At 46.0% G+C, this 144179-nt stretch overlaps 1 protein-coding gene across 1 annotated transcript; it reads right to left on the reverse strand.

Annotated features, from left to right (window-relative positions):
* Positions 1-4482: 4482 nt before the first annotated feature.
* LOC121275990 (integrin beta-1-like) lies at positions 4483-99166 on the reverse strand. Its single transcript, XM_041183934.1, has 16 exons — positions 99120-99166; positions 96581-96666; positions 75928-76144; positions 60900-61070; positions 60399-60592; positions 50659-50814; positions 48004-48099; positions 36741-36830; positions 36491-36631; positions 32062-32258; positions 23605-23843; positions 20486-20708; positions 19859-20064; positions 5520-5643; positions 5355-5410; positions 4483-4721 (listed from the first exon to the last, which is right to left on the reverse strand). The coding sequence occupies exons 1-16, from the start codon at positions 99142-99144 to the stop codon at positions 4483-4485; spliced, it is 2460 nt and encodes an 819-aa protein (XP_041039868.1). The 5' UTR covers positions 99145-99166.
* Positions 99167-144179: the final 45013 nt, after the last annotated feature.

A 144179-nucleotide genomic window follows, 5' to 3' on the forward strand; every position in this document is an offset into this window, starting at 1 on the left:
CAGATCAAGTCTGACCAAAACCCCGTGCAACTGAAGCATCACCTCACCATTTATAAAGTCCAGCCCCTTTGAGAAAAGGGTCAGTATTCCATTCACTTTTTTGTTTGCTTTTTCCACCCATCCACTAGTTTTAGTAATTGTTTCCCCAGACAGCTCTTCCATAACTCTTAGTCCCTCATCAATAAAAAAGTAGTTCTATTTGCCTTTCTAAGATCCAAAGTGAATAACCTCACACTTCCCTACATTACACTCCATCTGCCATAGGTTTGCCCACTCACTTATTCTTTTTATGTCACCATGTAACTTTCTGCTCATGGTGTCTGCCTGAGCATCATCTAAAAACTTGCACATTCGTCGTCCAGTTATTAATATATATAGTGAAAAGCTGAGGATTCAGAACAGATCCCTGCAGGGCAGCACTTGTCTCCACTACTACTGCCACAATGACAATGACAACAACTTGCATTTATGTTTTTTTAATTCTTTCACAGGATGTGAGCATCACTGGCTAGGCCTACAATTGTTGACCATCCCTAGTTGCTGTTGAGAAAGTGGTGGTGAGCTGCCTTCTTGAACCGCTGTAGTCCATGTGGTGTAGATACACCCACAATGCTGTTAAGGAGGGAGTTCCAGAATTTTGACCCAGCGACAGTGAAGGAACAGTGATGTAATTCCAAGTCAGGATGGTGAGTGGCTTGGAGGGGAACTTCCAAGTGGTGGTGTTCCCATCTATCTGCTGCCCTTGTCCTTCTAGGTGGTAGAGATTGCGGGTTTGGAAGGTACTGTTGAAAGAGCCTTGGTGAGTTGCTGCAGTGCATCTTGTAGATGGTACACACTGCGGCTACTGTGTGCCGGTGGTGGAGGGAGTGAATGTTTGTGGATGGGGTGCCAATCAAGTGGGCTGCTTTGTCCTAGATGGTGTCAAGATTCTTGAGTGTTTTTGCAGCCATACTCATCCAGTCAAGTGGAGAGTATTCCATCACACTCCTGGCTTGTGCGTTGTAGATGATAGACAGGCTTGGGGAGTCAGGAGGTGAGTTGCTCGTTGCAGAATTCCCAGCCTCTGACCTGCTCTTGTAAAGCCTCAGTATTTATATATCTAGTCTAGTTCAGTTTCTGGTCAATGGTAACCCCCAGGATATTGATAGTGGGGGATTCAGTGATGGTAATGCCATTGAATGTCAAGGTGAGATGGTTAGATTCTCTCTTGTTGACATGGCACTTGTGTGGCGTGAATGTTACTTGCCACTTCTCAGCCCAAAACTGAATATTGTCCAGGCCTGGCTACATATGGACATGGACTGCTTCAGTATTTGTGGAGTTGTGTTGAACAATGTGAAATCATCAGCAGATCTAGAGGAGTGGCAAACCTCTATTAAAACACACTCTTCAAGTCTCAATTGCTGAACAGGCAAATGGATGAGGCATATGTTCACACCAACAGCTGTGAAGATGCATGAAGACTACAGTGGGATTGATACTTTGCAGTGGTCGTGGCTTGCCATGTCATTGGGCAAAGATTGCCAACTCACCAAGGCTGTAGTTACACACAGTACACTGGCTTCTTCACGTTAAAAGGTGACACATGTAGTCTCTGCTATGGATACCAAAATGCCCTACAGCGATGAACGAGTGGTGTCGGAGACAGTGCTGGGAACCTTGAGGTCTCTAGTCACAAATCTGCACATAGCTGGTGAATGTCTGAGCCCTTGGATTTAGGGCAGAAGTATCTCCCTGGTAGTAGCATCTCCATGACAGCAGTCCCATTTAGGGTCACCTCTGCTTACCTCACTTGACGGAGGAACTTGAAAAGATATCCCAAACAGAGACAATCCCAAACTGTCCTGACCAGGAACTGACCACTTTGTGGGATCACCACCCTTGGGGTCAACAACACACACAAGCAAAAGAATGCATTAATTTCAGTACCTGAAATGTGTGCACCTTATGAACAATCAAAACAATGAATGCCTCAAAAGGAGAACCATCATTGTTTCATGAAAATTTGCAAGATATAACATCGATGTTGCTGCTTTCAATGAAACCCAGCTCCCTGTGGAAGGCCAGCTGAAAGGAGGAGGAGGGCAATACACTTTCTTCAGGAAAGGTAAACCAGAGGACAATCATTGTATCCATGGCGTGGGTTCAACATCAAAAACAGATTCGCAGATCTTCCAATTGGGGTATTAACAAAGGGCTCATGACTCTGCGCCTTCATTTTGGTGGCAATCAATAGGCCACAATCAGCAGTGCTTATGTTCCCATACTCGAATCTACTGACCAATCCAAAGAGCATTTTGATGCAGATCTGGATTCTGTACTGGCAGCCATCCCAAACAAGACAAACTGATTCTAATACCAGAGTTGGACACAACCAGACTGCCTGGAAGGGCATCATCGAGAAAGAAGGAATGGGGAAATCAAATGCCAATGGCTTCCTCCTCTTCACCAAGTGCATTGAATATGGCCTTACCGTCGCAAATATCTTTTGTCAGAAAGATAAGTACAAGTCAACATGGAAACATCCCCGATCCAAGCTTTGGTACCTGCTGGACTACACCATTGTATATCCTTCCTAACCCACATTCAGACAATTACCTGCGCCATTCGGGATGCAAACAACTGCTGGACAGGTCACAGGTTTGTACAATCTACCATGAGCATACGCCTGGCACCCAAAGATCCTCAAATGAATTCAGAAGAAGATTTATCACCCACATTCTCCAGGAGATAAAAACAAGACAACAATTCCAGGTGCAACCTTCTTCCTGTCTTGCCCTCTCAGACTCCAATGATGCCTGTGTGGAAAGGCTTTGGGACAAGATCAAATCTGTGACTCAAGAGACATTCACCTAGACCATTAAATTGGAATCTCACAGGCACCAAGACTAGTTTGATGAGAATGAAAAAGAAATATGCAAAGTTCTTGATCAGAAATTCCAGGGCTTCATCGCATCACAGCAGAAACAAGAAGCATTTTTTTTTATTATTTGTTCTGGACCAGCATTTATTGACTCTCCCTAATTAGCCCTGAGAAGGCGAACTGCCGCATTAAGTGTGGTGTAGGTACACCCACAGTGCTGTTAGGAAGGAAATATGTACTACTCAAATCCAAAGCCCAGAGAATGATGTGTGCCATCAAGAAGAAACGGTGTGTAGAGAAAGCCAATGAAATCCAACATTACACAGACCTGCACAGCTTCTTCTTGGCCACCATGTCCATCTATGGACCAAAATAAATGGTCCGCCCCCTCCTCCAAGCTGAAGACTTCTCAGAGACATTACAGCTATCCGAGGCCATTGAAAGGAGCACCTCTGGAACCTTCTCAATTGGGAGTCAACACTATCAACAATCAAAGCGAACCCTTAACAGCCTGAGGGGTCAAATTTTGGTATTCTGCCAACACTTGCTGAGATCTAACAGATGAAGAATAGGTGTGTGGTCCGGACAACATTCCTGCAGAGATCTATAAAGCTGGTGGTCAGGAACGCTCAATCAAACTCTCAGGTCTTTCACAATAATCTAGGAAGAAGAAGTACTACCTCCCGAATTCCACAATGTCATAAGTGTTTCCCTTTTCAAGGAGGGTGATAAATCAGTTTGTGGGAGCTATAGAGGCATTTGCCTTTTGTCAACTGTGGGGAAGATTCTCACACAAATCCTCCTGAACAGTCTCCTAAGCATCAGCAGAGACATACTTCCGGAGACCTAGCGTGGTTTCTGGACATCAAGGGGAACCATAGATATGACCTTTGTCACTCAACAAACCCAAGACAAGTGTCTGGGACAATGTAAAGAGCTCTACATGACCTTTATTGATCTGTCAAAGTCCTTTGGAATGTCCTTCGACTCTTGCATGACAGTATGACAGCAACAATCTTTTGCAATGGATTGGATCCCTTTCATATCCGGATGAGTGTCAAGCAATGTTGTGTGACTGCACCAACTCTTTTCACTATCTATCTCAGCCTGGTCATGGAAATCATTCATGACCAACTTCCAGAAGGGATCATGATTGAATTTAACTCGACAGTAAGCTTTACAACTGAAACAGGCTGGGAGGCAAGACTAAGGGAACCCTCTAGCAAATCCATGACATACAATAAGCCGATGACTGTGCAGTTGTGGCCCACACTGCAAGCAAAATTCAGACCACTCTCAATCTCTTCAACACTGCATACAACAGGATTGGTCTCTCATTCAACATCAGCAAGACCAAAATCCTTCACAAACCCTTACCCCTGGGTAAGCACCTACGTCTCCACCATTGTTATTGATGGGGAGGCTTTAGAAGTCACTGAGACTTTTTATATCTCGGCAGCTGTCTTTCTCAAAAGGTCACCATTGAAGTGGAGATCCAGCACAGAATCAGCTGTGCCATTGCAGCTTACCAAAAATTGTGAAATTGGGTCTTCAACAACAGAGATCTCTATTGGAGTACAAAGACTTTAGTCTACAATGTTGTTGGCTTCACCACCCTTCTATATGGCAGTGAGACTTGGATCACCTATCAAAGACACCTCTTTGAGAATTTCCACCAGCATTGCCTCCACAGGATACTCAAAGCGGAGTGGGAAGACAGGCGAATAAACTCCAGCATCTTCATCAAAGCCAATTCTTTGGGCATCACAACCAGGATCATGCGAAATCAACTCGCTGGTCTGGACAATGCATCTGCAGGCCAAATAATCAGCTTGCGAAGCGGATCCTCTATTCCCAACTTAAGAACATAGAAGATAAGAACAAAAGATATAAGAACAAGAGTAGACCATTCGGCCCCTCAAGCCTGCTCCACTTTTCAATAAGATCATGGCTGAGCTTCTTGTGTTTCGATTTCCACATTCCCATCTAACCCCAATAACCCCTGATTCCCTTGACTAACAAGAATCTATCTACCTCCGCCTTAAAAATATTCAATGACCCCACCTCCAACACCTTCTGAGGTAGTGCATTTCAAAGTCAAACAACCCACTGAGAGAAAAGATTTCTCCTCATCTCTGTCCTAAAAGGATGACCCCTAATTTTAAAACAGTGCCCCCTAGTTCCGGACTCACCCACTAGAGGAAATGTCCAACTTGTCAATACTGTTCAGGATCTTGTATGCTTCAATCAAATCACCCCTCACCCTTCTAAACTCCAGTGGAAACAAGACCAGTCTGTCCAACCTTTCCTCATAAGACAATCCACTCATTCCAGGTATCAATCTAGTAAACCTCCTTTGAATCACCTCCAACGAATGGCACCCAAGGATGGTATTCAAACTTAAGGAGGACAAAGAAACGGTTTTAAGGGCACTCTGAAAGCTGCATTGAAAAGGCGACAAATTGACATCGCGTGCAAGGGTGGAAATTACTACTAACCACATCCAACAAGCCCCAAGACAGTGGCAAACTGGCCACATAAACTCTGCTGCAGGAAAACAACGAAAATGGAAGGTGAGAAATCAGAACCCTGGCTGGGACTTTCCATTCTGGGCCTAAGGCCCATGCCAGGGGCGGGGACTGGGAGTGTTTCCTACCGTGGAGCCCAGCGGGAAGTTGCGCCGAATTGCACGATGCCGGACTCATCAATTATGCAGTCAGGAATTTTCTGGCGTAATGCGCACCAGACCAGCCAGTTTCCCTTTTTATCCTTGAGCAACACTAGAAGAAAATATTGATTATCTTCCATTGTTACTGAGAGCACAAGTCTTCCCTCAGTTAACGGAGCTAACCATCTTTGAGGAGCAGGCCTTTTAACTGTCGGGAAGGTGCTCAGGTCTAGGGGGAAGGTGAAAGGTGAGATCAGTAGACTGCTCAAGGCGCACAGACCCAAGCATTCATCACAGGCAGCCCTGCAACTTTAAATTACATCTAGTAGGTTCTTAACTAAAGGAAGAAATAGTCAAGGAACGTCACTTGTGGAGCTGTCTTCAAGAAGGACACTAGCATTTATTTGATGGTCCTCCCATTGAATCCAGATGATGTAGAATAGGTATTGCTCTTGGAGTTTCTCTAGTGCTCTTAAGTGTCGCTGGTACACAGTCTAGATCTCACTGCAGTTCAGGAGTGTGGTGAAGACAAATGCTCTGTACAATAGGACTTTTGTTTTGTAGAGGTCTTTTCTGTCAAACACTCACTGCCTAGTTTATAAAAGGCTGAGCTGGTGCAGCTGATCTGTTGTTGGATCTCCTCATCAACGGTGGCCTTTTGAGAGGGATAGTTGCCAAGGTATGAGAAGTGCTCAATAGTTTCCAGAGTCTCTCCTTCAACATATAGCGGAGGTGGAATATTTGGCTGACAAGGTGTGGGTTGATATAAGAGTTTTATTTTGGCAGCATTGAAGGACAGGCCGAGGTTCTTGTGTGCAGAATTGAAGAGATCGAGAGTGACTTGCAAATCTGGTGCAGTGGGCAATGACAGTGCAGTCATCTGCAAACTGTAGATCATGTATGCCAATGGTGGTTAGTCTAGTTTTGACACGGAGGCAACTGAGGATAAAGGGTTTTCCAAATAGGTGGTAATTAATACTCACACCAGAAGGCAGTTGATCTTTGATGAGGTGATTAGTCACTGTCAGGTAGATTGTAAATAGTGGATTAGAAATCATCAGGTAGATTATAATCGTCAAATAAATGTTATCAAACAAACTTGCTCGACACTGGTCTGGATTTTGAAGGGGACTGTTTCAGATAGCCCCCTCAAGACAGTTGTAGTCATACCATCATGAAGCAATTGTAGGATTGTGATGGAGTTTCTTGGACTTCCAGATCTTTGGGTTGACTGAATCTCTTGATCTATTTATTTCGTTTTTTATTCATTCACGGGATGTGGGCTTCGCCAGTTGGGCCAGTTTTATAGCCCATCCATAGTTGCCCTTGAGAAGGTGATGGTACACCCACAGTGCTGTTAGGAAGGGAGTTCCAGGATTTTGACCCAGTGACACTGAAGGAATAGTTATATATTTCTAAGTCAGGATAGTGATCGACTTGGTGGGGAACTTCCAGGCGGTGGTATTCCCATCTATCTGCTGCCCTTGTCCTTCTAGGTGGTAGTGGTCGTGGGTTTGGAAGGTGCTGTCTAAGGAGCCTTGGTGAATTCCTGCAGTGCATCTTGTAGATGGTACACACTACTGCTACTGTGCGTCAGTGGTGGAGGGAGTGAGTGTTTGTGGATGTGGTGCCAATCAAGTGGGCTGCTTTGTCCTGGACAGTGTCAAGCTTCTTGAGTGTTGTGGGAGCAGCACTCATCCAGGCAAGTGGAGAGTATTCCATCACAGTCCTGACTTGTACCTTGTAGATGGTGGACAGGCTTTGGGGAGTCATTAGGTGAGTTACCCACTGCAGGATTCCTAGCTTCTGACCTGCCCTTGTAGCCACAATATTTATAAGGCTAGTCCAGTTCATCTTCTGGTCAATGGTAACCCCCAGGATGTTGATAGTGCAGGATTTAGTGATGGTAATTCCATTGAGGTCAAGGGGCGATTGTTAGATTCTCTCTTGTTGGAAATGACCATTACCTGTCAGGACGCTATCAATGTATATAATATTTTGGAAAATATTTTTCTTTTAAAATAGAGGATTAGTCTGCGGGTATGTCTTAATTGGATTAAAGCCAGCTAGTCTGGATGTTTTGATATATACTGGTTTTGATATGTAAGAGAGATAATGTGCATTTCTATTTTTTGAATAGAGCATTCAAGAAGTGGGGTGAAAACTTGACGCCTATCTGACAGCTACCAAGCAATATGTTTATATTACTAATAAAATTAGTACAATGAATGGGAAATTTGTTACAAATTATGATAGTAGTAATTTGTAGCCAGGTATATATATATTTTTAACCTGTGAAAATTAAAAAATGTTTCAGTTAGTTTAATATAAAACCTCAAGAACTAATGGTCTGCTTCCTGAATTTAGAGTCGCATCTCAAACATAACACTTAAAATTATAGGTTATGACAGTTGTTTAATGCCTCCCTCTGGGATTTTTAAATAACTCCGCCTAACCAACTGCATCAGTCATAACATTGCCTGACAGTTGTGTGGCTCGAATGTTACTTGCCACTTATCAGCCCAAGCCTGGATATTGTCCAGGTCTTGCTGCATTTGGATATGTACTGCTTCAGCACCTGAGGAGTCGCGAAAGATGCTGAACATTGTGCAATCATCAGTGAACATCCCGACTTCTGACCTTATGATGGAAGGAAGGTGATTGATGAAGCTGCTGAAGATGGTTGGGCCGAGGACACTAGCTTGGGGAAATCCTGCAGTGATGTCCTGGAGCTGAGATGACTAACCTCCAACAACCACAACCATTTTCCTTTCTGCTAGCTATGACTCTAATCAATGGAGTGTTTTTCCCCTGATTCCCATTGACTCTTGTTTTGCTAGGGCTCCTTGATGCCACACTCAGTCAAATGCGGCCTTGATGTCAAGGGCAGTCATTCTCACCTCACCTCAGGAGTTCAGATCTTTTGTCCATGTTTAAGCCAAGGCTGTAATGAGGTCAGGAGCTGCATGGCTTCAAACTGGGCATCAGTGAGCAGGTTATTGGTATGCAAGTGCCGCTTGATAGCACTGTTGATGACCCCTTCCATTACTTCACTGATGATCGAGGGTAGACTGATGGGGTGGTAATTGGCCAGGTTGAATCTGTCCTGCTTCTTGTGTGCAGGATATAACTGAGCAATTTTCCATATAGCCAGATAGATGCCAGTATTGCAGCTGTACTGGAACAGCTTGGCTAAGAGCGCGGCAAGTTCGGGAGCGCAAGTCTTCAGTGCTATTGCCAGAATATTGTCAGGGCCCATAGCCTTTGCAGTATCCAATGCCTTCAGCCTTCGTTTATTGATGGCAAATGTTTGAATCAGATCGATGAATGCAATGAAAAGTTCCTGGTGTTATTCTTGACATTTCTCATGAATTTGTCTGGCAACATAGACCCCACCAGTGCTTCTTCTGGAAGGTCCAAAGTCATACTGTGTCTCTGCAAGGATTTCATCAGCCACAGGAAGTAGGCGATTCAGGAGAATGTGTGTCAGAATTTTCCCTGCTATGAAGAGGAGGAAAATAACTCAATAGTTTCTGCCACATGATTGTCTCCCTCTTGAAGCTCCCATTGTGGCTGGTGAAAGGCTGCTGACTTTCAGTGGGGGAGACTGCAGATGGCCTTGGAGGAAGACTGCAAGCTGCTCTGGGTCTGGAAGGCCCAGCTACAAACCGCACAATCTCAACTTGGGCAGCAGCAGCCTGGGCTGTGGCAGAAAAACAACAGCAAAGGCGCTAGTGGAATGACAAGACTGGGATTATGAATGCTTAATTACTTAACATTGAGTTCAACAACTGCAGACCATGAACTCTCTCCTCCATTCCCACCCCTTTTCTTAATCCCCATTTTTCAATATTCATTTTCACTTTTTATCCACTTAGTTTTATTTTTATTTATTTTCATTTTTATTTACTGTTTTATCCCCACCTTTTATCCTATTTTCAATCTTTTTACCCGCCACTGTCCCCCCACCCCACCCCCACAAGGACCATCTGTCACTTGTTCATGTTGTTCTTTCCAGAGTGCTTACCCTTGTCCTGCTATTATCACATTCTGCTTTCTGACCTTAATACCACCATCAGCACCTCCTTTAGCCAGTACCGCAATTATCAACACGCCTTTGTCTTTTTGTTCATGACATCTTCAGCAATCTTTCCTTTGCCTCCACCTATCACTGGCCTTCTAGCCAGCCTCACCTGCTCCACTCTCCTTAAATAGTATAAATTTCATCAAATTTTTACTTCTCTTTAACTCTGAAGAGTCATACGGACGCGAAACGTTAACTTTATCTTTCTCTCCACAGGTTGTGTTAGACCTGTTGAGTTTTTCCAGCATTTTCTGCTTTTGTTTCAGATTTCCAGAATCTGCAGTATTTTTCAGATTTCTAGTTGCGCTGCAGTGGAAACTGAAACATTCGCCATCAAAGGCTGCATCAAGATTGGGTCCACAATTATGCTAAACCAAAACAAAAACAGAATTACCTGGAAAAACTCAGCAGGTCTGGCAGCATCGGCGGAGAAGAAAAGAGTTGGCGTTTCAAGTCCTCATGACCCTTCGACAGAACTTGAGTTCGAGTCCAAGAAAGAGTTGAAATATAAGCTGATTTAAGGTGTGTGTGTGGGGGGTGGAGAGAGAGAGAGAGAGAGAGAGAAGAGGAGTGGGGGTGTGGTTGTAGGGACAAACAAGCAGTGATAGAAGCAGATCATCAAAAGCTGTCAACCACAATAGAACAAAAGAACACATAGGTGTTAAAGTTAAAGTTGGTGATATTATCTAAACGAATGTGCTAATTAAGAATGGATGGTAGGGCACTCAAGGTATAGCTCTAGTGGGGGTGGGTAGAGCATAAAAGATTTAAAAAAAAATTTAAAAATAATGGAAATAGGTGGGAAAAGGAAAATCTATATAAATTATTGGAAAAAAAAGGAAGGGGGAAACAGAAAGGGGGTGGGGATGGGGGAGGGAGCTCATGACCTAAAGTTGTTGAATTCAATATTCAGTCCGGAAGGCTATAAAGTGCCTAGTCGGAAGATGAGGTGTTGTTCCTCCAGTTTGCGTTGGGCTTCACTGGAACAATGTAGCAAGCCAAGGACAGACATGTGGGCAAGAGAGCAGGGTGGAGTGTTAAAATGGCAAGCGACAGGGAGGTTTGGGCCATTCTTGCGGACAGACCGCAGGTGTTCTGCAAAGTGGTCGCCCAGTTTACGTTTGGTCTCTCCAATGTAGAGGAGACCGCATTGGGAGCAACGAATGCAGTAGACTAAGTTGGGGGAAATGCAAGTGAAATGCTGCTTCACTTGAAAGGAGTGTTTGGGTCCTTGGACGGTGAGGAGAGAGGAAGTGAAGGGGCAGGTGTTACATCTTTTGCGTGGGCATGGGGTTGTGCCATAGGAGGGGGTTGAGGAGTAGGGGGTGATGGAGGAGTGGACCAGGGTGTCCCGGAGGGAGCGATCCCTATGGAATGCCGCCAGGGGCGGTGAAGGGAAGATGTGTTTGGTGGTGGTATCATGCTGGAGTTGGCGGAAATGGCGGAGGATGGTCCTTTGAATGCGGAGGCTGGTGGGGTGATAAGTGAGGACAAGGGGGACCCTATCATGTTTCTGGGAGGGAGGAGAAGGCATGAGGGCGGATGCGCGGGAGATGGGCCGGACACGGTTGAGGACCCTGTCAACTACCGTGGGTGGAAAACCTTGGTTAAGGAAGAAGGAAGACATGTCAGAGGAACTGTTTTTGAAGGTAGCATCATCAGAACAGATGCGACGGAGGCGAAGGAACTAAGAGAATGGGATGAAGTCCTTACAGGAAGCGGGGTGTGAGGAGCTGTAGTCGAGGTAGCTGTGGGAGTCGATAGGCTTGTAATAGATATTGGTAGACAGTCTATCACCAGAAATTGAGACAGAGAGGTCAAGGAAGGGAAGGGAAGTGTCAGAGATGGACCATGTGAAAATGATGGAGGGGTGGAGATTGGAAGCAAAATTAATACATTTTTCCAAGTCCCGATGAGAGCATGAAGCAGCACCGAAGTAATCATCAATGTACCGGAGAAAGAGTTGTGGGAGGGGGCCGGAGTAGGACTGGAACAAGGTATGTTCCGCATACCCCATAAAGAGACAGGCATAGCTGGGGCCCATGTGGGTACCCATAGCCACACCTTTTATTTGGAGGAAGTGAGAGGAGTTAAAGGAGAAATTGTTCAGTGTGAGAACAAGTTCAGCCAGACAGAGGAGAGTAGTGGTGTTGGGGATTGTTCGGGCCTCTGTTCGAGGAAGAAGCTAAGGGCCCTCAGACCATCCTGGTGGGGGATGGAGGTGTAGAGGGATTGGACGTCCATGGTGAAGAGGAAGCGGTTGGGGCCAGGGAATTGGAAATTGTTGATGTGACGTAAGGTGTCAGAGGCATCACGGATGTAGGTGGGAAGGGACTGGACAAGGGGAGAGAGAAGGGAGTCAAGAATTAGAGAAATGAGTTCTGTTGGGTAGGAACAGGCTGACACGATCGGTCTACTGGAACAGTTCTGTTTGTGGATTTTGGGTAAGAGGTAGAAGCGGGCCGTCCGAGGTTGGGCGACTATCAGGTTGGAAGCTGTGGGAGGAAGATCTCCAGAGGAGATGAGGTCAGTGACAGTCCTGGAAACAATGGCTTGATATTCAGTGGTGGGGTCATGGTCCAGGGAGAGGTAGGAGGAAGTGTCTGCGAGTTGACGCTCAGCCTCCGCGAGTTAGAGGTCAGTGCGTCAGACAACAACAGCACCACCCTTGTCAGCGGGTTTGATGACAATGTTGGGGTTGGACCTGAGAGAACGGAGTGCAGTAAGTTCAGAGAGAGACAGGTTAGAATGGGTGAGAGGAGCAGAGAAATTGAGACAACTAATGTCATGCCGAATAATTGTTGTAATTCATGCATACCTTCCTTAAACATTAGCCATTGCCTATCCACTGTCAACCCTCTCAGTAAGGTTCCCCAATCCATCATTGCCAACTTGTGCCTCATACCCTCGTAGTTCCCTTTATTTAGATTCAGGATCCTAGTTTTGGATTCAACTTCCTCACTCTCCATCCTAATGAACAATTCTATCATTTTGTGCTCGCTCTTCCCCAAGGGACCCCACACAACAAGATTGTTAATTAATCCTTTGTCATTGCACAATACCCAGTCTAGGATAGCCTGCTCTCTAGGTGGTTCCTCAATGTATTTGTCTAAAAAACCATCACATACACACTCCAGGAAATCCTCCTCCACATTATTATTGCTAGTTTGGTTTGTCCAATCTATATGTAGATTAAAGCCACCCATGATTACAGTTACTCTTATTGCATGTGTCTCTAATTTCTTTCTTAATGCCTTCCCTTACATTACTGTTTGGGGACCTAAAGACAACACCCACCAATGTTTTCTGCCCCTTAGCTTCTCTTATCTCCACCCAAACAGATTCCACATCATGATATTCCGGGCTAATATCCTTCCTCACGATTGCATTGATTTCCTCCTTTACTAACAACGCTACCTCTATTTGTCTGTCGTTCCTAAATACTGAATAGCCCCGGATGTTCAGTTCCCATCCTTGGTCAACCTGCAGCCATGCCTCTGTAATTGCAACTATATCATACACATTTTTGCACCGTTAATTCATCTACCTTATTGCAAATGCTCCGCACATTAAGATACAATGCTTTTAGATGTGTCTTTTTAACCATGTTAGTCACCTTAGCTTCATTTTGCACTAAGGCCACATTTGCTTTTCGCCCTTGTTTTTTCTGCCTTCCACTTTTGCTTCTTCCTGTTCTGTCTTTTGTTTCTATCCTTGTTTCCCCCTCCTCTGTCACTCTGCTTAGGTTCCCATCCCCCTGCCATTCTAGTTTAAACCCTCCCCAACCAAACTTACAAACACATCCCTGAGGACATTGGTCCTGGTCCCGCCCAGATACAACCCATCCAGTTTGTACTGGTCCCACCTTCCCCAGAACCGGTCCCAATGTTCCAGGAATCTGAATCCCTTCACCCAACACCGTTTCTTCAGCCACATATTAGAAACATAGTAAACTTAGAAACATAGAAACATCGGTATTCATCTGATATATCCTGTTATTTCTACTCTTGCTAGCCCATGACATCCTGAGATTACTACCTTTGAGGTCCTACTTTTTAATTTATGTCCTAGCTCCCTATATTTAGCTTGTAGGACCTCATACCTTTTTGTTACCTATGTCATTGGTACCAATATGTAACATGACCACTGGCTGTTCACCCTCCCCCTTCAGAATGCCCTGCAGCCTCTCCGAGACATCCTTGACCCTGGCACCTGGGAGGCAACATATCATCTTGGGGTCTCTTTTGCGGCCGCAGAAACACCTGCCTATTCCCCTTACTATTGAATCCCCTATCACTGCAGCCCTGCCATGCTTCTTCCTCCCTTCTTGTGCAGCAGAGCCACCCATGGTGCCATGGACTTGGCTCCTGCTGTTTTCCCCGAGAAGTTGTCTACCTCAACAGTATCCAATATGGGTTAGAGAGGGGGACGGTCATAGGGCATTCTTGCACTACCTGCCTTCCTCTACTCTGCCTGGTGGTCACCCATCCCCTTTCTGCCTGTTCAGTCTTTACCTGCAGTGTGACCACCTCACTGAACGCGCTGTCCACGATAATCTCAGCATCGCGGATGTTCCACAGTGAATCCACCCGCAGCTCCTGCTCTGAAATGCAGTTAGCCAGTAGCTGCATCTGTACATACTTCCTGCACACATGCTCACCAGGGACACTGGAAGTGTCCATGACTTCCCACATAGTGCAGGAGGAGCATGTCAAACATGTGAGCTCTGCTGCCATGACTTCCCTTTAAGCACATTAGGTACTTCCTTTAGAGAATACTAATTATGCTAGGGGCCTTATTGCACTCCAAACACTCCCACTATAGTCCAAAGTCCTCACCTTATTTCATCTAAGCTAATGGACTACAGCAGTTTAATTAGTAGAAAAAGTAGAAGTACTCACCTAACCCTACATCCCAATCAGCAGTCTCCCTACATCACATCACTTTTTGAATCATGATGTCATTTTGAACTCTACCGCCTGATGGTCCTGAGGGTATGCCTCTCCTCTATGGTCTTGGCCTCTGTTTCTCATGCCCTTATATACCGCTCTCGCTGGCCTCTCCTCTCTGGTCCTAGCCTCTATTTATTGTGCCCTTTTATACTACTCTCATTGGCCTCTCCTCTCCTGTCAGCCCCAAATCTCCCCAGAACTCTCGCTCTGTCCTCGCGCTGCTTTCAGACCTGAGTCCAGCTCCCACTCTTTTTGAATCTCCAATGGTTTCAGTCCCTCCACTGCCCATGGCTTCAGCAATGGCTATCCCAAGAATGATCAGCACAGTCTCCTCCATGGGGCTGGCAACCCATCCACCACCTTAAACATTCACTTCCTCCACCACCGACACACAGCGGCAGCAGTATGTACTATCAACAAGATGCACTGCAACAACTCACCAAGGCTCCTTCAACAGCACTGACCAAAGCCAGGACCTCTACCTCCTGGAAAAATAAGGGCAGCAGATAGATGGGAACACTACCACCTGTAAGTTCACCTCCAAGTCACTCACCATCCTGACTTGGAAATATATCGCCGTTCCTTCACTGTCATTGGGTCAAAATCCTGTATCCCCCTCCCTTTCAGCACTGTGGGTGTACCTGCACCACATGGACTACAGTAGTTCAAGAGGACGGCTCACCACCACCTTCTCAAGGGCAATCAGGGATGGGCAATAAATGCTAGTCCAGTCAGAGATGCCCACATTCCATGAACAAATAAATTTTTAAAAAGGCAATGCAGTGCAATCTTTTTGGGTGATGTGGTTATTATGGTTGAATAGCTGGCAGTGCAAACTATGAGATGTGGGTGAGAGGCTGACAGCAGCATTGAGACTGTGAGGTTGATGTGATTGTGAGATATGAGTACTGATTAATAGAGATTTTTAGTAGGTGAGCGATAGTGTGGTGAATTGAGCAGTGCCTAAGTCTAGTGGTGGAGTGAATAGGATATGCCATTTGAAGATGGATTCACAGACCCTATTCATGTGTGATCATTGGACTTGTTATGACACTGCATTTAGTTTGGCATGGCTTGACTCCTGGCAGTGACCTCCACAGCTATCTACTCCACTCTCTTGTGAGCATGTGTCTATAGGGCCTCCTGAAGCCTGCAGATATAAGATAGCTCTCCTCCTTTCCATCTCCTCCACCAAGGCCTCCATCGCAGTGTCTGAAGCCTTCTAAGTTGTGCCATTATTCAATGTTCCACAGGTCAGAGTACCTTCTGGCTGCTAGCCCCGGTTCCAGCCTCAGTGCATCTCCCCTTTAAGAAATGGGAGGTGATGGTATAGTATTATTGTCACTGGACTAGTAATCCAGAGACCCAGGGTAATGCTCTGGGGACTGGGGTTTGAATCCCGCCACAGCAGGTGGTGGAATTTGAATTCAATAAAAATCTGGAATGAAAAGTCTAATGATGGCCATGAAACCATTGTTGATTGTTGTAAAGAGCCATCTGGTTCACTAATGCCCTTTAGGGAACGAAATCTGTTGTCCTTACCTAGTGTGGCATCCACGTGACTCCAGACCCACAGCAATGCGGTTAACTCTTACATGCCCTCTGAAATGGCCTAGCAAGCCACTCAGTTCTAACAAACAGCTACAAAGACATAAAAAAGGAGTGAAACTGGACAGACCACCTGACATCGACCTAGGCACTAGAAATGACAATGGCAATCGCAGCCCTGTCAACCCTGCAAAGTCCTCCATACTAACTTCTGGGGTGAGTGCCATAATTGGGAGAGCTGTCTCACAGACTAGTCGAGCAACAGCCTGACATAGTCATCCTCACGGAATCATACCTTACAGATAATGTCCCAGACACCACTGTCACCATTCCTGGGTATGTCCTGCCCCACCGGCTGGACAGGCCCAGCAGAGGTGGCGGCACAGTGGTATATAGTCAGGAGGGAGTTGCCCTGGGAGTCCTCAACATCAACTCTGGACCCAATGAAGTCTCATGGTATCAGGTCAAACATGGGAAAGGAAACCTCCTAATGATTACCACGTACCTCCCTCCCTCAGCTGTTGAATCAGGGCTCCTCCATGTTGAACACCACTTGGAGGAAGCACTGAGGGTGACAATGGTGCAGAATGTATTCTATTAGGGGACTTCAATGTCCATCACCAAGAGTGGCTCGGTAGCACCACTACTGACTGAGCTGGTCAAGTCCTAAATGACATGGCTGCTAGACTGGGTCTGTGGTAGGTGGTGAGGGAACCAACAAGAGGGAAAAACATACTTGACCTCATCCTCACTAACCTGCCTGTCGCAGATGCATCTGCCATTGACAGTATCGGTAGGAGTGACCATCGCACAGTCCTTGGGGAGACAAAGTCCCACCTTCACATTGAGGATACCCTCCATCTCATTGTGTGGCACTACCGCTGTGCTAAATGGGATAGATTTCGAACAGATCTAGGAGCTCAAGACTGGGCACCATGAGGTGCTGAGGGCCATCAGAAACAGCAGAATTGTACTCAACCACAATCTGTAGCCTCATGGCCTGGCATATCCCCCACTCTACCATTACCATCAAGCCAGGGGATCAACCCTGGTTCAATGAAGAGTGCAGGAAAGCATGCCAGGAACAGCACCAGGCATACCTTAAAATGATGTGTCAACTTGGTGAAGCTATACACAGGACTACTTGCGTGCCAAACAGCATAAGCAGCAAGTGATATACAGGGCTAAGCAATCCCACACCCAATGGTTCAGATCCAAGCTCTGCAGTCCTGCCACATCCAGTCATGATTGGTGGTAGACAATTAAACTGGAGAAGGAGGCTCCACAAATATCCCATTCCTCAATGTTGGTGGAACCCAGCATATGGGTGCAAAAGAAAAGACATTTGCTACAATCTTCAGCCATTAGTGTTGAGTAGATGATCCATCTCGGCCTCTTCCGGAGGCCCCCAGCATCATAAATGCCAATCTTTAGCCAATTCGATTCACTCCATGTGATATCAAGAAACAACTGAGGTTCTGGATGCTGCAAAGGGCTATGGGCCCTGACAATATGCCAGCAATAGGACTGAAGACTTGTGCTCCAGAACTTGCCATGCCCCTAGACTATCTATTCCAGTACAGCTACAACACTGGCATCTTCCCAGCGGTGAAAATTGCCCAGGTATGTCCTGTACACAGAAAGCAGGACAAATCCAACCCAGCCAATTACCACCTCATCAGTCTACTCTCGATCATCAGTAAAGTAATGGAAGGGATCATCAACAGTGCTATCAAGAGGCACTCGCTTAGCAATAACCTGCTCGTTGACACTCAGTTTGGGTTCTGTCAGGGCCACTCAGCTCCTGACCTCATTACAGCCTTGGCTCAAACATGGACAAAAGAGCTGAATTCCTGAGGTGAGGTGAGATTGACTGCTCTTGACATCAAGGCCGCATTTGACCGAGTGTGGCATCAAGGAGCCCTAGCAAAAATAGAGTCAATGGGAATCAGGAGGAAAACTCTCCACTGGTTGGAGTCCTACCCAGCACAAAGGAAGATGGTTGCGGTTCTTGGAGGTCGGTCATCTCAGCTCCGGGACATCACCGCTGGAGTTCCTCAGGGCAGTGTCCTCAGCCCAACCATCTTCAGCTGCTTCATCAATGACCTTCCTTCCATCGTAAGGACAGAAGTGGGGATCTTCACTGATGATTGCATAATGTTCAGCACCATTCGTGACTCCTTAGATGCTGAAGCTGTCCATGTCCAAATGCAGCAAGACCTGAACAATATCCAGGCTTGGGCTGATAAGTGGCAAGTAACATTTGCGCTACAGAAGTGTCAGGCAATGACCATCTCCAACAAGAAGGAAACCAACCTTCACCCCTTGATGCTCAATGGTATTATCATTGAATCCCCCACTATCAACACCCTGGGGGTTACCATTGACCAGAAACTGAACTGGACTTGCCATATAAATACTGTGGCTACAAGAGCAGGTCAGAGGCTAGGAATCGTGCAATGGGTAACTCACTTCCTGACTCCCCAAAGCCTGTCCACCATTGACAAGGCACAAGTCAGGAGTGTGATAGAATACTCTCCACTTGCCTGGATGAGTGCAGCTCCCACAACACTCAAGAAGTTTGACACCGACCAGGACAAAGCAGCCCACTTGATTGGTACACACCCACAAACATTCACTCCCTTCACCACCGACGCACAGTAGCAGCAGTGTGTACATCAACATGATGCACTGCAGGGGTTCACCAAGGTTCCTTCACCAGCATCTTCCAAACTCACGATCACTACCATCTAGAAGGACAAGGACAGCAGATAGATGGCACCTGGAAGATCCCCTCCAAGTCACTCACTATCCTGACTTGGAAATATATCGCCGTTCTTTCACTGTGGCTGGGTCAAAATCCTGAAGCTCCCTTCCTAACAGCACAGTGGGTGTACCTACACCACAGGGACTGCAGCGGTTCAAGAAGGCAACACACCACCACCTTCTCAAGGGCAACTATGGATGGACAATAAATGTTGGCCCATCCAGCGAAGCCCACATCTTGTGAATGAATAAAAAAGAGGTGCTGTCCAGCATTAAGTGGTGTTGTCATTCATGATACAGGTTTCCTCGCTGAAGCATTCAGCTAATCAACAGTGGATGCTGAAATCATTTAAAAGAGCCAGCAGCATGACGCTGGTGTGCTGTCTGCATCACTGGGTTAATCCAAATCACGGTTACAGCAGTCCTTTCTGGGGAGCTATCAGATTTAGCCCCCATATTACTCTCTTTGCTATCAAAAGACTTATTCAATGACATCATCAGTTAACTCTCAGTCAAAGCTATAATCAACAGTAACTCTGTGGATCGTATACACCCAGGCAATCTGGCCTACAGCGCCCAGTCTACTTGGTCCTAGTTGCTTACTTCTTACACACGAGGTTGGAGGAACAGAGAAGGCTTTACTTCTCATTGGTGGATAAATTCTAAATCAGAACAGCAAAATCTGTTTCTACCTGCAACTTGGGATACATGAAAGTTATTGGAACCATAGATTTAAAGTTTTTACATGGCCTGTGGGAGTCTGTATTATGCATCCTCTGCCATACATTCACCTCAACAGTGCATCATCACCCATCCCAATGCTGATCCTTAAAAATAAAATTTATTATAAACAAGTTTGGCTCCAAAAAATATTTTTTCTCCTTCCAGAAGCAACAGGATTTACCCAAATAAGTCTTTGGATATCTCAGACTCAGAATAAACACCCCATCCCCATGCTTCACAATAAACATTCTCACCTGAGGTTTTAACAACATGAACTTCTGGAACTTTCTGGTCGTTAATAATGTATGAAAAGCAGAACCAGCCGCTGTCCAGATCCATGAAACTGCATTGTCGTTGTGGCAGCTGATCAGGGTGTTCCAGTAAAGTTACTTCAAACTCACACTCATCGCATGAAGCTTTCTTGGGTCCTTTGTTAAAAGCTTTACACAGAACACAGTCCCTGTAAAAGAGTTGAGGTGCAGATTAGACCAAACCAGAAAGAACACAAGAGGGAATTTTCTGTCTGTACGCTCCTGGTCGGGAAGCTGGGATCATAAAGTCAGAAATGACCCCTTTACTGTCAAAGCACTGCCTTTTGGGGGGGTGGTGAGGGGAGCGTTTGTGAATCAGGTATATTTTAGGATTTTAAAATGGCACGTGCATGAATTAGATGTTAATGGTGTTCAGGTGAGTTTTCAGATATTATACAGGTTATTCACGTTTATCACAGAAATGGAGCTAAAGAACCATGGGTTCTTAATCCGAAAAGCCTTCTAAACCATCCTAAGCAGATAATTATCTAGTTTTTTTTTGAAGCAGTTAACCATTTACATTTATTGAGGAAACAGATAAGACACCACATCAGTTGCCTGAATACCTACTTATGGATTGTACAAACACCAGGACAAGTTGGACACAGTTCACAAGTTGGTCCTATGAACCTAGTGCCTGTGCACCTGCACCGACCACATTCACATATTCCTCTACTATTACAAATCTGTCCATTAGTTGATTCACATGGTGCCACATCCAACGAACAATCACAGGCATTACCAGTAAAATTGGGCAAGCACTCACACATTCCACAACGGCAAAAGCCATTTCCTGCAAAAAAAGAGTCAAAAAGATTAGCTCACACATCTGTTCTGTTTTGTTAAAATGTGCTCCAAACTTTATTTCCAGCTCTCTTTTTTTAAAGTACTGTGGCCACCTGCATTGGGTTTGTTCAGGACACTGAGATCCAGGGCAATGTCTGTGGAGTCCTCGGTGTAAAGCCTACATGTAGCAGATCAGTGTAATGACTCCCCTGCCCATGGTATCCATTAACTTTAAGTGTCCACTGAAGCCCATAAATTTCAGAAGTTTACGAACCCAGGATGAATTTAGAAGGGTGGGGGAAGGTCGGGGGGTGGGGGGGTGGGGGAAGGTCGGGGGGTGGGGGGGACGGGGGGGAGGTGGGAGGGTCTATTGTTTACCACCCCCCTTACAAAAGATGCTTTCAAACTGACTGATGTAAAAGGCGGTCAACCTGCAGCGATCTCACGCTGCCAGAGGCCTAAATGAGCATAGAGTGCAACTTCCACCCCTCAGTGGGAGCAAGTCCCGCCCTCAAGAGCTGCCGGCCAATCTGATTGGCCAGCAGCTCTAGAATTCTCAGAAGTAGTGGAACTCAGTAGTCCCTGGGAAGAATGGATCCTGGACTAAGGTAAATCCTGGGCCTGCAGGGTGGCTGAGGGGTGGTTAAGGAGTGGAGCACAGGCTTTGGAGGAAAGGCTGTGAGGAACGAAATGGGGAGGTGGCGTCGTGGGTTGTTTTGTGGGGGGGGGGTGGAGATGCCTCCGATCCTGCGTGGATCATGAGCGGCAGCGCTGAGCGTTACCTGTGTGGGCGGGGGGGGAAAGCGGGCCTGGCGCACGAAAGAGGTTTCCTGAAAAATGTAAAGGCCGTTTGGCCTTTTTGTTTGCCCGCCAACCGTAAGGTTGGAAAAAAGGAAATTAAAAAGGAAATTAGGAGAGCAAAAAGGGAGCATGAAAAAACATTGGCAGGTTAAATAAAGGAAAATCCAAAGTTATTTTACAAGTACATTAAGAGTAAGAGGATAACTAGGGAAAGAGTAGGGCCCATTAAGGACCAAAGTGGTAATTTGTGTGTGGAGCCGGAAGACATATGTAGGGTTCTAAATGAATACTTTGTGTTGATGTTCACAAGTGAGAGGGATGATACGGGTATAGAAATCAGGCAGAAGGACTGTGATATAATTAAAGAAATTAGTATAGAAAGGGAGGAGGTTCTAAGTGCTCTGGCAGGCTTAAAAGAAGATAAATCTCCAGGCCTGGATGAAATCTGTCCCAGGCTGTTGAGTGAGGCAAGGGAGGAGATAGCAGAGGAACTGGCAATAATTTTTAATACTTCTCTGGCTACAGGAGAGGTGCCAGAGGACTTGAGGACAGCCAATGTGGTACCGTTATTCAAGAAGGGAGGAGGGGATAACTACAGGCCAGTCAGTCTAACCTCAACTTTGAGGGACAGAATTAATCTACACTTGGAGAGGCAGGGAGTAATCAAGGACAGTCAGTATGGTTTTGTTAAGGGGAGGTCATGTCTGATCAACTTGATTGAATTTTTCGAAGAGGTGACCAGGTGTATAGATGACAGCAATGCATTTGATGTAGTCTACTTGGACTTCAGCAAGGCTTTTGATAAAGTCCCACACAGGAGACTGATAATGAAGGTAAGAGCCCATGGGATCCAAGGCAATTTGGCAAATTGAATCCAGAATTGGCTGAGTGGCAGGAAGCAGAGGGTGATGGTGGAGAGGTGTTTTTATGATTGGATGCCTGTGTCCAGTGGGAGCTCCACAGGGATCTGTGTTGGGTCCCTTGCTGTTTGTGGCATATATAAACGATTTAGACTTGAATGTAGGAGGGTTGATCAATAAGTTCGCGGATGACACAAAAGTTGGTGGGGTGGTAAATAGTGAGGAGGATAGCCTTAGATTACAGGACGATATAAATGGGCTGGTCAGATGGGCTGATCAGTGGCAAATGGAATTTAATCCAGATAAGTGTGAGGTGATGCACTTGGGCAGGACAAACAAGGCACAGGAATACACGATGAATGGTAGAACCCTGGGAAGCACTGAGGATCAGCGAGATCTTGGTATGCATGTCCACCAGTCCCTTAAGGTAGAGGGACAGGTAGATAAGATGGTTAAGAAAGCATATGGGATACTTGCCTTTATTAGCCGAGGCATAGAATATAAGAGCAGGGAGGTTATGCTGGAACTGTATAAAATGCTGGTTAGGCCACAGCTAGAGTATTGTGTGCAGTTCTGGAATCCGCATTATAGGAAACATGTGATTGCACTAGAGAGAGTGCAGAGGAGATTTACCAGGAGGTTGCCTGGGCTGGGGAGTTTTAGTTATGAGGAGAGATTGGATAGACTGGGGTTATTTTCCCTCGAGCAGAGGAGATTGAGTGGGGACATAATTGAGGTGCATAAAATAATGAGGGGCATAGATAGGGTAGACAGGAAGGAACTTTTCCCCTTGGTGGAGGGATCAATAACCAGGGGCCATAGATTTAAGGTAAGGGGCAGGAGGTTTAGAGGGGATGTGAGGAAGAATTTTTTCACGCGGAGGGTGGTGGGAATCTGGAACTCACTGCCTGAAAGGATGGTAGAGGCAGAAGCCCTCATAACATTTAAGAAGTATTTGGACGTGCATTTGTGATGCCATGGCATACAAGGCTATGGGCCTAGTGCTGGAAAATGGGATTAGAATAGTTAGGTACTTGTTTGACCGGCACAGACTCGATGGGCCGAATGGCCTTTTTCCGTGCTGTAGACCTCTATGACTCTATCCTTCATACCCAGCGATGTTTTGCATCTTTCACAACAAACATCTGTGATAAATTAGAAATAAGTGCAAATTCTGATGACCAGGAATCAGCATATTGAAAAGTAAATTTTGGCAGGTTGTTCATCATGCTGTAAACTTGCCTCCACAAATCAATCCATTAGATCGGTCACAATTGAAGTTATCACATTCACAATATTTTCCAGAGATGATTTCATTGGGATTTTCCCTTTTTTTGCAGATACATTCCCCACAGATACAATAGCCATTGTTGCTACAGATTGGAGATGCATTATCTTTTCGACATGAAGCATCCATATCCTCACTAAATACTTCATCAGTGCTGCATTCACAAAATTGGCCAATATATCCTGCATTGCATCTGAAAATTAAGCAGTTAAAATAAATAACAATAAACCAGAAACTTACTTTCTTCTTTAAAAACAAGCACCCTTGGTGTCAAGGAACAGTGCTTCAACTTTTGACTGGGCACTTTACAGCTTTCTGGAATCATCGTTGAGTTCAACAATTTAAATCATAACCTGCGTTTTTTTGCAGGTTCACTTTTTTTCTCTTATTTCTTTCTTAATCCTTTTACTTTGCATTCAGACAACTGCTATCCTGCTATTCACACCTCATTGTGGCACATCTTTTGTTTCTTTGCTTGCCCAGCTATCACAAGTCTTCCCTTCTGTTCTTCTTCCCACCCTTCCCCTTTTCACCTGCTCAACCCCTATTGTTATGATCCCAGCTGATGTTACTACCAGACAAGCCAGATCTCAGGGTGGAACCCTGCTTGATAGATCCTAACTTTTATTTTTTGTTTGATATCCGAACAGAGTCACAGGAGTCAGCTGTTGAACTTTTAACAAAAGAATAAAACATTTATTAAACCAGAAAAAATGAACTATATTACAATACTCCTTCCCCCACAACAGATATATACAGATTTGTAAGGATAACACAAGTTACAAAAGCTATCTTATACTCGAATGTTCACAGTAAGTGCACAGTCCATGTAAACCAATAGGTAACCTGTGGTCAGACACACCACACTCTGAAACCAAGTGACAGATGCCACCCCAAACAGATGCTATGGATCTCTCATCAACTCCCCCCAGATGCTTGTCACACCGTGAGCCAACTGATCTCACTGGACTCCGTCTTTCACACAAGGGTTTCCAATTTCCACTCGCCAAGAACTCACTTTGGAATCTTCTTCCAAACCGGTGCTTTCTCTCAGAAATCTTCCACAAGGGTCCGCCTCCAGGGTTTCTAACTCTCCTTCCAATGTTCCTCGCCCCTGGATCACCACGTGCTTTCTTCCACTCAATTTCTCTCATTTACTGAGGCTGGGATTTTCCCTGCCCACTGGTGTTAGGCATGTTCGGCAGCATGAGCGGACTAGATAGTGAGAAGGCCAAAACTTAATTTCACAACGTTGTGAAACCAGTTTGCGATCGTCCACTCAGCCCGTCGATGGCAGGTCGCAATCCCCACCATCGGACATTGGGAACATCAATGTAATACATCAGTATATCATTATAAGGCCAGCCCGACGGACTGTTTCCCCCGCCCCTCCCCCCTCGCTGGATTGTCCGCCCAAGTCGATGGGAAAACATGCTGGTGCAGAACACATCTTGACAACTGTGATGTGCTGAAGTCGGGACTTACCCACCAGGGCCTGCTCATATCGCGGATATCCAAGGAGCAGAAGATGCTGGAGCCTGACAGCAATGCGATCCTGGAGGAACATCCATGGCATGTTGGGTGGATTCTCAAGGACGTGGCTTTGCTGCAAAGCAGCTCACGGAAGTTGGAAAGTCACCGTTGATGCTCACAACGAATGATGGTTGAGGAGGTGGAGAGGAAGATCTAGGGAGACGAAGAGGTGTCAGGTGAGGGGTAAGGTTGGGAGTGGGGGAATGAAGGTGTCGGGGGGTGAGGTTGGGATGGAGGGGAAATAAAGGTGTCGGGGGTGAGGGCGAGGGGGAAGGAGCATGGGGGAGGAGGGGGTTATGGGGGGAGAGGATGGCAACTGGGGAGGTAGGTGTAAGGGGGGGTGGAAGGTATAAGGCAAGGAGTTCAGGGGGGGAAGGAATGCAGAGAAGGGGAGGGCATCCAGGAGGAGGAAGGAGTGTGGAGAGTGGAGGGAGTCCAGGGGGAGGAAGGAGTGTGGAGAAGGGAGGAAGAAGTAAAGTGGAGGAGGAGTCAGGAGGAGGGAAGAAGTAAAACTGGAGGAAGAAGTGAGGGTGTCTGAGGGGGTCAGGAAGGGGGAGGGAGTAAGGCTGAAGGAAGAAGTGAGGCTGGAGGAAGGAGTTGGGAGGGTGTAAGGACTAAGGGTGGTGCAAGAAGTAAGGATGTCTGAAGGAGTCAGGAAGGGGAGGGACTAAGTGGGGAGGAGTCTAGGAGGAATAAGGGGTGGAGGTTGAAGGGAGCGGATCTGGGGGGTGGGGGATGGTGGGGGGAGGGGGGGTGGGGGGGAGGTGGGGGAGGGATTCTTGGAGGGGAAGGTGTCCAGAGTGGGGGGGGAGGGGGGGATGTCCAGGTGAATGTGCAAGAGAGGGGTCTGATAGGTCCATTACTGCCTCCTGGGGAGCGAACTGAGGATGGGCATGAAATGAGAGAATGACCGAAGTGGTCGGGTGAGTGTTTGACGGTAGCGGTAGGAGGGATAGTGAGGGTGCTTGTTGGGGACTCAGAGGCAGACACGGAACCTGGGGTGGATAGGAGGAGATCAGGGAGGTGAAAATGGATAGAGGTGGGACTTTCAGGAAGGAAGGGAACGTATGCATTCACCTGGACATCCCCGAAAGAAAAGGGTTGTGGCTGGTAGGTCATGGAGGAGAGGTGGAAGTTAATGCCCTTGGGGGAAGGAAATGGGTCACTGGGGGAGGGGAAAAGATGGGGGAGTGCATGAAAAACTGAATCAAGACCATACTGTCCAAATCGAAAGTGAAATGACAGTGGTGATGGGCGCGATCAGGTGCTGCATGGGAGTGTGATCATTGGCTGGGCAAAGATACAGGTCAACTCAGATGGACAACTAAAAGAGAACCCCAGCAGGCAGCATTGAAAATGCTCAGGACTTGGAGCTGAGTGTGATGGGGGAAAGGTCTGTGTGCCTGGGAACGTGCTTACGTGAGGCTCTGAAAGGCCTTGCCACACACACACACACTCACACACACACACACACACACACACACACTTCTCCCTCCAGAATCACTCATTGGCCAGCTGCTCCCTCTGTGGTGACAGAGGTTGAGTGGCTCACAGGTAAAGGGAACTCAGAAGTTCCTGAGTGGATGATCCAGGGATGTCCAGCTGCCACTCCTCCTCTCTTTGAGTGCCCGTGGGCCCGGCCTGACTTCTTGAGGAGCTTCTGGAGGGACGTCGAAGTGCCCAGTTTCCCTCTCATGTTGCCAGTTCAGAACTCACCCATGGCTCCCTCGATGACGTGCAGGTCTAAACGCATCTCCCATGTTCTGCTGGACCAAAGTCTTCCCCATGGAGATCTAAATACGCTTACATGTGTGCACCACTTCATCAGAGAGCAAGCGGATGCACTCCTCCAACTCATGTGCCGCTCTGTTGAGTTCTTCCAACAGCTCTGAGTGATGTTCCCATGCCTTCTGCTAACTCTAGAGACTCGTCATCTGACTCGGTCCTCGCAGGTGCCTGACCCCCCAGCAATCCTCCGAGGGCTGATGAGCTCACATGAACCTGCGTCCTGCTGATGTGGACATGTGTCCGTACGGTGACCACCAGATTGTGAACCTGAGCCTATTCTAGATCTAGGTCCTATTGAGGTGTGTGTCTCTGCGCTGGTGCAGGGTGTGGGTAAGCGCTGTGATGGGTCTTGCAGGCTGCTTATTTCCAGCTCTTCAATGGAGGAGGTGTCCTCTAGGCTGAAGGTGAGGGTGTGGATGGAGCTAAGGGAAAGTCTGGCTGACGATGTCGGTCACTTGGCAGAGCTCCCCATGAACCAAAGCAGAGCTAATTAGTTCATGGCAGCAGAGCCAAAAGCAGGAGAGAGAGCGCTCACAGTTGCATTGAGAGAGGGATGATGTGGTGCAGGATCCTCATGTGGGTGTTCACCACTGACCTCACCATCACCGCAGGCAGGGTCCACGTCCTCACCAGTCAACACAATGGCACGCTCCTCAAAGTGAGTGATGGGCCTAATGTGAGCTACTCCACCCCCAGTCTGGGACCTCTCCCGGCTGATGTGAGAAGGCTTCTCCTGCATAAAAACAGAGGGTATGAGCTTGATGGAAATGTGAGGATGTGTGTGAGATTTAATGGTGTTATTCCTTGAGGTGTGAGATCCCTGTGCATGTGTGATGGGTTTGTGAGTGTGTGAGAGTGATGATAAGAGTGAATTCCTTGGCAGAATGGATGAGACCATTCATCCTGTAGCAGTACTGGGTGGCTGTCCTCTTTTGCAGGGTATTGGCACTGACCACCAATGCCACTGCCTCCCAAGCCAAATTAATGAGGTTGCTGCCCATCCTGTGGCCAGAGCGGGAGTAGAGGACATCACGGTGAGCCTCCACTGTGTCCAAAAGGCGCTCCAGGGACATGCCATTGAACCTGGGAACTGCAGTCTTTTTGTCTTTCAGGGCCATGTCTTTTTTGCAGCAGTCGTGGGCTGGAAGTGCTGAGAGGTGTGCGTGCAGCTGGACTTGGCACCCAGCATGATGAAGCAGAGAGGCAATGGCGCGGTGGGAGAATGAGAGCCCATCTGCTATGGAAATGGTGAGTTTCCCGGGAATATATAATTAATGCAACAGGTTTGGGGTGATACCGTGTGAAAAGCCATCATTGCAGCTGGTGGGTAAAACGTCTTTTTACCCGCCCACTACAGTACCGTGCAAATCTGGGACAATTCCGCCCTCAGCCTTGTCAACAGAACACAATTGCTTCACATACCCATAGTAAAGAGTTACAGACCTTCAGCTGTCTCATTGGATCTTCTGGCTTCTTGCAAGCCAATATTGCTTTAAATCTGCATCCTACAGCCTTCTCCCTTTAAGTTTGCAGCCCTGTCTCTGCTCCTTACTCTTAACTCCACTTATCAGGACCTTTTCCATATTCCTGTTCTTTTCCTTTGACTGGAAGCTCTTCTTGGGACTTGCTTTTTTTCCTTTAGGACCTGCTCCCTTCAGTTCCCTCTCCCAGCAGACTGCGGACAACTTGGTATCTCCCTTGAGATCCAGAACTCACTTGACATTCACTGTCACTTTAACTTTACAGCAACTGATCTAAGTTTCTGAAACTTATTTTCCTCAGCATTCTGCTAGTATGTCAGCTAGAGACAGACTTAAACTGTTCCCTTTATCTTTGAGCATAATGATCAACTGAACTCAAACGGCCTTTGGTTTTTCTCTGTCTCTCTGTAGGCCTTCTGCTACTAGGCAAGGGCACAGTTTCTTCTATATTGTTTTAATTTCCCTAAACCACTACCTCCTTGATAACACAAGCCTCCACTTCAAGGGTCATAAAACTCATTAAAAATGCAGGTATACAAACAGAGCTTAGACTTGCTGTTTCCACTCTAAGATGAAACTAGATTCTAGGTTTCATCTTTTTAACCCACAAATAGAAAGATATAAATTAACTTTAAAGCTAATACTTAAACTTAAAGCTATAGCTTATTCCTAACATCTAAAAATACAAATACAACTTATTTTAAACTATCTCTGGTTCCTAACACTATTACATTTCTAACTTTTCTCAGTTCTCATGAAAGGTCATCAACCTGAAACATTAACTCTGTTCCTCTTTCCATGGATGCTGCCAAATCTGCTGAGAGTTTCCAGCACTTTCTGTTTTTATTTCAGATTTCCAGCATCTGCAGTATTTTGCTTTTGCAACCATGGTCTTGCCTGTCTTCTTTCCTTCCAGAACAGCAGTGGGAAATACTTCAGTGTGAGAAGGGCAGAGAAAGAATGAAAAGAATTCTCATTGAGAATAAAAAGGTTGTGTCAAAGGCCAAACATCCATGGATGAATGGGAAGATTGTACCCAAAGAAACATGTCAACAGTTAAACTAGAAAAGAAATACTAAACAGAAAAGGCTAGGTACACCAATAATATCACAGCTGTACTGTTGTAAACTTGTGCTCAACAGTCTAGCCATGTTGCTAGCTAAGCTATTCCTGCACTATACGGGCGTCTACCTGACAATATGGAAAATATGTTCCGTCTACAAAAAGCAGGACAATTCCCATCCAGTCAATTATCACTGGAATTTAATACAGAGATAGTTGAGGTCATGAATTTTAACAAAACAGACACTATAAGATTGATAGCACAGTTCTGAAGAATGTGCAGGAACAGAGGAACCTGTTGGTTGATGTGAACAGATCTTCATAGGTGGCAGGACACATTAAGAGAATTATTAGCAAAGCCTATCATAAGATCACAAGAAAAAGGAACAGGACTAGGCCATTCGGCCCCTCGAGCCTTCTCTGCCATTCAATAAAATATTGGCTGCTCTGATTATGGCCTTTATTCCACTCTGCTGCTCCCCGCCCCCCCCCCGACCCCCCCCACCCACCACACCCCCCCACCCCCCCCTACTCCCCCGCCATAACATTTCACTCCCTTGATAATCAAAAATCTGTATAACACAGCCTTGAATATATTCAATGATGCAACCTCCACTGCTTCTCTGGGGAAGAGAATTCCAAAGACTAACGACCCTCTGAGAAGAAATTTCTCCTCATTTCGGTCTTAAATGAGGCACCTCTTATTTTTAAACTGTGCCCCCTGGTTCTAGATTCCCCCATGAAGGGAAACATCCTCTCAGCATCTACCCTGTCAGGGTCTTATATGTTTCAATAAGATCTCTCATTCTTCTAAACTCCATTGAGTATCAGCCCAATCTGCTCAAACTTTCCTCATAAGACAACCCGGCACTTCACCCAGGAATCAGACTAATAAAGCTCCTCTGAACTGCTTCCAATGCAAGTATATCCCGCCTTAAGTAAGAGGAACACGTGTATACGTTACTCTAGGTGTGGCCTCACCAATGCACTATTCAGTTGTAGCAAGACTTTGATTATTACATTTATACTCCATCCGCTTTGCAATAAAGGCCAACATTCTATTTGCCTTTCTAATTACTAGCTGTGGCTGCCTGCTAATCTCTTCTGATTCAAGTACAAGGTCACCCAGATCCCTCTGTACTGCAGCATTCTGCAGTCTCTGTCCATTTAAATTATAACCTGCTTTTCTGTTCTTCCTGCCAAAGCAGACAACTTCACATTTTCCCACATTATACTCCATCTGTCAATTTTTTGCCCAATTACTTAACCTATCTATATCCCTCTGCAGACTCTGTGTTCCCCTCAGAACTTGCTTAAACCTACCCATCTGTGTATTATCAGCAAATTTGGCTATAATAGTGGGTCCCTTCATCCAAGTCATTAATATAATTCATAAATAATTGAAGCTCCAGCACTTATCCCTGTGGCACTCCACTAGTTACAATTTGCCAACCTGAAAAATACCCATTTATCCCAAATCTCTGTTTCCTGCTTGTTAGCCAATCCTCTGTCCATGCTACTATATCACTCCCAACATCATGAGCTCTTATCTTGTGCGGTAACCTTATATCTGGCACTTTATCTAATGCCTTTTGGAAATCTAAATACACTGCAGCTGATTTATCGTTTATCCACCCTGCTTGTTTCATTGTCAAAGAACTATAATAAATTTGTAAAACGTAATTTCCCTTTCACAAAACCAAGTTGACTCTCCTTGACTGTATTATGATTCTCTAAATGTCCTGTTACTGCTTCCTTAATAATAGATTCCAGCATTTTCCTAATGACAGATGTTAGTCTAACAGGCATATAGTTTAAAAACAAAAAACTGCGGATGCTGGAAATCTAAAACAAAAACAGAATTACCTGGAAAAACTCAGCAGGTCTGGCAGCATCAGCGGAGAAAAAAAGAGTTGACGTTTCGAGCATATAGTTTCCTGCTTTCTGTCTCCCTCCTTTCTTGAACGGAGGTGTTATATTTGCGGTTTTCCAAAATGCTAAGGAACTTTGGAAGATTACAACCAATGCAGTCACTATCTCTGCAGCCACTTCTTTTAAGACCATGATGCAGGCCATTAGGTCCAGGGGACTTGTCAACTTTTAGTGCCATTAGTTTCCCCAGTGCGTTTTCTCTATGGACATGATATGGGATCTTGGGGTTCATAAGTAGAAGTATTGACTACAAAAGCAGGGAAGTTATTTTGAAAATTTATAAAGCTCTTGTTTGGCTACAACTAGAATATTGCGTCAAGTTCTGGTTACCACACAGGGGTCAGCAATTTAGATGAAAGATTCTCAACTCCAGTGGGCTTGGATATTCAGTTATTGAATATATTCAAGGCTAGGATAGGTAGGTTTCTCGTCACTAAAGGAATCAAGTGACATGGGATCAGGCAGGGAAATGAACTTGAACTTGACGATCAGCATGAGTTCATTGAATGGTGGAGCGGGCTCAAATGCCTATATGGCCTACTCCCACTCATACTTATGTTCTATATCTTGTTATCAATAATGTGTGCACAAATTCTGTATACATTAATGACCTACCTACAGACTCCACACTTGAACACTCCATGGTGACAATATGAGCTATTAGTCATTCCATCTTTACGGCACTCACATTCGCATACAAACTCCAAATCAATTTCAACTTTCTCATCAAAACCCTGTGGCTTGATGTTAATAGTTGTCTTCTGCCCATTATTAGGGCATTTCTTTGCTCTGATACTTATGGCGAAGTTCACCTGGAAAGAATGGAGTGACATTTTAAAAATACTACCTCTTTCAGGTATTACAAGCGAAAATGTTCTTGCTGGCTGATCTGCAAGGTTGAAAAGAATAAAAGTGAAAAGGTGAATGAAGAAATGGTGATTAAATTGCACTAACATTTAGTTTTAGAAGCCCAAAGGCCACAGGAAGAAGGAAAGACTGAGGGAAGTAAGGATTTCCAAAGTTTTCAGGCCCTGGTGAAGAATAAATTAGAATTAAGACTGTGCATTCAATTTGTAATTTCAATGCAGTGAGAATCTAGGGTGATGAAAGAATGCGTACGACAATCTATTCGCAGATTAGGAGAAACGACAGTACTATCACTAAAGCAGCTTTCTTATATTAATATTTAACGCAGCGACATATCATTTTAAAATTAGATTTAAACCAGTCAAATATTTAAATATACAAGAAATTATGGTAGCATCCACGCTAGAACTCCGATATGTAATGAGATGTAAATTTCACCACCTCTTGGCAGGTGGCTGTGATCTTAACTGCTCAGCTTTGATAAGTTGTCATGTATGTTGTGGAGCTATCTGTTCAAACATTATGGGTTACCTAGGAACCAGTCTCAGGGGAAAGTAAGCTGTAAGGGGGGCACCAAGAGGCTGCAAATGGTTGTAGACAGGTTGAGGGAGTGGGCAATAATCTGGCAGATGGAATGTAATGTGCGATGTGTGAAATCAACCACTTTGGCATGAAAAATAGAACTTTGTTTTCCATGGCGAGAGACTGGGAAATGTTGGTATTCAGAGGGACCTGGGTGTCCTCTTACACGCATCACAGAAAGATAACATATTGGAACAGCAAGCAATTAGGAAGACAAATGGTATGTTAGCTTTTATTATAAAGGGATTGGGGTATAAGAGAAAGAAGTCCTACCACAATTATATAGGACTATGGTGAGCCCATACCTAGAGTATTGGGTACTGCTTTGGTCTTCTTACCTAAGGAAGGTTACACTTGCCTTAGAGAGAGAGCAACAAAGGTTTTCAGGATTGCTTCCTGGAATGAGAGGACTGTCTTTTGAGGATCCCCATGTCACTTATCATCCTGGCTTAGAAATATATCGCCCACCACTCCTTCACTGTCGCTGGATCAAAATCCTGGAACTACCTTCCTAACAGCACTGTGGGTGTACCTACACCACACGGACTGCAGTGATTCAAGGAGGCAGCTCACCACCACCTTCTCAAGGGCAACTAGGGATGGGCATTAAATGCTGGCCCAGCCAGCGAAGCACACATCCCCGGAATGTATAACAAAAAGGCTGAGTACACTTGGTCTATATACCCCAGAAATTAGAAGAGTGACAGGCGATCTAACAAACATAACATTTTTAAGGAGCTGGATGGGGTAGATGTTGAGGGGAGGTTTCCCTTGGCTGGGGAGTCCAGGACAAAGGGTCACAGGTTCAGAATAAGGGTCGGCTAAGTAGAAAGACAAAAAGTAACGCCTTGCATTTACATAGCAACTTTCACAAACGCTGGATATTCCCCCCCACCAAAATCACTTTACAGCCAATCAAGTGCTTTTGAAATGTAGGCACTGCTGCAATTTAGGAAATGTAGCAGCCAACTTGCACACAGTAAACTTCCGCAAATAGCAATGTGATAATAACCAGATAATCTGTTTTTGTGATGCTGTTGAATATTGGGGAGTAACTCACCTCCTGACTCCCCAAAGTCTGTCCACCGTCTACATCTACAAGGCACAAGTCAGAATACTCTGAAGATGACTCATTCGGACTCGAAATGTTAACTCTGTATCTCTCTCCACAGATGCTGTCAGACCTGCTGAGTTTTGCCAGAATTTTCTGGGGTTTTTTCAGATACTCTCCACTTGCCAGGATGAGTGCAGCTTCAAAAATATTCAACAAGCTCAACACCATCCAGGACAAAGTATTCCCGCTTGACTGGCACCTCATCCTTAAGCATTTAAACACCTGAAACATTCACCCCCTCACCAGATTGACAGTGGTAGCTGTGTGTACCATCTACTAGAGGCACCACAGCAACTCACCAATGTTCCTTCAACAACACCTTCCAAACCTACAACCTCTACCAGCTAGAAGAGCAAGGGCAGCAGGTGCATGGGAATGTCACCAGCTGCAAGTTCCCCTCAACGTCACTCACCATCTTGACTTGGAATTATTTTGCTGTTCCTTTACTGTCCCTGGGTCAAAATCCTGAAATTCCCTTCCTAACAGTAGTTAAGGACTGCAGTAGTTAAAGAAGGTGGCTCCTTCTCCAGGACAACCAGGGATGGGCAATAAATGTTGGCCTAGCCAGCGATGTCCACATCCCATGAGAGGATACATTTTTGAAAACTCCCCTGCTCTTCTTCAAAATAACGCCAAGGGGTATTTTATGTCCACCTGAGAGGACAGATGTGGCTTCAAGTTAACATCTCATCCAAAAGACGGCTCCTCTGACATTACAGTATATCCACAGTGCTGCACTGGAATGTCAGTGTTGACATTTGTGTTCAGTCCTGGAGTATGACTTGAACTCACAATCTTCTAACTCAGAGTAAGAGTGCAACCAACAGAGTCATAGCTGACTGTTTAAAGCTATTTCAGGCTTAATGAGGGGAAATTTATTTACTCAAAGAGTAGTGAACCTTTGGAATTCTCTACCCAAGAGAGCTGTGGATGCTCAACCACTTAATATATTCAGGGCAAATATCAATAGATTTTGGGGTGCTAAGGGAACTAAAGGATCTGAATTTAGTGTGTCCATGAACTTTTTGAATGTGGAACAAGCTCAAGAGGCCAAATAGCCTACTCTTACTCCTATTTCCCATGTTCTTATATTCATACCAGCATCACAGATACCAGTCGTCAGCCAATTTGTTTCACTCCACAAAATAACAAGAAACCAGCTAAGTGCACTAGATGCAGCAAATACTATGGTCTCCGACAAAATCCTGGCTGTAAGGCTGAATCATTTTCCAGAACTAGCCATTCCTCTGACCTATCTGCTCCAGTGTAGCTGCAAGATTGGCATCTACCCAGCAATGTGGAAAATTATCTAGGTATATTCTGTCCACAAAAAGCAGGATAAATCTAATCCAGCTAATTGCTGCCCCATCGATCTACTCTTGATCATAGGCCAAGTGATAGAAGGTATCATTGACAGCGCTTTCATGGGGCACTTATTCAGCAACAACCTGCTCATCAATGCTCAATTTGGGTTCCTTCAGGATTACTCAGCTCAAGATCTCATTACAGCTTTGATCGAAACATGGACAAAAGAGCTGAACTCCAGAGGTGCAGTGGGAGTGACAGCCCTGGGCATCAAAGTAGCATTTGACAAGTGTGGCATTACAGGGCTCTAATAAAACTGAAGTCAATGTAAATCAGAGGGAAAACACTCAGTGGCTGGAGCCATACCTAGTACAAAGAAAGATGATTGTAGTTTTTGGATGCCAATCATCTCAGCCCAGGACATCACAGCAGGAGTTCCTCAGAACAGTGTCCTAGGCCCAACCAACTTCAGCTACTTCATCAATGGCCTTCCCTGATGATTACACAGTGTTCAGTTCCATTTGCAACTCATCAGATAATGAAGCAGTCTTTACCCTCATCCAGCAAGACCAGACAACAGTCAGGCTTGGGCTGATAATTGGCAAGTAACATTCGCACCACAGAAGTGCCAGGCAATGACCATCTTCAACAAGAAAGAGTTTAACCATCTCTGCTTGACATTCAACAGCATTACCATTGCTGATTCCTCCACCATCAACACCTTGAGGCTACCCTTAGCTATTAACATTTGCATTATTGCCAATGTTTTTTTCCACAAAGGGAATACAAATCATTTGGTCAGGTAACTTTTTTGGAAGGAGTTGAGGAGGGTCTTAGTGTAAGACACTGTAGCAGCTACCACAAAACAAAATGAGCAACAAGTAAATATAATAGTTTAGTTCTAAAATCCCAGCAGAGGTGGGTAGGCTATGGGCACAGCATCCCTGTCACCCCACCCAATTTTTCACTGCCCTCACCTGTCAACCCATTCCCAAGGACGTAAAATTCCGGCTTGGATATGGGGACGATATCTGATAGTAAGGCACGTCTTCACTTGCCAAACGTTGCACCACAAGTGCATAATTTCCACTAGTTGGTTACTGATCTCTTTGAGCAGACTGAAATGCAGGCATACGTTATATTCATTGCAACTTTAGTTTTACACTGATACCTTACCTCATCACCAGTTTGAATATCTAAACACTTCCTGCCATTTTCCCCTGTATGAATAATATTATTTTTACAGTGGGCTGTATAGTGTATTGACACTCCTTCTGGCAATTTGCTGTTCTCCAAGATAACCTCAAAAGCCAAAGCCTGTAAAAAAAATGGAAACATCACCACCACTAGATTTCTAAGTATTGGACCCAGTACAAAAAGTTGAACAGATTTTGATGCACGAGTCACTTTAATGGTCAATGCTTACGTGATAAGCATCAAGGATTAACTTGATTACATTACTGGAATTTGATGTCAGAATTCCCACATCATATTTTGGAATTGAACCTTGGAGCGTCTATTAAAATAGAGAAAACAGGTTGTTATCTTTCCATATTATAATAGGCTGCAGCTTTAATAATAATGGTAAGGTCCTTGAAAACTCTTATTGTGAATAAGCGATAGCAACAGGAATGGCATAAAAATTTGAAACAGTGAAGGTTAGGGGAGTTACTTCTGTTCTCAGTGAAAGATGCAAAAATGATTCATACATAAGATTTTGAATGAATGCTTTCCTTAATTCTCCCCTACATAGTCAAAGTGGTGCTCTTGCCTATTGCCCAGTTCCTATGACCTTTCAGTAGAATCATGACCTTGGCCTAGTTTCCCAAGTTGGCGTTATAATCATGGCAAGATCCAAGTAGCATCTCTGGCAGCAAGTGAGAGATGACCACTGACCATGAAGAAAGTTCAGGTGCCGCTACAGCACAGGGCCACTTGTGCACACCAGAAGAGGTAGAAGGCCTTTTTTGGAGCAGAAGACTAGCCATATAAATACTGTGGCTACAAGACCAGATCAGAGGCTAGGAAGCGTGTGACAAGTAACTCACCTCCTGACTCCTCAAAATCTGTCCATCATTTATAAGGCACATGTCAGGAGTGTGATGGAATACTTTCCACTTGCCTGGATAAGTGCAGCTTCAATAACACTCAAGAAGCCTGACACCATCCCGCTTGATTGACACCTCCATCCACAAACATTCACTCCCTCCACCACTGACAAACAGTGGCAGCAGTGTGCACCATCTACAAGATGCACTGCAGGAATTCACCAAGGCTCCTTCGACAGCACCTTCCAAACCCATGACCGCTACCATCTAGAAGGCCAAGGGTGTCAGACACATGGGAACACACCCACCTGGAAGTTCCCCTCCAAGTCACTCACCATCCTGACTTGGAATTTTATCACTGTTCCTTCACTGTCACTGGGCCAAAATCCTCTAACTCCCTTCCTAACAGCTCTGTGGGTGTACCTACACCACATGAACTACAGCAGTTCAAGAAGGCAGCTCACCACCACCTTCTCAAGGGCAGTTAGGGATGGGGAACAAATGCTTGCCTAGCCAGAGATGCTCACATCCCATGAACAAATAGAAAAAAAGAATTGGTAGGCTTTGCTGTCTAACTTTCCCCACTGTGCAATCACTATGCTGCCAGATTTTTTTTGGGGTGGTGGCGGGGTGGAATTTTATTTTATTTTTTATATTATTTTTTATTTTATTTTTTTTTATTTATTTATTATTATATTATTTTATATTATTTTTTATTTTAATTTATATAATAATATAATTTATATTATATATTATTTTAGAAAGCTAAAATTCAAGCTACAGCATCACAGAAATTGCAACAAAGAATTGGACAGTTCTAGTGGTGCCTCTGGTGGTTTTAGCTCTATAACTGATAGGGCCGCAAAATAGGAGTAGATCTTTTCTCTAAGCCCTTATAAATTTTTCATTTTAAATAGCTATCCAATTCCCTTTTAAATGATGCAAGATCTTTACCTCAATTGCCAATGGTGATAAATATTCCCTTTTTAATAAGCCATGTTGTGAACATGTTTCTTCTCATTCCCATTTCATTCCTCGAGTGATAATACAGACTCCACGGTCACTCATCACAGACCCACCAACTAGTGAGAACAGTCCATCACTGTCAAAACCTTTCATAATTTTGTAATTATTAGATTAAACCACCTAACCTTCTCTGTTTCATTAAAATTTCAAATTTTTACCTTTCCTTCACAACTATTACCTCCACGTCCGATATCAATCTGGTAGATTTTCTCTGTTGCTTGCATGCCTCAAATATCATCCATTTAAAGCTCAGAAACATTTGTCTTTTTACAGTATTTTTTTCCCTGAATCTCACCGGTAAAGGTTTACGTAGCTGCACCTCTAGATCTCTCTGCTCTTCCATTCTGTTAAGAATCTTACCATTGAAGTCCTTCTTTTCACTGTTCTTTTCCCAACATTATGCAATTTGTTTTTCTGCAATCACCTGTATCTATTTTCTAAATGATACTTTCTAAATTCTACTTACTGCTAAATGGTGAAAAGGTGGAAATAGTGGAGATCCAAAGACTTGGGGGTACATAGATCATGTCATGAACAGGTACAGAAAATAATCAAAAAGCCTAATAGAATGCCTTATATCTAGAAGACTAGAATACAGGGTGTAGATGCTATGGATCTGCCTTGCCCATTGTGAACAGCGGCCGGGACACACTGTTTGATATGATCCACCAGTCTTTAGGACGTACAGCCTACATACCTAGCATCACATTGGCACTGAAATTTAACGCCCTGGTTAGACCACACCTGGGGCAGAATTTTCCCGTCGGTGTGCGGGGAAGGGACCCACATGCCGACGCATAAAATGACGTGCGGTAACGTTGGGCGAGCGTCCCAATGTCACCGCGCACCATCGCGATATTTCATTGGGCGGGAACGCGATGATCTCCGATGTGCGCCCACCATTAATTAACGGGCCACTTAAGGCACTTGAGGCGTCAATTTACAGAGCTTTTTCGACGTCCGTGCAATCTTCGGGTTGTCACATGGGCGCATTGGGCAGGTGGGTAGGACACATTTGCATAAACCTCATCCATAGGCAGGATAAGATGGCTCAGTGGGATTGCGAGTGTGCTCTGTCAAATATTTTTCAAGGTTACTGATACTTGCCTGTGTGATCTGCAATACTTCAAAACACATACCAGTCACTTGCTCTGGACTCACAACCTTCAAGTCAGCAATCTGCAGTGAAGAATCTTTTTTGGGCCTGCAGGTTTCAGGAAACCTTCTCTTAGCCTGGGAATGGGAGTTGCACTCTCCATTGGAGGCACCTCCGCTGAGGAGGAAGGGAGGGCTAGAAGGGGGAGGAGGCCACAAGTGCATATTCAGCCTCCAGGGGAGCCACCTTTGGGAGGACAGGCACAGGCACAAAGGGTGCAGGACCAAGAGGTAGTCCAAGGTGGAAGGGGCCGCAGAAGATACCATTATCCTGCTTCCAGTGTATACAGGTGGTGAAGCAGCTACCTTAATATATCTGAGGTGCAGTGCCGAAGGAGGTTCAGTTTCTCAAGGAAGACAGTCAACTATCTCTGTCAGATGATAGGGCCTGAGATCTCCCTAACTGTGTGGGTGGACACCCCATGCCAGCGGCTCTGAATGTCACGGCTGCCCTCAACTTCTATGCCTCTGGCCCCTTCCAGGGGTCAGTGGGTGATCGTTATGGTGTCTCCCAATCAACTGTCCACAATTGTGTCAAGCAGGTAACAGACGCTCTGTTCAGGCATGCATTGACCTTCATCCACTACCGTTGGGACCAGGCAAGCCAGACACAGCGAGCCAGAGGCTTTGCAGCCATTTGTAGTCCAGGGTGCAATAGACTGTACACATGTGGCCATCAAGGCGCCAACAGGTCAGCCCGATGCCTTCGTCAACAGGAAGGGCTTCCACTCCATAAACGTGCAGATAGTGTGCGATCACAGGATGCAGATTTTACAAGTCTGCGCAAGGTAACCAGGCAGCTCCCATGGCGCCTACATCCTCAGACACTCCCAGGTGCCGGGGCTCTTCAGTGCTCCAGCCCGGCTGGATGGGTGGCTGCTGGGTGATAAGGGCTATCCCCTCAGAAGGTGGCTCATGACGCCTTTCCAGCATCCAAGAACAGAAGATGAGCAGCGGTACAATAGGAGCCAGGGCACCACAAGGGCTGTGGTGGAGAGAGCCATCGGTCTTCTCAAGATGCGCTTCCGATGCCTGGACTGTTCGGGGGCCCACTCCAGTACCCCCCAGATCATGTGTTGGTGATAGCGGTTGCATGCTGCACTCTCCACAATCTTGCGTTGGTAAGGGGGGGACGCAGTGGACGATGAAGTCATCGATGCAGTGACTGTGGCTGCACATGATGAATCCAGCAGTGAGTCTGAGGATGAGCACGCACAGGAAAATGCTGAGGGGGTAGCTGCTGACCCAGGCATACTCCAGGGAGGCAGGGACACCCGGGAGGCTTTAATCCAATGAACCTTCAGCTAGCCCACCACATATGGACCTCCAACAAAAACCTGTGCTGCAGGCTCCAATCTCGATACCTGAGTGTAATATCTACCTGGAAGGGAACATTAACTAAGGGCTTTGCCAATAAAGCTGAACGTCCCATAAGCATAAGTGATAAACCTGCGGTGTGCCTAAGGTGCCTTACGTTTACGTTTTTGGGTGTTATGTCATGATGCTGACCCCTCTCTGGAACTGGCATCTGAGACAGCCTGCTGACTCTGCTGTCCTGTTGGCCTTGATGACCTTGGCGGCCATCCTCTGGCATGTGGAGCCTGTGCTGGCCCCGCTTGGGAGGGAGCTGCTAGTTCCACAGCTGGCATCTCCCCAGTCATCGCAGCCTCATTGGATGTGACAGTCACTGGCAGAGCAGCTGCCGCCCTCATCCGGAGCGCCCTGAGAGGAGTCCGCAGAGACTACAGGCAGCTGCTGCGCCAACGTGAAGTCGTTTTGGATCTCCCTGTTCACCATGGATGGATTGGCACCAAGCTGAGAAACTTGGTGCCCAGACAACTCCAGAGGCACATCATCAGGCACCGACTGAGCATATGCCTGGTCCCCTGCAGTCCTCCAACCGCTGGCACCATGGGCACCCTCTGTCTCTGCTAGTTAGTGACTCCAGTGATTGTGAAGTGCCCTCACTGCTGTGCCCCGGGACACTAGCCGATGTTCTAACTACCACCTATCTGCACTGGTGCACTGCCATGGGTGTTAGGAGAACAATGGTGACCTCAGTGCTGGGCTTAACATACCTACCCGTGACACCCCAGCCCCACTGACACAGGTGGACCTGGGCGCATGGCACCTCTCCAGATCTAGGGCCTCCTGCTTGAAACGGCTGAGAATCACTAACTGTGCCATCCCTCTGCCAGTCCTCACCCGCTGGGTGGCATTATGTGCATTCTTCTCCTGAAAAGGAGAGAAGAGCATTGATTAGTGCTACTTGTACCTGGACTCTCTTCGCGGACGGCCCACCCCAACCAGAGTGGGACATTGCAGGGCTCCAGTGCCTCCTCACCCTGCAACTGCCGAACACCCACACAAAGCTGCTAGGCCTCTTACCCCCCTCGCTACAACCACCTTGGCCAAATGCTGCCTACATCACATTAGGCACCACATGGTCTAACCTTCCATAGCAAAGAGGCACAAGCACATGGAGTACAGAGGACAGCAGATCAATCAGTGCCACGCCACACTGAAGCTCCCCTTGCAGCCTGTCATCACCCTGACTTTGACATGTCCTGGAGCTCCAGCACTGCGCCTGGGTGCAGCTCCTCCAAGTTGCCCCCAAAACCGTAATATCGGTCTCCACATGCTGTAGGCCAGAACCCATCTCTTCACCACTCTCTCAGGGTGACCTCAGCATGGGCAATATCTGCTGGCCCACCCAGCGAAGGACACATGCCATCAATGATTCAATGCAGTCACTACACTCAGACTTGGCGGGGGAGGGGGTGGAGGTCACCAGGGGGGAAAGCTTACCTGCTGGGTTATGTGACCAGTGTCAGCATGCTATTCACCCTTCCTGAGTGCAAGAGGTCTTTGAAGCGCTTGCGGCACAGGGTCCACTGCGTCACACCACGTCGCAGGAGCTCACTGCCTTCACATCTCCTCCCAGGCACGTTTGGTCACGTGGGGGGTCTCCTCCTCTCGTCCTGGGGTATGAGGACCTCCCGCCTGCGCTACCACCTCCTCAAGGAGAGTAGTAAGGCAATCATCAGAAAAACGAGGGGCACAGTGCCTCCTGCCTGGCCTCACCAGCAGCCCCCTGGGGAGCCCTTCCACTGGCCATGAGTCACAGCCTTTGAAAGGCTGCAGCAGATTTTTCAAACAGGCCACTGGGTCACCATTGGACCTGGTGGTCATTGCAGTCCCGTCGCCCTCAGGAGCCATGATTCACACTGGGCGGGCCTTAATAGGCCCGCCCGCATAAAATGGTGGTGTGGACCCAATCGCGGGTGGTGACCGGGTGTGTGCCCGCTCCCCCTCCGCCTGTCAGCTAGCCAGAAAATTCTCCCCCTGGAGCCTTTCTAGGCACCACACGTTAGGAAGGATATATTAATTTTGGAGGGAGTGAAACATAGAATTACCAGAATGATATCAGGACTCCAAGGGTTGAAAAGACATCACACAAACTAAGCTTTTACTCTCTGGCATTTATAAGGTTGAGAGGTGAGCTTTGCTGAAAAATTGGACGATTTTTGTTGAAGCTTTTCTTCGCAATTCGCAAGAATACCAAATATAAAATGAACAACAAATTATACTGTATGAGAAGGGAGTGTTGATTGATTGTCAGTTGGATGCTGATTGGTAGAGGTGTTGCCATGGAGAATGCACCAATTGATGGTGGCTGACAATTAACTGCCAAGTACTGTTTGAAATTTAAACCAGGCTGCTTGATTCTGATGAGGAATGAACCAGTGAGTGGCTGTCACTTATTTTGTTTAGCTGAAACAGGCGCAATGTGTGTACATGTTCTTTCTGTCCAATCAGAATCAAGCTGCCTGGTTTTGGTGCATTTGGTGCATTGGTGCATTCTTTATGGCAAAGCCTTTACCAATCAGAGTCCAGCTTGCACCAATCAGCATTCTTTCATATAGTATAAATTGCTGTTCCCTTTACATTTTCTATTCTTGAGAGTTGTGAACAAGATGAAAAGCTGTGACAAAGAAATGTCTCTTTCAGCAATACTCAAGTTCTGTCCTACCAAACAATGAGTTGAGAGGTGTTTTGTTCAAAATTTAAGATATTGTGAGGATCAGATAGAAATTATTTCTACTAGTTCAAAAGTTTAGGACTAGGGGGCATAGTCCAAATATTAGAGTCAGGCCTCTCAGAAGTGAAATTGGAAACATTTTTACACACAAGGTAGAAGTTCGTAACATTCCACAAATGAGAACTGATGTTCAATCATTTGGGAATATGAAAGTGAGATTAATAGGTTTTTGTAAGCAAAAGTATTAAGGGATACAGAACAAAGGCCCTGTTGGAGTTTGGTCAACCATAATCTAATTAACTGATAGGACAGGCTACAGGGTCTAAATGGCCTACTGTTCCTGTGCATCTGCTTATCTACTCACACTGCTAAGCTTTCTCTGCCTCCCATAATTTCCTGCATTGTTATCACAGTTTACCCACCCTGCCATGTGGAGAAGTATTAATTTTGATACATCTTTTTGCACATACTAATTTGATACAGTATTGTGGGGATGGAGAGGTTTTAAGCAGAAGCAAGGCCAGTACACAGAATGCTAAGTGAAGTAAGCTATAAGCTAAATATACTTCCAGAGATAACTATTTCAATTTTTGAGTTTATGGAATAAACAGGCATCTAAAACAATTAGTGAGGACTCAGTTGAAGTTTTCTGAGCTAAAGTTCCCAAGTTCAATAGGGCAAGGGTTTAGCATCAAGAGAGGAAAGTGGTGAAAACGGTCCATGGTAATCCTGAACATGAACAAACTAGCCAGGCTAAATAACCTTATCTTCTTATCTTGTTCTCAGGTCATTATCAGGGGATCAACAGATATATTGTACTTATTCAGTAGATTACTGGTGCCTGTTTTTAATTGTCCTATAATCCTACCAGGATCATTCCAACCTTTTCATCTAAAATATTTCAAACAACCTTTGTCCCAAGAATTCTTCAGCTGACAGTTGCTACTAAGAGGAAACAGCAAAAATGTTCACTGTTAGATTTTAAATGTAGTTTGACAAAATTGGAACCATTCAGGGCTCATTGCTTTTTAGCAACTTTTAAGTCGCTGACATTATAGCTTGAACTGCTAGTGAACAGTAAATGTTTTCCAAGAAGATCTAATTCAGTGACACAAAAAAACCACCTGTTTAAAAAATGACCAAACCAAGGGTGTCTGAAACTGCAAAGTCACAGAAACAGTGAACCAGGCCGTGTGCTGGCGCTATATGAACTAAAATGTAAGGTTTGAAGGTCTGTCACAAGTTCAACCAAATACCAGTCAGTGAGAGAATCTAGGATGCGTGAAAACAGTACAGGAGAACAACAGCATACCGACTTCGCCCCGACCACCTTTATAACAGATATCACCTTTTACCAATAATGTCAGTCTTTATCTAGCCAGTAAATCAATTTCCATAAAACATTTCATACACTCTTAGCTCCACCTCCTGCTTCTAGCCAGTTTGCTGTGATGCCATTAATTTCATCACCATTGCGTGGGTGGGATTTTTGCCTGGTCATGCAGGCTTGGCGAGCCGGCTCAGGAGTGGCCTCGAAACTGGCCACGGCCTGCGACCAGGCCCCAACTGCAATTTCACGCTGGCTGGACAATTAACGGCCAGTCAGTGTGAATTGCGCGCTACAACACTCAGCGCTGCTGGGGGTGGGGGAGGAGGGCGAGCGTGGAAGTCAGCGCATGTGCGTGGGTTGCGCTCAACAAAATCCCCCTGAAGGCACAAACTGTCTCAGGGAGCTGAAGATTTTTCACATTAAAAATAAACAAGTGAAAACTAAAGAAACCATGTCCCTTCATGCGACTCTGTCACAATAGCAGAGGCATGTTAGAAATGATTTTTAAAAAATCTTAATTTTCTTAAATAAATCACTGGTTAATACCTCATCCCACCCATGGATGAGGTTTCGCAAAAATGCAAAGGCCGCTTGGCCTATTCACCTACCCGCCAACCGAACGGTTGGACGGGCAGCAAAACATTCCATTCAGTTAATTGTTTCAGGGCCTTAATTGCCGGTGGGCACGCTGCCACCTCTCACGCGCACCCGCCGAGCGAAGTGTCGCAGGAGTGCACGATGACATCGGGGCATGCGCCCAATGTTATCACACACTATTTTTCTCTCGCTCCGGTCAGGTGTGTGCTCGCCCAACGAGGGAAAAGTTCTGCCTCATGTTTCTAATTGCAGTCGTTTAATTCTAATATTCTGTCATTTAGCACCAACTTTAACTTTTAACCTTGTATTGATACACTTGAGTAAAGTTGCTTTCCACCTTTTATTCTAAATGCTTTTTCTCCTACCTGTGCTGTTTTGTTCAAAGAATTGATCCCATATCCTGCACCTCCAAATTGTTCCTGCTGTAAAAGCCTAATTAACTTCAGTCTACAGAAGGCAGCACAATTTAAACACTTGGGAAGCATGTGGTGGAAACTATACCTGATATAACAATTTACTAAATTATTTCATGAAAAGAAACTATTTATTTACAGTTAGAGCTTTTATGAAGTGATAAAAATTATTGGCTATTTCTTCCAGTTACATATGGTAAAGGCTGAAGTACATCAGCTATACAGTTACATGTCAAAGAATTCTGATGGCAAACAACACTTGACTTCAAAAACAGGATTACTAATACAAATATTATATTCAATGAATGGGAGCACTTGAAATTTCACAAAAGAAATGTTTAACAAAACTGAATGATGAACTCTGACAGCAACATCCACCTTATCAATGAGTCACACCACAGTGACATGGATTATTATTCTTTTGTTAATTGTTAGCAGATGAAAATACTATACAAATAGAAAGCAATCCGCAAAGAAATGTTCAATAAACATCATTTAGTCTGCAAAGATGGTAGGGTGAATCTATTGAATCACTGGTTTAAATTCATAGAAGCCACTATCATTTGTTTTGTATGAGGTTGGGAATTATTTTAGAAATGTATAATACGTAGTTTAGAGTTTATTCTATAATAAAATTGAGCGTAGCGGTTATGTAGCCTACCTCTCTTCCATAATCATAGTGCATATTGGTTTAATGCATACATCCATTCCCTTGCTGAAATAACTTTTAAATGAAACTAATGGATTCTCTGAGTAATTTAAATTAGCTTTGTTCTTTGGTGCTTAAAGTCCAGAGAGAGCTTTTTTCAAAGTATATATGTTTATTACAGTTATAGAAGAAGCTACAAGTCAAGTAAAGATGTTAAAATACAAAGGTTTTACTTATAACATAGACAGCTAAATAAATATACAACCTGTTAACATCTACAAGTTCCAAGATGATCTTTGTGGTAGTACATAAGTGAACCAGTCTTGGTCTAAAACCATTCTAATACATTATACTTCATGTCTGCTTTGATACATGTTAAATCTCTCATTATATTACAGGAACTTGAGGCTGCTTTTTTGTGTGATTATGTTGGCCCAAGCTAAGCAACCTCCTAACCACATCCACACATTCCAAAATAGGCAGAAACAGTTACTTCAGATGCACTTCAGCCTTTACCAGATACCATAACCTAAGAGAGTAGGCAAAATGCTGTCTTCCGACAGAGGTGGACAAGGACAATCACTCAATCTGCTGACAATAGCAACTTTGATTCTAAAAGCTCTACTACTGAAAAACCTGCAAAATAGTAGACTTCTAACATATTTCATCAGGTTCTTGTAAAGTTCAATTCTGTGTTGGTACTTACAATAAATGTAATGGTTTGAAGATAGTTTCTGTCTACACGTATAATATTTTTGAAAATACTAAGCTTAGATTTTGCAACTGAGAAACAGGACCAGACCTCCATTCACCGATAAGTTACGCATCTCCTCCCCACACCACCACCCACACCCCACCCCCCCACCCCCCACCCCCTCCCTCCCCTGCCAACACACACACCCACCTATTCCATTCATAGCCAAACATTCAGCTTTGTGATTATTTACATAATGGAGCCGGGTCACTGGCTTCTACCATGAAGCATGACTAAAGCATGGGTAGAGTTTTGCTGTGAATGCCCGTTGCAACATGAGTCAGTTAAATAAACCAAATTCTTTTCAACATGTTAATTATTTCCTCAGAAAGTCCACGGAAATTACTGCACAGGTTTTGACTAACATCAACTATTTTTTGGGTCCCTTCCATCAGCCTTTGAATTCTGGATAACTAGACTTATTAGGAGACCTTGCAACCCATGTTCTAATGATACAAATGCATCAGAGGATATATGGTCCTCTTTTGCATGTAGCTTAGCTGCAAACTGGCTACATCTGGGCAGATTCATCCAGCATTTATTGGAAACAACTTGACGGAAATGAGGAGGTGTGCAGAAAAGCAGGGAAAGCGCAGATTGCATCGCCATTGAATTTTCCAGACCTGTCACTATCAGGTCCACCAATCAACTGCTAGGCAATTGAGGCTGTCTTACCTGGTAAATGTCTTTGAACTCTTCTTTAACAGCAAAGAAAAGCTGGATTTTATTCTCCTCAAGTTTTTGGGCCAAATGGGAAATGGATGGATGATTCTGTAAATAAAAAACATTTCAGAATTTGCAAGTGAGCAAAGTACAAAAAATCCAAAATGCACACCATTTATCATCTAAATTTTGCAACATAACCTCCTCAGACCAATTCCCAACTTATACTACGTTTTGATTTCCATAAGTAACTTTTTACAATAATCTGTTATTCTATATCTCAACCTCACTGACTCAACACAGAAAACACAGCTCCAATGCATCACTGTCACGGTTGCCAACTTTGGTTGGACAATTCCTGAATGTTTGATATTATATATTATAACACATCATGTTTGATTGCATGACACTTAATAATGTGACATTTGATTAAAGGAGATTTGCCTACAGTTCAGAGGAGTTGTAATCACAGTGAGACCTGGACTTTGAGAAATTCCATCAGCAATGCCTACGCTGCATCCTCCAGATTCAATGGGAGGATCATTGAACAAATGCTAATGTCCATCTTGAAGCCAGCTCCACAAGCATTCAGGCAAAACTCCTGCAAAATGAACTTTGATTGATAGGACACTGGTGGCTAAAAAGCATCTCCCCAGCTAGGTCTCAGCTCTAAAATGGCCAATGTCCCAGGGAGGGCAAAAAATTGCTTCAGAAACAATGAGCAGAATTTTCCCCCCATTGGGGGGGGAAGTTTAGGAGCGGGCACATGGAGGCGTGCCTCCGATCAGCGCCCCCGATCCGGGGCGTGCCGCCATTTAACGTGGGTAGGCCAATTAAGGCCCTCCCTGCGTGACGTCTGCAAAGAAGTGCTATGCGCTTCCAGTGTGGGCGGGCGGATTCCCTGAGCTGAGAGTGCGATCAATCGTGCATGCGCGTGAAAGACTGCACTCATCTCCCTGAGGCTAAGTGCTGCCTCAGGGAGATCGACTCTACAATAAAACTTCTGAAAAATAGACAAAAAAAATTTCCCTGACGTGTCCCCTCATGTGACACTGTCACATGAGTTGGGACATGTCCATCACTTTTAAATACACTTTAATTACATTTTTTTAAACCTACATGAAACCTCATCCTGACCATCAATGAGATTTCATGCTTTTCCTAATGCCCGCCTGGGCTCCTGGCCTGCCCGCCAACATTAAAGTTGGACGGGCAGGTCCATTAATTAGTTTAACGATTTTGTCAATGGCCTCAACTGGCCATTGACAAGTTGGCAGGTGCACAGCTGATTCTGCTGAGCCCCCGCCTACCTGAAAATTGGAATGGGGCGGGGAGCACTGCCCTACGTCATCCTGCATAATTTTACACATCGGTGAGTGCCCCCCCCATCCCCCACGCTCCACTCGCCGACCGGAAAATCTAGGCCACTGTGAAGCTCTCCTTGAAGCACGGCAGCATTGACATTAACGACTGGGAAGAGATTGCTGCCAATTTTTCAAATGGTGACAACTTGTCTGTCAAGCTACATAACGCTTTGATTCACAACGTCTTAATGTTGCAGCAGAGCAGTGGCAGGGAAGGAAAGAAAAGGAAGCAAATCCTGCACTCCGGTTCCCACTACCTTGTTGTTCATCCTGTCTCCTGTACCCAAAGATCTGTGGGTCAAGGATCAGTCTGTTCAGTCACATGAAGACCTATGGCAGACCTGAATAAACATTATCCTCAAATTGAGGGACAGTCAGCGATGACATTCTATAGCCAGAAATTCAATAATAGCTTCTTATAGTTCATGGTCTTAAATGCACATAGGTGACCTGAAATAACTAGAAATGGATTGGAAATCATCACCAAGTCACCAACCATCCTGACCTCGGAGGAGGTGATGGCGTAATAGTATTGTCGCTGGACTAGTAATACAGAGACCTGGGTCCGAATCCTGCCATGGCAGATGGTGGAATTTGAATTCAATAAAACAAAATCTGGAATTAAATGTCTGATGATGACCATGAAACCATTGCCGATTGTTGTAAAAACCCATCTGGTTCACTAATGTTCTTTAGGGAAGTAAATCTGCTGTCCTTACCTGGTCTGGCCTACATGTGACTCCAGACCCACAGCAATGTGATTGACTCTTAAATGCCTTGTGAACTAGGGCAATTAGGGATGGGTAATAAATGCTGGCCTAGCCAGTGACACCCGCATCCCATGAATGAATAAAAAAAAATCACTATTTCATTATTGTTTCTGGGTCAATCCAGTGTTCCCTTCCTAACACTACTGCAGAAGCACCACAAGGGCTTGCAGTGGTTCAAGGACATAGCCCTTTTGAGGGCAACTACTGATAGGCAATAAATCTGGGTTGCCGGTGTTGCCACCTCACAAATACAAACAATAACACAATACTACTAAATCAGTGATAGACTCATTTGCTGTGCTACGCACTAATGTCCAATGTATGTAGCAGTACTTGAATCACCGCAATCCCTACTATGTTCAGAATAAGGGTGTAGGAGACAACGGAAAATGTTTTGAATACTGTATAACCCAAATTGAAACCTTTATACATAGATTTTCAAGAACAGCAAACAAGTTTTCTTTCCCTTAAAAGAGCTATTTTGTCTATCCAATGTTTTTATGTGCATTTGATAATTTCAAAAGGAAGCTTACATGGTGATGACTGGTTGTATAGGCACCTTGACTATCGATGTGACATTTACCATCATTCGGTAGCATACTGATGAGCTTGCCATCTCTAGCAAAGCGAAGTCCTGTGTTACTGTAGTAGACAAGCAGTCGACTGACATTTCGCCAACCGATTACATCCTGTAAGGTAAAGCAAATTTAAATAAGCTAAATGTGTACACTCATTTTGAAGAACAGTTTTACTTTGAGCAATGAGGAAAAGAAAAAGGATGTAGAGACAAACTTGGACAGTGAATTTTAGAGAAAAGCGTTGTATGAAGTTCAATGTGGAGAAATGTGAAGTGATTCATTTTGGTAGCAAGGCCATACAGAGACAATATAAAATAAAGGGTACAATTCTAAAGAGGGTACAAGAGCAGAGGAACCTGGATATATATGTACATAAGTCATTGAAAGTGGCAGGACAGGTTAAGAGAGCAGTTAATAAAGCATAAAGCATTTGGCATCCTAGGCTGTATTAAAAGAGGCGTAGTGTACCAAAGCAAGGAGGTTAGTGTACAAAACACTAGCTCAGCCTCAGCGGAAAACACAATAATTTGAAAAAATAGAAGCTCCCCTTTTCCCACATTTGCTATCAATTCAAAAGGCAAGCTTCCTTATCTCTTTCTATTTTTAGCTTGTCAGATTGAAACAAAAGATCCTTGTCTTGTCTTGACCAATTTAACATCTGTCAAATGGCTAAAATACAAGCTACAATATAAAAACAAATGGCCCTTTCATGTATGGTGGTGTAGTGATTATGGTACCGAACTTAATACCTTAGAGACCTTGAGTTCAAATGTTACCATGGTAGATTTAAAATTGAATTCAGTAGATCTAGTGATATATCAATGCCTGGGGTGGCATTCTTTCTTCTTCCATTCCTAGGGTAACTTTCTAAACATATATATTAGGTACAGTTTTTTTTTGTTTCTATTGGTGGTGCACTTCCGCACATTGCCTTATATTTTTCTTTGGTGCATGCAACGAACTTCATTCCGCACATGGATGGAAAAAATTAGAGGGAACATTGCTCAAGACTCATAAACTGCAATTACAAACAGCTGACTGGCCTCTATTCGCACTGCACTTATTTGAAAAGATTTCTCTCCTTCTGACCTGCAAACCCCAGGCAAATGAGAAACAGACAGAAAACGCTTAAAGCATGTAATAACATGAGCAGCAGAGGCATCAGTGTTAATCAAAGAGACACTTAGGGACAGAGCTGTTGCAATATTGCAACATATTGAAGGGTGACAAAGCTAAAAAAAAAACAAACAGCAGACAGTTTCATTAAAACTTGTCTCAAAGGGACTAAAAACTGTCTCCAAGCCAAGATCCTGCATGTCTTAAAACCAGATCCTGCAATTAAATGGGACCTTTTATAGCCCTTAAACACAGGTTAAAGACAAAATAAAAACACATCTACACTGTGTAGTCATGACCACAATGCAGAGACGGGAATGGAGAAAGCTGAGCTCTTTAAACATAATTCCTATAGCATTCATGCTTGAGCAAACTGCCAAAAATTTGACAGCTGCCAGGACGAGGCAGTTGATCAAAACTGAATAAGAACTGTTCCAACCACAAGGCACAGCTGATACAAGCCTCAGGGCAGATGTTGGATCAGAAGGCAACATAGGGGCCTTGGCCCCCTCACCACGGTTTCAAAACTCCAGCTCAAACTAAGGAGTATGGGATAACATACATTCATCAGCTTATTAAGCTTCTTGGGAACATTCTTGGAGACAGCTATCACTGACCACCTTCAAGACTGCCTCAAGCACATTAGCTTTTTCAACTCAGGTTAAATGAAGTGACAGCATGCTTCAACTGTCAGAGCAGATTCTATGCAGCTTCAATAAAATAATTGCCCACTTACTCTCCTGTTGGATATCAAAAAGCCTTTGATAATGAACGGGACAATAGTCTACAAAATGCCATTTTCCAGTTTGACATCCCCAATATCCCCAATAACTCGACCCAACCAGAGTATAACTTTCCTGACAGTGTACAAAATGTGAATGTTGATTCTTTACTCCTTTCTTCTGGTGTTAACAACCTCAAAATAGGGTCAATGATCTTATAATCATGTTCACACCAGAGGTGTGACCAGCAACGTTTAAATGGGCCCTAAATCTGGATGTCCAAAGCACCCACCTGATTCAGACAATACAAGAATTGGGGCTCTATGATCTAAGGAGGACCCCAATTGCCATTTTAGGTGTGTGTGTTTGTCCTCCATGGTTGAAGGTGACCACGAGATCAACTAGAACTCATTGAGTTAAGTTTCAGTTACAATATGTTCGAAGATAGCAGAAGAGGTCACCGTGACTCTAGATTTGCAAAGCTCACATTTCTTGTTGGTCAATGGAACTTTGTTCTGTTCCTGATGAGACTGCACCATATCGAGTGATCATGAGAAGATTCTCCTATGTCTCGGGGTGATGTTGAAACTCTTCAGTGAGACTTTCAGAGTGTCCTTGAAGGGCTTTTTCTGGCTTCTCTGTGAATGTTTTCCTTCAATCAGCTCACAGTAGAACAGCTTTACTGGCAAGTGCTGATCAGGCATTCTGGCAACATGTCCTGAGCTCTCTACAGCAGAGTTTGGGTGCTAGGCATATTGGTAGGAACCTCATCCTTTAGTTATGAACTGGTTGAAGCCCATGTAGTGCAGGCTTCAACCAGTTCCACAGGCAATGAAGAAGAGGCCTAGCAAAGGTATAAGTTGAATTTTTTTTTATGTGGGCCCCATGAGAGTTAAAAAGCCCCCCTGTGTTCCAGCTGCAAAGCCAACTCACAGTTCCAGCTCAAAAAACAAAGGAAATGCGTCTACTTGGAAGCCCCGAGGCAGATGTACAGGAACCCATTAGCCTAAATTAATGTATTCAAGACAAAATATAGCTTTTGCCAGCAAGGCAAATAACTACATCAAAAGCTTCTAAAGGATACAAAAAGGCTTGCTTTTCTCGAAGTGTCCCAAACACTTTTCACACAATGCAACTTTTGAAATGTAATTGCTATTACTTAGCAAACAAAGGCAGCAAGTAATTTGCACATAGAAACATCCCATTAACAGGAATTAATCTGTTTATGGTGGAGGTGATCAATAACAACAATTTATATTTAGATTGCCTTTAATGTAGTAAAATATCCCAATGGAGTTCATAGGAGATTATCAACAAAGTTTGACAACAAGCCGCATAAGGAGATATTAGGACAGATGACCAAAAGTTTGGTCAAAAGAATAGGTGCAGGAAGCATCTTAAATGAGGGGGAAAAGGTGGACAGGTGGATAGGTTTAGGGAGGGAATTTCAAAGCTCAGAGTCCAGATGGTTGAAGGTCATGTGGAGAATGCACAAAAGGTGAGAATTAGAAGAGAACAGATATTTACATTTACAGCGAGAGAGTGTGAGAGGAGCAGCAGGGCCTTTAACAGTGAGAGAGTGAGTGGAGAGCAGCCTTTAACAGTGAAAGTGAGAGGAGTGTGGCCTTTAACAGTGAGAGAGTGAGAGGAGTGTGACCTTTAATAGTGAGAGAGGGCGAGAGGAGAGTGGCCTTTAACAGTGAGAGAGTGAGAGGAGTGTGACCTTTAATAGTGAGAGAGGACGAGAGGAAAGTGGCCTTTAACAGTGAGAGAGTGAGAGGAGCAGTGGGGCCATTAACAGTGAAAGAGTGAGAGGAGCGAAGGCTTTAATAGTGAGAAAGTGAGAGAAGAGCGGCCTTTAACAGTGAGAGAGTGAGAGAAGTGTGATCGTTAACTGTAGAGTGCGAGAGGAGTGTGGCCTATAACAGTGAGAAAGTGAGAAGAGTGTGGCCTTTAACAGTGAGAGCGTGTGAAAAGAGTGAGAGACCATTAAAGAGCGCGAGAGGGAGAAGAGCGTGGAGAGCAGCTGATTGGTGAGTACGATTGGTGAGTATTTAAAGTAAAACTAAGGTCTTTAGTTTGTGTTTAGATCTCTAGTCATTTTTTCTCTTTTTTTTGTAGATAGCTTGTTAAGTATAAGATCAATTCTGGTGTGTTTAAAAAATAATTATAATTAAGTGTAAAGAGCTGGGACACTAGAGTAGTTAATTAATAATTTGAGTAAAATACGATAGCGCTGGCAGGATGGGTGATGTGTTGTTGCTGCAATATGCGGGAGCTGCTGGACACTGAGGTGATCCAGAGTGAACACATCTGTACCAGGTGTTTGCTACTCGAGGAGGTTTGGATCTGAGTTGAGGAGCTGGAGTCTGAGCTGCAGACATTGAGCCACATCAGGGAGGGGGAAAGTTACCTGGACTCTTTGCTCCAGGAGGCGGTCACACCCCTCAGATTAGCTCATTCAAATTTGGTCTGTGATCAGGGACAGGAGGGTGTGACTGCAGGTGAGGCAGGTACAGGGGCTGAGGGGGTAGCGCTCGAGGATCCTCGGCCCCTGCAACTGTCCAACAGTTATGAGGTTCTTGCAAGCTGTATGGATGAAAAGGGGGACTGCAGGGAGGATGAACGAGCTGACCATGGCACCGTGGTACAGCGAGCCATTCAAGTGGGAGGAGGAAATGGGAACATAGTAGTGGTAGGGGACAGTATAATTAGGGGGGTAGGTACTGTTCTCTGCAGCCATAGAACCATAGAAAAGTTACAGCCCAGAAGGAAGCCATTCAGCCCATCTTGTCCACACCAACCCGAGGACACCCAAGTGCCTTTCTAATCCCACCGTCCTGCACCCGGCCCATAGCCCTGCAGCTTACAGCACTTAAGATGCAGATCGAGATACTTTTTAAAAGAGTTTAGAGTTTCTGCCTCTACCACCAACTTGGGCAGCAAATTCCAGACACCCACTACCCTCTGCATAAAAAAGTTCTTCCTCATGTCCCCCCTAAACCTTCTGCCACTTATCTTGAATCTATGTCCCCTGGTTCTAGAATTCTCCATCAAAGGAAACAATTTTATCCTTTCCACTCTATCTATTCCCCTCATGAGCCATGAGCATGAGTCCTGAAAGCTGTGTTGCCTGCCCAGTGCCAGGATTAAGGACATCTCCTCAGGGCTGGAGAGGCACTTGGAGTGGGAGGGGAGGGATCCAGTTGTCATTGTCCACGTTGGTACCAACGATATTGATAGGGCAAGAAATGAGGTTCTGCTGAAAGAATTTGAACAGTTAGGAGCTAAGTTAAAAATCAGAACCTCCAAGGTAATAATCTTAGGATTACTACCTGAGTCATAGGCAAACTGGCATAGAGTAAATAAAGTCAAGGAGTTAAATGCGTGGCTCAAAGATTGGTGTGGGAGGAATAGGTTTCAGTTCATGGGGCACTGGCATCAGTGCTGGGGTAGAAGGAAGCTGTTCTGGTGGGACGTGCCTTACTTGAATTGTGCTGGGACCAGTTTCCTGGTGAATCTAATAGGGCTGTAGAGGGGGCTTTAAACTAAATAGCCCAGGATGGGTGTGGGGGGAAGGTTCTGGAAAGGGGATACGTCAGCTTACAAACCAAAAGGATGTGGCAGCCTTGCAAGGCAGCTATCTAGGAAATGATGCCCAGAGTGTGAAGAACCCATATGGGTGGGGTAAGAAATGTCAAGGGGAAGAAGACACTGGTAGGAGTAGTCTATAGGCCGCCGGACAGTAGCTATACTATAGGAAGGAGAATAAATCAAGAGATAATGAGGGCATGTAAAAAAGGCAGTACATTAATCTTGAGTGACTTCAATCTTCATATAGATTGCAAAAATCAAATTGGCAGAGGTAGCTATGAGCAAGAATTCATAGCGTTTATTTAGGACAGTTTCCTAGAACAATATGTTGTGGATTCAACCAGGGATCAGGCTATTTTGGATCTGGTAATGTGTAATGAGGAACCTTTAATAAATGATCTCAGAGTAAAAGATACCCTAGTGACCATAATATGGTAGAATTTAGCATTCAGTTTGAGAGTGAGAAACTTGGGTCAGAAACAACTGAGCTGAACTTAAATAAGGGTAATTACAAAGGAATAAGGGCAGAGTTGGCTGGAGTGGAGTGGGATAGGATTTTAGCAGAAAAAACAGTTGATGAACAATGGCAGACATTTAAGAAAATAGTTCATGACTCACAACAAAGATATATCCCAATGAGGAAGAAGGATTCAAGGAAGGGGATAAGTGAACTATGGTTAAACAAGGAAGTCAAGGATAGTATCAAATCAAAAGAAAAAACATACAATATGGCAAAGATTACTGGTAAGCCAGAGGATTGGGAAAGTTTTAAAAACCAACAAAGGATGACCAAAATAAAAAATAAAGAGAGAGAAAATAAACTTTGAGGGTAAACTAGCAAGTAATATAAAATCGGGCAGTAAGGGCTTCTTTAAACAAATAAAAAGGAAGAGAGAGACCAAAGTGAACATAGGCCCCTATACAGAATGAGGCTGGGGAAATAATAATGGGCAACCAGGAAATGGCAGAGGTGTTGAATAAATACTTTGCTTCAGTCTTCATGGTAGAAGACACTAATAGCATTACAATACTAAATAATCAAGGGGAAAAAAGTGAGTAGGAAACAAATACAATAACCATAACTACAGAGAAAGTACATAAGGCTACTTAATAAGATTAGAGCACTTGGTGTTGGGGGTAGTATGTTAGCACAGATAGAGGATTGACTAACTAATAGAAGACAGAGAGTTGGGATAAGGGGGGCATTTTCAGGATGGCAAGCTGTAACTAGTGGAGTGTCACAGGGATCAGTGCTGGGGCCTTAATTATTTACAATATATATCAATGACTTAGATGAGGGGAGTGAATGTACTATTGCTAAATTTGTAGATGATACAAAAATAGTGGGAAGGCAAGTGGTGAGGATGATGCAAAGGGTCTACAGAGGGATATAGACAAGTTAGGAGAGTGGACAAAAAAGTGGCAGATATAATGAGGAGCTGAATATTATTTGAATGGAGAAAGACTGCAGAAGGCTGCAGCACAGAGGGATTTGGGAGTCCTTGTACATGAATCCCAAAAAGCTAACTTTCAAGTTCAACAGGTAATAGGGAAGGCAAATAGAATGTTGGCCTTTATTTCAAAGGGAATGGAGAATAAAAATAGGGAGGTCTTGCTAAAACTATACAAGGCACTAGTTGGACAATGCTTAGAATACTGTGAACAGTTTTGATCCCGTTATCTAAGGAAAGATATACTGGCATCGGAGGCAGTCCAGAGAAGGCTCACCAGCTTGATTCCGGTTATGGAGGGGTTTTCTTATGAGAAGAGGTTGAGCAGATTGGACCTGTACTCTTTGGAGTTTAGAAGAATGAGAGGCGACCTTACTGAAACATATAAGATTCTTAGAGGGCTTGACAGTGTAGATGCTGAGAGGTTGTTTCCCCTTGTGGGAGAGTCTAGGACCAAAAGGCATAATCTCAGAGTAAGGGATCTCCCAATTAAAACAAAGATGAGAAGGAATTTCTTCTCTCAGAGGGTAATCAATCTGTGGAATTCTTTACCCCAGAGGGCTGTAGAGGCTGGGCCATTAGGTATATTCAAGGTGGAGATAGACAGATTCTTAATCAGTAATGGAATCAAGGGTTATGGGGAAAAGGCAGGAAAGTGGAGTTGAGGTTTATCAGATTAGTCATGATCTCATTGAATGACGAAGCAGACTTGATGGGCTGAATGGCCTACTTCTGCTCCTATGTCTTATGGTCTTACGGTCTTATATCCCAGAGGATTGTGAGGCTAGTGGAGGTTACAGAGTTAGGGAGGGATGAGGCCGGTAGAGACATTTGAAAACAAGATTGAGAACTTTAAAATCAAGGCTTCGCTGCCGAAGTCAAGGTCAGCGAGCAGAAGGGTGATAAGGGAATGGGATTTGGTGTGAGATAGCCAGCATTTGCAATACTTTGCTTCCAAGACCTTGATTGTATTGTTATGAGGATGTGCTTTATAAAGATACAATTTCTAATTTTTCTTTGTCTGGCTGGATTTTAAAAAAAACTGGAACCCTCAAAGACACAATGATGAAACTGCCCACATTGTTTTAACACATGCAGGCCTAAACTTTTAGGATAGTGAGGTCTCACTTCCCACTATCCAAAGAGTTGGCAGGGAACCCATCCCTGTTGACTCCAAGTGCCCCACAGTCATTTCGCGCTCAAATGCGCGTTAAGTAGCTGCAGGAGGACGTCGCACCTGAGAGAGCTGCCGACCAATCTGATTGGTCAGCAACTCTCCAGTCCCTGCAGCGACAGCACTGCAGTGGACAGAAAAAATGCAGGAGGACGTTGGAGGCTACGTTCAGGCACTGGAGGCCCAGGTAAGTACAAGGGGTCCTAGGATGGGGAGGGTAGTGATGGCCTGGGGGGGTGAGAAGGGGGCGAAGAGGGTTTTGGGACAGAGGCCTATCCTCTTACTCCGCCACCAGTACTGCTTTGTGTGGGCCCAGACAAATGTATATGACATGGTTGCAATTTACCTAGTTTTATTTTAGTTTGGGAAATAGTTTCAATAAACTTATGTTGTTCTTTGTATAACCTAAGAAAACCTGTCTGACTAAATTGTTCCAGCCTAAAAGTGTAAACAGTGGGACTCTTACAGAATTGGCCAAGCACATACTCTCTAAATTCATTTAAAAAACCCTGTGATGGTCAAACGTGAAGTTTGAGAATAGTGGGGTCATTTCATCCCCTCCTCACGTGGTCATAACACCATCTTCAGTGGGAACTGGTTTGGATGGTGTGCCTTGCATGCTGTGACCAGTTTCATGAGCAATGGAGCCAAAGAGGCCCAGACAAGATAAGCTTAGGATTGCTTTGTGGGATTCCCACATAAATAACCCAGGCTCTGCCACTCCGAGATTCACGTCTTAAGCAATTACAGTCTGCTTATCTTGCTGTCAGCTGAAGGGGCCCAACCTTTGAAAGCCTTTGGCAGCTCGCAGTCCCGATGTTAATGAGGCTAATGCCTCAAAATCACAGACAAATCCTCACCGCAGAAGAGAGGTGGTCAGCCAGCAGGGCCCTAAGGTGTGGGCGGTCAGCTAGTGCACTCTGCAGATATGGGTGGCCAGCCAGTGGTGCAGGTGCACAGCTGGCACTCTCCACAGTTACGGGTAGTTGGTTAGCACACTCCTTGGAGACAGCAGATCAGATGGCACACTCTGCAGGCACAGGTAAGCACCATTGGTTACGGGACATTACTAAGTGTGCACTGTGCATTAGGGAGATCAGCTATCACGCTCAGTGTACCGGTAGCCAACAAGTCGAATCCAACTCCTTTCTGCAGAAAAATCTGAATTGTGCATTTACCTTTTTTGCATCCAAGCTTGAGTTCATGTTGTTTTGTTTTTGAATCTGGACATTGAATATTGGGTATCTCTCAGTGATTCAGATTATTGGTTTCTTTTTGCATGTAATTTTTTCTATAATTTGCCATTTACAAATATAACCTTTGACCTAAAATCTTACAGGTCCAGTTGTTTTTAACTTTTTGGTAAAGGGTACATCGTTATTATAACTCGTTGTATTGTTCTGCCCATTTAAGACATTAAGGGAGTTACCACAGTATGGTGGGACGGGCTGCTCGGAAGGCACATCACTGGCATGCAGTCTGTGGTTAAAATAGACTGTGCACCTGGGTTTCCAAGTTGCACTGCCTGACCAGCCAGGCTTCTGACTGAAAGCACAGGTCACAGAAACACCCACAATTAGGTTGAAAAGGTACCAACTACTGCACTGACATTATAAACGTTGAAGTGTTCCCACTCACCCCACAGACAGCAGCCTGCATTATAGCATCAGCACCATCCTCTGAAGAGTTCAGGCTTGCAACAATAGTCTGCTTGCGCAGCAGTTTGTTGAACATAGCTCCATCAGAGCTCAATGGTAGAACATTTTTGAAGCTAGATTGACTGGTACATGTTTCAGCAGCTGTACAAGGATTTTTCTGCAGGATACCGAACCCTAAAAGGAAACATATTTATAGGTGAGGAAATGTTATGAAAGCTAAGCTTTACAAAGTAGAGAAGAATAATTTGAAGGGTATGGAATGAGAAAATGTTGTTCAGACCATTAAGTTCAATCCCCTGCATGTTTTACAATGAATTTAGAGGTGTGACATTCAACTCACTTTGTCATAAATCAATTCTACATAAACACTGTAGGGAAAAAAAATCTTGTTTTATCCTCATGATTTTAGTGTAGTAGTGTATGTTCTTTATATAATTTCAAGGATCTGGATTGTAAAAAGAAAGCTTAAGGATATTCTTACCAATCCTGAAATCAGATGTTGTCTTCTGCATTTCCTCCTTCAATTCAATTCCCAACTTCTTCATGTTTTCCAAACCATCCTGCACAGAAAGGGAGAGGTCCGCAAGATAGTAGAGATCAATGGGATTGTCCTTAGCTCTCTGAAAATGCAGTGACAAGGTTTGGGGTTCACCTGACAAGTAACAAAAATGTTAATGTTAGAAATTCATAGATATGAAACATACAAGTGCAGTTAGGAAGGCTAATGGTATGTTGGCCTTCATTGCGAGAGGACTTGAGTATAGGAGCAAGGATGTCTTACTGCAGCTGTACAGCACCTTGGTGAGAGCACACCTGGAGCATTGTGTGCAGTTTTGGTTTCTTTACCTACTAAAGGATATACTTGCCATAGAGGGAGTTGCAGCGAAGGTTCACCAGACTGATTCGTGGATGGCAGGATTGTCATATGTGGAGGGCATGGGTGAACTAGGCCTATATTCACTAGAGTTTAGGAGAATGAGAGGAGATCTCATTAAAACGTATAAAATTCTGACAGGGATGGGCAAACTGGATGCAGGGATGATGTTTCCTCTGGCTGGAGGGTCTAGAACAAGGCGTATTAGTCTCAGGATACAGGGTAGACCATTTAGGACTGAGAAGAGGAGAAATTTCTTCACTTAGAGGGTGGTGAACCTATGGAATTCTCTACCATAGAAGGCTGTGGAGGCCAAGTCACTGAATATATCTGATATGGAAATAGATAGATTTCTAGGCTCTAAAGGCGTCAACTGGTAAGCAGGATAGAGACAGAGGATCAACAATGATCAAATTGAATGGCAGAGCAGGCTCAAAGGGCTGAATGACCTACTCCTGCTCCTATTTTCTATCTTTCATCTACAAGATGTACTGCAGCAACTCACCAGGTTTCTTCGACAGCACCTACAACTCCCACGGTCTCTACCACCAAGAAGGACAAGGGTAGCAGATGCATGGGAATACCAATACCTGCACGTTCCCCTCCATGTGACGTACCACCTTGATTTGGAACTAGATCATTGTTCCTTCACTGTCATTCAATCAAAATCCTGAAACTTTCTACCTAACAGCAATGAACTGCACAAGAATGCGGTTCATTACTACCTTTCCAAGAGCTATTAGGGATGAGCAATATATGCTGGCCTTGCCCATATCCTGTGAATGAATAAAAATGAGCAAATCCACAAGATTAATAGTATTGATAGATTTCTTGAAGTGGTGGAATTCCTGGCAGAAGTCAGCTGCTAGACACCATTGGTAGCATTCTGGTTTCATAATCAGATGGTTGTGAGTTCAAGCACCTCTCTGGAGCTTGAGAAAATGATTTAAGTTGGCACTTCAGTGAAGTAGAGCGGGAATGATGCATTTTCGGAGATGCCATTTTTCAGTTTGTAAAAAGCATTTAAGATTTATTTGAAGAAGAGCAATGGGGCCCTGGGCCAGGATTTGCCTCACAATCCCACCAAAAACATGTTTGGATTGCAGCTCAGGATGGTGGAAAATGCAGGCAGGTGGGCCTACCGCCAGCTCATCATCTTAAATATAATTTCCCACTTACTGCCAGGACTGCTGCTGAATACAAATAGCAATAATGGCACTGGGCCAATGTGCCTAGCACATTTCCCTCTCATTTATCACCACTTCTCAGGGCCACCAGGGAGAAGGAAGTGATAAACCTAAAAAAATTTTGCTGTAGGCCCTGGGTCCATCCAGAAACCAGAGGGAGGGAATTGAAGGCATCCTAATGGTCTCCTCTCTCTCTATTTATCTTCTTGTATAGGTCTTGATGCCAACCGAGGGCTTCCAAGATACTAATCATCAGAGCATTTCCACCCTTTTCACTCTGATTGTCTTTCCTTGCACAAAAGCATCCTTCCTGCTGGTGGAAGGAATCCCACTGGAAACCCACTGCTCAGTGTTGAGGAATCTGTTTCATCATGCATGCCGTGTTCAATAGTTTAATTGATCTGTGTTTGATTATGTTAGTCGATTTTCTGATCTATATAACTGTACTAGATTGCTTAAGCCTGTTGGTGGAGTTGGAGAGTTAAGTGACTGACACAACAAAGAAAGTTCCAGAAAGGTTTAAGGCTCTGAGCTGAGACCATGTGTGTGTCCAGAAATCCTGAGTTCTGAGATATTTTAAAGTAATGTAAATAAACCTGCTGCAGATTTGGAGCTAGTGTCACTTCTACATTTTTCCAAGATAAATCAGACACATAAGATATATGCAACTCGGTGAATGCATAACAAAAGTGTCAATGAGGATGGCTGAGGAAAGTTTAATTTTACCAACTCCAGAACCATTGTTTTCACCACTGGGAGATCTTCCCATGTACTGGGAGCGATGAATTTTGGGGTTCAAGACCTACTTGCTTGCTACGGGCCAAAGAAAAGTGTGATGATTAAATGATATACATTCTGTCAGAGATCTCAGGGAAACGGTAAGCCCATTAAACAATACGCGGCAGTATTGCGGCAACTGGCTTCTAAGTGTACATTTGGTACAATAACTACTGAACTAATTTGTAACCAATTAATTGAAAAGACTTCAATTTCATGAATTAGGAAATGGCTCCTCATAGAGGATGATGATTTAACCTTGGAGAAAGCCATAACCTTGATAGTCCAAATTGAATCTGTCATATTAGATTTGACGAGGTTACATAGCAACGTACCCTTGGACTTAAAGTCACAGACACAGCCCGCTCAGCCAGCTGAAGGGCAAGGGTTATGGACTAGGAGATCTCAGAAATCTCATCAACACGGGCCCCATTGGGGTCAGATACCTTCAAAGCTGTGCCCAAATTGTGGAACTGTTCATTGAGTCACACACCATTTCCAGCTCAAGGGAAAAAGTGCAGCTCATGCTTTAAGTGGAACCATAATGCAAAAATATGCGGGTCGTCGAAGAAGGTGACTTCATTGGTTTGCCACACAGAAGAGTCTCTTCCCGAAAGTGAGGTGTAACTATATATCAGCGCAAAAGGGAACTTAGCTTCCAAATGGCTTGATCAAGTGACTGCACATAAAATTATCCATAGCAAGGATAACATGGCGCAGATTCAATTTGGACTGCCAAGGTCATGACTTTTTACAAGGTTAAATCATTATCCTCCAAGAGGAGACATTCCCTAATTTGCGAAATTAAAGTCTTTTCAATTAATTGGTCACAAATTAGTTCATTAGTTATCGTGCCGAATTTACACGTAGAAGCCAAGTACCACAACGCTGCCAGGTATTATTTAATAGGCTCTCCATTTCCGTGGGATCTTTGACAGAATGTATATTGTTCAATCATCACACTTTTCTTTGGCCCCATAGTGAGGACAAACCCTGCAAATTTAAACATTCCAGAGAAGGAATTGCTCACAGAAACGTGTACAAGAACTACAAAAAGAAACACTTGAAAGAGGGACCATTTCAGCGTGAGGAGTGTAAGGCTTTGTTTTGGACTCCCTTCTCCCTGCAGAGACATCTACTGATACACAACAGTGAACAAACTTTCAAATGTGATCTATGTGACAAGCCTTTGTGACTCACTCTGGGCTTAAGAGTCATAAAAAGACACACACTGGAGAGAAGGAGAAGGTTTGTCCATATTGTGGCCAGAAATTTCCCAGCAATGGAACACTACATGTACATATTTGAAATGACACAGGTCAGCATCCCTACTAGCCATGACAAAACCTTCAGCAAGAATTATGGATTAAACATGCATGTTAGAACGCACATACAGGAAAAACCTTACCAGTGCTGAGTATAACAAGGGTTTAGTCAGAAGAGGGACCTGGATAAAATTGATCATCCACTTAATTAAGTTGATCACACTGATAGATCTGAAAGATGCTAGATTATAGCCTTAGTCACAGATTGAAGAGGCCTGCGTATCTCAAAGACTACTTCTGTACTTAGAGTTCAACTTGTCTATTTTCTCTAAGAAATTGTCTGATCTATATATGTTTGTTGTTTAGAATGCTCAATTCAAACAAAGTCTTCAGTTAAAAGAGGGGAAAGATGTCATGTTCAATAGTTTGATTGATCTGTGTTTGAATATATTAGTTGGTTCCCTGATCTATGTAACTGTACTTGATTGCTTAAGCCTGTTGAGGGCACTAGCGAGCTAAGTGACTGACACAATGCAGAAAGTTCTAGAAAGATCTGAGGCTGTGAGCTGAAACCATGTGTGTATCTGGAAATCCAATGAGTTCTGATATATTTTAAGTAATGCAAATAAACCTGCTGTAGATTTGGAACTAGTATAACCTCTGCATTGCTCTGAGATAGATCAGACATCAGATAATCAACAAACAAGCGAATTCACAACCATACAATGCTGGTAAAATAGGGTTATCAATGTTGTGCTTTAATAACTGACAAGCTAAATACAAGTTAATGTACATCATAGGAAATCCAGTACATTTCATGAATCCTGGACCATGTTGAATGGGGGTGGACGTGACTGATGTTGAAATTTGAAGTTTATAAGTTTGGTAGGTTTTGTGACTGTCTCTTTAATTTAGGGTAAAATGGAGGAATAAAGGAGGTCATGTGGCTTGTTCTGAATTCTGCTCAGCAACAATCTTGGGTGGCTTGATTCCTAAAGGCTAAAGGATGGGGTCAGATTTTTTTTTACTGGGAAGGAGGTGCACCTGTAGACAATGGTAAGAGCTTTAAAGTAGAATTTTAAATCTTCATATAGATTGAGTGAATTAAATTGGCAAAAGTAGGCTGGAGGCTGAGATCATAGAGTTCATATTCAGGGTAGTTTCTATGAAGAGGCTATGGTGTAGTGGTATTATTGCTCATCTAATAATCCAGAGATCCCATGTAATGTTCTGGGGACCTGGGTTTGAAACCTGCCACTGCAAATTACAAAATTTAAACTCAATAAAAATTTGGAATTAAATTTTAATGATGACCATGAAATGATTGTTGTAAAAAACCCATCTGGTTCACTAACGTCCTTTACATAAGGAAATCTGTCATCCTTACCTGGTCTGTGCTACATGTGACTCCAGACCCACAGCAATGTGGTTGGCTTTTAAATGGCCTAGCAAGCCACTCAGTTGTAACAAGTCACCAGAAAGTCTAAAAAGAATGAAGCCAGATAGATCAGCCTGCATCGACCTAGGCGCCGGAAATGATGATGGTAAATTCGGCCCTGTAGACCCTGCAAAGTCCTCCCTAAAATTGGGAGAGCTGTCTCACAGACTAGTCAAGCAACAGCCTGACATAGTAATCCTCATGGAATCATACCTTACAGATAATGTCCCAGACTCCACCATCACCATCACTGGGTATCTCCTGTCCCATCGGCAGGACAGACCCAACAGAGGTGGCGGCACAGTGGTATACAGTCAGGACAGAGTTGCCCTGGGAGTCCTCAACATCGACTCCGGAACTCATGTAGTCTCATGGCATCAGGACAAACGTGGGCAAGGAAACCTCCTGCTGATTACCATGTACCGTCCTCCCTCAGCTGATGAATCAGTGCTTCTCCATGGTTGAGGTTGGCAAGGGCACAGAATATACTCTGGTTGGTGGACTTCAATGTCCATCACTAAGAGTGGCTTGGTAACACCACTACTGACCAAGCTGGCTGTGTCCTAAATGACATAGCTGCTAGACTTGGTCTGTGCAGGTGGTGAGGGAACCAACGAGAGGGAAAAACATACTTGACCTCATCCTCACCAACCTGCCTGCCGCAGATGCATCTGTCCATGACACTATTGGTAGGAGTGGCCACCGCATAGTCGTTGTGGAGACAAAGTCCCATCTTCACATTGAGGATACCCCCCATCGTGTTGTGTGGCACTACCACTGTGCTAAATGGGATAGATTTGAAATAGATCTAGCAACTCAACACTGGCATCCATGAGGCACTGTGGGCCATCAGCAGCAGCAGAATTGTAACCTCATGGTCCGGCATATCCCCCACCATCAACCCTGGTTCAATGATGAGTGCAGGAGGGCATGCCAAGAGCAGCACAGGCATACCTAAAAAAAAAAGAGGTGCCAACCTGTGAAGCTATATCACAGGACTACTTGTGTGCCAAACAGTATAAACAGCAATACACAGAGCTAAGCGATCCTACAACCAACGGATCATTCTAAACTCTGCAGTCCTGCCACATCCAGTCATGAATGGTAGTGGACAATTAAACAACTCACTGGAGAAGGAGGATCCAGAAATATTCTCATCCTCAATGGTGGAGCAGCCCAGCAAATCAGTGCAAAAAATGAGGCATTTGCTACTATCTTCAGCCAGAAGTGCTGAGTGGATGATCGATCTCGGGCTGCTCTGGAGGTCCCCAGCATCACAGATGTCAGTAGTTTTCTGCCAATTCAATTCACTCCACGTGATATCAAGAAACAGTTGAAGGCACTGGATGCTGCAAAGGCTATGGGCCCTGACAATATTCCAGCAATAGTACCGAAGACTTATGTTCCAGAACTTGCCGCACTCTTAGCCAAGCTGTTCTAGTACAGCTACAACACTGGCATCTTACCAGTGATGTGGAAACTTGCGCTGGTATGTCCTGTACACAGAAAGCAGGACAAATCCAACCAGGTCAATTACCGCCCCATCAGTCTACTCTCCATCATCAGAAAAGTAATGGAAGGGGTCATTAACAGTGCTATCAAGTGGCACGTGCTTAGCAGTAACCTGCTCACTGACACCCAATTTGGGTTCTGCCAGGGCCAGTCAGCTCCTGACCTCATTACAGCCTTTGTTCAAACATGAACAAAAGTGCTGAACTCCCGAGGCAAGGTGAGAGTGACTGCCCTTGACGTCAAGATAGTATTTGACAGAGTGTGACATCAAGGACCCCGAACAAAACTGAAGCCAATGGGAATCAGGAGGAAAACTCATACCTAGCACAAAAGAAGATGGTTGTAGTTATTAGAGGTCAGTCATCTCAGCTCCAGGACATCACTGCAGGAGCTCCTCAGGTTAGTGTCCTCGACCCAACCATCTTCAGTTGCTTCATCAATGACCTTCCTTCCATCATAAGGTCAGAAGTGGGGATGTTCGCTGATGATTGCACAATGTTCAGCATCATTCGTGACTCCTCAGATACTGAAGAAGTCCATGTCCAAATGCAACAAGACCTGGACAATATCCAGGCTTGGGCTGACAAGTAGCAAGTAACATTCATGCCACGCAAGTGTCAGGCAATGACCATCTCCGACAAAAGATTATCTAACCATTGCCTCTTGATGTTCAATGGCATCACCATCACTGAATCCCCCACTATCGACATCTTGGGGGTTACCGTTGACTAGAAACTGAACTGGACTAGCCATAAAAATACTATGGCTACAAGAGCAGGTCAGACGCTAGGAATCGTGTGACGAGTAACTCACCTCCTGACTCCTCAAAGCCTGTCCACCATCTATAAGCCACAAATCAGGAGTGTGATGGAATACTGTCCACTTGCCTGGATGAGTGCAGCTCCAACAACACTCAAGAAGCTTGACACCGTCCAGAACAAAGCAGCCCGCTTGAGTGGCACCATTTCCACAAACATTCACTCCCTCCACCACCAACACACAGAAGCAGCAGTGCGTCCATCTACAAGATACACTACCGGAATTCACCAAGGCTCCTTTGGCAACACCTCCAGACCCACGACCACTACCGCCTAGAAGGACAAGGGCAGCAGATAAATGGGAACACCACCTTCTGGAAGTTCCCCTTCAAGTCACTCACCATCCTGACTTGGAAATATATCGCTGTTCCTTCGCTGTTGCTGGGTCAAAATCCTGGTGTAGGTACATCCACATGGACTGCAGCGGCTCAAGAAGGCAGCTCACCACCACCTTCTCAAGGGCAACTATGGATGGGCAATAAATGCTGGCCCAGCCAGCAAAGCCCACATCCCATGAATGAATAAAAAACAACATTCTGGAACCAACCAGGTAACAGACTATTTTTGACATCGTAATGTGTAATGAAACAGGATTACGGTGTAAAGAATCCTCTAGATAAGAGTGCTCATAACATGACAGACTTTCACATTCAGTTTGAGGATGAGAGTTGTGAGTCTGAATCTAGTCTTAAGCTTAAATAAAGGCAATTACGAGGGTATGGAGGCAGAGTTTGCTAAAATGGAATAGGAAAATAGGTTAAAGTGTAAGGCAGTAGAGAAGAAATGGCAGAATTTAAGGAGATATTTTCTGATGTTCAACAAAGGTTTATTCTGTTGAGAAAGACTTGTCATGCCCATTAAAGGCATACCATATTCAGAACTTTTAAAATACAAACTTTTGGAATCTTTTGAATTGACTTTTTCTTTTAAAGTGGGGAATGTGCTCCAAGATGGAGTTCAGATGACTTGGTCTATGGATTCAAGGAACTCACTCACAGCCTGGCTATATCTTAAAAATAGACAAAACTTGTATTCCAGACCTAAAGCTGTTAATTACACATATCCTTAAAGACCATCAGAAGTTCCATTCCAGAATGGAATGTGTCCTTTTGAAAAGCAAGAAAGTAATTGTTTTAACCAGTCAAGGTGGGTATCTTAAATCAATGGGACAGTAATCCAGAAACAGGAAAGCAGGATATGGCTCATTAATCTAAGAGTATCACCAAATTTGGTAAAGAAAGCACAATTATAAGGAGTCACATGATGGAACAGCCATATTAGCCCTTTGAATCTTTAAATAACAATTTCTGTCTGCAGGAGAGACATAGCAAAGGTGCCTGCAAAAGATCTGAAGGCTGTGACATCGTACGTTCTCCAACCCTGTTCCATTCTGGGCACACCAAAACAGCATACTGACTCCCTGGTAGTGAGACCACAAGAAACTGACTTTGTGACTTACAAAAAGTCTGCAATTTTGAGAAAATCCTGCAAACAACTTTGGGGTATGACTTTGGCTATTGAACTCAACTAAACTGTAATTCAGGTGTGAAGGAGACCTTCCACCAAGCCTGCAATGTACTCCTTCCAAAACAAGACAATCACACGAATTATGAACTATTCCTTTTTTCATAACTTTTAAAAGTGCATTATTCTCTCCAGCTGTACTTTCCTTGATTGTGTTTGTGTGAGTGATTGCATGAATAGTTGGCATAGCATTAGATTTCATCCTTCTTTGCTTAAACACACGAAATGCTTGCTGCTGGTCTCTTATGAACATAGGACTTAGGAGAAGTAGGCCATTCAGCCCTTGAGACTTAAATCATCCACATACTCAGAAATTTAAAAAACCACATACACATCTTGCTGTCAGGAATTCACTGATTATAGACAGTTGGAAAGAGGACAAGGATTCCAGCATTTCTCTATTACCATGTCCTTAACCAACTCTACAAGAAGGATGGACCATTCATGGCTAACTAAGGAAGTTATGGATTATACCAAAATGAAAGAAAAGATGTAAAATGTTGCAAAGATTATTGGTAGGCCAGCTAGAAGATTGGGAATTTTTTTGGCAAAGGATGACTCAGCCAGTGAAAGATTCTACAAATATATAAAAAGGAAGAGAGTTGCTAAAGTCTGCGTTGGTCCCTTAGAGGGTGAGACTGGGGAATTAATAATGGAAAATAAGGAAATGATAGAGACTTTGAAGTGTCTTGTATCCACCTCCACAAGCATCCCAAGCATAGCATAAAAGCAGGGGAAAAAGGGAGGGAGGAATTTAAACGATCACGATCACTGGAGGAAAAGTACTCGGAAAATCAGGAAATATCTCCTTAAGTTCTACCACTGTTTCTCTATTGCCTTACCCTTTAACCTATTTCCCTATTTCATTTTAGCAAACTCTGTCTTCATACCCTCATAATTGCCATTATTTAAGTTTAAGACACAAGATTCAGACTCACAATTCTCATCCTCAAACTGAATGTGAAAGTATATCATGTTATGAGCACTCTTATCTAGAGCAGGAAACTATAGACCAGTTAGTCTAATGTCTGTCATTTGGAAAATGCTAGAATCTATTATTAAGGAGGTCATAGCAGGACATTTAGAAAATCTAAATAGGATTATGAAGAGTCAACATGGTTTTGTGAAAGGTAATCATGATTGACAAATTTATTCGAATTCTTTGAGGATGTAACAAGCAGCATAGATAAAGGAAAACCAGTAGAGTGGTGTATTTGGATTTCTAAAAGGCATTCAATTAAGATAAAAGGTTACTGCACAAGAAAAGGGCTCATGATGTTGGGGATGATATATTAGCATGAATAGAGGATTAGTTAACTAACAGGAAACAGAGAGTCAGGATAAATGGATGATTTTCGACTTGGCACACTGTAACTAGCAGAGTGCTGGGGCCTCAACTATTAACAATTTATATTAATGACTTGGATGAAGAGACTGACTGTATTGTAGGCAAATTTGCTGATTATACAAAGATAAGTTGGAAAGCAAGTTGTGAGGAAGATACAAAGAGTCTGCCAAGGGCTATAGATAGGTTAAATGAGTGGGCAAAAAAATGGTAAATGGAGTATAATGTAGGAAAATGTGAGGTTTTACACAATGGCAGGAAGAATAGAAAAGCAGAGTGTTATTTAAATGGAGAGAGACTACAGGATGCTATAGCACAGAAGGTTTACAGGAATGGTTCCAGGGATGAGAAACTTCAGCTATGAGGATAGATTGGATAGGGTTGGGACTGTTCTGCTTGGAGAGAAGAAGGCTAAGAGGAGATTTGACAGAGATGCTCAAAATCATGAGGGGGCTGGACAGAGTGGATAGGCAGAAACTGTTCCTGCTTGTAAAAGGATCAAGAATGAGAGAGCACAGACTTAAAGTGATTTGCAAAAGAAGCAAATGTGACATGAGAAAAAATTGGTTCGTGTCTGGAATGCACTGCCTACAAGTGTGGTGGAGGCAGGTTCAATCGAGGCATTCAAGGTTATTTGAACAGAAACAATGTGCAGGGGTACGGGGTAAAGGCAGGGCAATGGCACTAGGTCATAATGCTCATTTGGAGAGCCACTGCAGACACAATGGGCCAAATGGTCTCCTTCTGTGCCGTTAAAATTCTGTGATTCTGTGATCTCAGTGTCCTTTTATATGAAAGAGTTAGCCTGCAGGTACAGCAAGTAATTAGGAAAGCAAATGGAAAGTTGGCCTTTATTGCAAGGATGTGGAATATAAAAGCTGAGAAGTCTTCCCACAAATGTACAGCCTATTGGGGAGGCCTTACCTAAAGTACTATGTTCAGTTTTGGTCTCCTTATTTTTGGAGGGATTTACTTGCATTGGAAGCAGTTCAGGGAAGGTTTCCTAGGCTGGGATGAAGGGGTTGTCTTATGAGGAAAGGTTGAGTATCTTGTGCTTATACTAATTGGAATTTAGAAGAATGAGAGGTGATTTTTATTGAAACATAAAAGATTCTGAGGGGGCTTGACAGGGTAGATGCTGTGAGGATGTTTCCCCTTCTGGGGGTATGTAGAACTAGGAGGTGCAGTTTGTAAATAAGGAGTCTCCCATTTAAGATTGGGATGAGGAGGAATTTCTTCTCTCAGATGGTCATTAGCCTTTGGAATACTCTTCTACAGAGAGCAGTGGAGGCTGGATAATTGAATATATTCAAGGCTGAGTTGCACAAATTTTTGATTTACAAGGAAGTCAAGGGCTATTGGGGATGGATGTGAAAGTGGAGTTAAGGCCACAATCAGATTAGCCATGATCTCATCGAATGACAGGGTAGTCAAGATGGGCCGAATGGCCTAATCCTGCTCCTTTTTCTTATGACCTTATTATGATCTGTGCTGACTATGGGCAGATAGTTAGTCTGCCAGTCTCACAGGGAAGTATTAGGAAAGTCAGGTTTTATAAATGATTATACTTTAAACTGTCTATTTAATTCCAAGCTAAAATGGAGTTGGGGGTCTCAAGGGTTGCTAATTAGCAATTCTACCTGTATACAAGGTCTGTTTGATTCATATTGCCATGGAGATGAACTCTGGGAAGGGAGAAGTACATATGAGGCCATTGTAGGATTCTTAACTGTTTTCTTAAGAAATCACTGAACCTAACAGACAGATCAGTCTGCAAGAATCTGAGAGAGATCAAGGCAGCTAGTCCCCATTGTTCACTATGCAGAATAGAGCTGGGAGCTCCCGCTAAGATTGGAGAGACCAAATTTGTGGGGATTTAAACAAGGCCTTTGGCTAGAGGGAGGAATCTCCAGCCTAACCCTCACCATGAAAGCTATTTCAAGGATTTGAAGTTATCCAGCACAAAAAGGAAAAAGGAATAAATCCATCGGGAGTGAGAATAGCTTTGGACCAATTCCTGGAGAATGATGTATGCACTAAAGGGACAGAGTAAAGTATAAGCATGGAAGGGGATTCTTGGTCATTTAAAAAATTAAATGGGATTATTTTCCTGTATTTTGGAGTATAAGTTGCCTACTGAATAGTGCTTAGACTATTGATGTTGCTTTTAGTTTGTTTATTACAGTAAAAGTCTTTAAAATTTAAATCTTGTCATATAATCCTTCTAGTCAGTCACTGGAAATTCAAGTCTCTAAAGGGATCATAACACTGGGTTGGTGTCAGCTTTCAGCAGTGTGACTTCAGAAAATTGTGCCACATTTCAGTAATCAGTAACTTAGAAAGATATCAGAGGAGCCCAGTAAACTCTATCAAACCAGCTTCTTCCAAAGAAGTGTGTTATCATACCACATGAAAAATGATTGTCAACCATCTCAGCTTCTGTCAGCCTTTCCTTTCTTTTTATGAAGTAATAATTCTGATTAATTTACTAAATTTGAATTATTTTACCAGCTATCTATCTGTGAATGGCTTCTAGTTCTTGACACGTTTTGATTCCAATAGGGAAGATATGTCAAAATTTCTCTCGTTTGTTAACTCTGTCATTGTTCTATTGTTTTAAATTGAGAAACTGAGGTGACCAATAACACTGAATGTAAATTGTGGCTGAAAGGAATTGGAGATAGGATGAGATAAATGGAGGTGGTTACGAGATGCCCTCAAGGTCGGGAGGAGGAAGGGCAAACTTAGACAGATAAAGAGTGTCACAATCTTAAAGTCCTAGGAAACAATGAGCTAGGGTAGAAGAAGATACATTGAATTTTGGTTTCAACAAACGGAGAATGTAGAGGAGAAACAGTGTGCAAGATGGCAGATTGGTAGCAGATAAAGAAAAAAGAGATGCAATGTGGTAGTATTGATAAAAAAAAGAGATAAGAAAGGTTGTCGATCCACTCATCCCCTTACTTCCTGAGGAGGGGCATTGAAGGCTGGAGTTAAGTGAAGGAATGCCTCTCCGATTAAAGCTTCTTCATCTTTCCTGGGAGAGACTGAAGAAAAGTACCACAACAGCTTCCCAGAGACAGAGGTGATATTTGATTCATGGGCAGATGTGGGCTTCATAAAAAGGCAGGAACTGTTGAAGACATATTTTAAATAAAATTGGGCATCACACTTCACGGAGGCAGCTTTACAATTCTTTGAATTAACTTGGTAATGATATAAGGGCCACGCAATTAGATCTACAAAGCAATTTAAACAACTGGCCAAGTTCGCATCTCAGAAATTCTAAAGGTTATAATCACAGAAAATTTGATCATCCCCTATGATACTGTCCAGTATTAACTCCACTAGATATTTTTAACATCTTTCCGAGGGCATCTTATTTGCATGGAACTGATGGGAACATTATTTGGTATCCACCTGACCCATGTGGCCGGACTCCTCAGCCAGCACCCCACCCCCTCTAATCCTGTCCCTTATAATTACATAAGAACATAAGTAATAGGAACAGGAGTAGACCATGTGGCCCCTCAAGCCTGCTCCGCCACTCAATAAGATCACTGCTGATCTTCTTGTATTTCGATTTCCACATTCCCATCTACCCCCCGATAACCTTTGATTCCCTTGACTAACAAGAATCTATCTACTTCTGCCTTAAAAGTATTCAATGACTCCATCTCCACCACCTTCTGAGGCAGAGAGATCGAAAGTCACACAACCCTCTGAGAGAAAAAAATTCTCCTCATCTCTGTCCTAAAAGGGCGACCCCTAATTTTAAAACAGTGCCCCCTAGTTCTGGGCTCACCCACAAGAGGTAACTTCCTTTCGACGTCCACCTTGTCAAGGCCGTTCAGGATCTTGTATACTTCAATCAAATCACCCCTCACTCTTCTAAACTCCAGTGGAAACAAGCCCAGTCTGTCCAACCTTTCCTCATAAGATAATCCACTCATTCCAGTAACAATCTAGTAAATCTCCTCTGAACTGCCACCAATGAATTTATATCCTTCATTAAATAAGGAGACCAAAGCTGCACACAATATTCAAGATAAGGTCTCACCAATGCCCTGTATAACTGAAGCATAGCATCCTTACTTTTATATTCAATCCCTTTCTTAATAAAGGATAGTATTCCATTAGCCTTTTTAATCACTTGCTGTACCTGCATACTAACTTATTGTGACTCATGTACTAGAACACCTAGATCCCTCTGCACTTCAGAATTATGCAGCAATTCTTCCTATCCCTGGGGTCCAAGGGTCCCTCACATAAGCCCTTGTGGAATTTGCCTCACCTTATTGGCCATACCAGCTTCTCACCGTTGAGCCCAAATAAGGCTCATCACATGCCTCATAAAGGCAAATGGAAAATCCCACCCAAAAATGACAGCTGACATCCCTTTCTTATCCAATGGGATTCCATGTGCCTCCCACCAGAGTTACAGCAGGAGACTGGCGGAAAGCCTGATGAATTTTATGATCCATTACATAGCAGCAGATTTACAAGAAATATTGAAAACCTGGAATAAAAACATAAAATGCTAGAAATCAGTGCCTATAATGAAAGAAAAGGATTAGAACCTTGAGTAAAATTCATCACCAGAAACATACTTAACTGCTTTCTTTAAAGAAAATGGCTGTTTGTATATATAAGGAGCAGAACAGTTGATTTTGAATAGATAATGATGACATTTCAGTAACAGACAACAGTTTTTGATTAGTTTAATTTAATTGGGAGCTTTTTCCGGGCTTTATCATAATTTGATGTACCTGATCGCAATTTCAGAGTAATTTTCTGCGGTCGAATTTGTGTGAGGTCTTCCAGATTTATCTTCTTCCCGCTTGCAAAGTCAGTCAGATTCCTATCGCTTTCTACTCTCAAGGAACCTTTGGGATTTTCAATATCTTCCATTCCACATCCTCTCTTTTTTAAAGATTTTATATTATCACAGCGTGTCCATGTTAATTCTCCCTTCCTCAAGAATTCCTATAAAAAAGGACAAACTTGTAAGTTCATGTGCTTCAACAGCAGTAAAGCTCATAGGGAATTTCTTTCAGAAACATAGAATTTTATAGCACAGAAGGAGGCCATTCTGCCCATCCTGTTTGTGCCAGTTTTTAATGACAGCAATCCAAAACTAATCGCATGATAAATCTCTCTCCCTATAGCCATGCACCTTCCTCTGACTCAATCATTTATGTAATTTTCCTTGAAAAGACACTCTCTGCTGTAACTAGTTCCTAAAGCAGAGCGGAGAATTCCATGGCCTCAGTGGGGCAATTTTTTGATCACCTCCCTGGTCCAACAACCAGCTCCTGGCTGAGATGCAGGTAGGAGAAACATTTCCAAAGATACTAGGTGGGTAAGGCCTCTTGCTGACAGCCCTCCTGCTTCTCCCTCTGCTAGTAGCTCGTCTTTTCTCCTGTCCCTGCTGCACTCCCCCTGACACTGCAGTCCAACGGGAACTGCGGCAATAGTCCCCATGACTGGGAGCAAGTCGTGTACTTAGAGGTCTTTCAGTGGCAACTCAAGGCTTCCCTTTGTCCAGCAGCACTCGTTGCAGACCTTACCATTTTTCTGAACTCTTTCAACAACCCAATATTTCCACAAACTCTGCAGGACCCAGTCAATGAGGTTTCGCCAAAACGGCAAAGGCCGCTTGGCCTTTATGCCTGTCCACCGACCGAACAGTTGGACGAGCAGTGAAAAATTCCAATCAATTAGTTGATTAAAGGCCTTAATGGGTCGCTTGTCGGTGGGCGCCCGCTAACCGCAATATCACGCGAGTGCACGATGACATCAGGACTCTCACCTGACATCGTCACGCATCATTTTACACTCGAGCATGTCGAGCAAAAAATTACAGCCCAATAGTAATAAGTCCACCCAGACTTCAGAGATTTTTTTTAGAAAACTAAATTAAACATTTATTAACAAAAGAAAAGATTTTAAGCACATACATAGGTCTACAAATTACTACTATAATAACTCCTAGATCCCCTAATTAATCTAGATCCCAGTTATACTCCCGTTAAGGCAACGGTTAAAAAAAAGTAGATTTAAATGGATCCAGGCAAATCACCACAAGACCCAGGACAGTAGGATTCAAAGAGGCTTTTCCCAGCTTCGGTTTCTGTAGACAGCAGCTTAATGTGCAAACATTGTAGGCTTTTCAGACTTCTGGTAGATCTTACAATGCCTTCCCTGACACATAGACTCAATCCTTTATACATATTTCTCCCTTTAATGCAAATTCCATTGTCCTCATATGTTTCTGGAACTTTACCTTTCTCATAATTTATTTTCTTGGTGCTAACATTATTGGTAACCTTTGGGAAAAATAAACACACTGCTTGGCCGAACTTCTCTGGCTAGGTGTAACATTCTGCCATCTCTTTGAAATTCAAACTACCCTGATTTATCTAAAAATGCAAATTCTCATCACCACTTTCTAAAGCTTCACCCATGTTTACTAATTGAGCAGAAGTTTCCCTGAATTGCACTAAGTGCAGTAGCAGGCAGGTAAAATGGAATCCTACCCGCTGATGAAAATGGCAGGTTTTCATTCCGTATCATCCCGAAACCACCTCATTATTTATGCACTCCAGCAAAACACACCCTTTCGATGGCGAGCAGGCTCTCATATGCCCGCCCGCCTGCCATCACCCCGCTGTTGCATCACGCCAGCCACCATCTTTAAAAGGCAGTCACCAGCAAAGTGCTCATCGCTGCCAACTCACGACCGCTGCTCGGGAGACATGGCTAGCAAAGGAAAAAAGGCTGCAGCCCCCTGCATCAAGGACAGGTCCCTTGAGCGACTGCTGGATGCCATGGAGGCCCGCTGGGATATGCTCTACTGCCGCTCTGGCCACAGGATGGGCAGCAAAGTCACCAACCTGGCTTGGGAGGCGGTGGCAGTGGTGGTCAGCGCAAGTGCCCCACAGAGGAGGACAGCCACCCAGTGCCGCAAAAGGATGAATAACCTCCTCCATTCCACCAGGATAAGTCACTCTTTTCATCACTCTCAACTCACACACTCACGAACCCATCACACACCCACATGGCCCTCACTCACGGCCAGTGCAAGGGACATCACCATTCACTCTTTCACACACACTGTCATTGTCCTCATCCCATCCATGGGACCACTCACCACCCACACAGGCCAGGCATGCTTATTATCTGGCACAGCAAGCATCCTAATACACTTTCCCTATCTATATCCATGCAGGAAAAACTGGCACACAACAGGAGGGAAAGGCTGCAGACAGGTGGAGTGATGCCAGAGATCAAGGTCCTGAGAGAACTCGAAAACAGAGCCATCCAGCTGGTTTTCAATGACCGGGACTGGTCCTGTACTGACGGTGAGGTTGACGCTGCTCTACCAAGTGAGGATCCAGCAGTACAACATCCATCAGACAAACTTGCCATGATTGATGTCTCCTCTTTCACAGGCCACTGCTATGCACTAATTATCTCTCCTTGCTTTCACAGGCACATCTACCAAACAACTGACAGAGTCCACAACCCAGGGCTTCCAATCAAGCTCTGAAGAAACCTCTGAAGAGGAATCTGAAGGCACCCTCATTGATGTATCGTCACAGCGCTCACCCACACCCTCCACCAGTGCAGAGACATACACCTTGGTGGGACCTAGCTTTAGAGTAGCCCCGGGATCAGAATCTGATGAGCACATCGTACTGTCTGATCCACAGCAGGTGGAGGCAGGGACTTCCCAGGTCCCGGCACCCGGAGGACTGCTGGAGGCCAGAAATTGCTGAGCCCGAGTCAGGTGACAAGCCTCTGGGTTCAGTCATGTCACAGTTGTTGGATCTGCAAAGGCAAACTCAGAAGCATCAGGAAGGTATGTCCTCAGATTGCAAGGCACGATGGAGGAGTCCGTCCACCTTCAGGCTGAGGTGATAGCGCCGATTTTACAACACACCGAGGTCAATACTGGCAGGATGGCGGCCACCATGGAGACCTTGGTCCAGGATGTCACTCCTGTACTGCTGCACTGGCTTAACTCCATCGCAGATGCCATAGTTGGCCTCCAACAGTGTGTACACGAGAGGGGTGCTGGGAAGCTCGATCTCACACCAGCTACCCCTTCCGCTCATGGAGTCAGCCGGGGCCCTCGGACACCCATAGGGAGGAGGATCAGCAGGTGAACGCTCCGGGGCCATCCACTCAGGTGACTCTGGGAGTGACCAGCCCATCTGGATCCCCTCTTCCTGTGACCTCCACAGCTCCAGTTCCACAGCCCACGAAGGTGCCACTATCACACAGCAGGACCCCGAAAGCAGGCCGGGGTCCTCCAGGTTTCGGCCCTCTAGAGTATGCCTGCCAAAGCAATCACAGACAGAGCGTCACAGTCAGCAGGCTGTCTTCGTCTCTGCTGTGGATGTCCGGGGAGCACCAAGATGTAGTGGCAGGGTTAGGAAAGTTAGGTAAAAGTAGTTGCAGAGCCTGGCCACAGGTGTTTATCACTTGTACATACTGTTCACTATTGTCAATAAACTCTTAGGAATGCCTCCCTGCCTGTGGCTCCTTGTTCTGATGAGCAGTGTTCTTGTCACTCAGATTTGAGACCTTTCTGAACGAGATAAAAGGCAGGTGTCTCAGTCCAGGGCCTCTTCCCTGTGTTCTATGCAGCCTTCAGACCACAGTGATGGTCCAGCCTCACACTCCCTGGAAATATTATTGATGCCTGCACCTCAGCATTGCTGGTCATTGCTGCCAGAATGTAATGGGCAGGCACCACAGAGTTCTCGCATTTTGTCTGTGTGCTCTCAGCAGCTTTAAGGTGGGGCTGGCCCCCATAACACCAGCATCTGTAACCTGTGATGCTGTGCTCCAGCTCCTGAATGGCTGAGGTGCTGAAGGTGGACCCAGCATCAGATGCATCTAAAGTTTCATGGCTGTGTCTCTGAGATGGCCCTGATCATGGACCGTAAGCGAGCTGCCCTCGGCCAGATAGGAGTCAGAAATTTTCAGAGGTTATGTGAAGATCTATAGAGTGTCCTCGCTCCATGTTGTCATCATCCTCCTGCGATCGAGCAACTGTTAGGGCCTCCACTGCATCTCCATGACAGGAGCATTCTCACAGAGGGTATTGGCGCCGCCATAAGCCAGACTGGATTCAAACTTTCACAACTGCGATGTGAGGATCTATGGGGACACCTCACTACATATCGCCATCATCCTCCACAAATCTGGCAGCTATGAGGACCACCCAAGCATGCCTGCCTTGACTAGACAGTACGAGAGCCTCATCCCCATCATCATCACTACCAAGGACCCCCTCACCCTCATCCCCGTCAGCGTCCTCCTCATCGGAGGAGACATGCAGCTCCTCAATCTCCTCCTCAGCCAGCTCCTCACCCCGTTGCAGGTTGTAAAGGCACAGCAGACAATGATGACACCCTTTGCGGACTGTATTGCAGGGCTCCATCAGACCGGTCCAGGCACAGGAACCGCATCTTCAGCATCCTGATGGTCTGCTCCACCAAGTTGTGTGTTACTGCATGATTCTCATTATAGCATCGCTCTGCTGCAGTCTGAAGCCGCCGCATGGGTGTCATCAACTACGGCCTCTGCAGGTAGCCCTTGTCCCCAAGGAGCCAAACCGTAGCCTCTGTCAACCCTGGAACACTGCAGGAATCTGGCCAACAGGCATACAACTAGGTCACCAGGATCCATGATCCTTACGTGGCCCTCCTGCAGCATGAAAGAGAGAAAGACGTGGTTATCATGGCTGTACTTAGCACCTTTCCGGTCCCTGTGTGACCGCCCCTTAATGCTTCCTGGGGAGTGGTGGTCACCACTCAGATAGCCAGAGATGAGTGCGTTGCATGGCTGCCCTGTCAACATGGCCAGCATTGGCGAGGCGATTGTACAACATATTCAGTCCAACAGCTCCGCTGTCCAATAAAGTGGTGGCAAACTTGAAGTCTGTGCTAGGGGAGTGGCTGGCGGGGTGGTGGGAGGGGTAAGGTATGGAGTGCTTGGTGGCCCTTTGGTGCCTCCGCGTTACTTACATGGGTGGGCAGGCTAGGAGCCCGACCCCAATCATATCACTGTGGCTGTGCCTGATCTGTCTCAGTTGCAGAGGCATGGTCAGTTTATACAGGTGTCCCTAAAGCGTGGCCACTTCCCTCACTTACCCTCCCCCCCATCTCGATTGCCTGATCGTAGGATGCAGTGCCAGGGCAGCACCTAATCCCCCTGCCCACCACTAACAATGGTCACTTCCGAGGCTGGCCAGCACTTGCCCCTAGACACATCCCTCCCTCAGCAATCACCTCTAAGGCTGGCCCATCACTTGTCCTGGGACACCACCCCCCACCTCAGCAGTCACCTCCGGCACCAGGCATCAGTTGCCGTTGCCCCCCTGAGGCCTGTAAACAATAGGCGAGCCACAATGAATGCTGCTCCTCACTCACCTCAGTTCCCCCAAAGTGAAGGCTGCCAAGTGCACGTCACCTCTGTGCTGTTGTGAAATGTGTCAGCATGCTTTCCCGCTGACGTGGATGGACAGTACGGTGGGGTTCCAAGAGCCTGGCAGGATGGCCTTTTAATTATATGCTGATGTATTACAGTTAGCTCCCCGCTGACCAATGATGGGAAATGTGGCCCTCTGTCAGCGGGCTGAGCAGACGATCGCGACCTGCCTTCATGCTGTCGTGAAGCAGGTTGCACCATGTTTTCTGCACAGCCGCCTATCACGTCCACTGCTAGCGGGCTCAGAAAGTTCCATCTCCAGTTTCTTTTGATGAGTCAAGTTCTCCAGACCAGCAGTCTCCAACTCAATTAAATCCCACACACACACACGCACAGAAACTAACCTACTTTTGCGATAAATCACAATAATATTACTAGAATTATTACACTTTCGTGACAATATATATTATTTGTAATAAGGGCACAAGGATCACAATGCATGGTTAACACACACCCATTGATTGCAATGCAGGCAGCATGCCAACTTGGTTGTGCTTAGATATTTGAATGACCTCTGCGTCCAGCCAGCACTAACCATTGCCGTTCATTGGCTGGACACATCAGCAGTGGGTGAATCACCAGCATCGCTTAAAGCTGGCTTCTTAAAAGGGAGGTGCGCTGTGGCTGGAGCAGGTACTGGGAGTTGTCCTGCCAAAGAATCTGACCTGGGAAAGAGTTAGGAATGGCACAATAGGGGTGAGAGCATGCTCCAAGGTTTTCAGGTGCTGCAGTGGAGCCCTTGATGGAAGAAGTAACAAGATGTCCTATATCCATACAGCAGCAGGAGCAGCAGGCACATGGTCAAGAAGCAATGGGAACAGATAGCCATGGAGGTCAATGCCAGCAGCCAAGCCCCAAGGACCTTGGATACCAGGAGGGAAGGAGTTCAATGAGCTTACAACAGTGGTCAAGGTCAGTGAATGCATCTTCAAATGTTATATCCTGCCAACTGCACCATTAGCCTCAGCCATTGCTCAAATCACCACAACCCAATCACCCACCTGTCAACAATTTCTATCAGTCAGACCCCATTCATTTGCTTCACCTTACCCTCACACACTTAGCACAGTTTAAAGCCTTACACGTATAGCACACACTACCAGCTATTCAATCATAAGCAGATTGCCACACGAACTGACCCACTTCCCTATCTCTTGCAGTACAAGATGGCACACAACTGGAGACAGCAGGAGCTAACCAGACAGGGGAACAAGTGTGCCTGGTTTTCTTGGCCCCCATGATGAGGCAGTGCTGACCATTATTGGAATGGCAATTGCCGAAGCTGTGGTCAGCATCGGGGCTGGAACCAGTGAAGATGATGTTATCCAATACCTATTCCTCCCTCTCAATTCCACTTCCCCCTCATCCCACATTCTCTTCTGATTTACAAGCTGCAGATGGTATCAGGATGCAGCTCTTACTTTCTTCCCCTCCCCTTTTACCTTACTCTTGTCCTTTTCCCTTTCAGGTACCCAGAAGCTGCAGTTTGGCCAGGCAGTGCAGGAACACCAGGTAGTCATGATGAAAAAACACCAAACTTGATTTCACCCAAGTTTGATAAGTTGACTTTTGTGAGCAATATGACATGATTTTCTTTATAAATTTGGTCCAGAGATGCTGGCCCCCTAATTGAACCTGAAGCATCACGAACACCCCCCACCCCTCCCAACATCCTTAATAAGGCAGCAAACATAGAGACGGCCAATGAGGAGATTGTCTCCTGGAGGATTGTGCTGCCGGTCTCACTGTCACAAGAGTGGACTCATGACTTCTTCACTTAGCCCAACTTAAGCCAGCTCCACCACACTTCCACTATCAGAGCAGGCCAGTAATTTCATAGCCACTGTGCGTTTCCTACCTCAGCTTATTTGACCTTAAAGGAAGCTCCTAGCTGATCACAGTAACAACTGACCTTACAGACAGCAATCACTGATCTCACTCGTCCTGTTTAAAATGAGTTTGAATTAAATTGCTGAAAAATGTGCAAGTGCTAACTTTCTGAGCAGCTGTTACTAACTAACTGGAGTCCCTTAGGTACAATGGGACATGTTCAGGCTACAAGCAACAAGGTTGTGTATTAAAGCAAGAAAAAAAGAGTTTGCAGAACGTGACAACGCATTGCCTGCATCAAACAGTGACAATGAAGGTGAATTGTCTCATCCCAGACCAATTAAGCCAGGATCGCCCCAGCTAATTTTGAGAACATCAAGAGGTGTTCAGGAGTGATTTTCTCCTGATAGTAAAAGTGCTGGAGACTCCTAGGTGGCCAAGGTGGTCATGAAGTCTTGAGCTGAAACACCAGTTTAGCCCACCTTTAGTGAAAGACACCATCTTGATAAAGGAGTTGAAGCGAGTGCTAGGAGTATCTGCCCGGAGGGTTATTAAGACTCAGCCTATGGCTGACAATGAAATTGCCTGCTAAAAGAAACTGCATGATATTTTGGTGGCCAGAGCTGCAGTTAATGACCTTTCGTCATAGCGACCAGCTGAACAGGATTAAAGATGTCATTGCTGAGCATCTCGGGCATAACTTAAATCCAGAATCCAGTGGAAATTGAAACAGAAAATACTGGAAATACTCAGCAGGTCAGGCAGCATGTATGCAGAGCTGACATTTTGAGCAATGTTCTTTCTTTGAAACTGGAAAAGTTTGAGACTTAAGAGGTTTTTAAGCAAGTACAGAAGCAGGTCTAGGAGGGAGGGGAGGATAGATATGAAGGCGTATAATAGGATGGAAGACAGAAGAGATTAAAGGGCAAAAGGAATGATGGTGCAAGGTAAAAGTAATGTAACAAAAGATGAGTCTAAAGGAGATGTAAATAGCATCAGCAGAATCCTTACCAACAGCGTCGTTCTAGAAAATTGGGTGCAGTGGTTATGATCTCAATGACCATCTCCAACAAGAGAGAACCAAACCATCACCTTCAATGGCATTACCATTGCTGAATCCCCCACTATCAACATCCAGGGGTTACCATTGGCCAAACCCTGAACTGAACTAGCTATATAAATACTGTGGCTACAAGAGCAAATCAGAGGCTAGGAATCCTGCTGCGAGTAACTCACCTCCTGACACCCCAAAGCCTGTCCACAATTTACAAGGTACTAGTCAGAAGTGTGATGGAATGTTCTCCACTTGCTTAAATGAATGCAGCTCCAACAACACTAAAGAAGCTTGACATCATCCAGGACAAAGCAGCACTCTTGATTGCCACCCCATCCACAAACATTCACTCCTTCCACCACCAACACACAGCGGCAGCAGTGTGTACCATCCATAGGAGGCATTTCAAGAACTCACCGAGTCTCCTTAGACGGCACCTTCTAAGCCCACAACCACTACCATCTAGAAGGACAAGGGCAGCAGACACATTGGAACACTACCACCTGGAAGTTCCCCTCCAAACCATCCTGACTTGGTAATATATCACCTTCACTGTCGCTGGGTCAAAATCCTGGAACTCCCTCCTTAACAGCACTGTGGGTGCATCTACACCACATGGACTGCAGCAGTTCAAGAAGGCAGCATTCTCAAAGGCAATTAGGGATGGGCAATAAATGCTGGCCCAGCTAGTGAATCCCATATGAATGAATAAAAATAAGTTGTACCATTGGACAGGGCAATAATCATGAAATTATTGGAGATTGTAACAAAGGCAATGTATGAATTGTGGGCGACTTTAGTCTTCATATATTCTGGGGCAATCAAATTGACCAGAGTGGTCTAGAAGATGAGTTTGTAGAATTTTTTTGTGACAGATTTTTGGAGCAACATGTTGTAGAATCGACTAGGGATAAAGCTATCTTACATCTGGTATTGTTTACTGAAGAAGGGTTAGTTGTGAATGTCATAGTTAAAAATCCACTGGGAAATAGTGATCATTATACCCTCAAATTCCATGCTAAGTTTGAAAGTGACATGCTCCAATCACAAACAAGAATATTAAGTTTAAACAAAGCCAATTACATAGGTGTGAGGGAAGGACTGGCTAAGGTTAATTGGGTAAATAGACTAAAAGATACGGAAGTAAATGAACAGTGGGAATAATTTAAGGAAACAATTCAAAATCTTCAGCAAAAATACATTCCATTGAAAAATAAAACCCCAGTAAGAAAAAGCCATCCATGACTCACTTAGGAAGTAAAGGTTTTAGATTTTTAAAATTAGAAATTAAGGTTTCTAGGTTAAAAGAAGTAGCTTGCAATGTTGCAAAGTCTGAGGATTGGGAATGTTTTTGAAACCAGCAAACGACCACCAAAAAATTGATTAAAAGGGAAAATATAGAATATGAGAGTAAACTAGCCCCAAATATAAAAACAGATTGTAAGAGCTTATATAAGTATATAAAAAGGAAGAGAGCAGCTAAAGTAAAGTAAAAGTAAAGTTGGCCCCTTAGATGCAGAGGCAGGATAAATTATCATGGGGAATGAGGAAATAGCAAAAGCATTAAACAAACAGTTTTTGTGACTGTCTTCAAGTGGAAAACACATGTTCCACACCAGAAATAGACAGTAATTTAGGGGCCAAAAAGAGTGAGGAAATTAATATCAGCAGAGAAAAAGTATTGTTGAAACTTAAGGAACTAAAATCCAACAAATTGCCGGGACCTGATGGCCTACAGCCTAGGGTTCCAAAATAGATAGCTGCAGAGATAGTGGATGTGCTGGCTATGATTTTCCAAAATTCCTTAGATTCAAGAATAGTCCCATTAGATTGGAGTTGGCAAATGTTACACCACTTTTCAAGAAAAAAGTAGAGAGAAAACAGTGAACTATAGACCAATTTGCCTAACATCAGTTGTTGGGAGAATGCTGGAATCTATTATTAAGGAGGTCTTAACAATGCACTTAAAAAAGCACATAATGATTAGAACAAGTCAATATGGTTTTACTAAAGGTAATTCTGTTTAACAAATTTATTAGTTTTTTGAGGATGAAACAAGTAGGGTAGATAAAGGGGAACCAGTAGATGTAGTTCACCTGGATTTCCAAAAAGCATTTGATAAGGTGCCACACAAAAGGTTAAAATGCAAGGTAAGGGCTATTATTTTATAATTAGCATGGATAGAGGATTAGTTAACGGACAGGGAACAGAGTATGAGCATAAATCGGGCCTTTTCAAGCTGACAGGCAGTGAATTGTGGAGTGCCGCAAGGACCAGTGTTGGGGCCTCAGCTACTTAAAATCTATATTAATGACTTTGATGAAGAGGAAGAGAGTAATGTATCAAAGTTTGCTAATGATACCAAGTTGGGTGGAAAAGTAAGTGTGGGGCGTGCACAGGGAGGCTGCAAAGAGTTATAGACAGGTTAAGTGAGTGGGCAACAAGATGGCAGATGGAGTATAATATAAGGAAGTGTGAAGTTATTCACTTTGTTCGTAAGAATGGGAAAGCAGCATATGTTTTAAAAGGTGTGAAACTTGTAAGCGTTGATGTCCAAAGAGACTTGGGTGTGCTTGTACAAGGAATGCAGAAAGTTAGCATGTAGGTGCAGCAAGCAGTTAGAAAGGCAAGTGGCACTTTGGCTTTTATTGCAAGGGGATTGGAGTTCAAGAATACAGAAGTGTTGTTGCGATTGTACAGGGTTTTGGTGAGACCACATCTAGAATACTGTGTGCAGTTTTGGTCTCCACATTTAGGAAAGGATATACTTTCGTTGGAGGCGGAACGGCGAAGGTTCACTAAATTGGTCCCTGGAATGAGGGTGTTGTACTATGATGAGAGGCCAAGTAGATTGGGTTCACATTCTCTGGAGTTTTGAAGAATGAGAGGCGATCTCATTGAAACCTTCAAAATTCTGAAGGGGCTGGGTAGAGTAGATGCTGGGAGATTGTTTCCATTGCTGGAGCAATCTAAAACACAGGGGCATAGTCTCAGGATAGGGGGCCAATAATTTAGGACTGAGTTGAGGAGAAATTACTTCACTCAAAGGGTTGTGAATATTTGGTATTCTCCACCCAGAGGATTGTGGATACTCTGTCATTAAATAAATTTAAGACTAGGATAGACAGATTTTTGGTCTCTCAGTGAATTAAGAGATATGTGGAGCATGCGGAAAATGGAGCTGAAGTCCAAGATCAGCCATGATCATATTAAAAGCGGAGCAGGCTCAATGGGTCATATGGTCCACTCATGCTCCTATTTCTTGTGTTCTTCTGGATGATAGCCTTTCCCAAGATCCAGCAACCTAGAAGTCGAGGAAGGAAAGAGAAATTTGGAGATGGCCCAGGTGAAGGCAAGGGAAGAGTGGAAATTGGAAGCAAAGTTGATTAAATTTTCCAGTTCAGGGCGAAATGACACCAATACAATCATTAAGATACTGGAGAAACAGGTGTGGGAGGGGACTTGAGAAGGACTGATAAAAGAATGTTGCACATAGCCCCTGAAAAGGCAGTCATATATCTAGGACCCACATGGGTTGCCATAGCACCACCTTTTATTTGAAGAAAGTGAATGGAGTCAAAGGAGAAGTTGTTCAATGTGAGGACAAGTTCAGCCAGGTGGATGTTGGTGGATGTGGATGGGGACTGTCAGGGCCTCTGTTCAGGGGTGAAGTGGAGAGTCCTCAGACTGTCCTGGTGAGGGTGGAGGTGTTGATGGATGACCAGACACAGATTGAGTGATCACTTTGTGTAACACCTCCGTTCAGTCCACAAGCACAACCTCAAGCTTCCAGTTGTCTGCCATTTTAAATCTCTGCCCCACTCCCACTCTGCCCTCTCCATCCTCGGTCTCCTACAATGTTCCAGTGAAGCTCAATGTAAGTTCGAGGAACCATACCTCATCTTTCAGTTAGGCACTTTGCTACTTTCCAGACTTAACATTGAGTTCAACAAATTCACGTCATAACCACTGCCCAAAATTTTTCGGACAGCAGCTGTTAGTAACGATTCTGCTATTGCCATTTACATCTCCTGTGGACTCATCTTATATTTCTACCGTCCCTTTTTTTTCCTTTTTGTCATTTAATCACTTGTCTTCCCCCTCCTCACAGACCTTCCCTTTTGTTCTTTCCTCCCTATCGCAGCATCTCTCTTATTTAAAACTTGCTACATCTCTAACATTTTCCAGTTCTGATCATTGACTTGAAACAAAGCTGTTGCTGTCTCCACAGATGATGCCTAATCTGCTGAGTATTTCTAGCATTTTCTGTTTTTAGTTCAGCCTTTATTGTTCTCTTGCTGTTGAAGATCAACTAAAGACAATGTGTTTGAAGAGGGCTTTTGAGACACACTTGGAGAGTTTCTTGGTCATTTTGTGAAGACATCACCAACCCTCAATCAACATGGTTGATTCCCCGAGAACTTCACCTAAAAAGAGCGCATACCCTGCTACTCTACATTATTGTTGGAATTACCAGGATAAAGAGTGTGCTTCATCATGGGAATCTTGCTAGCGGTCTCTCTTGGGCTGGAAAGGAATGGGAAGAGGACATGAGACCAGGCAGAGCAACATCAGCAGCTGCAAGAGAGAGGGACGGGGTGCGGTGCGGTGGGGTGAGCTGCTTCCCCACTGCAGGTACAGGACATCCCTCCTCCTCTGGACCTCCTGCAATACCACCTCCATGCCACATCTGAGAGGATATGTGCATTTGCACTCGATCCCTGAGCCATCATGAAACGTTCTCTTGTGTGGCAGCTGGTATTCTCCACAATTTCAGTGGAAGCAGATTCATGGAGGCTACACATACTCCAGGAAAATTGCTTCTAATCAGCACTTGAGTACGAAACATGCAGTAATCACTTTAGCACCTCCAGGCACATTTAACGCATGGTTGTCAATGAACCGCAATATTGCATACTAAAACTAGATCCAAGCCTTCCAGGGCAAGATTAACATAGAAGTCCATGGTTGCAAACACCCTTTTAGGGCATGGTACCTGAAGAGAGAGAGAGAGGCCTTATTAGCATAGCACCTATTTAGTGCCTGTTTTCACCCCTTTCTCCAAAATAACCTCCACTTTCTCTAATACCATATTAGAAGGGATAGAAGTGGGTGGCAGGTTTTACTGACAGAGCTAATGGTAAATCGCCTATCATTGGGGACTTGGAGAGATTAGGACAAAATGCTATAGTGGAATGTCAGCCAGCTATGCCTGGATAGGAAGCCGGACCTAACGAAGGGGAACTCGGTCATCTCAAGTATGGAGTTGGTCAGATTTGAAATGCTGGGCGGAATCGTCCATGCCCGTTGGCGTTGGGCGTGTTCAGTGGTGAGAAGGCCAAAAATTGGTTTCACCACATCGTAAAACCAGTTTGCAATCGTCCGCTCCGCCCACTGATGGCAGGCTGTGCTTCCAACTGTCGGACTTCAGGAATCTCATTGTAATACACCTGCATATCATTATAAGCCGAGGACGCCGGAATCGTAACCTTCCCCCCACCCCTCACCCCCATCCCAGTTGGATCATCCGCCGATGCCAGTGTGTTTCACAACAGCATATAAAAGGTGTGCACTTGGTGGGCTGCACTTTGATGGGAACTTGGAAGTGAGTACACAGCAACATTACGGAGGTTGAAGAGCATGGTGAGGGGGAGGGCTGCCCTGGGGTAGAAGGTAGCTCACAAGCACATGTGGGGTTGGGGGTGGGGGGTGGTGGGGTGGGGTGGTGCTGTGGACAAGGGAAGCAGCCACGCATTAGGGAAACCTTGTATAAAGTGACCATTCCTCCGCAGCTGAGACAGTTCAGCCACTGCTACATTGATAATTTGGAGTCAGGCCTGTAGCTTCTCTGCCCACTCAAGCAACGCAGAGGCAACAAAGTGCCACCAAGCGCTCCAGAGCTTTTCACTCCTCGGGCACAGACTGCAAAGTAAATAAGCATTTTAGTGGACTGCAGAACAGTTGGACGACTGGGCACATTGTACAATCTCCTTGCAAAAGCTGGCCGTGGAGCAGTCACTGGTGGAGGCGCTCACAGCCCATTGCAATGTCATCATCCCAGTTTGGACCAGTCCCCCCCATGGTTCAAGCTAACAGTGCAGCCTTGCAGCGCAGGTTTGGAGAATGTCTGCACCTGAGCTGAGAGCACAGCATGCAGTCCAGTGGGAAAAGCTGCTGCCAATTGGTCAGGTGCAGTGGGGTGGAGGTGGGTGGGGTCTCGGTCAGCCACGCAGTGCACAAATCCCTGGCCAGCCAAGCAGTGGCCAACACTCTCCGGGATGCCTTAAGGGGCCTTTAGGGTTGACCAGAACAGGTTCTTAATACATCCATGCTAACCCATATGTCTCTCTCTTTCATCCTGCAGGAGGAGTCCATCAGGACCATGGAGCCTGGTGAACTAGCTGTATGCCTCGTTTCTTACAGAGAACGAAGACGATAGAGAAGAGAGCGACTGAGGCACCTGGCTCCACGGGGTGGGGAGCAGCATCCTCTGGAAGAAGGGGAGGCTGGGTCTCCTGCACACACCACCAAAGAGCCACAGTGAACCATCACTGGTTGCCGCCTAGCTAGACCCAGGGTCAATAGATGCTGCCTTTCATTCCTGCATATGACCGAGAACCAGTGTCGTTGAAGACTGCGCATATCTAGGGAATTGGTTTGTTACATCTGCCAACTACTGCAGGATTTGGTGCCACAGGGATATGGAAGGCATCCACTGCCAGTGGCTGTGAAAGTGACCATGGTGCTCAATTTCTATGCCAGTGGATTCTTTCAGGGCTCCACAAGTGACCTCTGTGGGATCTCACAAGCCTCCACCCACAAATGCATCCATAAGGCCACGGATGCCATCTTCGCGAGGGCACACAACTTTGAGCATTTTGCCCAGGACCAAGAGGGCCAGGACGCAAGAACGATTGGATTCGCCCAGATCTCGGGTTTCCCACAGGTTCAGGGTGCGATTGACTGCACTCACCTGGTGCTCACATCTCGGTTGCAACACGCGGTCAACCGTGTCAACTGCAAGGTCTTCCATTCATTGAATGTTCAGCTGGTGTATGACCACCACAAACACATCCTACAGGTCTACATATGGTTTCCAGGGTGTGTCCACAACTCCTACATTGTCAGTCGATCACAGATCCCTGACATCTTCCACAGCCACAGAAGCTGCAGGGATGGCTCCTCAGGGACATGGGCTACCCACAGAGGCCGTGGCTGATGACACTCGTGCTGCAGCCTCAGACTGCAGCAGAGCGATGGTGTAATGAGGCTCATGCTGCAACTCGCAACTTGGTGGAGCAAACCATCGGGATGCTGAAGATGAGGCTCCAGTGCCTGAACCAGTCTGATGGAGCTCTGCAATACAGTCTACAGAGGGTGTCACGCATCACTGTCGTCTGTAACGCCATTTACAACCTGATGCTGCAACGGGGCGAGAAGCTGGCTGAGGAGGAGATGGAGGAGCTAGAGGTCTCCTCCAATGAGGAGGAAGCCGATGGGAATGAGGGTGAGGAGGCCCTCAAAGGCATGATGACAATGATGAGGGCCTCGCACTGGCCAGTCAAGGCAGACGTGCTCGGGAGGTCCTCGTGGCTGCTAGATTTGTGGGGAATGAAGATGACATGCAGTGAGGAGACACCATAGATCCTCACATTGCCTCTATGAACATTTGACTCCAGTCTGGACATGGCAGTGCAAATATCCTCTGTGATATTGCTCCTTTTATGGAGACGCAGTGCAGGCCCCAATAGTTGTTAGAATCCAGGAGGATGACGATAACATGCTGTGAGGACACTCCATAGATCTTTACATTGCTTCTACGAATATCTGACACCTGTCTGGCCGAGGGCAGCTCGCTTGTGCTCTGTGATCAGGGTCATATCATAGAGGCGCAAACATGAAACTCATATCCTTTGATCGCCTTCAGCACCTGAGCCCTTCAGGAGCACAGCATCACTGGTCACAGATGCTGAAGAGGTGGGGGCTAGCCCCATCTTAAAGGTGCTGAGAGCACACAGAGAAAATGACGGTAATCTGTAATGGCCGCCCACAACATACTGGCAGCAATGACCAGCACTGCTGAGGTGCAGGCATCAGTAAGGTGTCCAGGGAGTGTGTGGCTGGACAATCACTTTGGTCTGAAGGCTGCACAAAGAAGAGGGAAGAGGCCCTGGACTGAGACACCTGCCTTTATCTTGTGCAGAAAATTTTCACATCTGATTGACACAAACACTTCTCATCAGAACAAGGAGCCATAGGCAGGGAGACATTGTTGGGAGTTTATTGAGAACAGTGAACAGTATGTACAAGTGACTAACACCCGTGCCCAGGCTGTGTAACTACATCTTCTTAGCCTTCCTAACCCTGCTGCTATGTCTTCGTGTTCCCTGGCCATCCACAGTGGAGGTGGAGGCAGCCTGCTGACTGCTACGCCCTGTCTGTGATGACCTTGATTGAGGTCCTCTGGAGGGCCTACTTTCAGTGTCCTGCTGTGTGGCAGTGGCACCCTCCTCAGCCTGTGGAGCTGGATTACAGGAATTGGGGATTCCGATGGGCTGGACACTCCCAGAGTCACTTGGGTGGATGGCCCCGGGGGGTGGTGCACCTGCATATCCTCCTCCCTATGGGTGCCCAAGGGCCCCTGGCTGACTCCTTGAGGAGAAGGGGTAGCTGGGGTGAGATCGAGCTGCCCTGCACCCCTCTCGCACACAAATTGTTGGAGGCCAACTACGGCATCAGCGATGGAGTTCAGCCCGCAAAGCAGTGCAGGAGCTATCTCCAAGGTCTCCATGGTGGCTGCCAATCTATCAGCTTTGACTGCGGTGCACTGGCATGCTGGCGCTATCACCTCAAACTGAAGGTGGACGGACTCCTCCATCGTGCCTTGCAATCTGAGGAGTGCAGCGGACATCCCTTCCTGATGTTCCCGAGCTTGCCTTTGTAGCTCCAGTAACTGTGACATGACCGAGTCCAGAGGCTTGTCATCTGACTCGGGCTCAGCAAATTTCTGGCCCCCAGCTGTCCTCCGAGTGCTGGATGCCTGGGAAGTCCTTGCTGCCGCCTACTGCAGATCAGACAGTGCGATGTGCTCACCAGATTGTGATCCCGATGCTACTGTAAAGTTAGGTCCCACCAAGGTGTGTGTCCCTGTGCTGGTGGAGGGTGTGGGTGAGCGCTGCGATGGGACTTCAAGGAGGATGCCTCCAGATTCCTCTTCAGAGGTTTCTTCGGGGCTTGACTGAGAGGCCCTGGGTCATGGACTCTTTTTCCAGATGTATCTGTGGAAGCAAGGAGAGAGAATTAGTACATGGCAGTGGCCTGTGAAACAGGACACATCACTCACAGCATAGTTGTCTGATGGGTGTTGCACTGCTGGATCCTTACTTGTTAGAGCAGCGTCAACTTCACCGTCAGTGCAGGACTGGTCCAGTTAGACGCCGATCAACTGAATGGCTCTGCTTTCAATGTCCATGAGGACCTTGATTTCAGGCATTTCTCCGCCAGTCTGCGATCTCTCCCACTAGCAGTGTGCCAGCTTATCCTGCATAAATAGAGTTGGAGACAATATAAACAGGACATCTGCCAGGCCGGATGATAAGTATGCCTGGCATGTGTGGGTGGTGAGTTTACCCGTGGACGGGATGAGGACAATGAAGGTGTGTGTGAGAGAGTGAATGGTGATGTCCCTTGAACCGGCAATGAGTGAGGGCCCTGTCGATGTGTGATAGGTTTGTGAGTGTAAGAGTTGAGAGTGATGAGAAGAGTGACTTACCCTGGCAGGACGGAGATCATTCATTCTCTTGGGGCACTGGGTGACTGTTGTCTTTTGAAAGGCATTGGCACTGACCACTACTGGCACTGCCTCGCAAGTCAGATTAGTGAGGTTGCTGCCCATCCTGCTGCCAGACCGGGGGTAGCGGACATCACGACGAGCCTCCACTGCGTCCAAAAGGCGCTCGAGAGATGCGTAATTGAACCTAGGGGCTGCAAGTCTTCTCGCCTTTCAGGGCCATGTTTTCTTTGCAGCAGTCGTGGGCTGGGAGCACTGAGAGGTGTGCACACGGCTGGACTTTAAATATGGTGCCCAGCATGCTGAAGCAGCGAGGTGAGGGCAAGGTGGGTGAATGAGAGCCCGCCTGCCATGGAAACTGTGTGTTTCCCAGAAATGCATAATTAATGCGGCAGGTTTGGGACAATACGGCATGAAAAGCTGCCATTACAGCTGGCGGGTAAAACGACCACCGCACTGAGCACAAATCTGGGAGGATTTTGCCCTCTGATTGGGAAGCATTAAGGAAGCCTGTTAATAGTTAGAATCTGGCCTTTTAAAAAGTATTGTCCTTATTCTTGAAGGCAGGGAGAGATAGGGCAGAATTTTCACCTCAGCGGGCAGGCGCATACCCAACCCCCTCAAACGTGGAATGACGCACGTTGCCATCAGGCGAACATCCCAACGTCAATGCGCAGTCGTGCAATAATTCGGTCAGCAGGTGCCCGCGGGAATCGGCAGCACACCTGCCACCAATTAAAAGGCCTGTTAAGGCCATTAAAATCTCAATCAACTTAAATTTTTCACCACCCATCCAATCTGACGGTTGACAGGCAGGCGAGAAGGCCAAGCGGCCTTTGCTTTTTTTTTGGAAACCTCATCCAATGGCAGGATGAGGTTTCCAATATCAAATAAAAATAAAATAAAATTTTTTAAAATTTAATTTATAATGTGTCCCTACTCATGTGACAGAGTCACATGAGGGAACATGTTTTATAACATCTTTAAAGTCTTTATTTGTAATTTTTAAAACTCTTCATCAAGCGCTCACTCGCGCGCTCTCGCGAAGTTCCCCGCTTGCCATCCTCCCCCGTCCGCACACTGCATTTCGCTGCCACTTGCATTTCACGCTGGGCGAGCCTTAATTGGCTGGCCAGGGTGAAATCACGGTCCAGCCCCAATCGCGAGTAGCAGTCGGCTTCCCGGCCGCTCCCCACCCCCCCCAACCCCCTGCTGAGCCCACCTGACAAGGGCAAAGTTCTGCCCATAGTGGCATAATGGTAAAGTTACTGGACTAATCCAGAGGCACAAGCAAATGCTCTGAGGACACAGGTCCAAATCCCACCACAGCAGCCCAGCCACAACATGACTGGCTCCTAACTGCCCTCTGAAATGGCCTAGCAAGCCACTCAATTCAAGGGCAATTAGGGTGGGCCACAAATGCTAGCCTTGTCAGTGACGCCCAAATTGCACGAAAGAATGAAGAAGGAAAAAATAATTCTAAAGTTAGTTGAATCAAGGTGAGATTACATGACATCATGAAAATCAGTCTTTCCATCCACTTGTCTGTAAATATGGCAGCTTTAATGGCTCTTATGTGGCTTTGTCTCACTAAAATGTTTCACTTTGTCTCTGGAAATAATGGAGAATTGTGTGCAAAATGCACAATATCGAATTCAGATCACAAGGGGGTCCTATTGTTGCAGCCCAGCTTATGACATTAGATATTGAGCATTAGAGGCACACTTTTGACTGAAGACTGTTTAGAGGAGTGAGAAGCACCTTTGTACCAGAGGGAATATCTTGTAACGGTACCAATGCTTTCTCAAACTTTGGCAGTCATGAAAAACCCACACAGTCTGATCAAAATACATGCAGCATGTACACTATACACATGGGTATACTGAGAATTCATTTTTAAAAATTATTTCCCTAGATGGACAAGCTGAGAAGAATTGTAACAGTAATTTTACATGCACCTTTATCGCAACCCAAAGTAGCCTTAGTTATCAGTGCCATTATCCAGAATGGCTTACAAGTTGCTCCATATTGTATCTGTACTAATGGGGCTGTTCAAAGGATTTTTTTTAATGTCAGTTTGTAGCAGTGGAACTTAGGACATGTGTTTTACATGCTTCTTGGAAAGCAGCATCATTATCCACTTCCATGGTGTCCTTTATATTGAAAATATTGGGTAGAGGAAGTTCAGACAACAGCGATAAGTGGAACTATTCTATTTTCATCAGCAAAACCATTGTTAACTTACAGCTTTTGTGCACCATCCACAATATTTTCCAGTTTGTATACATTCTTCACATGATTTTGCATTGGCTTTTATACATTCACTGGGATCTGTAATAAGAAACAGAGGACCACTGTAATATGTTTGCAATAATTTATGTTTTTAACTTTACAGGAAAATTTCTCCAAAATTAGCAATTTAAGCCAGATTAAATCAAAACAGTTCCTGTGATTGACTAAAACTACATACAGCCAGGATTGGTTAATACTGGATACGGCCAGGAATGTCTTAAATTGTCCACTAGATGGTAATCTAGCAATGGTAAGCACCTCGGGACCAAAAATCCATGGGTCAGTGATTTACACCAATGTGATCTATGTCAGTGAACCTGCTTGAGTATGCAGTATCAGCCGGAAGAGTACCTCAGTAACATCTATGACGGGTCCTACTGTCACTAGCGGTGCTTCTAAAGGCACCTGCCACCTTCAGGATGTTGAAAATTGTGACGTAGGTGCCTGGGATAGGTGGGCTATAAGGGTCCACCTTTGGAAATCTCCTGACTGTGCCCTCAGTGACCCGTTATGATTCTATTTTGATTTTCCAAATCTTTCTCACTGGGGGCCACACCATGGCTTAGGTTTAGGCCCCTGTGGTGGGACCCACAACCTCCACTGAAAATGTTAATATTCTCAGTATGCTACCAACTTTAGCAGAGGAGAATTAAAGAGTGAAGCTCAAAGAAAAATTTAGGAAAGTTAAAAATAATCTCATTCTCTGACAAACAACTGAGTTTCAATCTTAAAGTGGTTATAGGTTAATGATAAAGTGTGAAAAATATCATTTTGTGACAGTTTAGATAAAGTCCACCATTGAACACTATGAAGTAGATTATCAGTAATTGCCACTGCATCCACCGCAGGCCCCTGACAATTGATGAAACACCCCTCCCTATTGAAGAGTATAAACTCAAATGACTTACAACACTGTAAGTTCACCACATTTCTGAGCTAGGCTTCTAGTAACTTGAGTCATCATAAAAATAGAAGTATCTTTTGGGAAATGTGGGGCAATTTTTGATGTGTGTTTGAACATCTTAAATTAGAACTGGCATTTATATAGCACCTTATCACATCCACAGGACATCCAAAGCACTTGACAGTCAATTAATTACTTTTGACGTTTAGTCACTAAAATTCTGAAGGCGAATATGGCAAAGTCTACTTCAGTGATGTAGATAGATTGAAGAAGCTGGGTCTATTTCGCTTGGAGAAGCGAAGGTTGAGAGGAGATTTGATAGAGCTATTCAAAATCCTGAGGGGCCTGGACAGAATAGATAGGAATAAACTGTTCCAATTGGTGGAACAAGAGGAGGGCCAGACTTAAGGAATTGACAAAAGAAGCAATGACGACATGAGGAAAAATCTTTTCATGCAGCGAGTGGTTAGGATCTGGAATGCACTGCCTGACAGTGTGGTGGATGCAGGTTCAACTGAGGCATTCAAAAGGGAATTGGTTAATTATCTGAAAAGGAAGAATATACAGGGTTACAAGTTGGGGAATGGCACTAGGCAAATTGTTCCAACAGAGAGCCTGCGCAGACATGACGGGCCAAATGGCCTGCTTCAGTGCTCTAAAAATTCAGTGATCCTGTGAATTCCCACTAACTGCAATGGACCAGTAAATCAGTTTTGGTTTTAGTGTTTGAAGGATAATTTCTGGTAAAGCCACCAAGGGGTGAATTTTACAGGGGGTTGGAGGGGGGGAGGGTGGGGTGGGGCGTTATTGCTCCCACCATAGATAGAAAACTTTATAAAAGGCCTCCCCACAGCAATACAGTGGTGAGCCTTCCCCTCAGTGGAAGAAAGTCCCACCCTCAAGAGCTGCCGGCCAATGTCTTGCAGCACTTGTAGAGGGCGCTGCTAGGACTGCTTTCAGTCCCACGAAGAAGACAGCATTGGTACCGGGGTGAGGCCAGTCTGGGGTTTTTGGGCGGGGAGGGATCAGGCATCCTAGGGTAAGAGGAGAGGGGTGTTTGGGGCAGTTGGGTTTTAGAGGTCAGGGAGAGGCACAAAGAGGGGTATCATCTTGGGGTTGGGTTGCCCCCGTCCGCACAAGGCACCCCTCCAAAGGAGGTGCCCCCCTTTCTTCACGCCTTTTCAACTTTCCACTCTCAACCACCTACCTCTGCCAACTGTATTAAGGCGTGGGCAGCATAACATTCAGGTCAATTGGGTTGTTAACAAACTCAGTTGCACATTAATGATTCTTTTAAAAACTGCAGGCAGGCTGCCAATTTCCGCACCCACCCGACTATCTTATTTTGGTAAACTAGCATGTTGACATTGGTCCCCTTGATTTTATTCAAATAATGTCCAGACTGCAATTTAATCTACATCACATCTCTGACAATGCAGCGTTGAAGTTACCAACCTGAAATATGTGCTCAAGTTTTGCTTTGAGGTTAAATTAGCCTGACTTAGAGGCACAAGTGCTACACTGACTCAAGCTGCCACTTGTGTGTTAAATGTTCAGGAATAAATCATATTAGTTTAAAAGACGTTACCTGAGCGAGCTAGACTCTTCCACATGCAGCAACAAATCAGTATTGCGTTTAGGATATACTTTAAACCCATCTGAAAGAAAAAATACAATTCTAATATATATCCAATAGTATAATACCATCCTTGCATCATTACAGCATATAAGACTTCAGTTTTAGAAATAGTGCAAATTTTAATAGATAGTACTTGACTTGAATATTCAAAATTGTTCCATGGATTCTATTTGCCCTTCAGTATGTTATTAGTAAAAAAAAGCTTCAATTAATTTTATAAATTTAGCAATAACCAAAAATGATCATAAATAATCTGTTCTGGTGTTTGTAGCTCCACTTTTTTTCTGCAATGTCTTAAAACTATTTCCCTCGCCACAGCCTCTCACATTTCTTAAGAATTCAAGGCCCAAAACTACCAAGGCATCAGCGCAAATGTGCCTGTTAAAACATTGGCTAAAATTTTCCGTTTGGCGGGCGGAGCAGGAGCGGGCACAGGCAGGCGCGGTCCCCCCTTTCCAGTGCAAGATTGTGGAGAGCGCAGCATGCAACCACTATCACCGAGACATGATCTGGGGGGTACTGGAGTGCGCCCCCTCAGTGGTCCAGGCATTGGAAGCGCATCTTGAGAAGACCGATGGCTCTCTCCACCACAGCCCTTGTAGAGGCATGGCTCCTATTGTAATGCTGCTCAGCATCTGATATTGGATGGCGGAGAGGCATCATGAGCCACCTTCTGAGGGGATAGCCCTTGTCACCCAGCAGTCATCCATCCAGCTAAGCTGGAGCACTGAAGAGGCCCACGACCTGGGAGTGTCTGAGGATGTAGGCGTTGTGGGAGCTGCCTGGGTACCTTGCACAGACTTGTAAAATCTGCATCCTGTGGTTACACACTATCTGCACGTTCATGGAGTGGAAGCCCTTCCTGTTGACGAAGGCACCAGCTCACCTTCTGGCGCCTTGATGGCCACATGTGTACAGTCTATTGCATCCTGGACATGTGGGAAGCCAGCAATGGCTGGGAAGCCAGCAATGGCTGCGAAGCCTCTGGCTCGCTGTGTCTGACTTGCCTGGTCGCAGCGAAAGTGGATGAAGATCAATGCCCATCTGAACAGAACTTCTGTGACCTGCTTGACACAAGCAGCTGATTGGGAGATACCACAAAGATCACCCACCAAGCGCTGGAATTAGCCAGAGGCATAGAAGTTGAGGACAACTGTGACCTTTAGAGCCACCGGCATGGGGTGTCCACCCACACATTTATGGGAGATCTCAGGGCCAATTATCTGACAGATGTAGTTGACTTTCTCCCTTGACAGCTGAAGCCTCCTTCGGCGCTGCACCTCAGTCATATTGAGCTAGCTGCTTTGCCACCTGTAAACCCTGGCAGCAGGATAGTGGCATCTTCTGCGGCGCCTTCCACCTTGGACTACCTCTTGGCCCTGCGCCCCTTGTGCCGGCGCCTGTACTCCCAAAGGTGGCTCCCTTGGAGGTTGATTGTGCACTCTGGCCTCCACCTTATTCTAGCTCTCCCTTCCTACTCAGAGGAGCTGACTCCAGCGGACATGTCAGAACCCATACCCAGGCTGAAGGAAGGCCTCTAGAAAGCTGCAGGCCCAATAAAGATTCCTGACTGCAGAGTGCTGACCTGAAGGTTCAAAGTACACAGAAAGCTGCTGGAATTTGTTCTGAACTGGTACAGATCACACAGGCAAATTTAAAAAACTTTCTGAAATAGATACTCACAGACCAGACTGACAACCCCACTGAGCCCTCTTATCCCGCCTGTGGATGAGTTTTATTAAAAAGCCGCTTACCCGCCTGCCCGTTGCACCCATGCGCTGAGCCGAAGATCGTACAGGCGCCTGAAAATCGGCATTGATTGCTGAATTAATGGCCTTAATTAGCCCGTTAATTAATGGCGGGTGCGCTTCAAACTTCATTGCGCCCGCCCAGTGAAATATTGCGATGGCACGCGGTGATGTCGGGATGCTTGTCTGACATCACCGCGTGTCATTTTACGCGATGACCCCCACACATCATGCAGAAAATTCTGCCCATTAACTTCAAAGTACATGTTTGTTACGTTCCAATGTAAGCTTTTATTTTCTGCAACTCAGAGGCTTGTCATTGCATATAGAGTATGGAAGACAATTCTTACAATGGGAAAGTCTTTAACACTGAGATAAATATATTTTGCAATTTGAAACTCAATTTTCACAATGAGCTATTTTATCAAGGCAGTTCCTTTTTGTGTAATGGAGGAAGCATCTCATTAGAAATTGCTGTTAAATCACATGCAGAGCCTCAGGGTGTGGCACCTGCTACTGCAATTTTAACAACGTCAAAAATGTCAAAGTTTCAGAACATTATTTCACTGCAGATGTACATTTTGTATTTGAAGATAAAGCGTAAGATGTTGAGTTCAACAACAAAAATCTAGTGTATCAAATTAAGTCACAGCAGATTTGATAACAAGATTTCTGATGGAGTTTAGAAACTGCTTTGATAAAATGTCACTAGTTATTGAATTAGAATTGTGATGAGATGGTACAGGATTTCACTACATATTTGAAACAGTATTTCAAGATTTCTCCACCTGACAAAATTAAGGTACATTTTTTACAAAATCCAAATTAGGTGATAGTGCACAAATTAAATGGAATTGGACAGATCTCCCACACTTTAGAATCCATTTTCTCAAAAGTCATAGGTAGGATTCTATAAAATCTGCAATTTTAGTATTAAAATACTCAATTTCCAAAGAGTTAAATACCTACTGGAACTTAATTAGATTTTACACATTCAACGCTGAGCACATCTGGGTTAAATATAACCTAATCTTGCATTTCTTAAATGAATTTTATCTGAATTCAAAGGAATTGGGAGAAGTAACCAACAATAAAGCAGTCCATTATAGTACATGAGAGGATAAATCTCTTTGAGGCTATTTTGTGTAAACATGTGATCAACAAATGATAACCAAAGGAGCTTATCTGCACTCAATGTGTAGCTATAAAGTCCTCAAAGCCACATATAATTCAGACGTCGCTGGGTTCACATGTTTGAATTTGACCAGTGTCAGCCTTGGCTCAGTCGCTCGCACTCTTATTTGCTGAGTCAGAGAAATTGTGAATTCCAGGCCTATTCCAGAGTCTAGTGCACAAAAGTCTAGACTGACACTCCAGTGTTGTATTGAGGGAGTGCTGCACTGTTGAAGGTGCTTTCTTTCCAATGAGATGTCTGCCCCCTTCATGAAATATCCTGTGGCATTATTTTGAACAGCAAGTGTTCTGTCAAATGTGCATTCCTCAGTCAGTGAAAACAGATTATCTGGTCATCATATTGCTTTCTGTGGGAGCTTGCTGTGCACAAATTGGCTGCTAAATTTTCTACATTTCAACAGTGAATACACTTAAAAGTATTTTGTTAGCTGGAGAGTACTTTGGGGTGTCCTTAAGTTGTGAAAGGTGCTATATAAATGTAAGCCTCTCGTTCTTCCCTTACATTCTTACATTACATTCTTTCTTCTGGCATTTCACAATGTTCTATTCGCAGTGCTACTCCCTCATAGGTGGAAAATTTTGAACTCCCCAATAAAGAAACTGTGCTGTGATTAGACCTTTCTACAATAGGCCTGTGAAATTTGATATGGTGTAACCAGTGACATCCAAAGTAAATTAAACCAACAATATGGACAGTGAGTGGCAAAACTGAACATTGTGAAGAACAGGGCACCAAATCTGAACATTAGGAAGAATGGATATGGTCCTGGAATCAGCAGATTCAAAAATCAGGAAAAAAAGAGGCAAAACCAGTGTTTTTCCTGAGAGACAGAGCTGGGCAGGGCTTGTCACTACCACAGATGCAGACCAAATACTGACACCAAATCAAGTGGGTAGTGGAAGCTATAGGGAAAATCAGGGGTGCTAATTTCAACATAAATGATTCCAAAGTGTTGGTTTAGTGAGCAGCTATGATACATGGTGTGGCACTGACCTTAATACAGATCAGGAAGAAACCTGGTTCAACCGTAGTCAGTGTTGAATCAGCTGTTTCCAGCCGAGGTGGAGGTTGGGCAGCAATGTCTTCAGTGTTTTCACTGAATGTGGTCACTATCCGACATTCCCTGCTGGATGAATGCAGAGAGGGCAAGGACAGGATCAAACTGCATTGCTTCAATGAACAAATATCCTACAAATATTTACAGTATAGTAAAAGAAAAGAAGACATGCATTTATCTAGAGCTTTTCACACCAACCACTGGAAGTCTAAAAGTGTTTTACAGCTAATGAAGTAATTTTCAAGTGTAGCCACTGTTGAAATGTAGGTGGTGTGGCAGCCAATTTGTGCACAGCAGGTTCCCACAAACAGCAATGTGATAATGAGCAGATAATCCATTCTTGTGATATTGATTGAGGGATAAATATTGGCAAGGGCACTGGGAATAACTCCCCTGCTCTTCTTTAAAATAGTGCCATGGGATCTTTTACGTCCATCCAAGCCTCACCTTAATATCTCATCCACCAATACGGCACCTCTACCAGTGCAGTTCTCCCTCAGTACTGCACTGCAATGTCAGCATGTACACACGTCCTTGGGTGGGACTTGAATCCAGAACTTTGTGACTCAAATGTGAGACTGCTATCAATTGAGCTACGGCTGTCACCAAGAGCTGCATTGTTGCGGGGCCAGAAGGTCTTCAGAGCTATTTAAAAATGGCAGGCAGGACCTGATTCCAGGATTCCCATCCCCATTCTCAGTGCCCCCAACTTATTTATTTATTCATTCATGGGATGTGGGCTTCGCTGGCTGGGCCAACATTTACTGCCCATCCCCAGCTGCCCTTGAGAAGGTGGGGGTGAGCTGCCTTTTTGGACTGCTGCAGTCAATGTGGTGTAGGTACACCCACAGTGCTGTTAGGAAGGGAGTTCCAGGATTTTGACCCAGCAACAGCGAAGGAATGGCGATATATTTTCAAGTCAGGATGGTGAATGACTTGGAGGGAAAATTCTATGTGGTTGTGTTCCCAACTATCTGCTGCTCTTGTCCTTCTAGTGGTAGTGGTCATGTGTTTGGAAGGCGCTGTCTAAGGAGCCTTGGTGAATTCCTGCAGTGCATCTTGTAGGTGGTACACACTGCTGCTACTGTGCGTCGGTATAGATGGTGGACAGGCTTTGGGCAGTCAGGAGGTGAGTTACTCATTGCAGATTCCTAGCCTCTGACCTGCTCTTGTAGCCACAGTATTTATATGGCTAGCCCAGTTCAATTTCTAGTCAATGGTAACCCCCAGGATGTTGATTGTGGGAGATTCAGTGACGGTTATGCCATTGAACATCAAGGGGTGATGGTTAGATTCTTTCTTGTTGGAGATGGTCATTGCCTGACACTTGTGTGGTGCGAATGTTACTAGCCACTTGTCAGCCCAAGCCTGGATATTGCCCAGGTGTTGCTGCATTTGGATATGGACTACTTCCGCATCTGAGGAGTCATGAATGGTGCTGAACATTGTGCAATCATCAGCGAACATCCCCATTTCTGACCCTATGATGGAAGGAAGGTCATTGATGAAGGAGCTGAAGATGGTTGGGCCAAGGTCACTACCCTGAGGAACTCCTACAGTGATGTTCTGGAGCTGAGATGACTGACCACCAACCACAACCATCTTCCTTTGTGCTAGATATTACTCCAACCAGCGGAGAGTTTTCCCCCTAGTTCCCATTGACTCCAGTTTTGCTAGGGCTCCTTGATGCTACACTCGGTCAAATGCTGCATTGATGTCAAGGGCAGTCACTCTCACCTCACCTCGGGGGAGTTCAGCTATTTTGTCCATATTTGAACCAAGGCTGTAATGAAGTCAGGAGCTGAGTGGCCTTGGCAGTGGGTGTCAGTGAACAGGTTATTGCTAAGCAAGTGCTGCTTGATAGCACTGTTGATGACCCCTTCCATTACTTTACTGATGATCGAGGGTAGACTGATGGGGCGGTAATTGGCCGGGTTGAATTTGTCCTGCTCTTTGTGTACAGGACATACCTGGGCAATTTTCCACATAGCTGGGTAGATGCCAGTGTTGTAGCTGTACTGGAACAGCTTGGCCAGTGGCGCAGCAAGTTCTGGAGCACAGGTCTTCAGTACTATTGCTGGAGTATTGTGAGGGCCCATAGCCTTTGCAGTATCCAATGCCTTCAATTATTTCTTGATATCACATGGAGTGAATCAAATTGGCTGAAGACTGGCATCTGTGATGCTGGGAACCTCCAGAGGAGGCAGAGACAGATCATCCACTTGGCGCTTCTGGCTGAAGATTATAGCAAATGCTTCAGCCTTATCTTTTCCAATGATGTGCAGGGCTTCTCCATCATTGAGGATAGGGATAATTGTGGAGCCTCCTCCTCCAGTGAGTTGTTTAATTGTCCACCAGCATTCACAACTGGATGTGGCAGGACTGCAGAACTTAGATCTGATCCATTGGTTGTGAGATTGCTTAGCCCTGTCTATCACTTGCAGCTTATGCTGTTTGGCACCCAAGTAGTCCTGTGTTATACTTCAACAGGTTGACACCTCATTTTTAGGTATGCCTGGTGCTGCTCCTGGCATGCCCTCCTGTACTCTTTATTGAACCAGGGTTAACACCCCGACTTGATGGTAATAGGATAGTGGGGGGATATACTGGGCCATGGGGTTACAGATTGTAAACAAAAACAGAAACAGAAATACCTGGAAAATTTCAGCAGGTCTGGCAGCATCGGCAGAGAAGAGTACAGTTGATGTTTCGAGTCCTCATGATCCTTCAACAGAACTAAGTAAAATTAGGAAAGGGGTGAAATATAAGCTGGTTTAAAGGGGGAGGGGGGTTTGTTGGGACAAGCAGCCAGTGATAGGAGGAGATAACCAAAAGTTGTCACAGACAAAAGAACAAAGAGGTGTTGAAAGTGGTGATTTTATCTAAATGAGTGTGCTAATTAAGAGTATAAGACAGGACAGATAAGGTACAGATAGCTCTGGTGGGGCTGGGGGAATACTAAAAGGTAGAAATAAACAATGGTGGAAATACATTTAAAATTAGTGGAAATGGGTGGGAAAAGAAAAAAATCTATATAAATTATTTAAAAAAAACAAAAAGGAGGGGGAAGAAATGGGAGGGGGTGGGGATGGAGGAGAGAGTTCAAGATCTAAAATTGTTGAACTCCGGAAGGCTGTAAAGTGCCTAGTCGGAAGATGAGGTGCTGTTCCTCCAGTTTGCGTTGATCTTCACTGGAACAATGCAGCAAGCCAAGGATGGACATGTGGACATGAGAGCAGGGTGGAATGTGGAAATGGCAAGCGACAGGGAGGTCTGGGTCATTCTTGCATTCTACCTTGAAGAAGTTTTGTTCTACTCTGTCAGGATTTTCGATATTTCACCCCTTTCCTAATTTTAATTAGTTCTGTTGAAGGGTCATGAGGACTTGAAACATCAACTGTATTCTTCTCCGCCGATGCTGCCAGACCTGCTGAGTTTTTCCAGGTATTTCTGTTTCTGTTTTGGTTTTGGATTTCCGGCATCTGCAGTTTTTTGTTTTTATCTCTAGGTTACAGATTGTGTTCAAGTACAATTCTGCTGCTGCTGATGGCCCACAGAGCCTCATGTATGTCCAGTCTTGAGTTGCTAAATCTGTTCAAAATCTATCCCATTTAGCACGATGGTGGTGTCACAAAACACGATGGAGGGTGTCAACAATGTGAAGGCAGGACTTCGTCTCCACAATGACTGTGTCGTGGTCACCCCTACCAATACTGTAATGGACAGATGCAGCTGCGGCAGGTAGCTTGGTGAGGATGAGGTCAAGCATGTTTTTTCCTCCTGTTGGTTCCCTCACCACCTTCCACAGACCAGTCTAGCAGCTATGTCCTTTAGGACTCAGCCAGCTCGGTCAGTAGTGGTGCTGCCAAGCCACTCTTGGTGATGGACATTGAAGTCTCCCAATCTGCGCTCTTGCCACCCTCAGTGCTTCAAGTGATGTTCAACATGGAGGAGCACTGATTCATCAGCAGAGGGAGGGCGTTATGTGGCAATCAACAGGAGGTTTCTTTGCCCATGCTTGACCTGATGATTGAGACTTTATGGGCTCGGGAGTCAATGTTGAGGACTCCCAGGGCACCTCCCTCCCAACTGCATACTGCTGTACCACTACCTCTGCCAGTGGGACAGGACATACCGAGGGATGGTGATGGTGGTGTCTGGGACATTATCTGTAAGATACGATTCCATGAGGATGATTATGTTAGACTATTGCTTGACTAGTCTGTGAGACAGCTCTCCCAACTTTGGCACCAGTCCCCAGATGTTGGTAAGGAGGACATTGCAGGGTCGACAGGGCTGAGTTTGCCATTATAAAGGCAAAATACTGCGGATGCTGGAAATCTGAAACAAAAACAAAAAATGCTGGAAAAACTCAGCAGGTCTGACAGCTTTTGTGGAGAGAAAGACAGAGTTAACATTTCAAGTCCGTATGACTCTGTCTTTCTCTCCACAGGTGCGTCAGACCTGCTGAATTTTTGCAGCATTTTTTGTTTTCGTTTCTGAGTTTGCAGTTGTCATTTCCGGTGTCTAGGTCGATGCCGGGTTGTCCATCTGGTTTCATTCCTTTTTTGATACAACTTAGTGTCTTGCTAGGCCATTTCAAAGGGCATTTAAGAGTCAACCACACTGCTGTGGGTCTGGAGTCACGCGTAGGCCAGACCAGGTTAAGGACAGCAGATTTCCTTCCCTAAAGGACATTAGTGAACCAGATGGGTTTTTACAACAATTGACAACAGTTTCATGGTCATCATTAGACTTTTAATTCCAGATTTTTATTGAATTCAAATTCCACCATTTGCTATGGTGGGATTTAAACTCATGTCCCCAGAGCATTAGATTGAGTCTCTGGATTACTAGTCCAGCACCAATAGCACTACACCATCTCCTCCCCAGGCACAGGATAAGGTTGTGGATAGCAAGCCCATAACCTGCATTCCAAACTTGGCTGGCTCTATTGTGGGGGGTAGGCATCTCCTAGCTCCCCGGAGCAAAAGCAGGGCGTAAAGGGGGTCAAGGAAATTTCTGCCTTGACAGTGATAATCCAGTCCTAACTCTACTTGAATGATGACCAATGGGTCAGTTTTTATTAATCCATTCTTGGGATGGGCATCACAAGCAAGTCCAGCATTTCATTACCCATCCCTGGTTGCCCTCAAGAAGGTGGTGATGAGCCTCCTTCCTGAACCTTTGTAGTCTGAGTAGTAAAAGAACTTCCACAATGATGTCAGATTGAGAATTCCACCATTTTGACCTACTAGTAATGAGGGAATGGTAACATACATCCAAGGCATAATGGTGTGTGGTTTGGTGGAGAACTTGGATGAACCATACTACACATTCAGGAAAGAGAAAAAAGGCAATGAAAATTGGCAAAAGAAAGCTCCAGGCATAATTACTACCTGCATTGCCAAAATAGGGCATTGACTTTGCATCTATACGATATCTGATCTGGTAGAGTGGAGATGGTTCCAACATGAGTGTCCGAAATACAAAACTCCCCATTCCAAACATTTTTCAATTTAAAACACATTAAAAAAATCATTAGCCAGAATCTTCGGGTCAGCATGAGGGGGCGGGCCCTGCTTGCCGACGCGTAAAATGATGCGCAGTGACATTGGGCGTGTGTCCCGACTTCACCGCGTGTCATTCGGATCTTCAGTTCGGCAGTTGCGCACCGGAGTCAGCTGCATGCCCGCCGAACTGTCAAAGGCCTATTAAGGCCATTTAGATTCCAATTCAAATAATTAACTGAGCCGTCCATCCAAACTTAAGGTTGGCGGCAGGCAAAGAGCCCAGGCGGCCTTCACATTTATCATGAAACCTCATCCACACGTCACACTGGGCAGGCCTTAATTGTCCCACCCATGTAAAATGGCGGCGCACAGCTGATTGCAGGCGGTGATCGGCTGCGCGCCCGCGCATGCCCACTCCTGCCCAACACCCCCCCTTCCCCCATTAAACTTTTCGCAAATAATAATGCACTCTTGGTATTAATAAAATTTAACACCAGGCTTGTCCAACATACACCTCCCGGGCCACAATCCAGGCCGCCATGCCTCTCCATGCGGCTTGTGGAGCCAGTGTTCAAAAAAAGATTCAGCGAGGAGCTGCTCCCGCAACCGCAGGAGAGAAATGGCCTGTGATTGGAGGAGCAGCATGAAGGTGAGTGGCCACGGTTCATTCTCTCTCTCACATTCCTGCACAGGCACCAGCCCCCTAAAGGAGCACAGGGGTCAAGATGGCAGAGCAAATCAGGGAATTCATGAGGAACAGCAATCACAGCAACCCAATACCAATCATCATTTTTGTATGAATTCCACCAAGGTCAGCTCGCAGTCTGTGCCACCAAAGTCGAATGCAAGGTCAGTGGTAGTTAAACCCAACTCCTTAGCTCAGCCTTGGTCCCCACCCCTCCCCTGGTGGCCAGGACTTGGGCCTAGTCTACTATAAAAGCAAAGTACTGCAAATGCTGGAAATCTGAAATCAAAACAGAAAATGCTGGAAAAACTCAGCAAGCGTGGCAGCATCTGTGGAGACAGAACCAGAGTTAATCTTTTGGTGTCCAATATGACTCTTCTCTGGAACTTCTTGGGGCCTAGTCTTTCCGTCTAGCTCTGCTTCTTAAGGGAAAAGAGGAAAAAGGTTTTATTGGTTAGCTCTGCTGCTTGGCACTTAACGGTCATTTTTATTAATTGCTCTTTTAGTTAAATTATCAATTTATTGCTTTGGCAATGTTGAATGCTGTACTAAACCTTATCTTTTGGAAATTTGCTCATCAGACCCTTGAGTGAGAAAACAATCGAAATGTGGCCCCTCATGTGGAAAAGTTGGACAATCCTGTTCTACACCAATTACTGCACCAAAAATCAAAAGTACCAGCTGAAGCAAATAATAAGATTTTTTATACCTCAAAACACTTCACAATCAAACTTTGAAAAGCCTGATAAAGGGGAAATCACATGAAATAGAAGCAGGAGTAAGCCATTTGGCCCATCGAGCCCATTCTGCCTTTTAATAAGATCATGGTTGCTTTGATTGTGGCCTTAACTCCACTTTCTTGCCTGTCCTTCGTAACCATCGAGTCCCTTGTAGATCGAAAATCTATCTAACTCAGCCTTGAATATATTCAATGACCTTACCTCTCTGTGGAAGAATTCCAAAGACTAACAACCCTGTCAGAGAAGAAATTCCCCCTCATCTCAGTCTTAAATGGGAGACCCCTTATTTATAAATTGTGCTCCCTGGTTCTAGATTCTCCCATGAGGGGAAACGTCCTCTCAGCATCTACTCTCTCAAGCCTCCTGAGAATGCAAGTTTAACTTTGGTGGTGGGAAGCTTTTAGAAACCATAATTCGGGACAAAATTAATAGTCACTCGGGCAGGTTAATTAAGGAAAGTCAGGATGGGCTTGTTAAGGCAAAATCACATTTAACTAACTTGCTTGAGCTTTTTGATGGAGTAACTTAGAGGGTTGATGAGAGTAATGCTGTTCATGTGGTGCATGGATTTCCAAAAGATATTTGATAAAGTGCCGCACAACAGAGTTAGAGTTCATGGAATGGGGCTGTAGCAACATGGGTATGAAATTGGCTGCGTGACAGGGGATGAGGCATATTTTGGTAGCTGCTGCAGTTCTTACAAGTATGTGAGCACAACAAAATGGCAAAAAGGCATTATGCACATACACTGTTAAAACAATTCTAACAGTGATTTGCTGAGCCAGAAATTATACAACATGATTCCTTTATGTTATATCATTGATAGACAGTTTAAAAAATATAATTTTAGAGTTAGAGTATGATTAATAGCTGATGTCCCTCATGACTGGATTTTTTTCCAAACACTGAGACTGAAATAGAACAAAGCAAATGAACAAAATATTTCTCAATATGGTAACAGTATGTACTCTGGGACTACAACGCACTAGGAAAAAAAACTATTCTGGCAAAGATTAACTAACAGTGAAGTTGTTTCCATATAAGGTCAGAACTTTACTGCCTGTTCAGAGGTCAATCTCTCAAACCCTCTTCAGCTAGTCAGCTTCCTTCAGCGTGCAAAATATTGATGTTACAAGCAAACTTGCTGGACGGCCGTCTATTTAACATTACGTTAATGTTTAATACATCTAGCATATGACAATGATTCTTCAGACATTGCGCTTCACAGTGTCACAAGCTGTTCCAGATAAAAAAAATCTATCTTAACCAAAAAAAAAGATTTTAAAAAAGCAGAAGAACATCAATCATCTCCTACTTTTTTCCCCTTTCTCTAAGCATGGTAAGCTGGCCTCTCTCCAACAGCAGAAGCAGAGCACTTAAATGCAGCTGCCAATCTCCAGAAATGTCCCTCAGCAATTAGCCTTTAATTGACCTCAAGATGTGTATATTTTGACCACCACTTTAAAGCATGAGGTTAACTACAATTCTACTTTCACATTTGAAGATCACAACCATATTTCAGACTACAGACTACCCATAAATGCCATTGGAGAGTGTCTAGAACAGTACTTCCCAAACTATTTTCAGATGTGAGCCCATTTTAGGTTCAGGGGTGTTTTAGGAAACCTGCAGCCCGATTCTACAATGGCTCCCTGTGGACTCTTCCCCTCTCAAAGACTACCTCCATGGCAACATGAATCACATTGGCCTCATATAAATGTAGAAATGCTAATTAGCTATCTTCTAGGCCCCCAAACTTCATTCCATTTTGGAATAAATGGACAGTTTAAACTATAACCCGTACATTCCGAACACCTTGCTGGGATTTGGAGGCTAACAGTCTATCCACTGCCAGCACGTTGCTTACAGGTTGCTTGCTTGCACCCTCCTCCCTCTATAGCAGCATCCAAGTTTGTTGCCAGGCAGTATTTAGAACAAGTCATATTACCCCCTTCATACCTCTGCATTACCCTAATTTTTTTTTATATTCATTGGACATGGACATCACTAGCTCAGCCAGCATTTATTGCCCATCCCTAATTGGCCTCATTCAGAGTCATTCACATTGCTGTGGGTCTGGAATCATGTGTAGGCCAGACCAGGTAAGGACAGCAGATTTCCTTCCTTAAAGGACATTAGTGAACCAAAATGGTTTTTATAACAATCAACAATGGTTTTATGGTCATCATCAGACTTTTAATTCCAGATTTTATTGAATTTAAATTCCACTATCTGCCATGATAGGATTTGAACCCAGGTCCCCAGAGCATTACCCTGGGTTTCTGGATTATTAGTCCAGTGACAATACCACTACACCATCACCTCCCCAACACAGTCCCAAAATATAACAATCTTATAAACTTGATATGTTAACACACTTCAGATCTTATGCTGCTAGGTAGGGAAGGATTTTGACCCCACAATGATGATAAAACTGTGATGTGTGTCAAAATGAAACATGGAGGGGAACTTGAAGGTGATAGGTCCCTCTCCTCAGGCACTGTCTCCCTTCAGTACAAAACCACATCATCACCTTGACATCTCTATCCACCTCCACTTCCTCCCTATACTCCTTGAACTTGCTGTCATCTCTGAAATCCATCTTTTCCATAATCTCATGTTTGAGTCTCTCCAGTCAGATTTATGCCCCTGTCACAGCACTGTAACGGTACTTATCAAAGTCACAAATTATATCCTCTGTGATTGTGACCACGGTCCACTTTTCCTCCTTTCCCTTTCACTCATCTCTGTAACCTTTGACATGAGAGACTATTCTTATCCAACACCTCTCATCCATTGTCCAGCTCAGTGAGGTCACTTGGTTCAACTCATGTCTATCCACCTTCAGCAATGATTTCTCTTTCCATCCCCACACCATTAGAGTCCTCCAAGGATCTATCCTTTGTCTCCTGATCTTCTTTAGCTGTGTGCTGCTTCTTGGCAACGTCCTTTGAAAACATGGCCTGGATTTTTGCAGAATTGTGACAACTCCAGGGAACTTCCAAAATGGCGAAGGGACCCATATCCAGAAGTCGCACCCCATTTCCATCAGAACATATTCACCCACGCAGGAAGAGTGCCTGGACATGTCTGCTACATATGGGAAGTGCGAACTCAGCAGGGCCATTTGAACTCAGTGCTGAATATGAGAATATAAGAAATAACAGACCCCATTTTCTCTGGAGCAAGGGGCTTATCCCACAGAGTGGGAGTTACAAATCTTTAGAGAAGTTGTAAGTGCTCTTGAAGGACAGATAAGGTCTGTAGAATTGTTAAGCTGTCAAGTTATTTAAATGGCCAGCACTTTAAAAAGTGAAAAATGTGCCTGCCTGTGTCTGTGAGAGTTGACAAAGGCAGGCACTTATCCCACTATTTTTCATTGAGGCCCTGTTTGATTCTTGCCCTTGATTTCTCTGCCTATCACTTTTCTTATTCCCCTTTCTGTCTTTTGTTCTTGTCCTTGATTCCCCCTCCTCTGACTCCTTGCATAGGTTCCCATCCCCCTGCCATTTTAGTTTAAAATCCTCCCCAACCACTCTAGCAAATAGTCCCCCTAGGACATCAGTCCTGGTCCTGCCCAGGTGTAACCCGTCCAGTTTGTACTGGTCCCACCTCCCCCGGAACTGGTCCCAATGTCCCAAGAATCTGAAACCCTCCCCCTCACACCATCTCTTCAGCCATGTATTCATCCGATATATCCTGCTGTTTCTACTCTGACTAGCATGTGCTGGTAGTAATCCTGAGATCACTACCTTTGAGGACCTACTTTTCAACTTACTTCTTAACTCCCTATATTCTGCTTTTAGGACCTCACCCCTTTTTTTACCTATGTCGTTTGTACCAATGTGTACCACGACCACTGGCTGTTCACCCTCCCCCTTCAGAATGTCCTGCAGCCGCTCTGAGACATCCTCGACCCTAGCACCAGGGAGGCAACATACCATCCTGGAGTCTCATTTGTGGCCACAGAAATACCTATCTATTCCCCTTACAATTGAATCCCCTATAACTATTGCATTCCTGCACTTTTTACTCCTCACCTGTGCAGCAGAGCCAACCGTGGTGCAACGAATTTGGCTGTTGCTGCTTTCCCCTGAGAGGCCATTCCCCTGAACAATATCCAAAGCAGTATATCTGTTTTGCAGGAGAATAGCTACAGGAGATTCCTGTACTGTCTGCCTAGTCTTCTTGCTCTGCCTGGTGGTCACCCATTCCCTTCCTGCCTGTGGACTCTTAGCCGGTGGTGTGACCATCTTTCTATACGTGCTGTCCATTATACTCTCCACCTCACGGATGCTCCACAGTGCCCCCAGCCACCGCTCCAGCTCCGAAACCCCAGCTTCCAGGAGCTGCAGCTGGAGACACTTCCTGCACACATGCTGGCCCCAGGCATTGGAAATGTTCCTGGCTTCCCACATAGATCAGGAGAAGCACACCATGCCTTTGAGCTCTCCTGTCATGACTTACCCCTTTAAATTAAATTAAACCTTTTGGAAGATACTTAATATCAAATAATATCAATTACTCTAGGACCCTTCTTCCCTGCTCCAAGTTGTTACAGAATAAAGCCCTTACAAAAGATGAACAACAAAATAAGACCTTAAAAACTATAAGCAGTAAAAGTAGTAAATACTTACCCAACCATACTCACAGTACTCAAAGGATCACCTTGTTCCCTCCTCACCAAATTCCTTCAGTCACCACCTCCAACTTAAGCACTCTACAGAAGCCCAAAAGCAGCACTCCAGTGCAGACAAAGTCAGCACAGGATCGACGCTTTTCTTTCTGAAGAAAGATAGAAAAGGAAAGGAGCACCTCCTCCCTCCTCACCCAACTCCCTAAGTCACCTCTGCTCCCGCAGCTCCTTTACAACTCCCAAATCCTCTCGCGCTCCTTTACAACTCCCAAATCCTCTCGCGCTCCTTTTCAACTCCCGATTCCTCTCGCGCTCCTTTTCAACTCCTGACTCCCGTCGTGCTCCTTTTCAAAACCCGACTCCTGTTGTGCTCCTTTTCAACTCACAAATCCTCTCGCGCTCCTTTTCAACTCCCGACTCCTGTTGTGATCCTTTTCAACTCACAACTCCTCTTGCGCTCCTTTTCAACTCCCAATTCCTCTCGCGCTCCTTTTCAACTCCCAACTCCTCTCGTGCTCCTTTTCAACTCCCAATTCCTCTCGCACTCCTTTTCAAATCCAAACTCCTTTCATGCTCCTTTTCAACTCCCGACTCCTCTCGTGCTCCTTTTCAACTCCCGATTCCTCTGTCACTCATTTTCAACTCCCGACGCCTTTCATGCTCCTTTTCAACTCCCGATTCCTCTCGCGCTCCTTTTCAACTCCTGATTCCCCTCACACTCCTTTTCAACTCCCAACTCCTCTCACACAACTTTTCAACTCCGGACTCCTCTCACGCTCCTTTTCAACTCCCGATTCCTCTCGCGCTCCTTTTCAACTCCAAACTCCTCTCGTGCTCCTTTTCAACTCCTGACTCCTATTCAACTCCTATACCTCTGAGACTCCTTTTCAAATCCCGACTCCTCTCGCGCTCCTTTTCAACTCCAAACTCCTCTCGCGCTCCTTTTCAACTCCAACTCCTCTCACACTCCTTTTCAACTCCCAACTCCTCTCGCGCTCCTTTTCAACTCCCAATTCCTTTCACGCTCCCTTTCAACTCCCGATTCCTCTGTCATTCATTTTCAACTCCCGACACCTCTCGTGCTCCTCTTCAGCTCCCGATTCCTCTCGTGCTCTATATCATCTCCCAACACCTCTCGCACTCCTTTTCAATTCCAAATTCCTCTCGCGCTCCTTTTCATCTCCCAACTCCTCTCTCACTCCTTTTCAACTCCCGACTCCTCTCGTGCTCCTTTTCAACTCCTGGCTCCTCTCGCGCTCCTTTTCAACTCCCGATTTCTCTCGCACTTCTTTTCAACACCCGATTCCTCTCTCACTTCCTTTCAACTCCCGATTCCTCTCGCACTCCTGTTCAACTCCAAATTCCTCTCGCGCTCCTTTTCATCTCCCAACACCTCTCGCGCTTCTTTTCAACTCGCGACTCCTCTCGTTCTCCTTTTCAACTCCCAACTCCTCTCGCGCTCCTTTTCAACTCCTGACTCCTCTCACGCTCCTTTTCAACTCCTGAATCCTCTCGCGCTCCTTAACAACTCTCAATTCCTCTCACACTCCTTTTCGACTCCCGACTCTGCTCGTGCTCCTTTTCAACTTCCAACTCCACTCGTGCTCCTTTTCAATTCCAAATTCCTCTCGCGCTCCTTTTCAACTCCAAATTCCTCTCGCGTTCCTTTTCAACTCCCAACTCCTCTCGTGCTCCTTTTCAACTCCCGTCTCCTCTCGCGTTCCTTTTCAACTCCCGATTCCTCTCACACTCCTTTTCGACTCCCGACTCTGCTCATGCTCATTTTCAACTCCCGACTCCACTCATGCTCCTTTTCAACTCCAAATTCCTCTCGTGCTCCTTTTCAAATCCAAATTCCTCACGCACTCCTTTTCAACTCCCGACTCCTCTCGCGCTCCTTTTCAATTCCAAACTCCTTTCACGCTCCTTTTCATCACCCGACTCCTCTCGCACTCCGTTTCAACTCCCGATTCCTCTCGCACTCCTTTTCAACTCCTGACTCCTCTCGCGCTCCTTTTAAACTCCCAACTCCTCTCACACTCCTTTTCAGCTCCGAACTCCTCTAGCGCTCCTTTTCAACTCCCGATTCTTCTCGCGCTCCTTTTCAACTCTCGATTCCTCTCACGCTCCTTTTCAACTCCCGACTCCTCTCGCGCTCCTTTTGAAACTCTGATTCCTCTCGCGCTCCTCTTCAACTCCCGATTCCTCTCGCGCTCCTTTTCAACTCCAAACTCCTCTCGCACGCCTTTTCAACTCCCAACTCCTCTCGCACTCCTTTTCAACTCCCGATTCCTCTCGCGCTGCTTTTCAACTGCCGATTCCTCTCACACTCTTCTTCAACTCCCGACTCCTCTCGCGCTCCATTTCAATTCCAAACTCCTCTCGCACTCCTTTTCACCTCCCGATTCCTCTCGCGATTCTTTTCAACTCCAATCTCCTCTCGCGCTCCTTTTCAACTCCTGATTCCTCTCGCGCTCCTTTTCAACTCCCGATTCTTCTCGCGCTCCTTTTCAACTCCCGATTCCTCTAGTGCTCCTTTTCAACTTTCAACTCCTCTCGCACTCCTTTTCAACTCCCAACTCCTCTCGCGCTCCTTTTCAACTCCCAATAGCTCTCACGCTCCTTTTCAATTCCAAATTCCTCTCATACTCCTTTTCAACTCCCAAATCCTCTCGCGCTCCGTTTTAACTCCCAACTCCTCTCACACTCCTTTTCGACTCCCGACTCGGCTCGTGCTCCTTTTCAACTCCCAATTCCTCTCGCACTCCTTATCAACTCCCGACTCCTCTCGTGCTCCTTTTCAACTCCTGACTCCTCTCGCGCTCCTTTTCAACATCCGACTCCTCTCGCACTCCTTTTCAACTCCCGATTCCTCTCGCACTCCTTTTCAACTCCTGACTCCTCTCGCGCTCCTTTTCAACATTCGACTCCTCTCGCACTCCTTTTCAACTCCCGATTCCTCTCACACTCCTTTTCAACTCCTGACTCCTCTTGCACTCCTTTTCAACTCCCGATTACTCTCGCGCTCCTTTTCAACTCCCGACTCCTTTCGCGCTCCTTTTCAACTCCCAACTCCTCTCGCACTCCTATTCCACTCCTGATTCCTCTCGCGCTCCTTTTCAACTCCGGATTCGTCTCGCGCTCCTTTTCAACTGCAAACTCCTCTCGCGCTCCTTTTAAACTCCCAACTCCTCTCACACTCCTTTTCAGCTCCCAACTCCTCTCACACACCTTTTCAACTCCCGACACCTCTCGTGCTCCTCTTCAGTTCCCGATTCCTCTCGTGCTCCATTTCATCTCCCAACACCTCTCGCACTCCTTTTCAATTCCAAATTCCTCTCGCGCTCCTTTTCATCTCCCAATTCGTCTCTCACTCCTTTTCAACTCCCGACTCCTCTCGTGCTCCTTTTCAACACCTGACTCCTCTCGTGCTCCTTTTCAACTCCTGGCTCCTCACGCGCTCCTTTTCAACTCCCGATTTCTCTCACACTTCTTTTCAACACCCAATTCCTCTCTCAATTCTTTTCAACTCCCGATTCCTCTCGCACTCCTTTTCAACTCCCAACTCCTCTCACACTCCATTTCAGCTCCCAACTCCTCTCGCGCTCCTTTTCAACTCCCGATTCCTTTCGCGGTCCGTTTCAACTCCCGATTCCTCTCGCGCTCCTTTTCAATTCCAAACTCCTTTCACGCTCCTTATCAACTCCCGACTCCTCTCGTGCTCCTTTTCAACTCCCGATTCCTCTGTCACTCAGTTTCAACTCCCGACTCCTTGCACGCTCATTTTCAACTCCCGATTCCTCTCGCGCTCCATTTCAACTCTCGACTTCTCTTGCGCTCCTTTTCAACTCCCAACTCCTCTCGTGCTCCTTTTCAACTCCCGATTCCTCTCGCGATTCTTTTCAACTCCAAGATCCTCTCGCGCTCCTTTTCAACTCCCGACTCCTTTTCAACTCCCAACTCATCTCACATTCCTTTTCAACTCCCAACTCCTCTCGCGCTCCTTTTCAACTCCCGATTCCTCTCATGCTCCTTTTCAACTCCTGACTCCTCTCGCGCTCCATTTCAACCCCAATTCCTCTCACGCTCCTTTTCAACTCCCGATTCCTCTCATGCTCCTTTTCAACTCCCGACTCCTCTCGCGCTCCTTTTCAACTCCCGATTCCTCTCGCACTCCTTTTCAACTCCCGATTCCTCTCGCGCTCCTTTTCAACTCCTGATTCCTCTAGTGCTCCTTTTCAACTTTCAACTCCTCTCGCACTCCTTTTCAACTCCCAACTCCTCTCGCGCTCCTTTTCAACTCCCAATACCTCTCACGCTCCTTTTCAATTCCAAATTCCTCTCACACTCCTTTTCAACTCCCAAATCCTCTCGCGCTCCGTTTTAACTCCCAACTCCTCTCACACTCCTTTTCGACTCCCGACTCTGCTCATGGTCCTTTTCAACTCCCGACTCCACTCGTGCTCTTTTTCAACTCCAAATTCCTCTCACGCTCCTTTTCAAATCCAAATTCCTCTCGCACTCCTTTTCAAATCCAAATTCCTCTCGCACTCCTTTTCAATCCCGACTCCTCTCGTGCTCATTTTCAACTCCTGACTCCTCTTGCGCTCCTTTTCAACACCCGACTCCTCTCGCACTCCTTTTCAACTACCGATTCCTCTCGCACTCCTTTTCAACTCCCAACTCCTCTCACACTCCATTTCAGCTCCCAACTCCTCTCGCGCTCCTTTTCAACTCCCAATTCCTCTCGCGGTCCGTTTCAACACTCGATTCCTCTAGCGCTCCTTTTCAATTCCAAACTCCTTTCACGCTCCTTATCAACTCCCGACTCCTCTCGTGCTCCTTTTCAACTCCCGATTCCTCTGTCACTCAGTTTCAACTCCCGACTCCTTGCACGCTCATTTTCAACTCCAGATTCCTCTCGCGCTCCATTTCAACTCTCGACTTCTCTCGCCCTCCTTTTCAACTCCCAACTCCTCTCGCGCCCCTTTTCACTCCCGATTCCTCTCGCGCTCCATTTCAACTCCAAGATCCTCTCGCGCTCCTTTTCAACTCCCGACTCCTTTTCAACTCCCAACTCCTCTCACACTCCTTTTCAACTCCCAACTCCTCTTGCGCTTCTTTTCAACTCCCGATTCCTCTCATGCTCCTTTCCAACTCCTGACTCCTCTCGCGCTCCATTTCAACCCCAATTCATCTCACAATCCTTTTCAACTCCCAATTCCTCTCATGCTCCTTTTCACCTCCCGACTCCTCTCGCGCTCCTTTTCAACTCCCGATTCCTCTCGCGCTCCTTTTCAACTCCCGATTCCTCTGTCACTCAGTTTCAACTCCCGACTCCTTGCACGCTCATTTTCAACTCCAGATTCCTCTCGCGCTCCATTTCAACTCTCGACTTCTCTCGCCCTCCTTTTCAACTCCCAACTCCTCTCGCGCCCCTTTTCACTCCCGATTCCTCTCGCGCTCCATTTCAACTCCAAGATCCTCTCGCGCTCCTTTTCAACTCCCGACTCCTTTTCAACTCCCAACTCCTCTCACACTCCTTTTCAACTCCCAACTCCTCTTGCGCTTCTTTTCAACTCCCGATTCCTCTCATGCTCCTTTCCAACTCCTGACTCCTCTCGCGCTCCATTTCAACCCCAATTCATCTCACAATCCTTTTCAACTCCCAATTCCTCTCATGCTCCTTTTCACCTCCAGACTCCTCTCGCTATTCTTTTCAGCTCCAATCTCCTCTCGCGATCTTTTCAACTCTCAATTCCTCTCGAGCTCCTTTTCAGCTCCCGATTCCTCTCGCGCTCCTTTTCAACTCCCGATTCCTCTAGTGCTCCTTTTCAACTTTCAATTCCTCTCGCGCTCCTTTTCAACTCCCGATTCCTCTAGTGCTCCTTTTCAACTTTCAATTCCTCTCGCGGTCGTTTTCAATTCCAAATTCCTCTCGTACTCCTTTTCAACTCCCAACTCCTCTCGCGCTCCGTGTTAACTCCCATCTCCTCTCACACTCCTTTTCAACTCCCGACTCCACTCGTGCTCCTTTTCAACTCCAAATTCCTCTCGCGCTCCTTTTCAAATCCAAATTCCTCTCGCACTCCTTTTCAACTCCCGACTCCTCTCGCGCTCCTTTTCAACTCCCGATTCCTCTCGCACTCCTTTTCAACTCCCAACTCCTCTCACACTCCTTTTCAGCTCACAACTCCTCTAGTGCTCCTGTTCAACTCCCGATTCCGCTCGCGGTCCTTTTCAACACCCAATTCCTCTCGCGCTCCTTTTCAATTCCAAACTCCTTTCACGCTCCTTTTCAACTCCCGACTCCTCCCGTGCTCCTTTTCAACTCTCGATTCCTCTGTCAATCATTTTCAACTCCCGACTCCTTTCACGCTCCTTTTCAACTCCCGATTCCTCTCGCGCTCCTTTTCAACTCTCGACTACTCTCGCGTTCCTTTTCGACTCCCAACTCCTCTTGCGCTCCTTTTCAACTCCAAGATCCTCTCGCGCTCCTTTTCAACTCCCGACTCCTTTTCAACTCCCAACTCCTCTCACGCTCATTTTGAACTCCCAACTCCTCTCGCGCTCCTTTTCAACTCCCAATAGCTCTCACGCTCCTTTTCAATTCCAAATTCCTCACACTCCTTTTCAACTTTCAAATCCTCTCGCGCTCCGTTTTAACACCCAACTCCTCTCACACTCCTTTTCGACTCCCGACTCTGCTCATGCTCCTTTTCAACTCCCGACTCCACTCGTGCTCCTTTTCAACTCCAAATTCCTCTCGCGCTCCTTTTCAAATCCAAATTCCTCTCGCACTCCTTTTCAACTCCCGTCTCCTCTCGCGCTCCTTTTCAACTCCCGATTCCTCTCACACTCCTTTTCAAATCCAAATTCCTCTCGCGCTCCTTTTCAACTCCCGATTCCTCTAGCGCTCCTTTTCAACTATCATCTCCTCTTCTGCTCCTTTTCAACTCCTGACTCCTCTCGCGCTCCTTTTCAACTGCCGATTCCTCTCACACTCTTTTTCAACACCCGACTCCTCTCACACTCCTTTTCGATTCCCGACTCTGCTCGTGCTCCTTTTCAACTCCAAATTCCTCTTGCGCTCCTTTTCAAATCCAAATTCCTCCCGCGCTCCTTTTCAAATCCAAATTCCTCTCGCGCTCCTTTTCAACTCCCGATTCCTCTCACACTACTTTTCGACTCCCGACTCTGCTCGTGCTCCTTTTCAAATCCCGACTCCACTCGCGCTCCTTTTAAACTCCAAATTCCTCTCGCGCTCCTTTTCAAATCCAAATTCCTCTCGCACTCCTTTTCAACTCCCGACTCCTCGCGTGCTCCTTTTTAACACCAAACTCCTCTCGCGCTCCTTTTCAACTCCCGATTCCTCTCACACTCCTTTTCGACTCCCGACTCTGCTCGTGCTCCTTTTCAACTCCAAATTCCTCTCGCGCTCCTTTTCAAATCCAAATTCCTCTCGCGCTCCTTTTCAACTCCCGACTCCTCTCGCACTCCTTTTCAACTCCCGATTCCTCTCGCACTCCTTTTCAACTCCTGACTCCTCTCGCGCTCCTTTTAAACTCCCAACTCCTCTCACACTCCTTTTCAGCTCCCAACTCCTCTAGCGCTCCTGTTCAACTCCCGATTCCTCTCGCGGTCCTTTTCAACACCCGATTCCTCTCGCGCTCCTTTTCAATTCCAAACTCCTTTCAAGCTGCTTTTCAACTCCCGACTCCTCTCACGCTCCTTTTCAACTCCCAGCTCCTCTCGCGCTCCTTTTCAACTCCCGATTCCTCTCGCGCTCCATTTCAACTCCTGATTCCTCTCGCACTCCTTTTCAACTCCCGAATCCTCTTGCGCTCCTTTTCATATCCCGATTCCTCTCACGCTCCTTTTCAACTCCCGACTCCACTCATGCTCCTTTTCAACTCCAAATTCCTCTCGCGCTCCTTTTCAAATCCAAATTCCTCTCACACTCCTTTTCAACTCCCAACTCCTCTCGTGCTCCTTTTCAATTCCAAACTCCTCTCGCACTCCTTTTCAACTCCCGATTCCTCTCGCGCTCCTTTTCAACTCCAAACTCCTCTCGCACTCCTTTTCAACTCCCAACTCCTCTCGCACTCCTTTTCAACTCCCGATTCCTCTCGCGCTGCTTTTCAACTGCCGATTCCTCTCACATTCTTTTTCAACTAGCGATTCCTCTCGCGCTCCTTTTCAACTCGCGACTCCACTCGTACTCCTTTTCAACTCCCGATTCCTCTCGCACTCCTTTTCAGCTCCCAACTCCTCTCGTGCTCCTTTTCAACTCCCGATTCCTCTCGCGGTCCGTTTCAACACCCGATTCCTCTGTCACTCAGTTTCAACTCCCGACTCCTTGCACGCTCATTTTCAACTCCTGATTCCTCTCGCGCTCCATTTCAACTCTCGACTTCTCTCGCGCTCCTTTTCAACTCCCGACTCCTTTTCAACTCCCAACTCCTCTCACACTCCTTTTCAACTCCCAACTCCTCTCGCACTCCTTTTCAACTCCCGAATCCTCTCACGCTCCTTTTGAACTCCTGACTCCTCTCGCGCTCCATTTCAACCCCAATTCCTCTCACGCTCCTTTTCAACTCCTGATTCCTCTCACACTCCTTTTCAACTCCCGACTCCTCTCGCGCTCCTTTTCAACTCCCGATTCCTCTCGCGCTCCTTTTCAACTCCCGATTCCTCTCGCGCTCCTTTTCAACTCCTGATTCCTCTAGTGCTCCTTTTCAACTTTCAACTCCTCTCGCACTCCTTTTCAACTCCCAACTCCTCTCGCGCTCCTTTTCAACTCCCAATAGCTCTCACGCACCTTTTCAATTCCAAATTCCTCACACTCCTTTTCAACTTTCAAATCCTCTCGCGCTCCGTTTTAACTCCCAACTCCTCTCACACTCCTTTTCGACTCCCGACTCTGCTCATGCTCCTTTTCGACTCCCGACTCTGCTCATGCTCCTTTTCAACTGCCGACTCCACTCGTGCTCCTTTTCAACTCCAAATTCCTCTCGCGCTCCTTTTCAAATCCAAATTCCTCTCGCACTCCTTTTCAACTCCCGACTCCTCTCGCGCTCCTTTTCAACTCCCGTCTCCTCTCGCGCTCCTTTTCAACTCCCGATTCCTCTCACACTACTTTTCGACTCCCGACTCTGCTCGTGCTCCTTTTCAAATCCTGACTCCACTCGTGCTCCTTTTAAACTCCAAATTCCTCTCGCGCTCCTTTTCAAATCCAAATTCCTCTCGCGCTCCTTTTCAACTCCCAAATCCTCTCGCGCTCCGTTTTAACTCCCAATTCCTCTCACGCTCCTTTTCAACTCCCAACTCCTCTCACACTCCTTTTCGATTCCTGACTCTGCTCCTGCTCCTTTTCAACTCCCGATTCCTCTCGCACTCCTTTTCAACTCCTGACTCCTCTCGCGCTCCTTTTCAACATCCGACTCCTCTCGCACTCCTTTTCAACTCCCGATTCCTCTCACACTCCTTTTCAACTCCCGATTACTCTCGCGCTCCTTTTCAACTCCCGACTCCTCTCACACTCCTTTTCAACTCCCGACACCTCTCGTGCTCCTCTTCAGCTCCCGATTCCTCTCGCACTCCTTTTCAACTCCTGACTCCTCTCGCGCTCCTTTTAAACTCCCAACTCCTCTCACACTCCTTTTCAGCTCACAACTCCTCTAGTGCTCCTGTTCAACTCCCGATTCCGCTCGCGGTCCTTTTCAACACCCGATTCCTCTCGCGCTCCTTTTCAGTTCCAAACTCCTTTCACGCTCCTTTTCAACTCCCGACTCCTCCCATGCTCCTTTTCAACTCTCGATTCCTCTGTCAATCATTTTCAACTCCCGACTCCTTTCACGCTCCTTTTCAACTCCCGATTCCTCTCGCGCTCCTTTTCAACTCTCGACTTCTCTCGCGTTCCTTTTCGACTCCCAACTCCTCTCGCGCTCCTTTTCAACTCCCGATTCCTCTTGCGCTCCTTTTCAACTCCAAGATCCTCTCGTGCTCCTTTTCAACTCCCAACTCCTTTTCAATTCCCAACTCCTCTCACACTCCTTTTCAACTCCCAGCTCCTCTCACGCTCCTTTTCAACTCCCGATTCCTCTCACGCTCCTTTTCAACTCCTGACTCCTCTCGCGCTCCATTTCAACCCCAATTCCTCTCGCGCTCCTTTTCAACTCCCGATTCCTCTCACGCTCCTTTTCAACTCCTGACTCCTCTCGCGCTCCATTTCAACCCCAATTCCTCTCGCGCTCCTTTTCAACTCCTGACTCCTCTCGCGCTCCATTTCAACCCCAATTCCTCTCGCGCTCCTTTTCAACTCCCGTTTCCTCTCGCGCTCCTTTTCACCTCCCGACTCCTCTCGCGCTCCTTTTCACCTCCCGATTCCTCTCGAGCTCCTTTTCAACTCCTGAATCCTTTCACACTCCTTTTCAACTCCCAACTCCTCTCGTGCTCCTTTTCAACTCCCAATAGCTCTCACGCTCCGTGTTAACTCCCATCTCCTCTCACACTCCTTTTCGACTCCTGACTCTGCTCGTGCTCCTTTTCAACTCCCAATTCCTCTCGCGCTCCTTTTCAACTCCCGACTCCTCTCGCACTCCTTTTCAACTCTCGACTCCTCTTGCGCTCCATTTCAGCTCCCAACTCCTCTCGCGCTCCTTTTCAGCTCCCGTTTCCTCTCGCGCTCCTTTTCAACTCCTGACTCCTCTCGCGTTCCTTTTCAACTCCAAACTCCTCTCGCGTTCCTTTTCAACTCCCGATTCCTCTTACACTCCTTTTCAACTCCCGATTCCTCTCGCACTCCTTTTCAACTCCCAACTCCTCTCACACTCCTTTTCAGCTCCCAACTCCTCTAGCGCTCCTGTTCAACTCCCGATTCCTCTCGCGGTCCTTTTCAACACCCGATTCCTCTCGCGCTCCTTTTCAATTCCAAACTCCTTTCACGCTCCTTTTCAACTCCCGACTCCTCTCGTGCTCCTTTTTAACTCCCAGCTCCTCTTGTGCTCATTTTAAACTCCCAACTCCTCTCGTGCTCCTTTGCAACTCCCGATTCCTCTCGCGCTCCATTTCAACTACCGATTCCTCTCGCGCTCCTTTTCAACTCCCGATTCCTTTTGCGTCCTTTTCAACTCCCGACTCCTCTCGCGTTCCTTTTCAACTCCCGATTCCTCTCGCGCTCCTCTTCAACTCCCGATTCCTCTCGCGCTCCTCTTCAACTCCCGATTACTCTCGCGCTCCTTTTCAACTCCAAACTCCTCTCGTGCTCCTTTTCAACTCCCGATTCCTCTCATGCTCCTTTTCAACTCCTGACTCCTCTTGCGCTCCATTTCAACCCCAATTCCTCTCGCGCTCCTTTTCAACTACGGATTCCTCTCGCGCTCCTTTTCAACTCCCGAATCCTCTCGCGCTCCTTTTCAACTCTCGATTCCTCTCACGCTCCTTTTCAACTCCCAACTCCTCTCGCACTCCTTTTCAACTCCCGATTCCTCTCGCGCTGCTTTTCAACTGCCGATTCCTCTCACATTCTTTTTCAACTAGCGATTCCTCTCGCGCTCCTTTTCAACTCGCGACTCCACTCGTACTCCTTTTCAACTCCCGATTCCTCTCGCACTCCTTTTCAACTCCCAACTCCTCTCACACTCCATTTCAGCTCCCAACTCCTCTCGCGCTCCTTTTCAACTCCCGATTCCTCTCGCGGTCCGTTTCAACACCCGATTCCTCTCGCGCTCCTTTTCAATTCCAAACTCCTTTCACGCTCCTTATCAACTCCCGACTCCTCTCGTGCTCCTTTTCAACTCCCGATTCCTCTGTCACTCATTTTCAACTCCCGACTCCTTGCACGCTCATTTTCAACTCCCGACTTCTCTCGCGCTCCTTTTCAACTCCAAGATCCTCTCGCGCTCCTTTTCAACTCCCGACTCCTTTTCAACTCCCAACTCCTCTCACACTCCTTTTCAACTCCCAACTCCTCTCGCGCTCCTTTTCAACTCCCGATTCCTCTCACGCTCCTTTTGAACTCCTGACTCCTCTCGCGCTCCATTTCAACCCCAATAACTCTCGCGCTCCTTTTCAACTCCCGATTCCTCTCATGCTCCTTTTCAACTCCTGACTCCTCTCGCGCTCCTTTTCAACTCCCGATTCCTCTCGCGCTCCTTTTCAACTCCCGACTCCTCTCGCGCTCCTTTTGAACCTCCGATTCCTCTCGCGCTCCTTTTCAACTCCTGACTCCTCTCACGCTCCTTTTCAACTCCAAACTCCTCTCGCGTTCCTTTTCAACTCCCGATTCCTCTTACACTCCTTTTCAACTCCCGATTCCTCTCGCACTCCTTTTCAACTCCCAACTCCTCTCACACTCCTTTTCAGCTCCCAACTCCTCTAGCGCTCCTGTTCAACTCCCGATTCCTCTCGCGGTCCTTTTCAACACCCGATTCCTCTCGCGCTCCTTTTCAATTCCAAACTCCTTTCACGCTCCTTTTCAACTCCCGACTCCTCTCGTGCTCCTTTTTAACTCCCAGCTCCTCTTGTGCTCATTTTAAACTCCCGAATCGTCTCGCGCTCCTTTTCAACTCCTGAATCCTCTCGCGCTCCATTTCAGCTCCCAACTCCTCTCGTGCTCCTTTGCAACTCCCGATTCCTCTCGCGCTCCATTTCAACTACCGATTCCTCTCGCGCTCCTTTTCAGCTCCCGTTTCCTCTCGCGCTCCTTTTCAACTCCCGATTCCTTTTGCGTCCTTTTCAACTCCCGACTCCTCTCGCGTTCCTTTTGAACCTCCGATTCCTCTCGCGCTCCTTTTCAACTCCCAACTCCTCTCGCACTCCTTTTCAACTCCCGATTCCTCTCACGCTCCTTTTGAACTCCTGACTCCTCTCGCGCTCCATTTCAACCCCAATAACTCTCACGCTCCTTTTCAACTCCCGATTCCTCTCATGCTCCTTTTCAACTCCCGACTCCTCTCACGCTCCTTTTCAACTCCCGATTCCTCTCATGCTCCTTTTCAACTCCCGACTCCTCTCGCGCTCCTTTTCAACTCCCGATTCCTCTCGCGCTCCTTTTCAACTCCCGATTCCTCTCGCGCTCCTTTTCAACTCCCGATTCCTCTAGTGCTCCTTTTCAACTTTCAACTCCTCTCGCACTCCTTTTCAACTCCCAATAGCTCTCACGCTCCTTTTCAATTCCAAATTCCTCACACTCCTTTTCAACTTTCAAATCCTCTCGCGCTCCGTTTTAACTCCCATCTCCTCTTACACTCCTTTTCAACTCCCGACTCCTCTCGCGCTCCTTTTCAACTCCCGTCTCCTCTCGCGCTCCTTTTCAACTCCCGATTCCTCTCGCACTCCTTTTCAACTCCCAACTCCTCTCACACTCCATTTCAGCTCCCAACTCCTCTCGCGCTCCTTTTCAACACCCGATTCCTCTCGCGCTCCTTTTCAATTCCAAACTCCTTTCACGCTCCTTATCAACTCCCGACTCCTCTCGTGCTCCTTTTCAACTCCCGATTCCTCTGTCACTCATTTTCAACTCCCGACTCCTTGCACGCTCATTTTCAACTCCCGACTTCTCTCGCGCTCCTTTTCAACTCCAAGATCCTCTCGCGCTCCTTTTCAACTCCCGACTCCTTTTCAACTCCCAACTCCTCTCGCACTCCTTTTCAACTCCCGATTCCTCTCACGCTCCTTTTGAACTCCTGACTCCTCTCGCGCTCCATTTCAACCCCAATAACTCTCACGCTCCTTTTCAACTCCCGACTCCTCTCGCGCTCCTTTTCAACTCCCGATTCCTCTCGCGCTCCTTTTCAACTCCCGATTCCTCTAGTGCTCCTTTTCAACTTTCAACTCCTCTCGCACTCCTTTTCAACTCCCAACTCCTCTCGCGCTCCTTTTCAACTCCCAATAGCTCTCACGCTCCTTTTCAATTCCAAATTCCTCACACTCCTTTTCAACTTTCAAATCCTCTCGCGCTCCGTTTTAACTCCCAACTCCTCTCACACTCCTTTTCGACTCCCGACTCTGCTCATGCTCCTTTTCAACTCCCGACTCCACTCGTGCTCCTTTTCAACTCCAAATTCCTCTCGCGCTCCTTTTCAAATCCAAATTCCTCTCGCACTCCTTTTCAACTCCCGTCTCCTCTCGCGCTCCTTTTCAACTCCCGATTCCTCTCACACTACTTTTCGACTCCCGACTCTGCTCGTGCTCCTTTTAAACTCCAAATTCCTCTCGCGCTCCTTTTCAAATCCAAATTCCTCTCGCGCTCCTTTTCAACTCCCAAATCCTCTCGCTCTCCGTTTTAACTCCCAACTCCTCTCACACTCCTTTTCGATTCCTGACTCTGCTCGTGCTCCTTTTCAAATCCAAATTCCTCTCACACTCCTTTTCAACTCCCGTCTCCTCTCGCGTTCCTTTTCAACTCCCGTCTCCTCTCGCGCTCCTTTTCAACTCCAAATTCCTCTCGCGCTCCTTTTCAACTCCCGTCTCCTCTCGCGCTCCTTTTCAACTCCAAATTCCTCTCGCGCTCCTTTTCAAATCCAAATTCCTCTCGCACTCCTTTTCAACTCCCAACTCCTCTCACACTCCTTTTCAGCTCCCAACTCCTCTAGCGCTCCTGTTCAACTCCCGATTCCTCTCGCGGTCCTTTTCAACTCCCGATTCCTCTCGCGCTCCTTTTCAACTCCCGACTCCTCTCGTGCTCCTTTTCAACTCCCAACTCCTCTCACACTCCTTTTCAAATCCCAGCTCCTCTCGCGCTCCTTTTCAACTCCTGAATCCTCTCGCGCTCCATTTCAGCTCCCAACTCCTCTCGCGCTCCTTTTCAACTCCAAGATCCTCTCGTGCTCCTTTTCAACTCCCAACTCCTCTCACACTCCTTTTCAACTCCCAACTCCTCTCGCGCTCCTTTTCAACTCCCGATTCCTCTCACGCTCCTTTTCAACTCCCGATTCCTCTCGCGCTCCTTTTCAACTCCCGTTTCCTCTCGCGCTCCTTTTCACCTCCCGACTCCTCTCGCGCTCCTTTTCAACTCTCAACTCCTCTCGCGCTCCTTTTCAACTCCCAACTCCTCTCGCGCTCCTTTTCAACTCCCGATTCCTCTCACACTCCTTTTCAACTCCCAACTCCTCTCGTGCTCCTTTTCAACTCCCAATTCCTCTCGCACTCCTTATCAACTCCCGACTCCTCTCGCGCTCCTTTTCAACCCCAATTCCTCTCGCGCTCCTTTTCAACTACGGATTCCTCTCACGCTCCTTTTCAACTCCCGACTCCTCTCGCGCGCACCTTTTCAACTCCCGTTTCCTCTCGCGCTCCTTTTCAACTCCCGAATCCTCTCGCGCTCCTTTTCAACTCTCGATTCCTCTCACGCTCCTTTTCAACTCCAAACTCCTCTCGCACTCCTTTTCAACTCCCAACTCCTCTCGCACTCCTTTTCAACTCCCGATTCCTCTCGCGCTGCTTTTCAACTGCCGATTCCTCTCACATTCTTTTTCAACTAGCGATTCCTCTCGCGCTCCTTTTCAACTCGCGACTCCACTCGTACTCCTTTTCAACTCCCGATTCCTCTCGCACTCCTTTTCAACTCCCAACTCCTCTCACACTCCATTTCAGCTCCCAACTCCTCTCGCGCTCCTTTTCAACTCCCGATTCCTCTCGCGGTCCGTTTCAACACCCGATTCCTCTCGCGCTCCTTTTCAATTCCAAACTCCTTTCACGCTCCTTATCAACTCCCGACTCCTCTCGTGCTCCTTTTCAACTCCCGATTCCTCTGTCACTCATTTTCAACTCCCGACTCCTTGCACGCTCATTTTCAACTCCCGACTTCTCTCGCGCTCCTTTTCAACTCCAAGATCCTCTCGCGCTCCTTTTCAACTCCCGACTCCTTTTCAACTCCCAACTCCTCTCACACTCCTTTTCAACTCCCAACTCCTCTCGCACTCCTTTTCAACTCCCGATTCCTCTCACGCTCCTTTTGAACTCCTGACTCCTCTCGCGCTCCATTTCAACCCCAATAACTCTCACGCTCCTTTTCAACTCCCGATTCCTCTCATGCTCCTTTTCAACTCCCGACTCCTCTCGCGCTCCTTTTCAACTCCCGATTCCTCTCGCGCTCCTTTTCAACTCCCGATTCCTCTCGCGCTCCTTTTCAACTCCCGATTCCTCTAGTGCTCCTTTTCAACTTTCAACTCCTCTCGCACTCCTTTTCAACTCCCAATAGCTCTCACGCTCCTTTTCAATTCCAAATTCCTCACACTCCTTTTCAACTTTCAAATCCTCTCGCGCTCCGTTTTAACTCCCATCTCCTCTCACACTCCTTTTCGACTCCCGACTCTGCTCATGCTCCTTTTCAACTCCCGACTCCACTCATGCTCCTTTTCAACTCCAAATTCCTCTCGCGCTCCTTTTCAAATCCAAATTCCTCTCGCACTCCTTTTCAACTCCCGACTCCTCTCGCGCTCCTTTTCAACTCCCGTCTCCTCTCGCGCTCCTTTTCAACTCCCGATTCCTCTCACACTACTTTTCGACTCCCGACTCCACTCGCGCTCCTTTTAAACTCCAAATTCCTCTCGCGCTCCTTTTCAAATCCAAATTCCTCTCGCGCTCCTTTTCAACTCCCAAATCCTCTTGCTCTCCGTTTTAACTCCCAACTCCTCTCACACTCCTTTTCGATTCCCGACTCTGCTCGTGCTCCTTTTCAAATCCAAATTCCTCTCGCGCTCCTTTTCAACTCCCGATTCCTCTCACACTACTTTTCGACTCCCGACTCTGCTCGTGCTCCTTTTCAAATCCAAATTCCTCTCGCGCTCCTTTTCAAATCCAAATTCCTCTCACACTCCTTTTCAACTCCCGACTCCTCGCGTGCTCATTTTTAACACCAAACTCCTCTCGCGCTCCTTTTCAACTCCCAATACCTCTCACGCTCCTTTTCAATTCCAAATTCCTCTCACACTCCTTTTCAACTCCCGTCTCCTCTCGCGTTCCTTTTCAACTCCCGATTCCTCTCACACTCCTTTTCAACTCCCGACTCCACTCATGCTCCTTTTCAACTCCAAATTCCTCTCGCACTCCTTTTCAACTCCCAACTCCTCTAGCGCTCCTGTTCAACTCCCGATTCCTCTCGCGGTCCTTTTCAACACCCGATTCCTCTCGTGCTCCTTTTCAACTCCCAACTCCTCTCACACTCCTTTTCAAATCCCAGCTCCTCTCGCGCTCCTTTTCAACTCCTGAATCCTCTCGCGCTCCATTTCAGCTCCCAACTCCTCTCGCGCTACTTTTCAACTCCCGATTCCTCTCGCGCTCCATTTCAACTACCGATTCCTCTCGCGCTCCTTTTCAACTCCCGAATCCTCTTGCGCTCCTTTTCATATCCCGATTCCTCTCACGCTCCTTTTCAACTCCCGACTCCTCTCGCGTTCCTTTTGAACCTCCGATTCCTCTCGCGCTCCTTTTCAACTCCAAACTCCTCTCGCGCTCCTTTTCAACTCCCGATTCCTCTCGCACTCCTTTTCAACTCCCAACTCCTCTCACACTCCTTTTCAGCTCCCAACTCCTCTCTCGCTCCTTTTCAACTCCCGATTCCTTTCGCGGTCCGTTTCAACTCCCGATTCCTCTCGCGCTCCTTTTCAATTCCAAACTCCTTTCACGCTCCTTATCAACTCCCGACTCCTCTCGTGCTCCTTTTCAACTCCCGATTCCTCTGTCACTCAGTTTCAACTCCCGACTCCTTGCACGCTCATTTTCAACTCCCGATTCCTCTCGCGCTCCATTTCAACTCTCGACTTCTCTCACGCTCCTTTTCAACTCCCAACTCCTCTCGCGCTCCTTTTCATATCCCGATTCCTCTCACGCTCCTTTTCAACTCCCGACTCCTCTCGCGTTCCTTTTGAACCTCCGATTCCTCTCGCGCTCCTTTTCAACTCCAAACTCCTCTCGCGCTCCTTTTCAACTCCCGATTCCTCTCGCACTCCTTTTCAACTCCCAACTCCTCTCACACTCCATTTCAGCTCCCAACTCCTCTCGCGCTCCTTTTCAACTCCCGATTCCTCTCGCGCTCCTTTTCAACTCCAAGATCCTCTCGCGCTCCTTTTCAACTCCCGACTCCTTTTCAACTCCAAACTCCTCTCGTGCTCCTTTTCAACTCCCGATTACTCTGTCACTCATTTTCAACTCCCGACTCCTTTCACGCTCCTTTTCAACTCCCGATTCCTCTCGCGCTCCTTTTCAACTCTCGACTTCTCTCGCGTTCCTTTTCGACTCACAACTCCTCTCGCGCTCCTTTTCAACTCCTGATTCCTCTTGCGCTCCTTTTCAACTCCGAGATCCTCTCGCGCTCCTTTTCAACTCCCGACTCCATTTCAACTCCCAACTCCTCTCACACTCCTTTTCAACTCCCGAATCATCTCGCGCTCCTTTTCAACTCCTGAATCCAATCGCGCTCCATTTCAACCCCAATTCCTCTCGCGCTCCTTTTCAACTCCCGATTCCTCTCACGCTCCTTTTCAACTCCCGAATCCACTCGTGCTCCTTTTCAACTCCAAATTCCTCTTGCGCTCCTTTTCAACTCCCGATTACTCTCGCGCTCCTTTTCAACTCCCGACTCCTTTCGCGCTCCTTTTCAACTCCCAACTCCTCTTGCACTCCTATTCAACTCCTGATTCCTCTCGCGCTCCTTTTCAACTCCCGATTCCTCTCGTGCTCCTTTTCAACTCCAAACTCCTCTCGCGCTCCTTTTAAACTCCCAGCTCCTCTCACATTCCTTTTCAGATCCCAACTCCTCTCGCGCTCCTTTTCAACTCCCGACTCCTCTCGTGCTCCTCTTCAGCTCCCGATTCCTCTCGTGCTCCATTTCATCTCCCAACACCTCTCGCACTCCTTTTCAATTCCAAATTCCTCTCGCGCTCCTTTTCATCTCCCAACTCCTCTCTCACTCCTTTTCAACTCCCGACTCCTCTCATGCTCCTTTTCAAAACCTGACTCCTCTCGTGCTCCTTTTCAACTCCTGGCTCCTCTCGCGCTCCTTTTCAACTCCCGATTTCTCTCGCCCTTCTTTTCAACACCCGATTCCTCTCTCAATTCTTTTCAGCTCCCGATTCCTCTCGCACTCCTTTTCAACTCCCGATTCCTCTCACGCTCCTTTTCAACTCCCAACACCTCTCGCGCTTCTTTTCAACTCGCGACTCCTCTCGTTCTCCTTTTCAACTCCCAACTCCTCTCGCACTCCTTTTCAACTCCTGACTCCTCTCACGCTCCTTTTCAACTCCTGAATCCTCTCGCGCTCCTTTTCAACTCTCGATTCCTCTCGCACTCCTTTTCAACTCCCGTCTCCTCTCGCGCTCCTTTTCAACTCCCGATTCCTCTCACACTCCTTTTCGACTCCCGACTCTGCTCATGCTCCTTTTCAACTCCAAATTCCTCTCGCGCTCCTTTTCAACTCCAAATTCCTCTCACACTCCTTTTCAACTCCCAACTCCTCTCGTGCTCCTTTTCAGCTCCCAACTCCTCTAGCGCTCCTGTTCAACTCCCGATTCCTCTCGCGCTCCATTTCAACTCCCGATTCCTCTCACGCTCCTTTTCAACTCCCGACTCCTCTCAGGTTCCTTTTGAACCTCCGATTCCTCTCGCGCTCCTCTTCAACTCCCGATCACTCTCGCGCTCCTTTTCAACTCCAAACTCCTCTCGCGCTCCTTTTCAAATCCAAATTCCTCTCGCACTCCTTTTCAACTCCCGACTCCTCTCGTGCTCATTTTCAACTCCTGACACCTCTCACGCTCCTTTTCAACACCCGACTCCTCTCGCACTCCTTTTCAACTCCCGATTCCTCTCGCACTCCTTTTAAACTCCCAACTCCTCTCACACTCCTTTTCAGCTCCCAACTCCTCTCTCACTTCTTTTCAACTCCCGATTCCTCTCGCACTCCTTTTCAACTCCAAATTCCTCTCGCACTCCTTTTCAACTCCTGACTCCTCTCACGCTCCTTTTCAACTCCTGATTCCTCTCGCGCTCCTTTTCAACTCTCGATTCCTCTCGCTCTCCTTTTCAACTCCCGTCTCCTCTCGCGCTCCTTTTCAACTCCCGATTCCTCTCACACTCCTTTTCGACTCCCGACTCCTATCGTGCTCCTTTTCAACTCCAAATTCCTCTCGCACTCCTTTTCAACTCCAAATTCCTCTCACACTCCTTTTCAACTCCCGACTCCTCTCGTGCTCCTTTTCAGCTCCCGTTTCCTCTCGCGCTCCTTTTCAACTCCCGATTCCTCTTGCGCTCCTTTTCAACTCCCGATTCCTCTCACGCTCCTTTTCAACTCCCGACTCCTCTCGGGTTCCTTTTGAACCTCCGATTCCTCTCGCGCTCCTCTTCAACTCCCGATCACTCTCGCGCTCCTTTTCAAGTCCAAACTCCTCTCGCGCTCCTTTTCAAATCCAAATTCCTCTCGCACTCCTTTTCAACTCCCGACTCCTCCCGTGCTCATTTTCAACTCCTGACTCCTCTCACGCTCCTTTTCAACTCCTGAATCCTCTCGCGCTCCATTTCAACCCCAATTCCTCTCGCGCTCCTTTTCAACTCCCGATTCCTCTCACGCTCCTTTTCAACTCTCGACTTCTCTCGCGCTCCTTTTCAACTCGAAGATCCTCTCGCGCTCCTTTTCAACTCCTGACTCATTTTCAAATCCCAACTCCTCTCGCACTCCTTTTCAACTCTCGACTTCTCTCGCGCTCCTTTTCAACTCGAAGATCCTCTCGCGCTCCTTTTCAACTCCTGACTCATTTTCAAATCCCAACTCCTCTCGCACTCCTTTTCAACTCCCGATTACTCTCGCGCTCCTTTTCAATTCCAAACTCCTTTCACGCTCCTTATCAAATCCCGACTCCTCTCGTGCTCCATTTCAACTCCCGATTCCTCTGTCACTCATTTTCAACTCCCGACTCCTTTCACGCTCCTTTTCAACACACGACTCCTCTCGCACTCCTTTTCAACTCCCTATTCCTCTCTCACTTCTTTTCAATTCCCAATTCCTCTCGCATTCCTTTTCAAATCCAAATTCCTCTCGCGCTCCTTTTCAACTCCCAACACCTCTCGCGCTTCTTTTCAACTCGCGAATCCTCTCGTTCTCCTTTTCAACTCCCAACTCCTCTAGCGCTCCTTTTCAACTCCTGACTCCTCTCACGCTCCTTTTCAACTCCTGAATCCTCTAGCGCTCCTTTTCAACTCTCGATTCCTCTCGCGCTCCTTTTCAACTCCCGTCTCCTCTCGCGCTCCTTTTCAAATCCCGATTCCTCTCACGCTCCTTTTCGACTCCCGACTCTGCTCGTGCTCCTTTTCAACTCCCGACACCACTCCTGCTCCTTTTCAACTCCAAATTCCTCTCGCGCTCCTTTTCAAATCCAAATTCCTCTCGCACTCCTTTTCAACTTCCGACTCCTCTCGTGCTCATTTTCAACTCCTGACTCCTCTCGCGCTCCTTTTCAACACGCGACTCCTCTCGCACTCTTTTTCAACTCCCGATTCCTCTCGCAATCATTTTCAACTCCTGACTCCTCTCGCGCTCCTTTTAAACTCCCAACTCCTCTCACACTCCTTTTCAGCTCCCAACTCCTGTCGGGCTCCTTTTCAACTCCCGATTCCTTTCGCGGTCCGTTTCAACACCCGATTCCTCTCGCGCTCCTTTTCAATTCCAAACTCCTTTCACGCTCCTTTTCACTCCCAACTCCTCTCTTGCTCCTTTTCAACTCCCGATTCCTCTGTCATTCATTTTCAACTCCCGACAACTTTCACACTCCTTTTCAACTCCCAATTCCTCTCGTGCTCCTTTTCAACTCTCGACTTCTCTCGCGCTCCTTTTCAACTCCCAACTCCTCTCGCGCTCCTTTTCAACTCCCGATTCCTCTCGCGCTCCTTTTCAACACCAAACTCCTCTCGCACTCCTTTTCAGCTCACAATTCCTCTAGCGCTCCTGTTCAACTCCCGATTCCTCTCGCACTCCTTTTCAACTCCCAACTCCTCTCACACTCCTTTTCAGCTCACAATTCCTCTAGCGCTCCTGTTCAACTCCCGATTCCTCTCGCGCTCCTTTTCAACTCCCGACTCCTCTCGTGCTCCTTTTCAACTCCCGATTACTCTGTCACTCATTTTCAACTCCCGACTCCTTTCACGCTCCTTTTCAACTCCCGATTCCTCTCGCGCTCCTTTTCAACTCTCGACTTCTCTCGCGTTCCTTTTCGACTCACAACTCCTCTCGCGCTCCTTTTCAACTCCCGATTCCTCTTGCGCTCCTTTTCAACTCCGAGATCCTCTCGCGCTCCTTTTCAACTCCCGACTCCATTTCAACTCCCAACTCCTCTCACACTCCTTTTCAACTCCCGAATCATCTCGCGCTCCTTTTCAACTCCTGAATCCAATCGCGCTCCATTTCAACCCCAATTCCTCTCGCGCTCCTTTTCAACTCCCGATTCCTCTCACGCTCCTTTTCAACTCCCGAATCCACTCGTGCTCCTTTTCAACTCCAAATTCCTCTTGCGCTCCTTTTCAACTCCCGATTACTCTCGCGCTCCTTTTCAACTCCCGACTCCTTTCGCGCTCCTTTTCAACTCCCAACTCCTCTTGCACTCCTATTCAACTCCTGATTCCTCTCGCGCTCCTTTTCAACTCCCGATTCCTCTCGTGCTCCTTTTCAACTCCAAACTCCTCTCGCGCTCCTTTTAAACTCCCAGCTCCTCTCACATTCCTTTTCAGATCCCAACTCCTCTCACACTCCTTTTCAACTCCCGACTCCTCTCGTGCTCCTCTTCAGCTCCCGATTCCTCTCGTGCTCCATTTCATCTCCCAACACCTCTCGCACTCCTTTTCAATTCCAAATTCCTCTCGCGCTCCTTTTCATCTCCCAACTCCTCTCTCACTCCTTTTCAACTCCCGACTCCTCTCGTGCTCCTTTTCAAAACCTGACTCCTCTCGTGCTCCTTTTCAACTCCTGGCTCCTCTAGCGCTCCTTTTCAACTCCCGATTTCTCTCACACTTCTTTTCAACACCCGATTCCTCTCTCAATTCGTTTCAACTCCCGATTCCTCTCGCACTCCTTTTCAACTCCCAACACCTCTCGCGCTTCTTTTCAACTCGCGACTCCTCTCGTTCTCCTTTTCAACTCCCAACTCCTCTCGCGCTCCTTTTCAACTCCTGACTCCTCTCACGCTCCTTTTCAACTCCTGAATCCTCTCGCGCTCCTTTTCAACTCTCGATTCCTCTCGCGCTCCTTTTCAACTCCCGTCTCCTCTCGCGCTCCTTTTCAACTCCCGTCTCCTCTCGCGCTCCTTTTCAACTCCCGATTCCTCTCACACTCCTTTTCGACTCCCGACTCTGCTCACGCTCCTTTTCAACTCCAAATTCCTCTCACACTCCTTTTCAACTCCCAACTCCTCTCGCGCTCCTTTTCAACTCCCGATTCCTCTTGCGCTCCATTTCAACTCCCGATTCCTCTCACGCTCCTTTTCAACTCCCGACTCCTCTCAGGTTCCTTTTGAACCTCCGATTCCTCTCGCGCTCCTCTTCAACTCCCGATCACTCTCGCGCTCCTTTTCAACTCCAAACTCCTCTCGCGCTCCTTTTCAAATCCAAATTCCTCTCGCACTCCTTTTCAACTCCCGACTCCTCTCGTGCTCATTTTCAACTCCTGACACCTCTCACGCTCCTTTTCAACACCCGACTCCTCTCGCACTCCTTTTCAACTCCCGATTCCTCTCGCACTCCTTTTCAGCTCCCAACTCCTCTCACACTCCTTTTCAGCTCCCAACTCCTCTCTCACTTCTTTTCAACTCCCGATTCCTCTCGCACTCCTTTTCAACTCCAAATTCCTCTCGCACTCCTTTTCAACTCCCAACACCTCTTGCGCTTCTTTTCAACTCGCAACTCCTCTCGTTCTCCTTTTCAACTCCCAACTCCTCTCGCGCTCCTTTTCAAATCCAAATTCCTCTCGCGCTCCTTTCCAACTCCCGTCTCCTCTCGCGCTCCTTTTCAACTCCCGACTCCTCTCACACACCTTTTCAAATCCCGACTCCACTCGTGCTCCGTTTAAACTCCAAATTCCTCTCGTGCTCCTTTTCAAATCCAAATTCCACTCGCACTCCTTTTCAACTCCCGACTCCTCGCGTGCTCATTTTCAACTCCTGACTCCTCTCGCGCTCCTTTTCAACACCAAACTCCTCTCGCACTCCTTTTCAGCTCACAATTCCTCTAGCGCTCCTGTTCAACTCCCGATTCCTCTCGCGGTCCTTTTCAACTCCCGACTCCTCTCGTGCTCCTTTTCAACTCCCGATTACTCTGTCACTCATTTTCAACTCCCGACTCCTTTCACGCTCCTTTTCAACTCCCGACTCCTCTCGCGCTCCTTTTCAACTCTCGACTTCTCTCGCGTTCCTTTTCGACTCACAACTCCTCTCGCGCTCCTGTTCAACTCCCGATTCCTCTCGCACTCCTTTTCAACTCCCAACTCCTCTCACACTCCTTTTCAGCTCACAATTCCTCTAGCGCTCCTGTTCAACTCCCGATTCCTCTCGCGCTCCTTTTCAACTCCCGACTCCTCTCGTGCTCCTTTTCAACTCCCGATTACTCTGTCACTCATTTTCAACTCCCGACTCCTTTCACGCTCCTTTTCAACTCCCGATTCCTCTCGCGCTCCTTTTCAACTCTCGACTTCTCTCGCGTTCCTTTTCGACTCACAACTCCTCTCGCGCTCCTTTTCAACTCCCGATTCCTCTTGCGCTCCTTTTCAACTCCGAGATCCTCTCGCGCTCCTTTTCAACTCCCGACTCCATTTCAACTCCCAACTCCTCTCACACTCCTTTTCAACTCCCGAATCATCTCGCGCTCCTTTTCAACTCCTGAATCCAATCGCGCTCCATTTCAACCCCAATTCCTCTCGCGCTCCTTTTCAACTCCCGATTCCTCTCACGCTCCTTTTCAACTCCCGAATCCACTCGTGCTCCTTTTCAACTCCAAATTCCTCTTGCGCTCCTTTTCAACTCCCGATTACTCTCGCGCTCCTTTTCAACTCCCGACTCCTTTCGCGCTCCTTTTCAACTCCCAACTCCTCTTGCACTCCTATTCAACTCCTGATTCCTCTCGCGCTCCTTTTCAACTCCCGATTCCTCTCGTGCTCCTTTTCAACTCCAAACTCCTCTCGCGCTCCTTTTAAACTCCCAGCTCCTCTCACCTTCCTTTTCAGATCCCAACTCCTCTCACACTCCTTTTCAACTCCCGACTCCTCTCGTGCTCCTCTTCAGCTCCCGATTCCTCTCGTGCTCCATTTCATCTCCCAACACCTCTCGCACTCCTTTTCAATTCCAAATTCCTCTCGCGCTCCTTTTCATCTCCCAACTCCTCTCTCACTCCTTTTCAACTCCCGACTCCTCTCGTGCTCCTTTTCAAAACCTGACTCCTCTCGTGCTCCTTTTCAACTCCTGGCTCCTCTCGCGCTCCTTTTCAACTCCCGATTTCTCTCACACTTCTTTTCAACACCCGATTCCTCTCTCAATTCTTTTCAACTCCCGATTCCTCTCGCACTCCTTTTCAACTCCCGATTCCTCTCACGCTCCTTTTCAACTCCCAACACCTCTCGCGCTTCTTTTCAACTCCTGACTCCTCTCGCTCTCCATTTCAACCCCAATTCCTCTCATGCTCCTTTTCGACTCCCGATTCCTCTCACGCTCCTTTTCAACAATCGACTTCTCTCGCGTTCCTTTTCGACTCCCAACTCCTCTCGCGCTCCTTTTCAACTCCCGATTCCTCTTGCGGTCCTTTTCAACTCCAAGATCCTCTCGCGCTCCTTTTCAACTCCTGACTCCTTTTCAACTACCAACTCCTCTCACACTCCTTTTCAACTCCCAGCTCCTCTTGCGCTTCTTTTCAACTCCCGATTCCTCTCGCGGTCCTTTTCAACACCCGATTCCTCTCGCGCTCCTTTTCAATTCCAAACTCCTTTCACGCTCCTTTTCAACTCCCGACTCCTCTCTTGCTCCTTTTCAACTCCCAATTCCTCTGTCATTCATTTTCAACTCCCGACTACTTTCACGCTCCTTTTCAACTCCCAATTCCTCTCGCGCTCCTTTTCAACTCCCGATTCCTCTCGCGCTCCTTTTCAACTCCTGACTCCTCTCGCTCTCCATTTCAACCCCAATTCCTCTCGCACTCCTTTTCAACTCCTGATTCCTCTCATGCTCCTTTTCAACTCCCGACTCCTCTCGCGCTCCTTTTCAACTCCCAACTCCTCTCGCGCTCCTTTTCAACTCCCGATTCCTCTCGCGCTCCTTTTCAACTCTCGATTCCTCTCACGCTCCTTTTCAAATCCCGACTCCTCTCGCGCTCCTTTTGAAACTCCGATTCCTCTCGCGCTCCTCTTCAACTCCCGATTCCTCTCGCGCTCCTTTTCAGCTCCAAACTCCTCTCACACTCCTTTTCAACTCCCAACTCCTCTCTCACTCCTTTTCAACTCCCGATTCCTCTCGCGCTGCTTTTCAACTCCCAACTCCTCTCGCGCTACTTTTCAACTCCCGATTCCTCTCGCGCTGCTTTTCAACTGCCGATTCCTCTCACACTCTTTTTCAACTCCCGACTCCTCTCGTGCTCCATTTCAATTCCAAACTCCTCTCGCATTCCTTTTCACCTCCCGATTCCTCTCAAGATTCTTTTCAACTCCAATCTCCTCTCGCGCTCCTTTTCAACTCCCGATTCCTCTCGCGCTCCTTTTCAACTCCTGATTCCTCTCGCGCTCCTTTTCAACTCCCGATTCCTCTCGCGCTCCTTTTCAACTTTCAACTCCTCTCGCGCTCCTTTTCAACTCCCAACTCCTCTCACGCTCCTTTTCAATTCCTGATTCCTCTCGCGCACCTTTTTAACTCCCAACTCCTCTCACACTCTTTTTCAACTCCCGACTCCACTCGTGCTCCTTTTCAACTCCAAATTCCTCTCGCGCTCCTTTTCAACTCCAAATTCCTCTCGCACTCATTTTCAACTCCCGACTCCTCTCGTGCTCCTTTTCAACTCCTGACTCCTCTCGTGCTCCTTTTCAACATCCGACTCCTCTTGCACTCCTTTTCAACTCCCAATTCCTCTCGCGCTACTTTTCAACTCCCGATTCCTCTCGCGCTGCTTTTCAACTGCCGATTCCTCTCACACTCTTTTTCAACTCCCGACTCCTCTCGTGCTCCATTTCAATTCCAAACTCCTCTCGCATTCCTTTTCACCTCCCGATTCCTCTCAAGATTCTTTTCAACTCCAATCTCCTCTCGCGCTCCTTTTCAACTCCTGATTCCTCTCGCGCTCCTTTTCAACTCCCGATTCCTCTCGTGCTCCTTTTCAACTCCCGATTCCTCTAGTGCTCCTTTTCAACTCCCGATTCCTCTCGCGCTCCTTTTCAACTCCAAACTCCTCTCGCACTCCTTTTCAACTCCCAACTCCTCTCACGCTCCTTTTCAATTCCTGATTCCTCTCGCGCACCTTTTTAACTCCCAACTCCTCTCACACTCTTTTTCAACTCCCGACTCCACTCGTGCTCCTTTTCAACTCCAAATTCCTCTCGCGCTCCTTTTCAACTCCAAATTCCTCTCGCGCTCCTTTTCAACTCCCGACTCCTCTCGTGCTCCTTTTCAACATCCGACTCCTCTTGCACTCCTTTTCAACTCCCGATTCCTCTCGCATTCATTTTCAACTCCTGACTCCTCTCACGCTCCTTTTCAGCTCCCAACTCCTCTCTCACTTCTTTTCAACTCCCGATTCCTCTCGCACTCCTTTTCAACTCCAAATTCCTCTCGCACTCCTTTTCAACTCCCAACACCTCTCGCGCTCCTTTTCAACTCGCAACTCCTCTCGTTCTCCTTTTCAACTCCCAACTCCTCTCGCGCTCCTTTTCAACTCCTGACTACTCTCACGCTCCTTTTCAACTCCTGATTCCTCTCGCGCTCCTTTTCAACTCTCGATTCCTCTCGCGCTCCTTTTCAACTCCCGTCTCCTCTCGCGCTCCTTTTCAACTCCCGATTCCTCTCACACTCCTTTTCGACTCCCGACTCCTATCGTGCTCCTTTTCAACTCCAAATTCCTCTCGCACTCCTTTTCAACTCCAAATTCCTCTCACACTCCTTTTCAACTCCCGACTCCTCTCGTGCTCCTTTTCAGCTCCCGTTTCCTCTCGCGCTCCTTTTCAACTCCCGATTCCTCTTGCGCTCCTTTTCAACTCCCGATTCCTCTCACGCTCCTTTTCAACTCCCGACTCCTCTCGGGTTCCTTTTGAACCTCCGATTCCTCTCGCGCTCCTCTTCAACTCCCGATCACTCTCGCGCTCCTTTTCAAGTCCAAACTCCTCTCGCGCTCCTTTTCAAATCCAAATTCCTCTCGCACTCCTTTTCAACTCCCGACTCCTCCCGTGCTCATTTTCAACTCCTGACTCCTCTCACGCTCCTTTTCAACTCCTGAATCCTCTCGCGCTCCATTTCAACTCCCAAATCCTCTCGCGCTCCGTTTTAACTCCCAACTCCTCTCACACTCCTTTTCGACTCCCGACTCTGCTCGTGCTCCTTTTCAACTCCTGACTCCTCTCACGCTCCTTTTCAACTCCTGAATCCTCTCGCGCTCCATTTCAACCCCAATTCCTCTCGCGCTCCTTTTCAACTCCCGATTCCTCTCACGCTCCTTTTCAACTCTCGACTTCTCTCGCGCTCCTTTTCAACTCGAAGATCCTCTCGCGTTCCTTTTCAACTCCTGACTCATTTTCAAATCCCAACTCCTCTCGCACTCCTATTCAACTCCCGATTACTCTCGCGCTCCTTTTCAACTCCCGATTCCTCTCGCGCTCCTTTTCAAATCCAAACTCCTTTCACGCTCCTTATCAAATCCCGACTCCTCTCGTGCTCCATTTCAACTCCCGATTCCTCTGTCACTCATTTTCAACTCCCGACTCCTTTCACGCTCCTTTTCAACACACGATTCCTCTCGCACTCCTTTTCAACTCCCGATTCCTCTCTCACTTCTTTTCAATTCCCAATTCCTCTCGCATTCCTTTTCAACTCCAAATTCCTCTCGCGCTCCTTTTCAACTCCCAACACCTCTCGCGCTTCTTTTCAACTCGCGACTCCTCTCGTTCTCCTTTTCAACTCCCAACTCCTCTCGCACTCCTTTTCAACTCCTGACTCCTCTCACGCTCCTTTTCAACTCCTGAATCCTCTAGCGCTCCTTTTCAACTCTCGATTCCTCTCGCGCTCCTTTTCAACTCCCGTCTCCTCTTGCGCTCCTTTTCAAATCCCGATTCCTCTCACGCTCCTTTTCAACTCCCGTCTCCTCTTGCGCTCCTTTTCAAATCCCGATTCCTCTCGCGCTCCTTTTCAACTCCCGACACCACTCCTGCTCCTTTTCAACTCCAAATTCCTCTCGCGCTCCTTTTCAAATCCAAATTCCTCTCGCATTCCTTTTCA

This window comes from Carcharodon carcharias, chromosome 3 (genome assembly GCF_017639515.1).
Source record: "Carcharodon carcharias isolate sCarCar2 chromosome 3, sCarCar2.pri, whole genome shotgun sequence".
Classification (NCBI taxonomy): Eukaryota; Metazoa; Chordata; class Chondrichthyes; order Lamniformes; family Lamnidae; genus Carcharodon; species Carcharodon carcharias.

Coding starts and splice junctions, on each gene's coding strand:
- LOC121275990 (XM_041183934.1), bottom strand. CDS start 99,144: ATGTGGAAGAGTCTAGCTCGCTCAG. Junction 76,145..96,580: donor GTGGATGGTGCACAAAAGCT/GTAAGTTAACAA, acceptor CCTTTTTTATAG/GAATTCTTGAGGAAGGGAGA. Junction 32,259..36,490: donor ATATTCAAACTGGTGATGAG/GTAAGGTATCAG, acceptor CATTCTTTCCAG/GTGAACTTCGCCATAAGTAT.